Source organism: Pan troglodytes, chromosome 4, assembly GCF_028858775.2.
Source record: "Pan troglodytes isolate AG18354 chromosome 4, NHGRI_mPanTro3-v2.0_pri, whole genome shotgun sequence".
NCBI lineage: Eukaryota > Metazoa > Chordata > Mammalia > Primates > Hominidae > Pan > Pan troglodytes.
In genome coordinates, this window is record NC_072402.2 from 6091761 (window position 1) to 6235939 (window position 144179).

The 144179-nt window shown below is 41.5% G+C and overlaps 1 protein-coding gene across 5 annotated transcripts; it reads left to right on the forward strand.

The window, feature by feature from the left end:
- Positions 1 to 2665: 2665 nt before the first annotated feature.
- ICE1 (interactor of little elongation complex ELL subunit 1) lies at positions 2666 to 70351 on the forward strand. Of its 5 annotated transcripts, none has more exons than XR_010157136.1 (20): positions 2666 to 2988; positions 16454 to 16512; positions 17115 to 17149; positions 19932 to 19950; positions 21148 to 21259; positions 23205 to 23281; positions 24327 to 24364; positions 27486 to 27568; positions 27780 to 27819; positions 27900 to 27956; positions 34623 to 34709; positions 37409 to 37818; positions 40509 to 45299; positions 46407 to 46575; positions 48905 to 49065; positions 53675 to 53865; positions 56097 to 56203; positions 66844 to 66942; positions 67846 to 68076; positions 69282 to 70351. XR_010157136.1 is itself a non-coding variant. In XM_016952925.4 (20 exons), the coding sequence occupies exons 1-19, from the start codon at positions 2905 to 2907 to the stop codon at positions 68072 to 68074; spliced, it is 6657 nt and encodes a 2218-aa protein (XP_016808414.3). In that variant the 5' UTR covers positions 2666 to 2904; the 3' UTR covers positions 68075 to 68113; positions 69282 to 70351. The 5 variants fall into 5 exon arrangements, 4 of the variants coding, with proteins under 4 accessions (XP_016808414.3, XP_063667142.1, XP_016808413.3 ...); XM_016952925.4 differs by having other exon boundaries at positions 68037 to 68113; XM_063811072.1 differs by having other exon boundaries at positions 68037 to 68076; positions 69282 to 69562.
- Positions 70352 to 144179: the final 73828 nt, after the last annotated feature.

Consider the following 144179-nt stretch of genomic DNA (forward strand, 5'->3'; position numbering starts at 1 on the left):
GACCAGAGACTGGAATGCAGACATTCCTCCGGGTCTTAGGGCTTCTCTGGCAGAAAAACAACAAGTTTATCTTGGAAGTTTGACAGGAAAAATGCTTTTAAAGAAAAAGCAAACCATCTTTTTCCTATGAGTCAGCTGAAGATATATTTATCTCCTTTCCAAAATGGATACCACCATCAATAAATTATTAATAACTACTATTTGTCTAGTGAATCCTATAGAGTGGTTCCCATCCTTGTCACTTTTTACTTAAATTACCGTTGGTCCTCTCTAAGGAAACACCAGCACAAATAGGTCATTTGCGTAAAAATTTAAAGACAGATGTGTGCTTCCAAAGCCATAGTTCACCACTTGCAGTATACACACTTGCTTGTTTGTTTCCATCGTGATGAAAAAACAGGTGTGGCCCATCATGCGGGAAAGAGAAAAAATGTAATTCTGACCATTCCTCAATTAGTGGCCTACTACATTTTCATTATGACCAATAATCACACCTGTTTTTGTACAGCCTGCATGCTAAGAATGACTTTTACATTTTGAAGTTTCTTAAATAAACAGAAGGTGACAAATAGGTGGCACAGACCTGTGTGACCTACAAAGCTTAAATATTTGCCATGTGGCTCTTCAGAGTCTGCCTATCCCTGCATTACGTAAACAAGACTCGTTTTCATTAGATGTCTTGAGAACTGGCTTTGAGAAAGGTAGGAGAAAATACACTTTTATTAACATTTTTGAAGGGAAATATTTGTTGTTTCTTACCTTCAATTAATTGCAGTACATTTGATTCCTTCTGACTTTCATTTAACATCTACTATGCAGCACTTTGCAGCATTTAAAGGGAAGACTCATCTGTAAGACATAAAAATCACCATCATCCAACTCAAAATGTGATGTTACTAAAAATTACTCCGTGCTAAGGGGATTTTTTGCCCCTTAGGTGGCAGATCCTTGGGGTTGTGGAGGTAAACCACGGAGCGTGGAAGAGCAGGTAGGATTTCTACACCTAGAGCTAGAAGGAAGCGTGTTCCAGGTGAGGGGAAAACACTAGCAAGGGTGCACAGACAGGGAGGCAGCAGTGAGAACTTCAAGTGCCCCTAATCATAAAAGTGCGTCATGGCTGCGGGTGGATGGTGTAGAGGGAGAGAGAGCTGGTGTCTTCTCCAGTAAGGTACTTTGGAAAAACACACGTTTAAGTAACTGTACATAAAAGGGAAATAATGGTGAAGATAAATTTGTCTGGGATCAGACGCTAGCACCGGGGCGATCATGATCCCTACAGGTCTTTCTCTAATACCTGCTGCCCCTTTCCCTAATGGGTCACATGGTCTGTCTTCCACTGTATAGCTGCGTCCCGCTATGGATCTGCTCACTTCCCTTTTCTTTTTTAACCTTACCCTTGTTTTCTGCCCACCTGTCTCTGAGAAAAGCTGAGACTTCTATCACCGGCAGGTCCTCAGTTAGGTACACGCCTGTCTTGCTTGGGTGTCAACGACAGGAAACTTAGCTATCGCTGGATGTCTGCTTCCGCCACTCCACAGCAGGTGGTATCCAGAGTGTGTAAGCAAGGTCAGGAGTGCGAAATTTGGAGAAGAAAACTCAGAGAAAAATGCAGACTGCTTTTTTTGGAAGGGGTGTTTTCAGTTGCAATTTCCATACTGAGGAGCTAGCAATTGGCTGGTAAGGTCTAGACATTAACTTAACTAAACGTGCATTCCTCCTCTTGAATTTGGACTTTATAAGGAATTTGGATTGTATAACCACACGATGGAAGCTGCGAGAGGCTTCTGAACAAGGTACTGATGGCGACCAGCTGTGATGACTAAAAAGACGATTCTGGTGGTGGTGGATACGGTGGCTGGAGATAAGAAAAACCTCGGTTCAAACGAGATCTGAATTTACCCACTAACTACGACCACGAGGAGTTTATTCCTTTATCTTTCCGTTTTCTCTCTCTCCCGAGAGGTGTCAAAAACAGGATTTGGAGGTGGCAGGATAATGGCCAAAATGGGTGGACAAGGTGGCGAACGATTCAACCAGGCTCTGGGCTTGGCGCACGGTGGGCGGTGGCGCCCACACCTGGGCCTGGGAACCCGCCGCTCGGGCATCACGGGCTGCCGCGGCGACCGGCGTGGACACATGACCGAGGAGCGAAAGGTCAGAAGACAAGGGGACTGTTCCAGGAGCAGGGGAGCCGCCACTGGCTGCTAAGGCCATGCAACTGGCGCCGAAACGCACGATCTCCGCCCGCCCCGCAGCGCGTCGGGAACTGTAGTCCCTCCCTCTCCTGCTCCCTGGCCCAGGACGGGCTCCGGGACAGCGCCTACCCCTCTAGCTGTAAATCACGCACTTTCCTGTCCTGGACGCCGGGTCCTTCCACTTCTCAGGCGTCTGGAGCTTACGTCACGGGCGGGTCACCGCCCACATAGCGGAGGCCTTTAGGTGTCTATGGAAAGCCTGTCGTACAGCAAGGTGGCAATAAAGGATCGACCCTTAACAGTGGAAGGAATGCACCTTCGATCCCTCTACTCCTATTGGCTGCTCCTCTGTGGGCCTCTCCCCCGCCGCATAGCACAGCTCCTCTCCCGGTGTTGCTCAGGCAGCGCCTTAGGCAGCCCCGCGCCCAGGGGAGGGGCGGGGCGAGCCAGGGCGGGGCGGGGCCCTGACTGGACTGCGTCGCGCTCGGGGGCCGCGCCGGGTAGCGTTTCTTTTTAGTGCCTGAGGCAGCTCTGGCTCGGAGAGCCTTTTGCTAGCCCCACGGGGACCTCTGTGCACGGATGGACCCGCCCGGACCTGGCGGGAAGCGGCCTGGCAGGCGGCGGCCCCGGCGGCATCAGCAGAGACAGGACGGGGCCGACGCCGCGGGCCCCTGAGGCGTGCGTGCCCACCGGGCCCGGCGGCGGCACCATGATGCCGGGCGAGACCCATTCGGCGGCGCCCGGGACGGCGGCGGACCTGTCGCGATGTCAGGGCTGCGCCTCTCTGCAGCAGGTGCGGCACCTCCCGGGGCCGCGGGCGCGGGGGGCGACTCTGCTTGGCCGGCCGGGAGCGCAGGGATGTGGGGTCCGGCCGCGCGGGCTGTGCCTCAGTGCGCTGCTCTCCCTTCCCAACCGTAGTTCTTGCTCGCTCGTCTCTCTGCTCTCTTTTTCCTACATGAGTTTTGGGGACGGCTTTCTTTGCTTTATTTAAGCTTGAAACCCAGAGTTCATTGACTGGAATGCGCTGGTGTAACGGTGGGGGTGGAGTGAGCGAGGTTTTGAGGGCCCCCCACCTTCCCTACCCGGCCTCGGAGCTCCCTAGGGCAGACTCCGTAGGTCAGTGAGGGACAGGTGAAACGCCGAGGGCAGTTATCTCCCTGAGGATAACGCTTTGGTCTTCTGGCCCATCCTGAGTATTTGTTGTTTGGAGGCAGAATCTTACGTGACATGTGGGTTGTCTGAGTCGTTAGACTCGAAGAGTCTAGGGAGGCATTTCAGCTTATAGCAGATGTGCCATCCCGAGGCTAATTTTTTAAAAAGCAAGCCACGTAATTGGTCAAGTAGCTTGTCAGTTGTTTGATAAAAGTAGTTTATTAAAGGCATGCAGAGACTGGAGGTTTCTAACAGCGGCGTGGGCTCTTCTTTAGAGTGACATAAGGGAGAATTGCTAGAGTATGGCTCCAGATCTTATGGGGTGGTACTTGGGCAATAGTGCCCCTCATTTCCCACGACTCTCCTAGCTGCCTGATGTCGGGGGTCTCTTTTAACTTCCTACTATCGCGGTTTCAGTGATAAAACGGAACTCACCAGCACCTCATTACCTACTCTGCCTAGTGTTCTAGGAACTACAGACATTGTGGTGAACAAAATAGGATCTCTCGTAAGTAAGATGCATATGTGTGAATAAGGCCTCAGAAGATTTTAGATGTTAGAAAATAAAGGAGGATGTTGGAATATTGGTCTTGTCTCTTAGCTAGAGTAGTCAGCTAGGGAATTTTTGAGTCAGTAACTTTCAGATATTTGAATAATGAGAAGGATCGGGCTGTCAGAAGAGATGTAGGAAGAGCTTTCTGGATAGAGGGATTAACAGGTGGAAAGGTTCCTTTGGTGAGAAGGAGCAGGGTGTCTTTGATGAGCAGAACATGGTATGGTTGGCATGAGCATAGTGCACACGGAAGATGGTTGATGAGACCAGACGGGAGTGCAGGCTAGGTAGGCCATGCCGAGAAACTTGGTTTGCATTTTAAGTGCAATATCTGTGAACTGATTGCAAACATTTTAAGTGTTGAAGGAAGGGGAGGAAGGAAATGTGCTGCTTTTGTGAGTAGAAGGAGAACTAATAGATCATTGCCTTCACTGAGCTGCATTGTATAGGTATCTTGTAACGCCCCCCGCCACCACCACCCCAGGAACGTGATTGGAGTTCTCCCGAATCTTTAATACATTGTATTTATTATTCGAGCCAATTCACTCAGCAAACATTTATTGATCACCTGCCGTATTTTAGACATTGCAATTATGGCATTAGGGGAGAAAAAGACAAAAATTCTTGATCTCTTGGAGCTTCCATTCTAGGAGGGTGGCAGGATAAATGAAACAAATGAGTTATGTTAGAGGGTAATGAAAACGTTGTTGATGAATTGAACAGAGATGGGGAGGGAATGAATGGGTGAGGACTAGGCCAGTGGCTGTTGGAATTTAAGTAGGGAGTCCTGGAACGTTTATATTGGAGCAAAGGTGAGAGAATAATAAGCTCTGTAGAAATCTTGGAAGAAAAGTCTCTCCTACAGTGGAAACATCAGATGTGAAGAACTGTAGCAGGAGCTGGCTTGGTGTGCTTGGGAAGAGCAAGAAGGCCAGTGAAGCTGGAGCGGAGTGAATGCTGGGAGTCAGGAAGGTAGGAGGAGGGCCTGATTGTGTGGGCTCCTGTAGACCATTGTTGGGGTTTGGGCGATGGAAATGGTGAGTCATTGGAGGCTTTTGTGCAGAAGAACTACTGATGTGAACTGTGCTTTTCAGTCATGGATCTGTTATGGTTAAATTTAGCAACTGTATCCTTCTGGTTGCTTAGGCCAGAAACTAGATGGCATCCTTGGTGCAGCTCTTGTTTTCTCATAACCTGTATCCAGTTTATCAGATTGTGTCCGCTCTGCCTTCATTATTCACGCACTTTTCAACATCTCCACTGCTTCCACCGTTGTGTGAACTACTCTAATGTATGGCCTAGAGATTGAATCTCCTTCCTTCTACCCTTGCCACATTTCCTGCTGTGGGTTCTCAAAACATCAATAAGAGTAATCCTAGATCCAGGGGTCTGCAAACTTTTTCTGTAAGGAGCAAGATCACAAGTATTTAGGCTTTGGGGACTTGCTCAGAACTGCTCAGCTGTGCCATTTTCATGTGAAAGCAGCTGTAGACAATTCACAAAGAAATGAGTATGCCTGTGTTCCATTGAAACATTATAAACACTGGAGTAGGGCCTTAGTTTACAGAGTTCTTCTCTAGGTCAGGACACTATTGCATTTGGATTTTCTGTGGCCTGGAATTGGATTACCTTTTTAGGGGAAAGTTATGAGTAGAGTCTCTGGAGGAATTCTGTAGTTGTGCAAAGTGAGTCTAGAAAAATAGGTTCCTGGCAGTTTATAGAGAACCTTGAATGGTAACCATCATAAATTCTTGTACTTATTTCTGTCAGTGTTATGGGATGGTGAAGGTTTTTGCACAGTTACATTAGGACAGTGCTTGTAGTAGAAGTAACGGTGGTATGCAGGATGGATTGGAGGGGGTGCAACTAGGTATGGTAAATTATTTTACTAATACATAATAGTGATAACAAAAGTCTGAAGTAATTGAAGGTTCCTGGGAAGGGGAATAAAGAAGAAAAAGGTTCTGAATATGAGACAGTGTAAAGAATGGGCAGGTCTCATGTCAGGAAATGGAAGGTCCCAAGATTTAAAACTCAAATGACCGTGAGAACTGTGGTAGATACAGGAGGAAGAGGAAAGCAAGGTGGAAGGGACTGAAGTTGGAATGACGTCAGAACTAGGAGTGTTCAGCCATTTTCAGATTTAATGTTTGTGGAACACAGTGCTTCCAAGGTGCCCTAATATCCCTCAAGGAAATAGCAGGCCAGGTTAGATGTGCACTGTGTTCAGTGTAAGAATTTTATCTGGGCTGGGAGCGGTGGCTCACGCCTGTAATCCCAACACTTTGGGAGGCCAAGGCAGTGGATCACGAGGTCAGGAGTTCAAGAACAGCTTGGCCAAGATGGTGAAACCCCGTCTCTACGAAAAATACAAAAATTAGCCGGGCATGGTGGCATGCGCCTGTAATCCCAGCTACTCAGGAGGCTGAGGCAGGAGAATTGCTTGAACCTGGGAGGCTGAGATTGCAGTGAGCCGAGATGGTGCCACCACTGCACTCCAGCCTGGGTGACAGAGCAAGACTCCGTCTCAAAAAAAAAAAAAAAAAAAAAAAAGCTTATTTGACAGAAGGGAGGTGTGAGGATAGGAAAATGGGACATTATGTTGTGTCATTTAAAGGAATCTTTGAAACCATGAGGCCAATTCATGGGACTACATGCTATCATTAGAGTCAGTGATGGAAAACCAACTAGCTGATGTGTGGCCTTTGATGAAGGGGAACATGGAATGGTGAGGAAAGGAGAAACAGATAAAGTGTGTTAGAGGGTTAAACAGGGAGTGCGTCCCAGAGGGAATCAAGAGTTCCAGAGGGAACCAAGATCGGAAAGAATGAGAATTAAGGAAAAGCAATTCTTTTGGTCAATTAGTAGATAACCGCTTTTTGGAAATAATTTTCTGCGTGTATTATAACTACATGAAGTTCCATATTTCAATTAAACTTCCATGTGAGAGAGAAACTAAAGAGGTGCAGAGAGAAGATATTCTGTGCTATAGTTTTAACTTTTTGATCATGCAGAGAATTCACAAGTGTAACATAGGAGTCAGTCTTTCCAATGGTAGGCAACCATATTGGTGTTGTGACTTCATTCTGAACTGTAATGTTAGGCTAACTTGCCTCTCTGTCTTGAATAGTGGTTTGCTTGCACTGAAAATCTTCCTTTCATTTCTTAATCCTCCCTGTCCTTTTTTTATTTAGTTGTTGAAGAGATAACAGTACCTTTGCAGAGATCATTATTTGATTCAGAAGTGTGCAGATTGACTACGTTTTCTGTGTCTTTTGCTCATAGTCTCACAAATCACTTCATATCTGTTTTGTTACTCTCATTGATTACAGTAGTTCATTGCTGATCCATAGCCCAATGCCCATAGCCCAATGCCCAAAGTTCTGGGTTGCAGAACTTTGGCAGTCAGATATAACAGTGTGGGTCCTCACTCTAGTGATATTATGTATTATGTATGGTTAAGTAAAGTCTTAAGTTATGTGTGTTTAAGTCAAGCTAGTGAAGCTGACATAGTCTCTTTATTCTGATGAAGGAGAGGCCCATATTTGCTGACTTCACTGCAGTGCAAAACAATTGGATTCTCCTGGGGATCCAGATGAGAGTTTGAAACACATGATTATATTGTTCATCTCATGTATCTAGATTAGATTCAGTGAGTTTGATGTATGGTTGTCCTTGGAACAGATTTGAGCCTGTCCATAAACTTGTGCTGGACTCCCATTGATAATCGCTAGTGATTTTAATGGCATCGTTTGGAACTTGAAACATTTTATTCCAGACCTATTGATTTAGAAATGGTTCTTTTACAGGGAATGCTCACAAAATTGTAATTCATTCATTTACCAAACACATTTATTGAGCGTCGATGTATATATGATGCTATCCTGTGTTTCAGAATACAATGATGAACAGAAGAGGCATGGAGCTCATTCTTGTTGAGGTTACAGTTAAGTAGAAAAGCAACTACAGTATAGGTATAATGTAAATATTATGGTAAGGGACATATGAGGTACTCTGGAAGCATGTAGGCGGGACAGCTATATAGGAATTGTGCCACCTCTCTGAAGGCTTCATAAAAGTGAATCTAAATTGAGGTCTGAAAGATGATTTGCAGTTAACTAAGAGGGAAAAGATGGAGGGAGAGTGTTGTAGACAGAAGAAGTTGTGCCAAGGCCTGGAGGGGAGAAAGTAGTTGACGATAGATGAAGCACAGAGTAAAGGTGGGGATAACTGAGGTGGGGCTGGAGAGACTGGGGTTTGCCTTCCCAGCACCCAGAAGCCACTCTGCTTGGTTTTGGTGGGTGGGTGTGGTTGGGGCACAGTTAGAGAGAGGTGGACATTCCTGCCTTGTTGCCCTGTTCCAGTCCACGCTGTGCCAGAAGTTCTAACAGGTGAGAAGACACACTCATCTCTGCTAGATATCAGCGTAGGCTTTGATTTTAAATAAGAGCAGTTAGTAAACAGCAAGCACACCAGGAATAAGTGGTTTATCAGAGAGGAGTCATGCTGAACAATTAGCCAGATCTCTCCCAGCAAAGCAATAAATGTGAGTAGTGTGATTTTTAAAAATAATTTATTTTGAAATAATTTCAGACTTACAAGAAAGTTGCCACAATAATACAAATAACCCTGATGTTCTCAAATTCACAAATTGTTAACATGTTATTGCATTTGCTTCATCATTGTCTGCACACATACAGTTTGTCTCCTGTACATGTTCCAGGATATACTTCCTCCAGATATGAACGTTTTCCAACATAATTATCCTACACCCCTCCAAATCAGAATAGTAACATTGGTGCAGCTGTAGACCTATTCAGATTTTGCTTGCTGGCCTGGGAGTGGCTTTTTGCTTTCTTACTCAAAGTCATGTCAGGACTTATGTGTTATATTTTATTGTAATGTCTCTTCAGCCTCCTTCATTTAGTCTTTGTCTTTCATGTTTGTGAAAGTTTAAACAGCAGAGCCTTGCATTCCTCAGCGAACGTTTTACTACTTCTGAAGACATTTTTGATTGTCAGTGTTGGAGTCCCTAAGACCACGCTCATGTTCAGTACTCATAGGACTTAGCATATAGTTATACTCATGGCTGTGGTTTCTTACAGGGAAAGCATACAGAGTGAAGTCAGTAAAGGGAAAAGGCATATGGGGCAAAGTCTGGGGAAACCAGGCACAAGCTTCTGAGAGTGTTTCCCAGTGGAGTCACACAGCACATGCCTAATTGCTCCAGTATCGTGTTGTAACAGTACTTGTGAAGTGTTATCTGCCGGGGAATCTCATTAGGGACCTAGTGCCTGAGTTTTTTTTACTGGGGGCTGGTCTTGTAGGCACCTTCTGCCTAGCAAGCCCCAAGATTCCAGACTCCCACAAGGAAAGCAGGTTTTGAGCATAAACCATACATGATGAGCCATTTTCATCAGTTTGGGGAATGATGGGAAGGAACTCTCCAGAAATCCGAGTCCCCAGGTGACAGCCAATGGCCCGCCTTGCAAGCAGGTCTTGCTAAGGATCGTGTTCTCAGGCCTGCTGTGTTAATTGTTTGCTGCACACGCACCTTGGGGCTTGGGGAGTGCTACAGCCAGCTGGTAGAGGCCAGGGATTCTGCCGAACATCCTGTCTTCCTTCTAGCCCAGGATGTCAGTAGTGCTGAAGTTAAGAAACTGTCTTCTCTTACATATTTACTGATTTGTTTGAGCAGACTACATATCCCATTATCATCTGTATTTATTTGTTTGCTATATTATCTATATACTTACTACCTTAGCATAACCATTTTCCTGGCTACACTGGCCATGTCTTCTGTCATGTCCTCTCAGCTGGTAGGCCTGCTAGCTTGCTCCTTGCCCTGTGTGCTCAGCCAGGTGTGATTCTACTTCCCCAAGAAAGGAAGGAAGCATGGGCATCAACATTCACAGTGACAATTCAGGAGGGTATTGTATGGATAAAGTTAAAATTGTCTGCTAGAGGGGAGAAGTAAATGGGAAACAAAAAGTCTTGAGTAAGAGAGTGGGCCGCTCTGGAAATTGTGTTAGTGAATAAGTATAGCTTAAGAAATCACCCAGAAGGCAAAGAAAAACAAAAGATGGTAGCTATGAGAGAAAAGAGGGGAGAATTGAAAATCAGCCTGAACTTTCCAATAGACTATATAATAGAAGCTCTAGAAGAGGAGAGCAGGGCTGCTAAGAGAAAGCGATAATCAAGGAAACAACCCTTAGTATCTCCTGGAGAGGAAGAACACCTTGAACCTCACTTCTTCCATAGCAGCTGGACCTGTGCAGGAATGAATGTGGGTCAGAGGAGCCTGAGCGCCCTTCACCCAGGCACACCCTGCTCACTTTCACAATTGCGAGGTTCATTATTTAGAGGCCTTGGTTTCAGCCAACATAAATGACATCTGAATCTGATTGGAGGGAAAAAAACGTTTTATCAGAGTATTACAATATTGACCACAGATAATACAGTATCTGACCAAATTTGAGCTGATATGCAGCAGGGCCTTGGGAAATAATGTTAGTCAGAGACTAGAATGCTATCGGATAACTGAGAAATCTTTTGTTTTCTCATTATACTGTTTTGTGATCTTGTTTTTTGTGTAATCACAGTTAAATATAAAAAGGCAGCTAGACAGATATACAAGAGTTGTTAAGACAACAAGTCAGCAGCCCCCAGCCCCACTCATCCCTGCTTTCCAAGACAGAACCATTTTTAATTGCTTCCACTGTGTATTTTACAATGAACTTTCCTGTTGTTAAATAGTAGACTCATTGCTGACTTTGGGAGGTGAGGATTCAGCTCTCTTACTGCCCCCTACTCCACCATGCCTAAGCATATCTCTTCTTTCTCCATTTGTTCAGTACAGTTATGATTTGAGTTAGATCAGTATTTGAAGTTGACATTATTAGGACTGTTATTTGAAGCTAAGCTGTGGTGTTTTCTGCATGGTTTCTTGTTTTCCCTGATAATGATTGTATCTTTAATTCAATTTTTCATCCTGAAGATACTAGTGAGTGCTTACTGCTATGCCAGGGACTGGATTGAACACTTTATATGGTGCATCTTATTTAATCCTGATAGTATGCCAGTTATTTAAACTCTTTGTGCTTCAGTTTCTCCATCTGTAAAACTGATGAAATAGTTTCGAGGCAGGGGAAAGTGAAATAAATTTGCCCAAGGTCACTTAGCAGAAAGTGGGGGTGGAATAGGAATGTGAATCTGACTCTGTGACTCTGGAGCCTGAGGTTTCTTCGGGGTCTCTGCCTAAGTACTTGGCAACTCAAAATGACATCTGGAAGCATGGGAAAGATGAGCTAGGGTACCAAAGAACTCAAAAGAGAATGGGAGAAAAAAGAGGAAGAATCACTTTTATTTTAGAAAAAATAATAGTTTAAATGCATGTCCAAAAATAACTGCATTCCCTTGCAAGTCTCTGCCAGTTTGGTATAAATACTCAAATGTTTTCAGTCTTTCATTTTCTTCTCCCTTTGAGCTTTGGGGCCTACTCTCATCTGGTACACAGCAGCATTCTGAGGGCTCTCTTCACCCCCATCTCCATTCTGAAGGACCATGTTCACATCTTTCAGTACCCCCCTGAGAAAGGATGTCTGGGAAGTAAGTTTGTAGAGACTTTGCAGATTTGAAAATATTTATTGTGTAGAATTTTATCTTGGAATTACTTGCCCTTTGCCATTTCGAAGGCTTGCTTTCTAGGTCTAATTTTTCGTGTTGGTGTTGAAGTCTGAAGCCATTCTATCCCCGATTCTTTGTGTATCACTTGATGCCTTTTATTTTGCTCTTGGGATTCTTGTAGGGTCTTTGCTTTGTCTCCAGTGGTCTGAAATTTGTGTTCTTGTTTCATGGTTTGAATCCTGTTGAAGTCCATATTCCAGGCCCTTTCAATTAGAAATTTCTAGATTTGCTTCTGGGAACTTTTCTTCAATACCAGTATTTTTTTTTAATTAGGTCTCCATCTTCGCCTTATTCTTTATGTGGAACTCTTATTGTTGGGTATGTGGGGCCTCTTGTGTTGATACCCTATTTGTTTTTATTTATTTTCCTTCCTTCTTGTGTCTGGGTTTTTATTTTCTGCGTCCTTTTTTTTAACTTTATGGTCAAATATTTTGAGTCTTTGTTAGCTGTAACAGCATTATTGAAATATAATTTACATATAAAATTCTGCCTTTTATTGTATACAATTCAATTCAATTCACAGAGTTGTGCAGACATCACCACTACATAGTCCTAAAACATTTTCATCCTCCACCTTCCCCAAAGAAACCCTATACTAGTTACTAGTCATTTCCTGTCTGTGTACTCTTCCTCCAGTCTCTGGCAGCCACTGGATTACTTTTGGCTCTGTTAAGGAAAATTCATATGAATGGACTCTAGAATACACGTGGACTTTTGTAACTGGCTTTTTTCACTTAGCATAATGTTTCAAGGTTGGTCCATGTTGTAGCATGTATCATTCATTCATTTTCATTGTCAAATAATTCCTGTTGTATGGGTATGTGACATTTTGTGAATCAGTTCATCCTTTGATGGACATTTAATTTATGTTCACTTTTTGGCTAGTTTGAAATAGTGCTGCTATAAATATCAGTGTGTAAGTTTGCCGTGGACTCTATTTTCAGTTCATACCTAGGAATGGGACTGTTGGATCGTTGGGTAACTATTTAACATTTTGAGGAACTGCAAAACTAGTTTCCACAGCAGCTGCCCCATTTTATATTCCCACCAGCAATGTATGAGGAATGTATTCAGTTTCTCCACATCATCATCAACACTTGCTATTGTCTGTCTTTTAATTTTAGTTATTCTAGAGTGTTCATTTTTAATTTTTAAGTTTTTTCAATTTTAAGAGCTCTGAATATTCCTTTCAAAAATAACTTGTTTCGCAAATATAATATTATTTATCTCATCCTATTAATAAACATCTTTTAAGTTTTCTTTTCAGTTTTTGTTTACTTCAGGTTGCTTTTGCTTGTTTTAGCCTCTTTCACACTGCAGGTCTGTCTCATGTTTGGAAGTCCTTGCAAAGAGCGAGTAGCGGATACACTGAGGATGTGGGGCTTCTGGACCCTGAGTGTCAAGGCAGGACAGTCTGGTTGGGCCATTTATTGATTGAAGAATGTCTAGTGTCATTACCTTTAGATGTTATCTGTAAGAAGGTATTTCCCTTCTTCTTCCTGGAAGACAGAAGGACTACACTGTTTGGAAGCCTAATGAAGAGAGACAGGCAGCCAGTCTTAGACCACTGTGCTTAGGTTTATTTAATCTTTATGCTTTTGACATAGTACACCTGCCCCAAGGGTCCCTGGTATTACAGAGACCTTCAAAAAGCAAACCTTTCTGCTGGGTGGGGGAGGAGTGATTTCTCTGAGGCATGGTGGATGGTTGGGGATTGGGATTAAATGCTTATGAGAAAGTTTGCAACTAGTGCTTGTTTTAGTTCCATTCCCCTTCACCTTCTCAAAAGAATCCATGTTACTGATTCTCAAGCTTGTTGAAGTTTTGCAGTATAAATGGAGCTGGTTCTCACTTTTCCCCACTGCTGGCTTTCTTGGGTGCTAAATCAGTACTCTTGAGTCTGCTTTCCAGTTTCTGTTTGTCTTTTATCCTCTTGTCATCCTTGTTGGTTTTGCCTTTTGAAAAAAAAAAATTTTGACTGTATTTTTAGCTGGTTTTAGGGAGGGAAATAAAAGCAAATGCATGCATCCACCCTCTCTGCCCAGAAATCTGGATTAGGGCCCACTCTGGTCCAGTGTGACCTCATCTTAACCTGATCATATCTGTAAAGACCCTGTTTCTAAATAAGGTCATTCTAAAATACTGGGAGTTAGGACTTAAGCATGTCTTTTGTGGGACAGATCATGATTTAACGCTTAACAGATGGTGACCCAACAATTCTGTACCTAGCAAAGTGTTATTCATGCATGAGAGGTGTTCCTAGTTTACTCTCTCCTTACAGTTTTTAGCAAGGGAAAGGCATCCTAGTAATTTTAGTGCAAAAATGGTATAGGCATATCACTTATGAACATAGATGAAAAAAAAAAAAACCTAAGTAGGATATTGGGGAATTGAATCCTCAGTGTGTTTAAATAGTGTTAACATAGTATTCAATTACTTTTATCCCCAGGAATGTAAGGCTGCTTTATCATTAGAAAATCTATTGTAGTTCACTGAAATTAATAAATAAAGGGAGAAAAATACATATTCAAACTAAATAGATACAGAAATTTATTTGATGAAGATGGATACCTATACATGAAAATCTTTTAGCAGACTGTGTGTAGAAGTTTCATAACATGATTAAAGGATATCAACCAATAACCTGGAACAGAGCAAATGTAATTAACTAATTCCAACTTTTAAGACAAAGACACCTGTTATTACCCTTACTATTCAATATTGTGCTGAAGCCTTAGTCAGTTCAGGAAGGAGGGCAAATCAAATGTAGGCATGAGTAAAGGTAGGATAAAATTATCAGTGAATGTTACAACTATTCACATAACACACCCAAGAGAATCTGCAGATAATTTATTCACTGCTGGATTTACTTTGCATATATTTTATTTAGATCTTTTGTGTGTATGTTTATAAGTGACATTGTTGTAAAATGAGCTGGTCTTACTGTAATCAACAAACAAAAATTAGTAATATTTTTGCATACCCTAAAGAACCAATTAGGAAATGTAATATAGCAAAAACAGCAACGTAAAGATAGTACTTATGCTAGTGGTAAAAACAAATTAAGCTTGGGTGTAAAAGCTAACCAGGATGTAGAAAACATCCTTCAGGAATGCATAGAGGAAAAATAGAAAAAATTATCACTGTGTGTGTTTTGATTTCATTATGTGCTGCCAAAATGCTCTTCAAGTGCTACCACCCAGAGTATGAATTTTATTTTCCTTACATCCTTACCAACATGTTTATTTCAGTCTAGCCTAGTGGATGAAAAGTAAATTTTTGTTATTTTAGTTTTGCATTTCCTGATATGAAAAAGGTGGAATATGTTTTTTAAAAAATGTCTATTGACTATTCCAAATTCTTAATCTGTGAATTGACAGTTTATATCCTTTACCTTTTTCAGTGTAAACCTCTGAAATGCGTAAGTCTGGTCCAGCAGTACCAGCATTTGGGCTTTATTCTCAGGAAAAATAGAACTGTTTGACAAAGGAATGGGCAAGGAAATTCATGGCGTGCTGTCTGTAAAGACTGGAAAAGGACCTAAACCTCCCTCAACAACAATTTGATAGATGGAGTACATCCAAAAATATATTTTATATATGTGGTGGCAGTTCTGAAAGTTGAAAGTTAAAAACACGCTGAGTGATTTTTGACAGATGGTGAGATTACAAGAGAAACTATGCATTTGACTTTATTTTGTGTAGATGTTTTAACAGATATGTAACATAACTGAGAAGAAAAGGCAGACATTATCATAAAGGGAAATATTACTGTAACTATCAAAATCATTTGGATTATCTGGAAAACTATTGGGATAATCAGTGAAAATTGAACATAGTTTGGATAATTTCAAATTATTACTTGGTGTAATTATTACTTGTGAAGGGCTATTGTGGTTATGTTTAAAAGTAAGTCCTTATTTCTGAAGTATTTAGTGATGGAAAAAGTAAGTCCTTATTTCTGAAGTATTTATGATGGAAAAAGGAGACATTAAAGGAAAGAAGTTAATGAAAAGAAAAAATTAGCTCATTTTAAAATCTTAGGAACATTTCAACAGTGTAACTAAGGATGTTTTTCCTTTTGGGTTGATAGCAGTAATTTAGAGCCAAATTTGTGTTTTTGTTTTGTTTTGTTTTGTTTTGTTTTTTTCCGAGATGGAATCTCACTCTGTCACTGGAGTGCAATGGCACGATCTCGGCTCACTGCAACCTCCGCCTCTCAGGTTCAAGTGATTCTCCTGCCTCAGCCTCCTGAGTAGCTAGGATTACAGGTGCCCACCAACACAGCTGGCTAAATTTTGTATTTTTAGTAGAGACAGGGTTTCACCATGTTGGTCAGGCTGGTCTTGAACTCCTGACCTCAGGTAATCCGCCTCAGCCTCCCAAAGTGCTGGGATTATAGGCATGAGTCACCCCACCCGGCCTAGATCCTTATATATTTTTTCACTTAATCTTAGTCCATTTTAATATTTCTATTCATCTCCCCCATGGTTTCTTTTTTGTTGTTATTTTTTATGATTTATGTGTCTTTTGGGGTAGCCTTAAATCCTCTCAGAAACAATGCAGGGTAAAGATTGATGATTAATAGCAAACTAAAAATAGTTAATATTTATTGAGCTCTGTGACTAATTGCACACAGTAAAAGCATATTTACAACTAACTACCTTGCTGTTAAAGGAGTACTATCATTCAGATAAACAGGTTTGGAGAGAGGCACCATGGGCTCAGATTGTGCTCTACACAATATAAATAATGCATTAACATTTCTGTGTTTATGTAATTATTAAAATTCTTATGATAATGTTACAGACAATAATTATATTTAAAGTAATTGATAAAAAAGCTGACTGTGGCTTTTTTTCTTTCAGAATTTGAATGAATATGTTGAAGCATTAATTACCTTGAAACAAAAAATTATCAATACAGAGTAAGTATATTTGCATGTTGTTTGGCAGAACTTTGTAAACCTGACAAACTGGCTGAAGCAGGCGGTGCTTTTAGGCCCCCAGGGCTGGAATGAACGCTAGAGTTTCTCCTTTGGAGGCCTGCATGGTACTGATTATAATTCCCCATGAGCTTTGGGACTTGAACCTTTTGTTACAGGTTCACAGGCCTTTAAAACAAAGCTCATGGGTTAGTAGGAAGTTGTTTTTACCAAACTGGACTTCTTAAAAAATCTGTTTTCTATCTTCAAAGCCTTCTTAGCTTTACTGCTGGACCTCAAACCTCTTAACAGTATTTTATAGCCATGGTGTGAGATTTCCTATTTTTTTGTTTTCAGCTTTGTAATAGTCTCATGAATGTATGAGCCAAGATACTACTCAGATCTAAAGGTTTCTAAATAAAAGGCTTATATATCAACGTGATTCTTTTGAGAAATTTAAGGTGATATGGTCATTAATTTAGCATGCATTTGTTTCAGGAAATCTAGGAAGTCTAGAGGGTGCCTTGCATGGATTGAAACAAAATTTTAACATAGTATATTTTCTAAATTAAAAAGTAACCTAATTTTTCTTTTCTTTTTTGCAGTAATTTGTTAACAGAATATCAGAAGAAATGTGATGATATCCTTTTACTGGCTTTTTCTGTTGAGTTTTGGAACTAACTTATGTTTAATTCCTGAAAGAGATGTGAGAATTGTTCCTCATAGGCCTTTTGGAAGATAGTACTTAACAGGCTTCAGTAGGGAGCATGTCTCACAAGCACAGTAAACAGACAGTCCTTTTATTCTTAATCCATGTTTAATGATGAGTTTTAAAAATGAGATTACTTTTCTTGTTGATTGTGATTTTCTTAACGTCTCATAAGCTTTTTAGTGGGTGGGTTTCTCTTAATTTGTACTGAGGATGTGGCATGTTTTTTAGGTTTACGAATAATGTGAAACTGAATGTGATACTTGCTGAATGTTATTTTTGAATCTGCAAGAAGTACAGTATGGGAAATTCAAAATGTTGGGCAATTGACTTTCATTAATTATTTTTGTGATTTACAGGGAAATGTGTGTGTATATATATATCTCCAAAATCATAGAAATAGTGTTGCTGTATATTCATGAATGCTGTTGGGCAGTCAGAAGACAATTCTTGGCCTTACAGTCACCATTTGTTCGATAGCCATTTAATGAGCTCGGTTGTGGAGTTAGTATCTGGTCGGCTATTTTTTTAGCAGTGGGAAAAAGATGTGTGTAATTGATCCTTCCATGTCTTGCTGTGGTAATACCTTGATTTAAATCTCTCCTGTAAAAACTTAAAGTTTCTCTCATAAAAGTAAACATACGTACTCCTTTAGGGAGTCCCTGAAATTTAGCTTCACGTTCGATGTCAGGACAGATTCAGCTGTTCAGCTTTGGCAATAACTTGAGGCCTGCTTCAATATTATTTATGTCATACCTGAACTTACATGTCATCATCAGTTATTTATTTGTGTTGGTACCGTCTGTACTAGTTGATTCTCACGCTGCTATAAAGGACTACCCGAGACTGGGTAATGTATAAAGGAAAGAGGTTTAATTGACTCAGAGTTCTGCATGGCTGGGAGGCCCCAGGAAACTTATAATCATGGCAGAAGGGGAAGCAAACACATCCTTCACATGGTAGCAGGAGAGAGAAGTGCAGAGCGAAGCGGGGAAAAGCCCCTTATAAAACTATCAGATCTCGTGGGAACTCACTCATTATCAGGAGAACAGCACGGGGGGACTGCCCCCGTGATCTGATCACCTCCCACAAGGTTCCACCCCAGCACCTGGGAATCACAACTTGGTTTACAATTCAAGATGAGATTTTGGGTGGGGACACAGCCAGACCATATCATCATTTCTAATTTCTGTGAAAATCGTAAAATTAAGAGATATCCTTTAGATTTATTTTTACTGTCTGAATTTTTACATTCAAAAATAAAGGTCATTGGAAATCTTCTTATGTGCCTCATCTGTTAAAACCATCAGTCCATTTAACTATACGGGCATATTATGGCAGAAATGATATCTTCAATTGTTAGTGAAAGGTGTATGGAAACAATTATCACAACTTTTAGAAGGCTAAATAGGGAAGTAGATGGGCAGTTCCAGTATTAGGAGAGTATGTGTTCATTGTATCATTCTTGGAAAAAATATGCACACTCTTTGAGTTAACTTATACATGTAACCTAGCAGAGAAATAATTGTTTTACTTTTCTAAAGGTTGGCCAGAAAAATTTTAAAACAAAAATTATCAGAATCCTTTATTAACGGATAAAACTTTTGATTATTCCTGGATTTCAGAAGTTCATTCTGTAATATGATATTTGGCTTCATTGTCAGCTACAGATAGATACATACCTTTAAAAAAATATGTTTCACATTTGCTCCAAGTATGCATTTGTTGTACCTCAAATATGCAGTAGTTTGCTCTGCAACTTGAAGTGCCGATGTCACAGATTTAACATGGCTTTTAAAAATATAATTTGATTCCTTTTGCTACTAAAGTAGCAGTGCATTTTCCCATTTTTTTCAAGATGGGAAAGTTATTTCTTCCATAACTGCACTATGATAATTCAGTATTTCAGCTCATTTTTGTGTAATTCTGACCACTTTATTATCACCTCTTTCTAAATGGCAAGAAATGTATTTTATTTCATCAGGTATTTTTTGAACTTTCCTATTTTGCAAAGATTACTGTAATTTAGGATGAATAAAATATAGTTCTTGTTCTTCAGAAACCTTCAGAAACTTACATTCTAATGGAGGATGCACACGTTTTTATGAACGTACATGTCCTATATTGTGATAAAAATACAGGAATTCCTAGGAGATGAAACATAAAGGAATTGTTTTTTGCTATCTTAGAATATTTTACTAGCAGTATGAGATGGTAAAATAAGGTTATCAAATTATATAAATTGTAAAAAATGAGAGTTTTGTAGATTTTATGATCTGTTTTCTACAAAGCATGCTTATATATGGTTTTTGTAAGTACATAACTTTTGTTTGCTGGAATTATTCTCTGCACTATTTGAAAAATGAAGGACAGGTTATTTGGGGATTCCGCTATGTCGAGAAATCAAGGTATTTTCTATTAGTTGCATATTGCTTTGTCTTTTAATTCTGATCATGCATTTATTCACAGAACTGTATTTAGAGAAACAGATATTTTGACTTTTGGTACATGTTATTATGGTAAATGGAAATAACTCAGTAAAAAGACTTACCACTGTGTTTTAGATTGCATTTTGAATATAGTTTTCTAGTATTTATGATCTTGCTTGTATATATGTTGAACACAAATTATTAAAGATAATTGTAAAGTGAGTTTTATCTCCAGAGAAGTGTCAGAAGATAAAATTCTCAGAGTTTTCTTTAATAAGTTTTACAGCTGCAGTTTGCAAGAAGGTGAGCCAACCTGTTTCATAGTTTATGATACCACCTATATGAGTAGTTGATCTGAGATAGACATTTATTGGAGCAGATTTTTAAGCAGCTTTGAGCAAAATGTACATAGGATTACTCATAATATAGAATGCTGCTTTGATGCTCATAATAAAATAGGACTCAAGTTCTCCTACTATTAAATTTTTCAAATGAATTTGTTACTAAGGTCTTGAATTACAACTGGGTGTTTCACTTTTGAGTAACTTGTACTGACTGCATTGCCATTGAAGTGAAGCTTATTGTTGTCAATTTAACTGTTGTTTACATGGTTCACACTTTAATGTGGTGGTTTATCTTCTGTTACTTTAAACAGTTGAAAATAGGCCTACATAAAATTTTGGCAATGTTTCATTCTCTGATTGGATTCATCACCCAGAAGAAGGCGAAACGTGGTTATAAACTAAGCCATAAAATTGCCTGTCACTTAAATTGAATAAATGGGTATGAGCTCAGGACTCAAGATTGGAACAGCCGGATTCTCAGCCAGGCTGTTTGAGTGATTTTACTGTAAAGTATTCTTCAGCAAATTAAGAATCTACTTGTTTCTCACAGAGCTTTTTGGTAGACTTTTATCAGAAATAGATTACTAGGCTGGCCACAGTGGCTCATGCCCATAATCCCACCACTTTGGGAGGCCAAATTATAATAGTAATAGTACTATTTAATAGCAAATAGTACTATTTAATAGTAAAATTTTTATACTATTAAAATTTTTTTTAATTAGCCAGCTGTGGTGGCACTCAAATAGTAAATAGTACTACTTAATGGTAAAAAATTTTTTTAAATTAGCCAGGTGTGGTGGCACATACCTGTAGTCCCAGCTGCTTGGGAGGCTGAGGCAGGAAGATCACTTGAGCCTGGGAGATTGAGGCCGCAGTGAGCCGTGGTGGTGCCGCTATACTCCAACCATTATATTCCAGCCCAGGAGACAGAGTGAGACCCTGACTAACAAAAAAAAAGAAAAGAAAAAAAAATACTATGCCTAAGAAATAAAGGCAATGTGAAGATCATGTTGGTGTAGAGAGAAGTGCATTTAAAAAGATTTTTTCATCCTTTTTTTTGTTCCAAGTTAGCAATAAAATCTGAAATTATAAGCACATATATTTAATAATTCGTTATAGATCCTTTTCTGTAATAATGTTAATTCATTGTCTTTAGAGAGAATAGTAATCTGCATCACCAAGTGGAAGAGATGCTTCAAAAAATTTCTCCTCTACAGAAATGTCAGGAAGAACTGGGATCTTTAAAAGCAGAGCTAGAAGAGAAAAAGGTATGAACAATAATTTTCTGTAAAGATTTACGGTCAATAAATTAGGATCAGCTTATTCGGTATAATTGGGATGAGGGGGCTTTTGATGTGTTAAAGGAAATAAAGGCTAGTCAAGACTCTCAGTGTATTATTAGCTTTAGAGAACATTGAACTAACTGCTTAGTAGCTTAGTCTTTACAGTGATTATTAGCTCTGCAATACTGTGTCAGTTGCTTATGCTTTTTGAGAGGGTCAGCAGAAAACGCTTCTCACTATGAATTTGTGTGGTTTTATGTGTTCTGCATTAATTGATTTTTATACCTTTGTTTTTTGCTTAAATGTAAAATAACATGCAAAAATTCAAACTTTAAAATGTAGAGGAATCGTTGTACATAAGAGAGAGGGAGCAGGAGAGAATTTTATTTCTTCAGTGGCTCTGGCCTAGCTTTGGAGAGCCCAGTGGTGAATGAAGCGTGTAGGGCTTCTGCTCTGGTATGAGTTAAGATGTCCTTTAAAGAACCTACTCTCATAATTCATAAACTAGTCAATATTTTAAGCAATGTCTGTATACTTTACCTCTGTAACCCTAACCGCTTTGTTTGATCCCTTTTTAAAAAATCTCTTTTCATTTCTTTTTTTGGCAGTCATGTATAGTCTCTTGTGGTTTCTCATTGTCTGTGAGAGGTACACAAAAATGAGTCTTTCAATAATGCTTTTATAAGTAAGCGTTCAGATTAGGGGTTATTTCTTTTAGGGCATGTTTGATCTTTTTGGGTGATACTTATTAAGCTGAGATGGAGCATTGGGAGAAGATGCCCACTTCAGATATGAAAATACATATGTCTTTTCATGGAAGCTCTTCTTCTTTTCAAAGTCAAGTTGCAGTAAAACAGTTTGTTTAAAATGCTGTAAACTCACTTTTCTATGTAAATTGTTGTTTACTGCCTACATGAATCTTAGAATTCATAGCTTTTACAGATAAAAACATTAAAGTCCATAGATTTAAGTGGTTTGCATGAGCCAAGTGGCAGCCACCTGGAATGATCCTCCCTTCTTAACCTCTTCTCTCTAGGCGCTTCTCACAGTAGTGTTTGTGCCTCTCAGTCTTCCTCAAATTGTGCTATTTTAGTGGTGACACGTAGCTGTCTGAGGTCTTATGTGCTTTAATAGTACATACTTATTTTCCTCTTTATAGAAATTCTTACTATATGTATAACTATGCTGTCAAAGTTAAACAGAAACAATCACAGTGTTCAATGATCTCTATTTGGTTATATAATCTTTTCAGGCATATTTGAGAAGAAGCATGAACATTGGAGTTAGACCTTAATGATAACCCTCATTAGTTGTTCAGTTACTGTCTTTGGAAGAGCAAGTCATCCTGTCAAACCCTGAGATTCCTCATTTGTAAAAAAGGAATAATGAAACTGTTGAGATTAAAGAACTCTCTCAGAGCTGTTGAGATTAAAGAAATGTATAGTTATCATACCCTGCTAGAACTCTCAATAACAGTGTCTTTCCCATTTTATAGTAGCTGCTAGGGTGTATATATCAGTGTTCACACATTTTCCGCAGTTATCATTAAGTATAATGATTTGTTTTAAATTTTCCCTAGCAATACCGTTAGCTCATATTTATTATGCTCTAATATTTCTTCAGGATATGTTGAATTTTAATTAGTTGAGGCAAAAATATTAGCTGTTTGATATTTAAACCAATTATGAAGGTTTAGAATTGCAATAAAATTAGTATATTGTTTTTAAGTTTTATAGTTTTTGTTTGATTATATTGTTAGTCATATTTCATCTATTAAGAATCTGGTTACCTCTATTAAAATATTCAGTGACTATTTTTTCTGCCTAATATCTGTTTATTTGGTTAATAGCTTATTAAAGGCAAAGCAAGTTATGACCAATGGTCAGTGACTTTCATTTTGACAATATCTGTTTTTTTTCTTTTTTTAAAGAGTTCTTTAAAGTTGTATCAGGATACTCATCAGGAATATGCTCGTGTAAAGGAAGAATGCTTGAAGAGTGATGCTCAGTAAGTAGTTACTAAATTACTATAGAAATACGGTTTTCAGTTTTGAAAATACGTAATTCTTAAGTCGGTAGTGTTTTTTTTTTACAGTCTTTGGATTTCTTGGCCATAATTAGCTGCATGGTCTTGAACTAGTTAGTCTCTCAACCTTGGTTTCCACATCTGTAAACTGGAAGTTATATCTACTTTGAAGGGTCATAAGGAACATTAAATAAATTTTCATATGTTAAAGGGCTGCACAAAGAACTCCATAAAGGTGTTTGTCTCTGTATGTATATGCATTATATATGCATGCACATGTGTCTGTGTGTGTCTAAAGGTGTTTGTCTATGTATATAATGCATTATATACTCATTCACTTGTGTCTGTGTGTCAGAACATAATGACTGACCCCTTGCTTTGTGCCAGTGCTTTAACCGATAGCATGTGGAATGGGTATCTTTGTTACTATTCATAAAAAGGGCTGTTCAGAAGCATCCCCTTGATCATTGAGGTTCATACTATAGTCATGTTATTCACAACAAATGTGAGCTATACATAAAACAGTTGAATGTAGATGTAATGAAGCAGTGACTCAGAGAGTCATCCACCTTTTCAGACTCTCAGAAATCCATCTTAAAGCAAGTGCAGCTCTTCAACCACTGCTTTCCATACGGTGGTGCTGTGACCACTGTTAACGCTATGCATGCTCCTGAAGAGTAACCTTAACTCATTAGACTCTGGACTGACTCTTAGAGACCATCTAGAAACTTCAGCTAGTCTCATGAATGATGCCACTGCAGTTCAGGAAGGGTCCCAGATGTACTCATGGCAGAAATTTGACAGGCCCATGGCATGTGTTTCAAGTGGAAAGAACAGAATTTTTTAATCCACTGTAAAGATATTTCATACTAAATAGTATATTATTCTCTCTTAGGATACTAGTTCAGACTGAACATTTGTTATACAAATATTTGTAATTTAAAAAATATGTGCCACAAATTATAAGAGCATATTTTTTCCTATTCTGCTGTTTCTTGCCATTTAACTTACACAATTTCGTTATTAGGAAGAAGAAACTAGAAGCTAAGGTGAAGAAGCTGCAAGGTAAGTGGCACTATTGTTACCTGAAGTTTTCGGTCAGTACAAAAATCATTGGTAACTGTATGAGGAGGTACTTCTTGATCAAATAGTTGAATTGTTATGGTTTTTGATGGTACATCCATGGATGACTGCATCAAGGGGTCTATTAGAAAGAAGTGTGAATACTACTCTCCTCTCAGTTACCAAATGGTAACATAGAGATGGAATGTGGCAAATCTCCGAAATGTTACTGCACTCAAAGTAATCGCAGCCCATACTTTTGCTATAAAAAGCAGTAATTAATGAAAGAATTTAATTTGGAAAGTTGAATCTCATAGGGCTTTTTCTTTTTTTCTTAATGAAATAAGTAGCTGGTGGAAAGGGTGGCTACTTTTAGTACCAAGAAACATGTATTTAGATAGTTATAACACACATACAGAGATTTCGACGAAATTTTGTACATTAGGGATTGTCCAGTTTGTACCTGATCCTCACCCATGCCCCACCCTCTTGTTAGGGGTTCTAGCCTACAGTGAGTAGGTACGAGTGCAGAGGGACCATGCGAGAATCTAAGTCCTCACATTTCAGCTAATAACCTTTCAGGAACTGGTAGGAATTGAACTCAAGATCTTTTTATTTGCTTTTTCCTCCCTTCATTGTGTGGGTGGGACACAGACCTAATACCAAGTAGAGACAAAGGGGCTCTGCCAGATCCATCCTGCACACGATCTTCCTGTCATTCCAGCCAGGACTGCAGCGGGCATCTTACCTGCTGTGGGTTTCTGACCCATTATCTTGCTAGTGCTCTACTTCAGAGATGGTTTATGTTCATTTAGAGCGTGAAGTTAGAGTTTGAATTTAGTTACATCCGGGCACATAGAATAATAGTTGCGGAAAGTATTTCTAGTCACTAATTTTTCTTGATTGAACCAAATTTTTTGGACTGGAACTCTAAATATTTCGGTAACAATTTTTCCTCTGATTTGATTATTGCATGAATACTGACAATATGGCAGTAAGAATGATATTTTGTGTTCTAAGTATTGGTGTCTCTTGTAAGAATATGGAGATAAGTGTCTATTGTATTTAAACAAAATTTTTTTAATTTTTAAACTTTTTAAATTTTTTATTTATCATATTTTATTTTTTGAGACAGGGTCTCTCTCTGTCACTCAGGCTGGACAGGTGGTGCGATCTCGGCTCACTGCAACCCCTGCCTTCTGGATTTAAGAGTTTCTCCCACCTCAGCCTCCCGAGCATCTGGGACTACAGGCACGCACCACCAAACCTAGCTAATTTTTGTATTTTTTGGTACAGACGGGCTTTCACCATGTTGGCCAGACTGGTCTCGAACTCCTGACCTCAAGTGATCTGCCCGCCTCAGCTTCCTAAAGTGCTAGGATTAGAGGTGTGAGCCACTGCACCCAGCCACATTTTTTATTTAAAAAAGAATTTTTTTTTTTGAGAGGAAGTCTCGCTCTGTCGCCTAGACTGGAGTGCAGTGGCGTGATCTCGGCTCTCTACAACCTCTGTCTCCCAGGTTCTGCTTCAGCCTCCTGAGTAGCTGGGCCTATGTGTCATGTGCCACCACACCTGGCTAACTTTTTTATATTTTTAGTAGAGATGGGGTTTCACCATGTTGGCCAGGCTGGTCTTGAATTCCTAACCTCAGGTGATCCGCGTGCCTCGGCCTCCCAAAGTGCTGGGATTACAGGCGTGAGTCACCACGCCTGGCCCACTGCTTTTATTTTTTAGAGACAGGTCTCACTCTGTTGCCTAGGCTGGAGTGCAGTGGCAAAATCATAGCTCACGGTAACTCTGCCTTCAGGTGATCCTCCAGCCTCAGCCTCCAGAGTAGATGGGACTATAGGTGTGTGCTACCACACCTGCCTTTTAAATTTTTTGTAGAGATAGGGTTGCCTAGGCTGGTCTTGAACTCCTTGGCTTGAGTGATTCTCCTGCCTCAGTCTCCCAAAGTGCTGATACTACAGGTGTGAGCCACTGTGCCCAGCCAAGGAAATTATTTTTTTGAGACAGGGTCTCACTCCGTCACCTAGGCTGGAGTACAGTGGTGCAGTCATGGCTTACTGCAGCCTCAGCCTCCCAGACTCAGGTGATTATTCCACCTCCTGAGTAGCTGGGAACTACAGGTGTGCACCACGACACCCGACTAATTTCGACTAATTTTTTGTAGAGACAGAGTTCTACTATGTTGCCCAGGCTGGTCTTGAACTCCTGGGCTCAAGAAACCTGCTCATCCTCCCAAAGTGCTGGGATCACAGTCGTGAGCCACTGCAAGGAAACATCTTTAAAGAAATCTGAAGTGCCAGTGAGACTATATATACAAGTTTTAGAACAGACTTTCTGTGAAGCAAAATGCCGCCTTTATTTTTCGTGTATAAAAAGTAGTTTTTCTAGTAAAAAAAATTTATCGGTGTGACTTAATAAAGATTACTGAGAAAAAAAATATCCAAACTTGTTAGAGGAGTCAGGAGAGGATTGTTACTGAGGTGTTTCATGGAGTTTTAGTTAGTAATTGTATATGAGCATAGTTATGTAAAGTCAGTACTGGTCAGATTCTTAATAGTATGTCTGGACCATTTGAGGCTTCAGAAACAAAAATGAAAATGAAGGATTACCTAAAATAGATCTCTAATAAAGGTCCTAGGGATTACGTTTAGCTAACTTGTTGAAGAGAATTCCAGGGAAGAATAACCATATCTATAATAAGCATTGAGAAAATCGCCTCTCCCCTCCCTAATAAAGAGGCTATATTCTGAGATAAAATCACATTTCTAAAATTTCTAGGACTTTAAGGTTGCCAGTGATTGAAATGGGACGGCAACTCCCTTTTATGCCTTGAATTCTTCCTTAACTAGGGGTTGGGATTGCTGTGCCTGGTTTGGAAAGAATTCTTAAGGCCTGTGCTAGTTCTGTGGTTTAAATGACAGTTAAAGAAAAAAGTACATTGCATTCAGCCCTGACGATAAAATATTGAAGGAGCAATGGCTTTTTACAAAATTTATTTCAAAGTTTTAAGAAATGAGAAAAACTTGTAATAGATAAGATTTTGAGTATTTCATTAACCACAGTAGTAAAGTTAGTAAATTATTTTTCTCTCCCTATTGCTTCATTGGACTTAAAGAGGCTGCTGTCAAGCAAACTCAGGACTTCAAGCAACTGAGAAATGAAAAGAAAATACTTGAAAAGGAATTTAAGAAGACACAGGTACTAGATAAAAGCAGCATACACACACCTTAAATACGTGGCTCCAGGGTCTCTGTAGTGTCTCTGTGTTGTAACTCACGTAGGAGTCAACATGAGGCCCCCTGGCGAAAACAGTCCCAGCTGCCTGTTAAGTTGCACCTGTTTTACATTTGGTCTAGAATGGCTGCACTTCTTATTCAGCATAAACACTATTAATATTTTGTTTTCACAGGAAAGGCTTGACGAATTTTCTAAACAGAAAAATGAAAAGGGTGAGTATTCAGTTAATGCTTACATAAATTTATTTTTGATATGTAGTATTTTATTAACCGTTTTTTCCCCATGCTTTTAGAGTTGAGACATATTGGAACACAAATTTCAAGTGATTCATATGGAAGCATAGATAAAAGTGAGTATATTGCAACTTTTGTTTTAAGGTTGTGTATTGCTCTTAGTGGGTTGTGAGACTGTGTTTTGCTCCTACATATAATTGTGAAAGTGCCAGGGCTTAGTAGATGTTTCGTTTTAGTAGAAGTCATATATTATTGTGTCTTCATTAGATCCAAATATAATCAGCTTATTGTCTTATAAAATAATACAGTGAATGAAAGAGTCAAAAATCAATATTGTTTGGGATAGGAAAACTAGTTGGAGATATAACGTCTGCTTTTTTCAATTAATGAATACAGATTTTTTTCTCTGGATTATAATTTATCAAATTAATTTATTAAATTTCCTAGGTACCAAGAATATAAGAAAATGTTAAAGTCAGGCAGGAAAACTGTAGAGTAGTTAAAGCCTTATAGTATATTATATAGTAAAGCCCTATATAGTATAGACAGAAAAGTTTAGGGAAGGCCCACAATTGCAAAGAAAAGTGGTGGTCACGGAACAAGGGAATGTCATACAAATGTGGACACACACTGCGTTACTGAGCGCCACATCTCATAGGTGAGAAGCATAACTCTAGAAGGTGAGAAATGAGAATTTTCACTTTCATCCTTCCATTTGTTGTGTGACTCTGCCATTTACTTTCCTTTTTTTGTATTTTCATTTTCCTTTTAAAAATGGAAATATGAATTTGAATTTCTGCTCTATCTCACAGGTTTTTTGTGGGGATGCATTTAAAATGTTTAATTAGTAAATAATGGTATTTCATCTCACTAATGTGTTATTTTTTTCTCCAAGTGGAAATGATTAAAAACATTTAAATTGTGTGCAGGTATATGGTGTCTCTTTTAGAAGTCACCTTTACCTTTTTTTCTGTAATTTTTTTTTTAAATTCAGAGTACAAGTTTATGTTTTCCTTGGTGTAAGGCTTTAACAGTTCCCACCTTTCAGCTGCCTGGGCATTGATTGCTCACCTACCACTATGACTAGATATGATTCCATGTGCTTTTGACTAGATTCTTTGTCTCTTGTGTATGTAAAGTGAGACTTTAAGTAATAGTTATTGCTGAGAGAAATAGAAGACGTGACAACGTTTGCTTTCCCATTCAGTAGTCAGCGGTTGAATGGAATTATCTTCGTTTTTGGACTGACAGATTTGTTTTACAATTCAGCTATTCCCAAGCCTTACTATTCAAAGCAGAACCCTTCTGTCCTCTTTCTGTAGTTGCTCTCTCTCCCTACATTCTGTTGTATTTTTTTCAAATAACTTATTACTATCTCAAGTAAAATTGTTTTATGTTTTGTTTTTATCTACCCTCTTAATCAGGGCAGGGATATGTCTGTCGTATATTTTACTTTTCCCAAATACATAAAGTTTTTGGGAATCTGCTGGTTATTTAGCTGTGGACCTTGATGGGTTTATCCTTACTTAAGTGTATTGTTAACACTAATACTTGACTTATGGAAAAGATTTGCAAAGTAAGCACCAGAGTATTAGGTTGACTTCACTTTACAAAAAAAGGCCATCTGAGTGCCACTTTGCCTTTCTTTTCTTTAAAATTCCAACAAAAATTTTCGACCAGGAAAAAAAAAAAAAAAAAAAACAGCAGCAACTCCTGGATAGTTACAAAGATTACCATCAGTAGAAGAAATGAGGAAGATGCACAGCAGATAGTATCAATTGGTGATGAAACCCGCAATTGCAGAGAAAATAGCAGCTCTCACAAAGTAAGTTTTCATTGCAGAAGCTTCGAGTTTCCCCAAATCAGAGATGGCAGGGAGTGGGAGAAGGAGCAGGACATTAGCATTTTGCCAGGTAATTGATTAAAGGGTGAAAGGAATGCCACCCTTCTGGTTTCAAAAACTGTTTCTGGCCTTTGCTCATAAACTGTGGCCCCAGTTTCATTTTCTAAAGTTTTAGCTATGACAATGGAGCTCCTCAGAGTGGGCGTGGATATCAGAAAATTGGGTAATTATGGCCACTTTAAGGGCTAGCCCCTCCTGTTCCAGAAAACAAGATGTTTATATACTCCATGTAAACCCTCACAACTGCATCCACTTTCCACTGCTTCCCCTGCAAGGCAGGGTCCCACAGATTTATGAAATGAGAATCTACATTTACTGCTAAAGGAATAGCGCTAAAAATGTAGGCTGAAGAAATATACTTTGTCTGCCAAAGATGTTCTGCCTAAACTCTCATCTAAAACTTAGAGAAAAAGCAGTGAGAAAAAAGAGAAAAGCAACAGACGCAAGAAGACTGAGAGAAACAGTCTTTAATTATGAATGAGAAGGAAATGCTGAAAACTGATTGCATTTCCTTTAGAGAAAGTCTAAGAACATGTCCATAGGCTGCTGCTATGAAATTGAACCAGATAGGGATCTTGAAAATTAAAAATCCAATTGCATAAATAAAATAAACCCAGTAGAAAGGTGGAAATACTGGATGAACAAATAAAAGATCAATTAAGTTGATCCTAGAGACTGAATCCTAGGCGGTTGAGAGCATCATACAAAGGGACAAACAAATTAAAGATATTAGAGAAAATAACAAGATTTGGAGGATAGAGCCAGATGTCTCAATATGCATCTCCTAGGACTTCTCAGAGGGGAGAACAGAAACAGAAGGAGAGAAGGTGATCAAGACATGACAGAAGGGAACTTTCCTGAGCAGAGAACACATGGAATATTCATATTCATGGGGGCCACCAAGTGTTGAGCGTGATTTTTGTGTACAGTCTCCATCTCTGACACCTTCGTAGGAAATATACCTAAAATCAAATGAAACAGACTGAATATTAGAGGGATGGATAAAAATATTCCAAGCAATGCTGACATTAAAGCAGTCATGTAAGGTAAAAAATAATAAAAGCTTAGAAATGAATTTACATGATTGAAATGTTGATTAAAAGTATAGTTTGCCAAGAAGATACTGCTAGTATGTACCTAAGAGTGTGAAACGATGTCAAGCAATACTCTTGGAAATCTAGGGGGACTGGCCAAATCCATTTTCGTTGTGAGAGACTTCACAATGTTTTTTAGAAAGAGCAAAAGCAGACAAGGGATGGAATTGGAATCACAGTTCCAAATGGATAATTTATATACAACTGTTTGTAAACCACACACCTGGAGTTTGTTAAAATACTTTTCAAACGTATAAAAGTTGACTAGTAAGTGAACAATAAAAAATACCTGCAATTTAATATGAGCTTTTAATAAAAATCCCCCTCCCTCTGCAAAAACAAAACCTGCAAAACTTACCTAATAACTAAACTCACATAAGACACACAAAAAACCTCTCTTTGGTAACAGAGAAAATAAGAACTGAAATACTGAACTGTTTTGAAAGTAAACAGTAGGGCAATATTTATTAAAATCTTTAAGATATAGCCAATTCCTTAACTATTCAAAGGAATATGTTAAGGCCTTACGTGATACATTGTCACTTTAGAAATAAATACGGAGAATGAAGTGTTTAACTGAAAGAAAAAATTGATGAAAATGCAAACTTAAGTTAATGAAATAGGAAACAAAGCAATTGATTTAGGACAATTAAATCTGATAGCTGGTTCTTTGTAATGCTAGTGAAACCAACAACTCTTTGGTAAACTTTGATTAAACAAACAAACAAAAGAAGGAAAAACAGCACCAGGATTGAGAAACAGGTAAAACTACAGTCAAGAAATTTCATAATTCACAAGTTCATATTCAGATGTGAAAATGTAAGTAGAATGGTCCATTTTCAAGGAAAACATGCTCAAATTGACTCAGAACAATTGCTACAAACCTGAACAAAAAATAGGAAGAAATTTTTAACAATAGTTAAAGATCTAACACCATAATAAATCCGGATAATTTATAGGTGAGCTTTGTAAACGTTCAGTGAAAAACTAGTGTCTCTGTTATTAATTTTTTTGTTTCAGAACTTAGAAAATAAGGAATGTTTCCATTTTATTCTCTTAGGCTAGCATAATGCTGTACCAAAATCAAATAGCATGCACACATGTTCTCAAGATTCAGGACTCTTGTGTTGTTAATATAGCTGCAAAAATACCAAATAAAATTTTAAGAAATTAAATCCACAAATTTAGAGTACAGACAAATTATGCTTGAAGATTTATCTTAGGAATACTACAGCTGGGTCAGAGAATGTTGTGATCATCTCAATTCAGCACTTAGTCCCAATTTCAAAAAATTGATGAGGTAATGAAAAAAAAATTTTAACTTGAGAAAGGTGAAACATTCAAAGTATAGTTATTACTGTCAAAACAAGGCAAGCATGCTTTTTGTTTGTTCCTTTTTTTTTTTTTTTTTTTTGTACTGGAGGCCTGAACCAGTGCAACAGAATAAATGCAGAAGAGTAGGATCTGTGAATACTAATAAAGAAAAGTTGAAATTGTTATTATTTCAGATGATACTACTAATGTAGAGAATTTAAAAGACTCAGCTAGAGTTGGAATTAGAAGTAATAGAGCTTGGTAAAGTGCTGGCATATACAATGAACATACACATTGTACCGTTATTAACCTGTTAGAAAAGGAATGGAATAAGAACAACCCATTCTCAAGTGGCACCTGAACCAGCAGATGTCTAAGAAAAGACCTGAAAGCAGTATGCAGTGTTTCTGAGGAAAACTGAAACATTCCTTAAAAGCGTTAAGGAAGACCTGAGTACATAAACATGTTCCTGGATGAGAAGATTCAAAGCATAAAGATGTAAAATTTCCCCAAATGTATTTATAAATATACAGAAATATTCAAAGTCCCATAGAGGTTTTCTATGGAAGAGGACAAGCAGATGGTTTATAGGGAAAAGTGTATGTTCAGAATAATACAATTTTTCAACAGGAGAAAACTGAATAAGGATTACGCTCTAACAGATATTCAGTAACCTACCCTGATTCAAGAAGTGTGGTATGGATACAGAAAATGACAAAGCAATGAAGTAGAAAATAAATTTCATAAATAAATATGTAAGTCCTTAAATATTCATACATGCCTTAGAGTTTGATAAAGGCAGAATTTTAAAGGATCAGGGAAAGTTGTGCAATTCACTTGAAGGAGGTGTTGTCTTCACAACTAAGTGTGAAGTTAACGCTGAAGATGTTTTTCTGCTTTGTTGGGAATAGAGTGCTTTTATTTATTTATTTTTTGGGTCAGATTAGCAGTAATGAATGCTCAGTTACAAAGGCATAGCTCTGGATGATAGCCTCCATAAGAATGGAAAAGTAACTTTTTTTCTTTTTTTTTAAGGTTCCTTGTTTGCTGCTTTGGGTATACGTAATAAGCAGGGATCCTGGTCAGGTCATTTAAGCAAAGGGGATTACAGTATTTGGAAGCAGGCTTTTGGGTAGGTTATATCACAATGTAGATAAGCTACTCGATCACAGAATTTTGGAACTGAAAAATGGATATGGCTCACACACAGTGGCAATCAGAAGGTTGTTTTGGCTCAGGAGAGCTGGCAGTGTCCAGCCTTTCACACTTAACCTGTGAACTGTCCTCCACAGTTGTCCTGCCCCTTTCTGTGGACTTCATTTTTTGAAGTGATGCAGTCTGCCAGCTTAAGTAGAGCTAATCTCTTACAAAATCTGTGATTCCCTGAGACATTTGGGTTTTTAAAGTTTGGTCTTTTAAGCTTCTCTTGAACTGGAGTAAAGATTTCACTAATATCAGTAAATGCTTAAGGTTAATTAAAAAACTTAAGTTCAAGGAAACTCTAATAAAACTTTTTAGGTGGCCTGAAAGTTGTATACATATACTTAAGCTACTTTTAGTTGAATTTTAATTCGTGTGGGTTGTCTTTTTATGCACATTTCACCACAAGCTATTCATAGTTATATTTTCATAAATACTTTTTGCTTTAGAAGGTTTTGAAATTTGTATTAATGTAGAAAAGCTTTAAAACCATAGTATAATATTCTCAATGTTACATTTATTTCATTAGGGCTGTCTTAGTTACAGCATCCCTTGGCCTTTCAATTTGAATTACTGGTTCTTAACTATTTTAGGAATTTACATCTCTTTGAAAATGTGTAAAAATTCCAAAGGTTTTACTTTCCTTATAAAAGTATGTGCTTCTCTGTCTGCTCGTGTGTGTGATGATCGGTTCCTATCCATATGTTCATACGCACACATTCCCGTACCGTCTCCCCTCAAGTCCATTGATGGATTACCTGTAATCCCTGAACTCCCCAGGTTAATTACAGCATGGTTAAGTCTAGTGACTTTTCTGATAACCTCTTATAACTTAGGGATGCTTCTCTACTCCTTGTAAAATACATAGAGCCCAGATCCCTTATCAGTTATTAACTGTGCTTCCTTCCCCCATCTCAAAGCACTCTCTGGTGAAAATATGTGGGCCAAAGATTCATTTGTCCCATGCATACATAAAGAGGTAATAAAAGCCTTTCACAGCAAGTACACATGGTCTTTTGAATCCCCTGCCTCTGCCACCAATTTTTTTTTTAAAAAGCAAACAAATGTACCTTCAGCCTTCAATTTTTAGCTTAAGTATTGCAGACCTTTTTATCAGTAACTGACTGTATTGTGCACAATGGTTGAGTTTGGGGAAGATGTATATGTAATTTTCTAAGTCCCTAATAAACCCTGATTTCACAGAAGTATGTTCTGGCCTTGTGTACGGTGAGCCAAATGACATGACTTTAATGCTTTGCTCTGTTTCACAGGAAAAGTGAAACTGCTTCTGAAGGAACTCTGGCTCTGTGTAAACACAACACACAGACTACCTGGTGAAGGCAGCAGGTGTGTCCCAGGTGAGAGAGAAGCTTACAGAAACCGATTTCATATGTGAAAGTACAGAGCTTAACCATAGGCATAGCAGCCGTTACTTTTTAATAGCTCCTGATTCAAACATTGAAAGAATGAAGTAAACTAGAATGGGTACTTTTAATTATACAAAACTCGTTTCCCTTCAGTGTGAATGTTAATCCCAGTAAATACATTTAGCTTTCATCAGAGAACCTTCAAAAAAAAAACGAGAAGGTCAAGTAGCAGAGGCATATCTGGCAGGTGGAGAGGGGATACTTGAAGGATGCAGTTTCTTCTGAATCATTTCATGAATTTGATCAATCTGTGAGCACTTTAGCTTCGTTTATTTTTAGTGTAATTTATCAGTTCCTTTGGTTGAACATCTTGACTCAGAGTATCATGGGGGCATTCTAGCACATTCACAGTTATAGTCGATTTAGCTGTCCTGAGTAGAAGGGGAGCAGATAGCTGTCTTGTATAAGATTAAAGTGCTTCTTATTTAGCTTTTTGTCACTTTACTAATTTCTTTTGATTAGCTGCTGTAAATTCACAGGTCATTGAGGTTCTAAATCTATGGAAACCTCCACCTTATTTTCCTCTCAGGCTTCTAAAGACAGTTGGAAAAAATGTTAAGGGACAAGTTACTGATTCTTACTTATGGTGGACTCAGAACTTGTCGAGTATACGGAGGCATATTTGATGGGGTTTCTTTAAGTAGATGTTTCCCTCAGTTCACCTGCCAGGTACCCATTGGTATTAACCACATGGTGCCCGCAACTCTTAAATTAGTCACCTCAGTTCATAATTTATCAATTCATCTGTTTAGGCAGAAGCAACCAAGGGATGCTTTTTGGCCTTTTATATCAATCAGCATTCTATTTTAAGCATTTGATTTTATGTTGTCAAGCTGTTATTAAAAGAGCTGTTCTTCATTTCATAATCTAATGTTTGTATTTAAAAATATGCTTTTGAGGGGTAAATATATTACGTTAATTTTTCCAAAGTAGAAGGGAAAACATGGTATCTTTGGAATCTTATTATACCATAAGACATATTCTTTTGTTTTAACTTTTTATTTTCATATGAGGATGGTTACAAAAATAGTTCAGAGAATCCCCATGGATCCCTTAGCAGATTGCAGGATTTTTAACATTTTCAGTTACCAATGGTCAAAACCAGGACATTTGGTACAGCCCTATTAACTAAACTGTGAATTCCGCAGTTTTCCCCAGGTATCCTCCTTTCTTTCCAGGATGCAGTACAGGAACCCACGTTGCCTTTAGTAGTCATCTTGCTTTCACCTCCTCCAGTCCAAAAGTTCCTGTTTTTTTTTTATCTCTCATGTCTTTTACACTTTGGGAGAATATTATTTTGTAGAATAATTTTGTAGAAAGCCCATTGTTTTGGCTTATCTGATGTTTTCTCATGTCAGATTGAGGTTGTATATTTGTGGCAAGAACATCACAGTGGTGATGTTTCTCTTTGCTCAGGGAGTTGTTCTAGGGATAGGTGATGTGGATATGTATTATCACTGGGCTCTAACCTTGAGCACTTGGGTAATGTGGTATCTGCAAGTTTTTATGTTGTAAAGTTACTCTTTTTCTCCTAATGAATCAACTTGAGAAAGATTCTTTAACATTGTGCAAATATTCTGTTTCTTTCCAGTTGTCACCTGCTGATTTTGGCCTACAGCAGTGGATCTTGCCTGCTATAATTACTGCTTTAGTGTTTGCCAAATAGTGATTTTTTATTTGTCTCATTCCATCTGCATTCATTAATTGGAATTCTTACGTAAGGAAGAGCTGTTCCTTATCTACCATTTATTACTTGTTTACATCAGTGTAGTCTCATAGATATTTATTTTATTCGTAAATAATAATTCATTGCTATCCTTTTAGCTTTGGTGGGAGCTTGTTCAGATTGGCTCTGGGTCCTTCATAAATACTCCATTTTTTTTTGAGTTGTTTACTTCTGGTACCGCAAGATGTTTCCATCTCTGCTTGGATTTTCCCTTCCCAGCCCTATGAGCAACCGCTTATCCAAGGAGCCCTGGATCCTCTATAAAACTTATTTTTAAAGCTGGCAAATATAATAAATGGTTATGGAATCAAATGTTTTTGTTAATAATTAGTACCACTGAAGTTCACCAAAATCAAGACCAGGATTAGGTTTTTATAGGAACTTTTCTGTTGCATTATCATACTGAATATTCATAGACCTCGTCAGATCTTTCAGTTAGAGAGCATTGTACAGATTTGGCCGTGGGTAGGCTTGATATTAGTTGATTTCAAATCACTTTTTGGACAGAAAATAGTGTTCTGTATCAACCTATAGGCACAAAGTTGTTTCTCTGCCAGATTCTGCTGTTTGTATGGGAGGATTCATCCAGAGACCGAGAGAGCCAGCAAGGCCCGTTTTCATGGCTGTGGATGCCTTTGCAGCTGTGTCATCCATCCACCCACCGGTCCGTCTCACCTGTCTGTCTCACTTTTCTTACTGCAAGGCTAGCATACTTGTATGAAATGTATTGATTTTCTAGGATAATGTTTAGAAAGCAATTGGTTGCCTTTTAAAAAATGTTTCTGCTTACTTGGACTTAATATTTCTAGCATTTTGAACTGTTGTAATAAGGTTTCTTTCTTTTTTTTTTTAAGTTTTCTTGATATTGTAAATACCTGATACCTACTTTTGTTCCCCCACACAGAAAAACCTGCCAAAGCAATCACCAGCTCCAGAGTGCCTGGGGAAGATGGTACGCTACCTCCAACACAGGGCAGCCCTCTCAGGACCTCAAATGTGCAGACGTGCCTCACAAAACTGTCCATGGAGATAAAGGAGGACTTTTTATGTCAAAATGTGGAAAAACAGAGCTCCAGTGGAACAAATTGTAGTTCTGACCATGTTTTTAATGAGAATGGAAATCTTGAGGTTTTAGTACAAAGTCATCATGACGGTGGTAGCACTGAATTTGTTGATCATGATCATTTTTTTGATGAAGATCTTCAAGCTGCAATTGACTTCTTCAAACTTCCCCCTCCTCTTCTGTCACCAGTGCCCTCGCCCCCTCCGATGTCATCACCTCACCCGGGTTCCTTACCTTCTTCATTTGCACCTGTGAGTTTTGCTCTCTGAATTTGAATTACCAAGTGGGTACATTGTCTATCCTAATATGTCCTTGATGCTCAAAGGATATTAGTGATATTCTTGCACAGATTATTCATTTTAGCCAATTTTGTTAGGGGGTAACATGAGGTTTTTAAAAAGCATGCCACTACCCTTTGGATCAACATATATAATATGTACTTTTTCACTTTGTATTAGGGTTGCATTTTTGTTAGTCTTTATCCACAGCCAAATTACAAGTTTTCTATAGGAAGGCTGTGTCTTAATTGTTTTTATCTCTTGATATGGAATGACTGAATTAAACACATATTTGTATACATGGAGTTATATAGTGACAGGAAAATCCATGTATATAGCATCCATGCCCCTTAACCTGGTGTAGCCGAGTTCTCTACCTTTATTTGATGAATTCATCATCTTGTGTGTTTGCTGAATGGTTTACAGTAGTTTCTTAGGAAGTTAGTCTTTATGAAGCAGATGTATATATTTTTGGCTTAAGGAACAGATATATGTTTTGCTCCTGGAATCAGTTTCTTTCTTTATGAAAACACCACGTGTGCCTGTTATGTTCCAGGGACCAGGCTAGACACTGGGTGTGCAGAGGTGACGAAAGATGCCATTGCCTCTCAGTGGGCTTCATTGTGTGGAGGTGGGAGCAGTAAAGGAGCAAACAGATTCATTGCTGTGTAGAGCCCTGTAGTGGTGGAAAACACGCTGCTTGGGAGCATAAGGAAAAGCAGCTCAGTCCTGAATGGAGGCCAGGGCAGGTTGCGGGGCAGGCAGGATTCTTCTGAAGATTGGATCCCCACACTGAGTTTTAAGGTGTGAGTGGGGTTGCTTCAGGTGGAGGAGCTGTTCTCACAAGAATGTAGAAGCAAGGGTGAGCTCTGTGTGTGGTAGATTCATGCAGGTGACACTGGGAAAGGTCATGTGCATCCTCCCAAGGAGTTCCTACTTTATCCTGAAGGGGGAAATCTTTGATGAATCCAAAGACATAGACTGAAAGATAGATTTTTATTTGAAAGTTTCATTTCAATATGAATGAGTAGGGAGTGGGGGGATAGTCAGAAAATAGACAAGACCACAGGCAGGGTAGCGGCTTAATAAGCAGCTCGCTTAAAATATTTTTTCTTTTTTTTTGAGACAGAGTCTCACTCTGTTGCCCAGACTGGAGCACAGTGGCGCGATCTCGGCTCACTGCAAGCTCCGCCTCCTGGGTTCACGCCATTCTCCTGCTTCAGCCTCCTGAGTAGCTGGGACTACAGGCGCCCACCACCATGCCCGGCTAATTTTTTTGCATTTTCAGTAGAGATGGGGTTTCACCGTGTTAGCCAGGATGGTCTCGCTCTCCTGACCTCGTGATCTGCCTGCCTCGGCCTCCCAAAGTGCTAGGATTACAGGCGTGAGCCACCGCGCCTGGCCACAGCTCACTTAATTTTTGATACCTGAACCTAAGTTGTGGCATTGGTGTTAAAGAGGTGGGAACTGGTTTGAAAAATGTTATGAGGTCAAATGAGCAGCATTTGGTGACATTTTTAATGTGGCAGTTAGGGGAGATGGAGGAGTCAAAGATGTTGAAAAATAGCAAATATAAGAAGTGACCCTGTTTGGGAGAATAATGTATAGAATGTTAGGTATGAGGTATGCATGTACACAGGCGAGATACTGGAGGGAGGCTGTGGTGGTGCACAGATGTTCAGGACCTGCCAGCACTTGAGTGCAGCGGAAGTCATGCAGCTCTGATGTCATCCAGTAAGAGTATGGAAGAGGAGAAGATGGAGTCCCAGTCAGGACCCTGGGGAACCGTCCGTATGTAAGTGACAAGTAGAAGAAGTGTGAGGAAAGGAGATTGAAAAGAAGGGCAGAATAGACGAAAGCCAGGAGATGATGGTACTCTGGAGTTCAAAAGAGGAAAGAATTCTTTCACTAGGAGCAAGTTGATGTCAGCAGCTGTTCATCTTCACCAGTCCACTGTTCTCTAACAGAATAGAGACAAGGTGGTTGATGCTGTCAGTGCACGCCAAGTGGGCCACATGTTCTAGGCACTTAACTCAGGAGGAGATGAGTTGGGGGTCAGGGAAAGGTTCTGAAGCAGAGGTGGCTGGAGAACGGGCTGGGAGGGAGAAAGCTTTGTAAGGGTAGCACAGGTGGGTTGATGACATCAGTCAGGCTGCAGCACTCTGTGAGGACATGTTGGGGAGGAGATATGTGGTGGGAGATACCCACAAGACAGCGTCCCTCCCCCCCTGCACAAGGCTGTACCGGGCACAAGTCAGACACACCAGAGAGAGAGGAAATAGCCGTGAAGCCAGAGGCCAGCAACCTGGGTCAGAGCCTTTGTTACTAGATGATGGGGAAGTAACAGTGTGCAAGTAGGAATATTTGAAAGTTAAGAGAAACATAACCCTGTGTAGAGTGGGGTGTGGCACTTGGAAGCATGTCTGTTATTGGGGGAGGTGTCTCTGCGGGGTGCTGGGCACCCTTAAGGAGAGAGCAGAACAGTGTTGGACCAAAGCTGGAGAACTCCCCACCCACCACAGAGATTCCTAGCCTGCCCCTGCTCAAATGTGATTGTAAAGATTCTTCAGGAAACATGTACTTTTAAAAAATAATGCATTTAATTGATAGTCATGTTAATCTGTTGAATTAGTGTTTGACAAGTATAATTCATATTTTTTAAGGAAACCTACTTTGGAGAATATACAGATTCCAGCGATAATGACTCAGTCCAGCTTAGAAATTCTGCTGAGTCTGTTTCAGAAGATGATACAACTGAATCACAGAATTATTTTGGCTCATTGAGAAAAAATAAAGGAAGTGGCACATGGGAGGAAAAGCCCAAATCACACGAAGCTATCCAAGCTCTGAATACATGGGAAATAAATAAAGTGACAACTGCTGGACTCAAGACTTTCACAGCAACACTGAGAGAATCTTCTGCCACACACTCCTTAGTTGGTGAAAAACACTGGACCACAGCATCTCGATCCATGAGTGATAGAAAAAGAGACATTTTACATGAGACAAAAACACAAATGGAGGTTAGGGAGATGGATAAGTCAGTACAAACTGAGAAGACCATTCATAAACTCACTCGAGGTCTATGCATTGAGAGATTGTCTGCCAGCCCTGCACAAGAGAAGGAAGCTGCCCCTGGGAAGTCTGAGTTGTGTTCTTCTCCCCTTGGCAAAAGGCCATTAAATGAACTCATGGAATCTGAAGGAAAAACCGTATTGTCTAAAATGATAGGATCGCCCAAATCAGAGTTTACTAAGTGGACACGAATTAATGAAATCACTTCTGAACCAGACCGTATCACAGTTTCTGGCCATTTTCACAGACTGTCTAGAGAATTGGAAAAGGAAAAAGAAGATACTCAAGGGTTCACTTTAGGAGAATCACCTGAATCAGAAGATGATGACTCAGGTGATGGAATGGATGTAGCAGGGCTTGACGTTGAAACCAGTTTTTCTTCCTCTTCTACCTTGGTAACATTGTCTGTTGGCAGTAATCCCCAGTCTTCTTCTGGGTTAGACTGTGGTAATGATACAGATATTACTACTAAAGTATTCTCTACTGAACCGCATCATTCAGAACATAAATTGCAAAATAAAACTTTAAACACATTACATCTGCAGTCTGAGCCACCGGAGTGTTCTATAGGAGGAAACAACTTGGAGAATAGCTTGTGTGCCTTGAGCCCTGAATTGGGAGCATCTAATTTTAATGATCAGAAGAGCAGTGGGATAGAATATACAAAAGTAGTAAAAGGCTTGACCAAAATACATTCACTTCCTCGGTCAGTATTTATGAAAGCTACAAAAGATGGGCAATGTGAAAGTCAAGATCCAAGAATTGAGCTCACACTAAATAAGCCAGATTTCACATCATTAATAGGTTCTCAGGCTGCCTTGATCAAGAGTGGTTTGGGTTTTGTTAAAAGTACTTCATGGCACCATAGTGATTTATTAAGGAAAGGTGACGAAGAAAGTCTGAGAGCCAAATCAGAACATGAACAGAAGACTAGCCATCAGTTACAAAAGGCAATGCCATGCCTACAAAATAGAGGACCAACACCCAAGCCTGATCTTCTTAGAGAAAATAACAATCCTGTAGAATTCAAGACCACTGCATCGGTGTTGCCTAATCAAGTATCAGTTATCACAAAACAGACAAGACCTGAAAAGGTTCAGAGTGCCACATTGGAACACTTGAGGCCACATAGGGTTGAGCCTACCTTAGTAACAGAAAATAGTGGCAACAAAACCGGTATGTCAACTATAGCAAAATGTGATGGGGAAAGAGATGATACAACACAAAACATCACGGAGGTGGCTGCTGTGAAAAGCATTTCACCAGAAGTTTCTGCCTCTAGGAGAAAATTAGATTTTAATTCTCCAGGTGGTTCTTCACCAGTAGAAAATTCCGATTGTTCCACAAATAGCAGATTATCTTTCTCTCCTGAAAATATCCTCATCCAAAACCAAGACATTGTGAGAGAAGCTGCAGTGCAGGGAGATGGGCAGAAGCAAAGGCAGCCTCAGGCCACAGATCTGGACTCCAGTGGGACACATGGCAGTGAGGTGCTTCCAGCCACAGAAGTGACCGTGTCAGGAGGGTTTTCTGTTGAAGAAACCAGCTGTGGAGACACAGGGAGATCTGGTGGTGAGGCCCTGGCTGTTGCAAATGATTCTACTAGCACACCACAAAATGCTAATGGACTTTGGAAATTGAAATCTACAACTCCCGGTGGTGCTTTGCCTGAGTGTTTTGGCACCACAGACACTACTTTTTCTTCAGCATTTTGCAGAAAACATGGAGAGACACAGGATACCTCCCAAAGTAGCCTGCCTGGTACCTTACATTGTTACACAGGCATTCGAGAGGGGGGAGACGACACTGAGGTAGAGAGTGAGGCATTTAGCTGCAGTGAGGGGAGCGAACAGCAAGATGCTCCTGATGACTCACAGAAAAATTTAGGAGATACAGATGCTGCTGTAGCCGAGGTGAGACCTTCCTTAGAGGTAGGTTATTTGACGTCAGCTCTGCAAGATTTTAACATAAGTACTTTTTCTGAGCTGGATAGACTTTCCACATCAGAGGTTGTGATGTTTCTTGAGAGCTGTCAGTTAGGGGATTATAGTTCAGGGGACTCTGTTTCTGAATGTTCTAGTAAAGGAACCCTAAGTAAAGAAATGAACAAAGAATTAAAGGCAAGTGAAATAGGAGAAAAATACAGAAAGCAACCCTGCGAGGAAGAAACACTTGGAACCTGTGAAGAGTGGATTGAATCAGAGGAAGATGATTATTCGTTAAAAAATACAAGTCAGCTCACTCAGTGTTCTTTGGAAACTCTGTCTGAGGTTCTGACCAAGATTAGGCAAGAACTTCAAACAAATTCTGAAGATTGCAATGGTAAAGATACTGGCAGTTTATTGCTCTTAAATGTAAATAACAACATGACCACTGAGAATTTAAAAGAGAAAAGTCCATTTCGGGAAACGACTGGCTCCTCATCACATGCTTCAGAACCAACCCCACAAGCAGCTGCCTTGGACACTGAGGGCAGCTCTCCCATCAGCGGTATGCCTCAGAATGAAAACACTCAGAGCAGACCAGAGGCCCGTTCAGATGCAGGCAGGCAAACCGATGGTGGGGAAGAAGACCTGCCAGAACCTGTGGAGCCATCAGCCTTGTGCTCTGACTCTGTGATGGAGCCATCCATAGAGCAAAGTTCTAACTGCGAGGCCGAAACAACATTTCAGTGTCAGATAGCAACAGTGACCTCAGAAGTTATAAACGTACTTATAAATAAGGATCAGAATCTAGTCATTGAAAAGGGGGACAACTGGACAATCATCAGTGGTGTAGCTGTCTTGCCACATGTGGACCAGGTCACACTGTGTGACATTCCTGGAGACATCCCTATTTCTCAGGATCAAGGAGAGCTGGAAGCTGGTTGCATCCCAGTGACTTCTGCTGAGAAGTCCCCAGAGACCAGTCACACTGGCCCTGCATTTCAGGAGGCTCCATGTGGCAATAATCTTTCATGTCCCCAAGAGGATGTTTCAAGCAGTGGTCAGAGCACCAACTTTGATAAGAGTCGTTTGCGAAATAGACCCGTTAAGCCTAGTATATGGATTAGTTCTCAAATCTATGATCAAAACTTCGAGACTCAGATTGTTGCGTCTGATCACACATATTATAACTCAAAACTAGAGCCATCTGGCAAAAATAAGAATCGATCAAAGATTTCAAACAAAGATCAGTCAAACAAACCAGTAAAAACTTCAGCGTCGAGCAGAGTTGAAACTCATCAGAGTGAAGTTGCTCAGTCATTTTCAGGGGAAAAAGCTAATACAAAAACTCAAAGAAGCCAAACTCAGACCATTTTAGCAAATGCTGATACATCCACTCCTACAGATTGTTCTCCTGACACACTGAGTAAAATACGGCAAGAGGTGGGGCCTCCTTTGCCGCCTCTGCTTGCTCCTCTGGTAGCTACACCTCCAAGGACTTCACAGCCACTCTCTCCACTGATATCGAGTTCTAGTCCTTCCTCACCAGCCTCCCCTGTTGGCCAGATTTCTCCCTTCTGTGAAACCCCAGTGCCTCCTGTCATGTCTCCATGGCCAGAGGACCCCAGACGTGCCTCTCCTCCAGATCCTTCTCCATCTCCATCTGCAGTTTCAGCCAGTGAGAGGGTAGTGCCGTCTCCTCTGCAGTTCTGTGCGGCCACACCGAAGCACGCACTTCCTGTGCCTGGCCGACTCCCACCCTGTGCATCTGGCCATGCTGCTGTGGGAGGGCCTCAGGAGAATTCTGTGAAAATCCTTGACACCATGTACCCAGAGTTATCTGCCAGGGCCCGGACCCTCAACATCCTCAAAGGGAATATTCAACTCACACGAGGTCCACCTGCTGACTGTAAGAATTTACCGGGACCTGCCAGTGCTATGATAGGATTCAAAACGATCACTTCAGCAGCAACTGCTTTTGTCAAAACTGGGAGCAGCTCTGGTGGTGACTGTAACCAAGACAAGTCAAGAGATTTGGGGACTCAGCAGGATTCAAGCGGGAAAAGAACACTGTCAACGTCTACACTGAGAAGTGCTAAAAGACTGCGCCTGGACACTGGGTCCCCAGAACCAGAAACCAGGGGAGTCACTGCAGAAGGAATCCACAAGAACCTCCCAGGGAACCTCCCTCCAGCTGAAGTTGCAACAACAAATGAGGAAAGAAGTTGTTCTAGTCCAGCCGTCAGTGCAGTTTCACAGTTGCCTTTAAGCCCAAAAGAAACTGTGGAGTCCCATGATAAAGCCATAGCTAATGCCCTGAAGAAAATTGCAGAGTTTTCTTTTGATCTGTTACCTGTCATTCGTAGTCATGTGTATGTGGGAAATATCTCCAAAAAGCCCGTAATGAGAGATCAAGAGAAAGAAGTTGTTTATGAATTTAGCACAACAAAAAAGGTATGTGGCTGCTCTTTTCTAAGTGCATTAGGGATTACATGTCCTCAAAGACAGATGCTGTTTACTGTCAGCAAAATGTGTAGATGACTATGAACAAAAGTTTTACTTCAAGGATGAGAGTTATCCATGTAAACATTACGACTATATTTCTAGCCAGCATTTTACAGATTTAAAATATGATAAGACACTGGAGATTTGGTCATTTCTATTCATTAAATTACTTAAATTTTTTTAAAGTATCTGTCAGGACTAAAATTACATATATCCACTTGATCCTGGCATGTTTAGAGGCTTAAAATTATTTTCTTCAAAGCTTCAAATTATCACATAATTTTTCTTTTCCTTGAGTTTTTGTTACAAATCAAACAGGAGCAAATGCTTAGTGTCAAGAGAGGGAAAAAAGGGATGGTTTAAATTTAAATATGTAGTTTATTAGGACTTTTATAGTTCTATATTTTCTAAATATCCACTGGTACCTTGCTCGGATGACTTCTAGTGCTAGACGGATCACACTTAGTGCTTATCTGCAGACACTTGGAGTCATTTTGGCATAAATATTTATTTTTTTAGATTGCTTCCTTGCAGAAAGCATAAGGAGCTCCATAAGTCACTTTGAAAGGAAGTGAATGCATATATCAAATTATGTAATGCTCCTCTTAGGACGAAAAATGTTACTTAGTATTTTAAATTTAAACAGTATATAGAGTAAATTAGAGTTTAGAAAACAAGAATGAGAGTAGAATTACATACTGTATTTCATATACTCACACAGATTACATAAGGCAAAACCCAAGAAATTATGATTATTTGACTAGTGGTAGTGATAGTATGCAGCTAGGTCTTTTGAGACTTGCATTCTGGCATCTGCAGCATTTACCAGCCATAGGAAACAGACAGGCGTGGGGATTTCTTCAATACCCCCGACCTCGATTCTCATGATTTACCATGCTAGGTAAGTTCTTACCAGTTACTATGCTCTACCTTCTGATGTAGCGCAAGTTTTATTTTTTCAATAGATACTTAAGTTTTGTAACTTTTAGATAATCTTTGGTAGGCTGAAGATAAGTATGAGTGTACATTGCCTTTTTAATTTTTTTTTCAATCCAGCATTTAGCAGAGTGCTTGCTTCACTCTATTCTCTCAGAACTAAAAATTCAGAAGATATCTATGGACCACAATTACATTCACGCCCTCTGCAGGGTGTACGTGGGTATTTGTCGGCAACTCGGAGACTTGGAAAGAGCTCGTTTGTTTTGCTACAGCCTACTTAAAGAAGGTATGGTTAGATTGTGACAATTTTGTATTGAAAATATACGATTGCCTTTTTCCCTTATACTGGAGTCTATATTTTCAGCTCTGATTACTGTGTGTCTTTTAAAATAATGTTATGTTTTGTCCATTGAATAGCTTTAGCTATACCCAGCTGCACCTGGTTTTGTAGTAGGGCTTACTTATATCAGCACTATACTTCCACTTGTAAATAAATGAGTATCTCTCATTACTGTGTATTTGTTCTATGCTCTGTGCAGCTGCTTTAGAATTAGATAAGTTGCCTTAAAGTATGGGATACTTTAAAGTAAGTGACAAGCCAAACTGCTGTACCACTAGGTGGAAAGGGCAGCAACTTTAAGATGGAATTGTAAGCTGATGAAAAGAAGTAGATGAGAGAAAGCTGAAAGGAGACGGTGACATGAGGGTTGTCCTTTGATTCTCTTTTTTCTTTACTATTTCTTCCATCCCTACTAGTGGATCAGACTGGGAATCATTCTTTGCTGTATCAAATCATCAGTATTTTTAAATCATATGATATACAAATGAAACCTAGTATCGTATCAATCTTATCTCAGTGGTAAACATTTACCATCTTTGACTACCATGTTTATGGGGCTTATAAATCAGGATAATTGAGTATATCCATCACTTTTACTGTTGTGAACGAAGCTGTGAAGTGTTTCATTTGCCCACTTCATTTCTTTGTTTACTCTTTCATTCATTCATTCAACAAATCATTATGGAGTGAATGTTGGGGTTTCTGTGGTGATTAAAATCAGATGGAGGTACACTTGTCCAGTGGGACTGACAGGCCATAGTCATATCACAAAAACACACATGAAGTTCAGCAGTTGGTGGGTGGTGGGACGGAACGGGTGTGGGCTCGGCCAGGACCACGATGGATTTCTTCTTCTTCCTCAACCACAGCAAGCCCATTCTTAGCTCAAGCTTTTGTGCTGACAGCTTTCTTGCTCTGTTTCCCTCAACTCTTGTGTTTCACTCCATTAATTTCACATACCTTCCTAGTCATCCTGGATCCCTTATTTTTCTTTATTTGCCTTCATGGCACTTACCACTTCTTAAAGATTAAATATTTTGTTTGCTGTCTCTCTGCTCCTCTAGCTTGTATACTCTGTAAGGAGAGAATTTATTTGTCTTGTTTCTACTCTGAAGTGTCACCAGATAAACATAGGATTCAAAAATTAACAGATGAAGTTTAGTGCAGTGAGTTTATGCTTTGAGCTATCTATTCTTAGATGTGTCAATGATAGATAAAGTAGAACAAAGAAAACTAAAAAGATGTGGTTGTACAGCAAACAGGATAAAAATCTTTACTTTGGAAGGCTCTTTGACAGTTTCTTATGAAATTAAAACGTTCATTTATCCTATGGCTCAGAAATTCCACTCAGGCACTTACGCAGCAGAAACACAGAGTTAGATCATGACATCATTACATAAACTAGCACGCGGATGTAACATCTTGACTCATAGGAGCCCATAACTGGAAACAAATGTCCATCAGCCGGTGAATGGAAAACATTTTGATATATCAAGCAGTTAAATACTACTTGGCTATACAAAGGAATAGACTACCAATGCATGCAACAACACGGATGAATGTCAAAACCAACATGCTGAGTGGGGAAGCCAGACAGAAGAAAGTACCTACTTCACAAATCCATGAATAAATATTTGAGAAAAGGCAAACTAATATATAGTGACAATAGATCAGGGCTTCTCTGTATCTGGGGTGAGGTGATATACTGCAGAGCACGAGAGCGAGAGAAGTTTTGAAATGATGGTATTGACTGTTGTGGTGGTGGTTTCGTGGATTTAATCATTTGTCCAAATTCATTGAACTTTATACTTTAAAAGAGTTTATTTTATTGTCTGTAGACTACACTTCAATTAATTTTTAAAAAAGAGACAAAGTCAGAGTGTAGGAGAAAGTATTTACAACAAAAGAATTGTCATCTAGAATTTATTTAAAAAAATTCTTCAAATCAGAAGCTTTATGTGTTCAATGAGTAAATGTAATGCATAAAAACCTATGTAATGTAATACAAAACCTATGTAATGCAAAACCTATGTAATGCATAAAAATTGCCTGTAATGACACATACCAAATGGGAGAATTCTGAGACTGAGGAAGTTGGAGAACGGATTTTGGAAATGACTGTGACTGGAGCCTCATCTGGGCTCCCCATTTACAGCTTCCTCCATTGCAGGATGCCTGCAAGGCACCAGTGAAATTAATACAATTTGTTCTTAATTTGCAATTTATTTACTCGATCATACATCAAAGAGTTATTGTATTATTTTATTTCTCATAGATTTTCCGGAGTCTGAAAAATTAACTTTGTTTATTGCAAACATGTGGCATGATATATTTCTCTCTCAATCGGTGATTAATAAAGCAATGCAGTTAGTTGCCAGGCAACGTGCTAAAGGAGAGGTTCTGAACTGCTTGAGAGCTTTTCTTAATTGGGAAAAGGTGAGCTTTATTTCTATTTTTTACAGTACCTTACTTTTAGATATTATATAAATGTTAATTATTTTGTTGTGTATTTAGTTTTATATTAGTTCATAGGCATTTTCTTCTTTCTAGATCTTTTAAAATTTAATCAGTTTAGCCTAAGCTTATCCATTTTGTTCATTAAGTATGCATGAGACATTCAAGGAAGAATTGTAGACCAAAGGATTGTGTTAATTAACAGTTTGTGTTATACACTAATTTGTGACTGATGAAACCCACGCATAGGTGTATATGTTTAAAAGTCTCAGAGAAGCTACAAAATTATTTAGTTCTTCAATAGATACTTAGGTAAAAATATATATATTTCAGTTTTTTCCTATTAGGATTTTTAAAATCTAATATGCTTAATTTTTCTTTCCAGTTGATAGAGTTTGTTTTTATGCTGACTAGTTTGTTCCCGTGTTATCTTTTATTATTATTTTCAGTTATTGATATGTTAAAGTAAGTGTCTAGATGGGTGTTCTTTCATCATTTTATTTCATTCATTCATTTTACCTAATGAGAGTCTAACTACCAGTAGCGAACTTCAAGAAGAGGTACTGAAGCCAGTGATATTGATTTTTAAATTTTATTTTCTGTTTTTAATGAGCATGTATTTCCTCTTCTAAAAACTCCCCTAGGCTTATGTGTGGAGCAGAATTTTATATGCTGTTTTGCCTTTTTTTATTATTACTTTTGATGTTAGTATTTGTTAGGCTTTTATTTTTTATAAAACGTAAAGGAAAGAGCTTTTGGTGGTCAAAAGTTAGGTAAATATCAAAAAGCAAGTTTGTAATGATCTCTTCATCAATCTATCTAGACACAACAGAGTAGATTCATGTGAGGTATTGTCATAAATTCTAGTTGGTCATTTTGTGTCAGGAGAGACATCCTGACTCCTACCAATGGATACCAGCAACCACATATATATCTGCTCCAGAGGGCTGCCAGCTTCCGGAGAGTTACCTGCTTCTGGAAGGTTACCTGCCTCCAGAGACTTACCTGCTTTGAGGGTTACTGCCTTCCGAGGGTTACCTGTTCCCAGAGAATTACCTGCCTCTGGAGGGTTACCTGTTCCCAGAGAATTACCTGCCTCTGGAGGGTTACCTGTTCCCAGAGAATTACCTGCCTCGAGCATTACCTGCCCCAAGAGAGTTAACTGTTCCCAGAGGGTTACCTGTTCACAGAGAGTTACTTGCCTCCAGAGGATTACCTGCCTCCAGAGAGTTACCCGTTCCCAGAGGGTTACCTGCCTACAGGGGGTTACCTGTTCCTAGAGAGTTACTGTGTCTGGAGAGTTACTTGCCTTCAGAGGGTTACCCGCCTTCAGAATGTTATCTGTCCAGCCTGCTTCTGCTCTCACTTGGTCTTTCCACTTGCACACTAGAGCCCATCTCCTTTCACCTGTTCAGAATTAAGCAGGATATGGTTAAAAAGACATTACTTATGAAGAACATAACATTTTAGTAAATGTATTTGCTAAATATTGTATCAAATAAAAATACATAGAGCTTTAAGAAAGGTGAGAAATACTTGGGGAATAAAACCCCATTATATTACAGGATTTCCACATACTCACTTACAGAATTAAACATCTGGTAAACAAAAATGAGGACATAGTACAGTTCATTAATTTAAAAAGTAAATGTGTATGAAGAATATGTATTTTTTATATATCTATGACACATTTGCACAAATGAATGATGAATTGGCCACATGAAAACATTCATTTCTAAAAGCAAAGATTTCACACTCAAAATTCCCTGGTAATAATTCAGTAAAATTTAACAGAAAAAAAATTCAAAATATTTACATTTACTTTGAAATTGAGATATACATTCTTAGACAATCTGGGAACAAATAAAATATGCAAAGTAAAATCACAGTCTTAAAAGTCAATGAAAAGGTAAACTCAGAATCAAATATCTCTAGCTTTTTTGGAAAACATGTACTCATTAAAGTATCTTAAATGTCTTAGTTGTTTAGCAGAAAATAAATGAACTTAACTGTTACTCATCTTCAACATTAGAAATATGACAAGGGAACCAGAGAAAAAGAATAAATTTTAAGAGATAGTAGTAACTAAGTGGAAAAGAAACAGAAACACATAGAAGACAAAAATACTACCTTTAAAAAATGCCAGCAACATAGATAGCTGACAGTGCAGATCAGCAAAAACAGAGAAAAGCAAAAATAGTGAAGATTTGAAATGGGAAAGTAGACATATAGGACACAGAATGAGAAGACTACTACCTGCAGTCCTATAGCAGCAGATTTGGAAACAGGGTGATTTCCTGGCAAAATAAAAATGATGAATATTGGCTTTGGGGTAGAAAACTTGAAAAGACTGGTTGAAAAGATGATTAAAACTTTTCTGTACAAAGACATGTATAGATTCCACCTGAGTTTTAATCTAATCTTTAAAGAACCAAGTAACTATAATCTATTTTAAGCATGAGGAAAAATTGAAAGCCTTCTGTTCATTTCTAGTAATAAAACCCAATTAAAAATGCTATAAGAAAGAGAAAAAAGCCAGTTTTTAGTGAGTCACTTAGATGTAAAAAGTGTCACTAAACAGGAGATTTCAGTATGTATTCAAAGAATAATACTTTATAACTAAATAGAGTTTATCCTGATAAAACAAGGAGAATTCAGAATCAGAAAATCAATACATTACTAAATTAAAGAAGAAACCCCCATGGGATTATTCCTAGACTAGGAAATGAAGGAAACTTATTAAATATGATACTACTAGTTAACAAGAAATCAGTAGTATTGTCTTCAGTGTAAATTTTGAAATTATTTCAGTTTTTAAAATTATGAGTTAGGGATTCCTGCTGTAACCATGGTGGGAAGTATTTCCCTGGGTTGGGTTCTTCAAGGTGGTTCCTCCTCCAACTTTTTCTGGTGGAGGTGATAAAATCTTTAAGGATGCTCTGTATGTAGAAGTGACTTCCTGGTTTAAATTACTGCTGAATTTTAAAGTTGTAAATTTATAAACCTTTTAAAAAAGCATTTAAATTCATGAGTCATGATTCATTTATAAATCAATTAATTGTTAACAAAGTAAGAATGTGTTTACTTTGGCCATTGATGAATGTTAGTTAACTCATGTATTTAACAGATTCACATTTCCTAAATAATCTTATTTACAAATTTCAGATTATCTTAAAACTTTAAACATATTCATAAACTTAAGATGTATTTAAAAACACTTAAAGTAGGCCTTCAAATCTAATAAGCATAATCTTTTAAGCACTTAAGCAACTCTTGAATGTAGAACATGAGTTGTAATAAATATTCAAACAATGTTTACAAACTTAATTACATTCTGTTAAACATGTCTAATTAAAATTACGATTCTAATACCAAATACTTCAATTACAGCCACACCTGAAACATAGGAGATTCTCAGCACTTTATGGAGTGTGTATTGTATACATGCAGATTATCCCATGTTCACAATTACTGCCAAATGTAAAATAGGTACTCAAAAAAGTGAATATATGGATTTGATTTCTTTCATGTCAAAATTTATTTCTGCATCTACTCAGGTTGCGAAGTCACTGATTTTTCTAAGTGGGAAATATTTACCATTCTGGCTGAGTTTTGGTTATCAGGTGTATTATTTTGAACCATGATTTGGCTATGGATTATCTTATAGAAACCTTGAGACTTAGAACCTTTCAGGATATATATGGCCAAGCTACAGGTTCACTTGTTGAGTCCTTCTAGTAATAAAGCAAATTTCCAAGCCCAAGCCTTTTCTTGTATTAAGTATATTGAGTATTATATGTGTATTATTTTTATAATGAAACTCATGCAGTGCTGGTGGAAATGTGAAAAGGCATGATTACTTTGCAAAATTGTTGGGCACCATCTTATAAAGTTAAGCCATTTCTTAGCCAGAGGCCCAGGAGTTCCACCCTTAGGTATTTTCAAGAGAAGTGAAATTTACATCCTCACAAAGGCTTGCACGTGAATATTCATAGCAGCATTAACAGTAGTCAAAAGTGAATTGATAAACAGTAATATGTCCATATAATTGGTTATTACTCAGCAGTAAAAAGAAGTTCAAACTACTCTTGGATCATGCAACACTATGGATAAATATCATAACACATTATACACAGGTGTGAAAAAAGCCAGAAATAAGAATTCATTACTGTCTGATTCAGTTTTATGAATTTCTCGAAAAGGCAGACTGATACTCGATGTCAGAAAAATAATAGAATTTAAATAATTTTTAAAGGTTTATTTTTATAATTATAACTAGCTTTCTAACTTTAATTCTCTAATTTGAGTTGATGAAACTGTGCTTTCCTATCTGGATTACAGGTAAGCTCTTTTCTACCTGATTGGATCCTGCATCCTGCCTATATTGCTTTTTAATCTGGCTCATCCAGCTACCGTTGTGTAATCATTCTGTGACTAAGATAAACATGGTTCCTTAGTCAAACTGTTTTAAAAAGCTATTTCAGATTAAATGATTAGTCGTCGAATGCTTATTATAGTCTTTTAGATAACTAAGGTAAGATGCATTCTATTTGAAACTCCAGATTTTATTTTATTTCTTTTCATTTGCTAGAATGCCCCGGTAGATGTTGGCTTCATGGTTTCTAAGCTGCTTTTGACCATACAGTTATGTCCAAAAACAGAATTTCAACCTAGTGAAAAATTTGGTGAAGACCTAAGTGATAACACTTGGGAATACATATTTGCCATTGATCTGCTCTGCTGCCATCAGAAATGGATCTGGACGCATGATAACATCATAAGGTTAGTTATTTTACTAATTTAAATAAAGATATGTTATTGTAAGGTTGAATTGTTGAACACTGAATTGTGGCTTGAATCATTTTTGTCATTCAAGTGTGTAAGGCAGATGAAACATTTACAAATAACACTGTTTTTATTTTATAAGAGTTAATAAAACTACCCTTAAGATACCTTCATCACGGCCGGGCATGGTGGCTCACGCCTGTAATCCCAGCACTTTGAGAGGCCGAGGTGGGCAGATCACGAGGTCAGGAGATCGAGACCACCCTGGCTAACATGATGAAACCCCGTCTCTACTAAAAATACAAAAAATTAGCTGGGTGTGGTGGCGGGCGCCTGTAGTCCCAGTTACTCGGGAGGCTGAGGCAGGAGAATGGTGTGAGCCCGGGAGGCAGAGCTTGCAGTGAGCGGAGATTGTGCCACTGCACTCCAGCCTGGGTGACAGAGTAAGACTTCATCTCAAAAAAAAAAAAGAAAGAAAAAAAATGCTACCTTCATCCCTATCACATTTTCTTGCTTTATTTTTCTTTAGTACCTGTCACTAGTTTTTGTTCAATTCTGCTATTGTCATCTCTCTCCCCAGTAGAAATGACTCTGGAGGGGCGGAGGGTGGCCTTGTTTGGCTTGTGGCATATCCCTAGCATGCGGAACAGTGCCCACACAAGGGGAGCACCTGGCGAATGTATGTTGAATGAAACTAATTATCATTATCGTAACATACAGATACTCACAAAACCTAAAGGGAAGAGAAATATTCAAAATTATAAATTAGCAGCTTCTGTCACCTGGGAGAAAATTAAGCTCTCTGACATTCATTGTATGTAGTAAATTAACTTTTCTCTGTGCATCTATAATTCTGGCACTAGCTTTGTACCATCTCTGAGAGAATGGAGAAAATTGTCACTCAAATAATTTTTCTGTAGGTCTTAATTTTCTTGTGGAACCCTGGCTGAGAAAGGCTGGTTTAAGGGAGTTGGTGACATTAAAAAGGATGCATCAAAGGTTTGATAATCCATATCCTTGAGATACTTGAAGCTGTGGAAATTACCTTGTCCATGGATCCATGTGTGTCCAAGGATGTCTGTTACTCTTCTTCATCATCTTGACACTAAGGGAAGATTAGACATCTGAATGTCAAACAGTAAAGAATCAAATCATGGCACGCCTGTATGAGATGATAGCTATATTAAAACACATAGCTATGAATGGATTACTATGTATTGACATGGAAAAGTATTTCCCAGTCTGTTACTAAATAAGAAAATGACAGAACAGTCTGTCCAGTGCCAGTCTGTATAATGATGTGTCAGGGCCTGCTGTGGGCCTCAGCTTTCTGAATCCTCATGGGAACCCATGAGGCAGGGCCCTGCTGGCCCCAGTTATGCATGAAGAGACCAGGGCTGGTGCCCGTCAAAGATGCTTGGTCCACGATCCCTGCACTCGTGGTGAAGACATCATCAAACATGAGGATCTCCACCTGAGCAACTGCCGACCCTGCTCCCTTCCTCAGCACTGGTGGCTCTCTCCAGGTTGTTTACATCCATAGATAGTAGGGAGTATCTAGAAGAAAAGCCAGAATTAGAAGAGTAATAATGATCTGAGACTGAGTTTGGAGTGCTTTTAATTATCATTTTTCTTTTGTCTACATTAAACTTTTCTAGTGATACTTTATGAATGCCATGAAAGAAGTAGATAGATTTTTGAAAAAACAGATGACAAAGAGGAATTGGCACTGTTTTCAGTCAGTGGAAAGTTTCTTTTATCCATCTAAAGTGTTATTTGATTACTGAAGTTACAGTTTTCCTCTGGCTTAGCTCCTTTTGGTTTACATGCACAGCTTTATTTGTCTGTGATCCTGCCGGATAACTTGGCTTCTAAAACACAGGGGCTGCTTTTGCACCTGGAGAGTCCAAGTGAAAACTCAGGCTCTACCACTTCGTAGTTCTGGGACACTGGGGATGCTCTTTAGCTTCTCTGTCCAAAGCCTTGTTCAGAAGAGTTAGAACAAGATGCAAGCACTGAATTTGCAGCCATGTTTAAGCTAGCATGGGCACAACTATGCTGTTGGAGAAGATGTGAGCATCCAGTATCTGTTCTCACTTGAACTTACAATGTTAGATCCTCAGCAGTTATCCTCTTTCACTTATTGCTTAAGGATCATTTATAAGATAAGTTATTAGTATTATTTGAGTGATGATGAGCATACATCTTTTCATGTTGTTGTTTTATAGTAAGGAGCTGTGGCCTGTGATGGATAAGTGGATAAAATACAGAAAAGGACATGCGAACATTGCGTATACTCCTGATATTATTATAGCCTCAATACTGAGGCTGATTGGTAAGTTGTCTGTTTTATTATTGTTTTTTTCTTGTTATTGATATCTTGGTGGAAGGCTGGGGGGTTAACTGTATAATAAAATATGCTGACTTTGAAAATTTCTGATTTTACAACCATCAGAGTAGATACTTTTGTACTTAAGTCATTCTTTCTCTCTCCTTGTAAATTAGTGTTTTATTCATCTTTTTCAGAGATTAAGATTTTTCATATTAGTACATTTTAGTTACAATTGAGCTCTTTTTAGATGCTAATACTAATATACATAAAGACTAGGATATATAAGTCGCTATAAATTATACTGTAGTTTCATTTGGTTTCTAAAATAAGGATTGTATTAAGCCATTCTTGCATTGCTATATAAAACTACCTGAGATGGGATAATTTATAAAGAGGTTTCATTGGCTTCCAGTTCTGCAGGCTTTACAGGAAGTAGAATGCTGGCACCTGCTTGGCTTGTGGGGAAGCCTTAGGGAGCTTTCAATCATGGTTGAAGGTAATGGGGGAACAGATACATCACATATGGAAAGCAGGAGCAAGTGAGGGGTAGCGGGGAGGGGTCACACACTTTCAAATGACCAAATCTCCTGTGAACTCAGAGCAAGAGCTTGCTCACCACAAGGATGGCCCAAGGCATTCATGAGGGATCCGCTCCCATGATCCAGACACCTCCCACCAGGCCCCACCTCCAGCACTGGGGATTACAATTCAACGTGAGATTTGGGCGGGGACAGATACACAAACTATATCGAGGATATCTTCACACCACCTGCCCAATTTTTTCATACTTGCTTGGTAAGGGTCACTTAAGTGAATTACAGAAATGAAATGATTGTTTAAAAATATTTTAAATGAGACATGGATCCTTCTTAATCTCATATTTAAAGAGGACCTCAATGGCCATTTGGTTCTGCTTCCTTATTTGCTACAAATCGTTAGTTTTTATTTTTACTTATCTCCTATGAATCTTTATTTTTATTTTTATTTTTACTTATTTTTTTCTTCTGTCTTGTCTTCAACAAGCTGCTGTCCAGGCCCTGCAGAATTATCAGTGATAAAAATCTATTAATTAGAAAGATCTCTTAGACACAAAAAAACCCTTCAAAAAAATCAATGAATCCAGGAGCTGGGTTTTTGAAAAGATTAACAAAATAGACCACTAGCCAGACTAATAAAGAAGAAAAGAGACAAGAATCAAATAGACACAATAAAAAATGATAAAGGGGTTATCACCACTGATTCCACAGAAATATAAACTGCCATCAGAGAATACTGTAAACACCTCTATGCAAATAAACTAGAAAATCTAGAAGAAATGGATAAATTCCTGGACACACACACTCTCCCAAGACTAAACCAGAAAGAAGTCGAATCCCTGAATAGACCAATAACAAGTTCTGAAATTGAGGCAGTGATTAACAGCCTACAAACCAAAAAAGCCCAGAACCAGACAGATTCACAGCCAGATTTTACCAGAGGTACAAAGAGGAGCTGGTACCATTCCTTCTGAAACTATTCCAAACAGTAGAAAAAGAAGGAATCCTCCCTAACTCATTTTATGAGGCCAGCATCATCCTGATACCAAAACCTGGCAGAGACAAAACAGAAAAAATTTCAGGCCAATGTCTCCAATGAACATCGATGGGAAAATCCTCAATAAAATACTGGCAAACCAAATCCAGCAGCATATCAAAAAGCTTATCCACCACGATCAAGTCAGCTCCACCCCTGGGATGCAAGGCTGGTTCAACATATGCAAAGCAATAAGCCTAATCCATCACATAAATAGAACCAGTGACAAAAACCACATGATTATCTCAATAGATACTGAAAAGGCCTTCAATAAAATTCAACATCCCTTCATGCTAAAAACTCTCAAACTCTAGGTATTGATGGAACATAACATAATTAGAGCTATTTATGACAAATCTACAGCCAGTATCATACTGAATGGGCAAAAGCTGGAAGCATTCCCTTTGAAAACTGGCACAAGGCAAGGACGCCCTCTCTTACCACTCCTGTTCAACATCGTATTGGAAGTTCTGGCCAGGCCAATCAGGCAAGAGAAAGAAATAAATAGGAAGAGAGGAAGTCAAACTGTCTTTGCAGATGACATGATTGTATATTTAGAAAACCCCATCGTCTCAGCCTAAACACTCCTTAAGCTGATAAGCAACTTCAGCAAAGTCTCAGGATACAAAATCAATGTGCAAAAATCACAAGCATTCCTATATATCAGTAATAGACAAGCATAGAGCTAAATCTTGTGTGAACTCCCATTCATAATTGCTACAAAGAGAATAAAATGCCTAGTAATAAAACTTATAAGGGATGTGAAGGACCTCTTCAAGGAGAACTACAAACCACTGCTCAAGGAAAAAGGACACAAATGGAAAAACATTTCATGCTCATGGATAGGAAGAATCAATATCGTGAAAATAACCACACTGCCCAAAGTAATTTATAGATTCAATGCTATTTCCATCAAGCTACCACTGACTTTCTTCGCAGAATTAGAAAAAACTACTTTAAATTTCATATGGAGCCAAAAAACCCATATAGCCAACACAGTCGTAAGCAAAAAGAACAAAGCTGGAAGTGTCGCAGTAGACTTCAAACTATACTAAAAGGCTACAGAAGCCAAAACAGCATGATACTGATACCAAAACAGACATATAGACCAATGGAACAGAACAGAGACCTCAGAAATACCTACACATCTACAGCCATCATCATGATCTTCGACAAACCTGATAAAAACAAGCAACGGGAAAAGGATTCCCTATTTATTAAATGGTGCTGGGAAAACTGGCTAGCCGTATGCATAAAACTGAAATTGGACCCCTTCCTTACACCTTATACAAAAATTAAGATGGATTAAAGACTTAAATGTAAAACCCAAAACCATAAAAACCCTAAAAGAAAAACTAGGCAATACCATTCAGGACATAGGCATGGGCAAAGACTTCATGACTAAAACACCAAAAGCAATTGCAACAAAAACCTGAATTGACAAATGGGATCTCATTAAACTAAAGAGCTTCTGCACAGCAAAAGAAACTACCATCAGAATGAACAGGCATCCTACAGAATGGGAGAAATTTTTTGCAATCTATCCATCTGACAAAGGTCCAATATCCAGAATCTACAAGGAATGTAAACAAATTTACAAGAAAAAACAACCCTATCAAAAAGTGGGCAAAGGATACGAACAGACACTTCTCAAAAGAAGACATTTATGCGGCCAATAAACATGAAAAAAAGCTCATCATTCACTGGTTATTAGAGAAACGCAAATCAAAACCACTATGAGGTACCATCTCACACCAGTTAGGATGGTGATCATTAAAAAGTCAGGAAACAACAGATGCTGGTGAGGCTGTGGAGAAATAGGAATGCTTCTACACTGTTGGTGGGAGTGGAAATTAGTTCAAGCATTGTGGAAGACAGTGTGGTGATTCTCAAGGATCTAGAACCAGAAATACCATTTGACCCAGCAGTCTCACACTAGTGGGTATATACCCAAAGAATTATAAATCATTCTACTATAAAGACTCATGCACACATATGTTTATTGCAGCACTATTTACAATAGCAAAGACTTGGAACCAACCCAAGTGTCCATCAGTGAGAGACTGGATAAAGAAAATGTGGCACATAATATACCATGGAATACTATGCAGCCATAAAAATGAGTTATGTCCTTTGCAGGGACATGGATGAAGCTGGAAGCCATCATTCTCAGCAAACTAACACAGGAACAGAAACCCAAGCACTGCATGTTCTCACTCATAAGTGGGAGTTGAACAGTGAGAACACATGGACACAGGGGAACATCACACACTGGGGCCTGTCGGGGCATGGGGGGTAAGGGGAGGGAGAGCATTAGGACAAATACCTGTGGGACTTAAAACCTAGATGATGGGTTGATGGGTGCAGCAAACCATCATGACACATGTATACCTATGTAACACACCTGTACGTTCTGCATGTGTATTCCAGAACTTAAAAAAGAAAGCTCTCTTAGTTTTGACCTGACTTCTCTATCTGCAGCATGTATTCTTTGCCCCTGGGGAATATAAAACAAGCTTCATCCAATTTCTGCATTATAGCCCTTAGATACTTTGAAGATAATTAGGACTTTTAAGTATCTTTGGATTTTTCTTTTTCTATTTTTTTTTTTTTTTTTTTTTTTTGAGATGGAGTCTGGCTCTGTCGCCCAGGCTGGAGTGCAGTGGCGCAATCTCGGCTCACTGCAAGCTCCGCCTCCTGGGTTTGCACCATTCTCCTGCCTCAGCCTCCCTAGTAGCTGGGACTACAGGTGCCCGCCACCACGCCTGGCTAATTTTTGTATTTTTAGTAGAGACCGGGTTTCATCATGTTAGCCAGGATGGTCTCGATCTCCTGACCTCGTGATCCACCCACCTCGGCCTCCCAAAGTGCTGGGATTACAGGCGTGAGCCACCGCGCCCAGCCGGATTTTTCTTAATGAAAACTCACAGATAGCATCATTTGAAATAAGGTTAGTGTTTGAGAATCGGTTATATAAGTCAGTCTAAAAATAGATCACAGTAGGAAATACCCTGTGAATTTTGTTACTGTATCGGCAAATTTGCATTCCTCCTCTCTGTGTACTTTGCATGCAAATATAGCAACATTGCCCTAAGTAAATAAAATGGTTCTAGACAAAAACCTGGTTACAAAGTAGACACCAAATTTCACTGGAAATAACCAATAATACACTTGGAGATAAGTTACCAAACAAGAGTGTAGGAGAACCAAATGATTGCCAAAGACTATGAATTTGGTAGAGATACATCAGAAGATAAGCAGAGGCACAGAAGTGGAAATGAAACTATGCCATGTGGTGTACAGGTTCAAAACTGTTTTGCTGAATTCCTTAGTTCAAGATGCCCTCAAGAACAATTTTCATTCTAGCTGTGGAGCACTAGGGAACACAGGAGGGTCAGTGATGGCATTCGCCATAGTTAGGTGACATCCGTATATCTGGAAATGCTGATTTCAGTAGCAGCTTCTCTTATGAATTCAGGAAAAAATGCTCATGCTTTTGACTCATTCTAAATTGTGAAATCTTTTTTGAGAGTTAAAAAAATTAGAAGAGATGTTTTAAGGTGTAAATAAATATATTATCCTAGATAATCTGTGGAATTTTCAAAACAATATGGTATTTTTTTAAGTCACACTTTAAAATATGGTGATTTTTTTGTTCTTGTTTTACTGGTTGTGTTTCTGTATTGGTTAACCTGGAGAGGAAATAAGAGTGAAGACTGTGTTTTTTGTGGTCAGCAGCCTTATACGACAGCGGAAGCAGCCTCTTTGCGTTTATAGAGGAGGGTCAGCTGTACCTGTGATTTATCTTGGTGTCTTCTCCAGTGTCTCTTCTAACTAGTGTTTATCTTCTGGGGTTACCAAATTTGGCTGGCCATCCAAATTGCCAGAGAAGCTTCTTAAAAAACATAGATTCTCAGGTTCCATCTTCCAAGGTTCTGATAGTGTTAGAGTAGTGTCTGCAAAGCTCTATAGGCATGCTAATGAAATAATGGGTTCGGAAAAGAATGATTGCCATAAATAAAATAGTATACACAGTCATTCACCACATAACAATGTTTTCATCAGCAGTGGAGCACATACCAGAAGGTGATCTCAGAAGATGATAATACCTTGTTTTCCTGTACCCTTTCTATGTTTAGACACACAAATGCTTACCCAAGTGTTACAGTTGCCTCCAGTATTCGGTACAGGAACATGCTGTACAGATTTGTAGCCTATCAGTAGGCTACCCCATATAGCCTAGGTGTGTAGTGGCTACTGCATCCGTGTTTGTGCAAGTGTACTCTAGGATGATGTTTGTCCAAGGACAGAATCTCCTCAAAGATGAATTTCTTAAAATGTGGTCTCCTGACTAAGCGACCTGTGACTGTACTTTACCTTTCATTTAGATGTCACAAAACTCTTTTAAAGAAAACTATTTAAGATTATATACTTTCAAATATGTACCTTAAAATATGTGAATTAATATGTTAATAGTTTAAAAAGAAGGATGTGTAATTGTTGGGATAAAATATGGCTTGTAATTTTGTTCAAATCAAGTCTAGTTTATTCTTTGAATCTAAAATTCTGGCTGTTGAGAGCCAAATAATTTATGACTATTTAATAATATGTATTATTTAGAGTAATATATGCATACTTATACAATTAAGACTGATACAATACAATTATATGTTATAGAGAATAAGAATAATGTGTAATTAACATAATATATAATTGACAATACCATGTACTAAAATGCTTATAAACATATAAAAGTAGTTCAGAGGATGGATAATTAGAAAGCGTAATGTCAAAGTAGGAGCAAAGTCAGGAAGAATAAGCCCTTCTCAGGTCTGCTGATGAAGTCGTGTGCATGAGCAAGATGGGTGTGGGGAGGCTGGAGCACACAGCCTAGTGGGCTGCCACGTGTGCACAGGTGCACCAGCACAGGAGAGGAGCAGCAGAGCCTGGTCCTGCCTGTCCTTTTCGTGCCGTGGCACTATACGCAGGAGATGGGACTCAGAGCGAGGCAGTTGCTGGGTGACAAGGACAGTAGTGTAGGCTGAGGGCAAAGGGTGAAAGTGAGTGAGGCCTGCTGTTTATGTCTGGCAGATTTCTCAAAGGTGACATTAACACCCCCACCCCCCAACACACACACACACACACACACACACACACACACTCTCATCTGGATGAGAGTTTGAATTGTTACTAAGGAGAAACTGTTAGTGAACTTTCTTGCCATTTCTGAATCTGACCTTGACTGAAAAATTGAGTAAAAAATCAAGTTGGTAGGCTGTGATTTAATAATAATAACTTAAGTCACACACTAATCTTCATAAAATAAAGGAATTGTCTTTATTCTTTTTTTGTTTTTTTTTTGAGACGGAGTTTCGCTCTTGTTGCCCAGGCTGGAGTGCAATGGCGTGATCTCGGCTCACTGCAACCTCCACCTCCCAGGTTCAAGCGATTCTCCTGTCTCAGCCTCCCGAGTAGCTCGGATTACAGGCATGCGCCACCATGCTCGGCTAATTTTTTGTTGTTTTTTTTTAGTAGAGACAGAGTTTCTCCATGTTGGTCAGGCTGGTCTCAAACTCCCAGCCTCAGGTGATCCTCCTGCCTTGGCCTCCCAAAGTGCTGGGATTACAGGCGTGAGCCACCATGCCCGGCCTCTGTCTATTCTTAATTCAAAATTTGCACATCCTATTGAGATTTTTACTCCGTGGACGGTAAAACAAGCTTTAGGTCAGTGAGACTTGCGTTATCTAATGTTGGATTCACGTGTGAGCATTGCTAACAGCAAATGGTCACAGGATTAGTACACGGGGTTTACTCCAACCTGCCTTAATGATTAACTATTAAAGAGCATTTTGTGGAATGCTTGAATTGCTCTAGAGTCACAGAAATGTGGTGGAGAATAGAAACTGATCTCACTGCAGTGCTCAGTTCTTGGCAGAGCTGAGGCCTAGAAAGATTAAGCCCTTGTCTGAGGCCATCCAGTGGAAAGGTAGCAAAGTTGGGACAGAAATTTGCCTACCACTGGATTCAGTGGAGTGTAAATCTGTAGAATACCACCTTTCTGCCCCAAAGAGCTTATAAAATCCTGAATAATTTGCCCCTCCTTGTATTAACTGGAACCTAGAGCTAGAAAAACAGTGTGCCACATGTCAGGTTTCTGCAGGTCAGACTGAAGTAGCCATTATTCAGTGATTTTCTATCTGTTCTCTTGGCAAATCTGTCAGCTTTCCTTTGAAATTGTGTCAGCTCACCTTTCCTTTGCAAACTTGCATCCAGAATCTTAAATGAAAACCCTGCTGTCTTTATCTTCTAATTAGTGTTTATTGGAAGGGTCTGCCTGTAGACTTACTTTCTGTGCAGGCCTCAGCTCTGCTGGGGCTCCCTTGACAGTGCTGGGGATTGCATTGTCATGGATGTTGAGATTAGCTCCACATTTCTTATTTGTATTCTAATACGGCTGGATGGCCCTGGAGCGTCCTCACATACCTTCTGTGGGGAGCTCTTCCTCCATCATGGCCAATCTGTTATCTCTGTCAGGTCATCGTATATTGAGTCTTTTTCCCCAAATCATCTACTAGACTCATGATTTCCTCTTATTTTACTCCTTAGCTCCATTAATTTAAATCACTTATAAAACTGAATTTCATTAAGTGCTTTTAATTGAAAGGGAGCCCTTATAACATGATGATATATTTCCTGGGAACGCATGCACATCCCATGATGGAGTAATACCATAGCTGTGCTAGATGCGCATCCCTTTCTCTGCTGTTAGTCATACAGTTAATATCCGTGGTAGATTGTTCCAGAGGACAGATCCAGTGGTATGCTGGTAGCAGTTTAATCTGATTGCAAAGAGATATTTGAAAGTGGTCAGTGACCTGAAATTTCTGATTTCTGAAGTAAATTACTTTTCAGTTTCCTAGGCTCCCTAGAAATTATTCAGATATTTACAATATCATCTTACATTGGGAGTTATCCTGATATTCTTTGATCAGTAATTATGTACTGAGCATCTGCTGTGTATCACAATATTCAGGCTGCAAGTACCTAGCACTAAGCTAGTTCCTGTAGAGGATACAAAGTAATGCAAATTACTTAAGCGCCCCATGCCTCAGCTTCTCCACATTTAAAATAGAGATGAAACTCATATGCTGGATCCACATATAGACCTGTGGGACACTTGCAGTATTGAGAGAGAATGTGAACACAGAACGCTGAGCATACAATATGATACTGTTGTAAAAGCACATCCAAGATATGTTCCGCAATTCTCCTACTTAGGAGTCAAAAGAAGATGAGGATTTGCCTGGATGGAGGGAACAGGATTCCACTTTGAAGCAAGTTCTCATCCATAGGAGAGCTCCTGGAGTAAGGGAAGGCTGCGAGTTTAGGGGAATGGGGGGAATGATGCCATCCTGCTTGCTTTAGCCTTTGGGGAATTTGGTTGCCCTGTGATCTCCATCCTTGGATCTTTGGTTCTCATACCTGTTAGTTATTATTGAGAACCCTCAAAGAACTTTCATTACTCCAGGTTACATCTATCTGTATTTACTGTGTTAGTAATTAAAAACTCAGAAATTGTTTATTTATTCATTTAAAATGAACAGTAATGAACCCATAAATGACGTTTTTAATGAAAGATAACTATATTTCCAAAACAAACAAAAAATAATGAGAATCGCATTGCCTTGTTGCAGACCTTTGTACTGTCTGGTTTGATATCAGATGGCTGATTTTTCATTATCTGTTCTGCATTCATTCTCGTGTGTTTTTCATATCCGTAAGACTGAATATATGAAGAAAACCCATTCTCATACAAATACACAGTTGATGGAGGGCAGAATCTTTTATTATTAGCCTTTTCAAATACGGATATTCTTTTTTGATGCTACAATAAAACTCAACAAGTAGTAATTTCTTAAAGGGTACTTGAAGTGTGAAATCTGAAGTGCTGTCAGTGAGCTTTTTATACCTTGTTACACTAAAATCCATTGAGCTAGCTTAAATGTTGAAGGGATCCTTTTGCCCACTTACGATTTTGTAACCTGCATTATTCACTTGGAAAATAATTGATTGACATAGATCTTCGAAATGCCAGCAATACCCAAAAATCACATTTAATATCACCAATCTCATCACAGAAAAGTCTTAAATATTGTAAAGCTGTCAAGCTCAGGATAGCTGATGAAAATTGTTCCAAACGTTTAATTTTGCTTGAAAGCTCAGATGTTATTGACCACGAGGATAAAGTTCATTTAAGTTACAGGTTCACTTTGTTTATTGTTGAAAAAAATCTGCGTTGTTCCAGTTAGCCATAGTTTGTCAGTTCTTTCAATCAAAGGTGGTGTCCTATGAGAAAAAAGCGCCTAATTTCACTCACAAGACAAACAATTGGATAAGTGCATTTCTTCACAACAACCAGTGTACTCAGTGCATGGGGGAGTGCTTCCTGTGCCATCTACAGCATGTTACAGAGTTCTGTGCTTAGGGGTCCAGGTTTAGTGAGAGTAATTGTGACTAAGTAAAATTGGCTTTTTGACTCTGAGCACCTGGCAGTGGAGAATAACTCCCATTTAGCGAGGTGCCACTGTCTTGACTTGCACTCACAGTCCGGTAGTTTGATCTGCTGTGGCTTTTGCACCATCAGACCACATGTCAGCACTGGGAGGAAGGCACTTAACTTCTTAGCATTGTTGTGAAGTAGTTTGACTTAGAGGACACTAAGGTTTCTGCAGACTACACTTGAGAATTACTGCTCTGTGGTATAATAGCAGTTGCCAAAGTGTCAGACCAAAAATACATATTTTGGTGGGACCATAGTCTTATCTTTGATGTGTTAACAGAAGTCAGGCATTTCACACTGGCCCTACTGAAACCATTCTTTCTTCTAAATTCTATTTATTCCATTGTAACTTGGAAAGCAACACATTGTATATCATCTGGTATAGGTGATTGCAAGACGAAATGATGAGGCATTTTGATCACCTCTTGTAAGAGAAATGGACCTTTAAATTCTTAGGAAAAGTTAGTCAACATTTAACTGGACTGTTTACATTTTGGTTTGTTTCCCCTAGGTCGTTTAGGCCAATTGGGTTTGAAAGAAGGATTTCCATCTGCTGTGAAAAATATTAGTTCGGTTATTGGTATGTTTATACAGCATGCTCACGATGAAGGTAAAACTTACATCTATTAAAATTACTTTTAAGTAACTTGTGTTTCTCATAGTTAAACCATTTTTGGGGTCCTTACTGTGTGCTGTGCTCTGTGCTTTGCTTGCTGCCTCATAGATTAGGGAATATTTGCAAAACATTCCAGCATTAATATTGGAATGTGTGTGTGGATTTTGTGGTGGTATTTGATTACTTAAATAAAAGTCGTTCGCCCTGTTGGGCACTGCTTTCCTAAGGAAGAAGAAAGTCTCTTCTCTTCCTGCGGCTAACATTCTGCCTCTAAAACTCTGTACTGTGTGATCCCTGACAAGTGACTTAACCTGGGCTCTCTGCGAGGCCTCCTGGGTGGAGCTGTGTCTTGACGGAATGAAATCCGTGATGCACAGTGAGATGCCAGGTATCACAGAGTACTTAGCATCAAGAGGGGAGAGCTTGTAAACCTGGAGACCTTGTGAGCAAGGCTTCGTAGTGGGGATTTCTATTATCATTTACGTATTGCATAGCATGTAATTTTATCTCTTGTGGGAGAAGCTTAACTCAAAGTAACTCTTATAAGGGATGAATCTAGTTTTTATTTTGAATATTATATAATCAAGGAATAATACAGTTAAGCAACATGCCATCAGAAATGCACAGAGTTACATTTTAAATACTGTATAACACCCAAGATGATCTTAACATGGTAGGTTGTCTTCAGCTTTCAGTGGGAGACTGTATATTTAGCTTAATGAGAACAGTGTTTCTCATTAAGCTGCTTTCTCTGAAATACCTTCTTTAACTTTAGGATAGCCACTGAAGTGGTACACATTTCTTCCATATTACAGTGTACTTTTTTACAATTGAGGTTGTATATTGACATAAAAGAAAGTAGCCAGAATAATGGCTAATGAGTTGTTTTGCCAGCAGATGCAGTTTACTCTGATACTACAGTGGGTGTAACCTAGAAGCTGTGGTAATCCTCGTCCCCATGAGGGAGAAGGAGGAGCTGATGTTGGGGCCTGCTATAGATTAGACCTTGTGCATGGCACTGCCCCACAGCCTAACGGGATCCCCAAGACAGCCATCTGAGTGGATGGCATTGTCCTTCTTGTATACAGGAGGAAACCAAAGCTCAGAGAGAAGAGTGATTTGCTGAAGGTGAGGCTAGGAAGTGCCATCCCTGCTGTTTGCCCAGGTCTGTCCCTCTCCAGAGCTAGCTCTTTAAATAGTGCCACATGCTGTTATTTATTAAAATTATTTTTAACCTCTTGTGTTTCTCTTACTGTTACACTTTTTTATTTGTTTGAGTCATGGCCTTACTGTGTACCCCGTGCTCTGTGCTTTCTCATTGCTTGTAGTTTATGGGGGGGAGTAATATTAAGAGCTGCAGTTCTGCCTGCTTGTCAGCATTAATGTTTGAATGTGTGGGCTTTTGTATTATTTGAAATAGTGCTAGTTTACCTTGTTGGAGAAAACTGAGATACACATTGAGTATATTTTATTTGAAATGCTTGGGACCAGAAGTGTTTTAGACTTCAGATTTTCTTGGATTTTGGAGTGTTTCCTTTATATTTATGAGTTGAGAGCATCCCTAATCAGAAAATCAGAATGCTCCAGTGAGTATTTCCTGTGTGGGTCATGTTGATGCTCCAGAAGTTTCAGCTTCGGAGCATTTTGGATTTCAGATTTTTGGAGTAGGAATACAGTGCAACCTCCAACTTTAACTCCTAAATTGTTTAACCTAAATTATCTAAGTAAATGAAATTTTCATAACTCTGAAATAAACTTACCTTAAAAGAGAACTGTGATAATACACTGTAATGTATAACCTAGCTGTAATCCAGAATCATACACTGTACTGTAGTTTTTGAAAGTATGGTACGCTACAAAAACAATTTTTCATTATATCTCATTTTATTATGTTTTCTCATTTCCAAAGTCCATTTATAAATGCTTCCCGTGGATATCTCATAGAGTCATATGTTTAATGAAGGTTTTAGGATCACGTTTTATTAAACCTTAAATATGGGAGTGTGATCCTTCCAGAACTGTTTTGGGAAGCTCAGTGGTGGCCGTGGGTGACTGGGATCTTGGAGGCCCTCTCCCTTTTAAAAACACACAAACAGTCCTCAGAACACTGCTGGGGCCAGGAAACTACAGACAGCTACTGTCTGGCTTTTCTTCTTTTTTATTTGTGGACAGGTCTTAAATGAATTTTTTTATTGTGGGTTTTTTTTATATTTAATTTTCATTGCTGGCAGAAAGCATTTTGTATTTGAATAGTATTCCAGTAGGTTACATCACTAAAATTTTGAATAACAGATATTTTCTTGTTTTATGACTGATCTGAAATTTCTTTTCAGATATACCATGGGGTATACAGTTAGCAGCCGTGTATGCTCTTTGTGACTTGAGTCCCAGCAATCCAGCAGAAATTTCCAAGATCCTGGAAGCTTGGCGGAGAGAGGCCTCCAAAAGCGTTCCGTCTGCGATTGTCAGCTGCCTAGAGGAAGTCAGTGCCCTGAGCACAGAGGAGCTTGGCTGACCCGGGATGCCACTGAGGCTTGAGAAGTGCCTTGACACATTTTGAACACAAATAGTTTGATCAGCTTTCAGAATACAAAGGGAGGTTTCAAAACAAAAAGACATAAAATAGATAAAACAGACCAGAGGCTCTCCTTATTGTTTGGCAAGGAGACAGGAGAAACAAGCAGTCGCATAGTCGTTTTTCCCTAAATCTCATACGTTTCACTTAAGGCTGTTGTGATCTGTGACATATGGGTTATATTATTGTGTCTTTGTCAAACAACAAAAACTTGAACTTAGCCCTTTTTTTGCTGCAGAAAGTGTCCTTTTAGTGGCTTCTTAAAATTGAGTGGCATTTTATAATGAACTTACCAATATAAAAACATGATTTGGTTCCTGAGCTGTTGTTGTTGGACTTGTGCTCCAATGAGTGACTAGGAAAAAATAAATTGGCAAAAACCTAGAGTTTTCTGCTATCTTAGCTGGAAATGAGCTGCAAAAGTTTTTCTCAAGATGTAGTGCGTAATTGATCAGAGCAAAACATGGAGAGCCCTTAGCAGAAACCCACTTTAATGCATTTTCTTCATATCCCTAAAGTTCCTTAAAAATATGTGACAATGCATCAGGAAGAGGAGAACTGAAGAGTAGAAGTTCCCTTGCAGATTTTTTTATCAGTGACATGTAACGAGCAATTCACAGATGAGCGCAGGCAGAGCTCTGTGTGTCGTGTACATATGGACCGTGCTATGATGTGTCTCACATTGGATGATATTCCACTTTGGGAATTTTAGTATTTGTATATAGAAAATGGGTTTAATAACTCACCATGGTTTTGATTTGTCTTATATTCGTTATTTCTTAAAACTCTTGTATGTTTTTATAATAAAAAATAAAAGTAAGCCATGGATATTACTGTTCTGATTATTAGAGTGAAACTGGGTGTTACTTCTGCTCTACCAAGGGTGAAGAAGACATCTAACCAAAGATAGAAGAAAATGGTCATTCCTAAAGAGACCTGCCTTCTGGTGATAGAAACATTGCATTGCCAGTACTTACCCGGCTTTGAGTATTTACGGAGATGCTCTTTAGTGATACCAGATGCCAGATAATTAAGTGTTTACAGGCCCTCATGATTGGATTTTTTGTTTAATTACAGCTGCTGCCCTTTAACAATTGCATTTGGCAGCAATTTTGTTACTCCTTCCTTAAGTAATTATTACAGGCAGAACTGAAATTTTTTAATCACTTGGTTGTCCTTTTGGAAGCTTTGTGTTGATAGTCATTCTTACTACCAATATGTTGAACATACTCTCTCTGCCAGGTGCCTTGCTGGGAGGAGCTAGTCACATGGCATTTGGGTAGAGGAAAATCCTAAACGAGTGGTCACCCAGTATATACAACAATCATAAATTGGGGAAATAGCAACAAAGAAAACCTGGAGCTTTGCATATAGAGTAGCAGGGTAGATGCCTCTTTCCACGTCGTGGTCAAAGAGGATCTCTCTGAGGAGGTAACATTACAAGGACCTGGATGGAGGGACCCAGACTTGAAAGCAGGCAGGAGGAATGTCCCTGCTGGGGCAGCCCTGCAAGGCAACAATCCCATGAGTGCCAGAAGGAGTCTGCTGGAGCCAAAACTCCTGTCGCGTGTCCATGGGATCAGGTTAGATAACTGCCAGTCACTCAAGACAGCTGGGAGCACTTTCATGCTGAGTGGCATCTGAGGCTCCAGGGAGATTGAGTGGAGGTGTCACGTGCAATAGTTCACTGGAGCTGTTCTGAGGAAAAGGGATGTGAGAAGGGCAAGAGGTGAAGTGGAGAGACCTGTTAGGAGGCGACTGCAACAGGTGGAGCTGGGAGCTGACGGTGGTGAGGGTGCAGATGACGAAGGGCATATGGACTTCACATCTATTGGGGTAGAATTGATGCTGTGTTCATGAAGTTCCGGGGAAGAATCAGGGAAGACGTCCAGGTTACTGAGTTGAGCACCTGGAGTTGGGGATAGAGGCACACAGGTTTAGGAATTACAGGTGGTAGGAATCACGACTCTCGAGCTTTCCATCTGGGACATGGGAACCATAAGACCTCCAAGGAGAGGTGGCAGGGAACCTTTACAGGAAAAACTCTATAGAAGGGATGTGACAGAGCTTTGGAAGTTGATAGCATAGGGAGACTACTTAAAGGTCTGTGTGTGTATTTCTGCGTTCACCTAGGGAGAAAAATAACTTCCCCCCAGTCCCTCCTATAATTTGAAGTGCCATGGGAGAGGGAGAAGACGAAAGACAGGGCAGGAGGTGGTGTGGGAGGAAACTTGTCGGTCATATATTGTCCAGGCACTTGGCTACCAATGTGGCTGGAAGCTGCAAGGTCAGGTGAGGTGAGTGACCTTGGTGAGCATCTCCCACATAGTGATGGGCTTGGAATGGGTGGCACAGGGAGTGGGAAGTATGGAAGAGAGAAGAGCAGGGCGTGGTCCACCGAGTTTGTGGAAATTGTGCTTAGTGAGTGGATTTGTCAGGTGGTTCAAACATGTTAAACCTCAGCAGTCGTATGTGTTTTTAATTAATGGAGAGGAGGTGCACTGTCGTTTATTAGCACCGGTGCTGACTTTTGCTTGCCATACTTGTTCCTTGAGTTTACTTGGCAGCATCCACTCCATATGAACTGATGACGATAAATAGGCTTGAAGTTGCCCACGATACTCTGTTATCCCCAGAGAGTGGAAAGGTTTTAAGCTGTTATTAATTTCTAGTACCCAAACAGAACATTATTGTAACGTTTTATTACTTGAACCAAAAAAAAAGACTAAAACTGTAAACACAAAAATGAACACTTTTCAGCCTGGAGTTAGATGAGGCTTTCAACTGGTGCTGGCGGCTCAAGCTGGTTCCCCTGCAGCTTGATAAGCCTTTCAGTGCAGAGGTAAGCAGGAGACACTGAATCAGGCTGCGCTGGGCAACGGCAGAGATTCTCGGAGCGTCTGCACATGATGGTATTTGCGCGGGAAGCCAGGGCAGCGGTGAAGAGGGTGAAAATGGTCAACAGAGTGTGGACAGAGAGCAAGATGATTACACACTTCGGAGTGTCATTTTTCACAGAGAAAGTACTCTGTTACATTGTTTAATTTGTTTTTTAAAATAGGATGTGGCAGTATAATTCAGCAAGTTCAATATTTAAGGAACATGAAATAGAAATAAATTCATACCTGGACTTGGAAAGAACTGCACTGTAGCCATTAGAGGGCACTGTAGACTCACCCATGAACAAACCATCCGGAAGAGACAGGGAACCTTAACTGGAGAGGTCGTCTGGGGGCAGAATTTCGCGCTCTGAGAGCCTATCAGGGAAGCATTTCCATTCATGTTTGGGGTGTTCCTTGCACTTCCTAGGGCCATTATTAATAAGTAAATGGGGAAAATGTGTGGCTAGAATAACATGTAAAATTCGTGTTTAAGAGCACATTTCAAAAAAAAAAAAGCAAATACTTAAGTCCTTTGATCAAAAAACAAAACAACAAGAAGAAAGGGAAGGAAGGGAGAAAGAAAGAAAAGAAAGAGAAAAAGAGAAAGAGAGAAAGGAAAGAAAAAGAAAAAAAAGAAAAAAAGAAAGGGAAGAGAGAAGGAAGGAGGGAGGGAAGGAAGGAAGGAAGGAAGGAGAAAGACAAGCAAGTGACCAGGTGAGTAATTGGTAGTGGCAGTGAAGTGAATGGCAGGTTGTGTCGCTCTCCTCTGATGAACTGGCAGGCAAAGAAACTAGTCAATTAAGTCATCCTGCCCACATTGAACTTACTTTTTTCAAACATCCCTGACGCATTATCTTGTGTAGAACCATATTACAAAGAATTTGTAGTGCGAATAGAGCTCACACCTGGAAATCTAATCAACCGCCCTCATTAAGACTTAGGATGCAACAATGTTTCAATGAGGGGTGTTTTAAAAATTTAGGAGAAAGTTGAAAAAGTCAGATCTATAAACTTGTAAATGCTTTCCTCTCTTGCTTGCTTCCATCTACCTGACGCTTTCTCAAGGAAATTCAGAGTGCATAATTGTGAAACAAGAAGTTCATTTTCTTGCCCCTCTAAGGGGAATTTTGAGGAATTAAAGCGCCCTCACTGTATTGTAGTCAATTTGTTTTGCACAACGAAATAGGTTCTGATGACAGAGGCAAAAACAGAAGTGTGAGTGAAGAGCCATAAAAATGATATAATTCAGTTTTCTATGAAAATGAATGCTTTTGCTTGCTTTCATGAAGAACTTTGTGTTTTTGTGAAGGACGTTAGTACCTTGGAATGCCTTGGCTCAGGCCACCTTGTCTTCCAAAGCACACAAGATGTGTCTCATCAGGGTGTCAAGGTGCCAGCGTTCACCCTGGAGCCCAGCCCTCATCAGCCATTCTCTAATTGCACCTTTCGCGGGGCCTGTCGGCAGTGGGGAGCCTAAATCACACCTGGCTTCTTAGGACTGGAGATTCTAGAGCTTCACCCAAAACCCTTGAGTTTGAAACTCCGGGGGTGCCTCCCGGTGACATGGATGCCCCCAGCAGTTGGGTAGACACTGCCCAGGAAGTACTCTGAGCATTGCGGCCTGCTCTGTTCTGCACCCGAGGTCTGCTCACCCTCCCGCTGCCTGAGCGGCCTCTGCCTTCTCAGCTGCTTTCTGTCTTCAGAGGGTCACAACTCTGGTCTCTAGATGGCTTTCCCCACTGTCCCATCCCTTGATCCATTTCCATGGAAGTTTGGAAAGAGGAGAAGGTAAGCTTGTCACTGCCTTCCACCACCTTGAACTGAATCCAGTCCCTAGCTGGTTTTGTTTTTAATTTTTCCCATAGTCTTTAAGAATATTACTTTTTCCTTAACAGTCATCAATTGCTGCTCTGAGATAACCTCACCCTAAATTACGAGTACACAACTGAAAAACTCGGAAGGCGAGGAGCTGAGAATGTAAACCCTCAACCACCAGACCTTCCACAGCCGTAAACGGACCCTCCTAGGTATTGTTTCTCTGTGTTAATTATTGTTAAACTATATCCATTTTAATAGTTTCACTTGTAATGCAATATATACTATTCTTGAATAGCCTCCTCTTACCTGTGTATTATCGTATGCATATAGCAAATTAAACATTGAAACGGGTCGGCACTGGAATGTCCTCTCCCTGTCGCCCAGGCCCTGTTCTCCCGGGGCTGCACTGACTGGCGGGTCTTTGGCTGCCCTCGCAGAGATGCCTGGGCAGATAGAGGTCTCAGGGATGGGGACACCGCCTTCGTAGCCCCGCCCTGGCGGCCCCGCCCGTAGCCTGAGGCCCTGAGCCCCAGCGGCCCCGCCCCCGCAGCTCCGCCCCCGCAGCCCCCCCTCTGCAATCCTGGTACCCGAGGCTCCGAACCCGCAGCGCAGGCCCAGCCTCCGCAGCGCCATCTCTGCAGCCCCGCCCCCGCAGCCCCACCTCCGAACCCGCAGCCCCGCCTCCGTCTCTGCAACCCCGCCCCGCAGGCCTGCCGGCAGGTGCCTAACAGTGACCTCGCCGTGCTGCACTCCCTGCGCGTTGGTCACTTACAGTCGTCGCAGAGGTGGATAAAACTTGAGGTGCCTCCTTCTGCCCTCTTCAGCTACTCATTCCTGCCAGTGCATACTCCGGCCCTGTGCTTGCGCTTCCACTGGGGAAGTTGTCCCCTGGGGCGGAAGGGTCGAGGCCTCCGTGGGCTTCAGGTTACTTGGGGAAGCTCGTGACCCTTGGAAGCGAAGCTGCTGGGAAGGCTGCGGGAAGGCTCGCTGGCGCGGGGCTTGGGATTTGGGATGCAGGAGCTTCCTCTAGGGGTGCGCCTCCTCGCTCGCCGCCAGGGACCGGGCGCTGTCAGGCCTGAGGCCCCTGTGCCCCAGATCCTCCACGGCGGCTGTGCTGGAACCCCACACTTGCTGGACGTGTGTGCCGGGATCCCCGAGTCCAAGCCAACACCAGCGAGATTCTTAAAACTATCCTTGGTAAAAATGTAGCAAAACCTCAAATAAAGTAAACATTTTGATTTTTGAATAATAGTCACATTTAGAATATTGCAACAGTTTTGTAAGAAAATAACACCTTGAAATGTTTCAGGAGTTGGAGTTCAGAGGCAAAAGCATGTTTGCGATGAGGTAACCTGTCTCTGTGTCTTTGCATCCTGCTGTGCCCCACCGTGTTTTGAAGGAGGGTTGCAGAGTCACTGACCCTGTGGGATGGCCAAACTGCACATGCCCAGCGCTCTGCCCGCCCCAGGGCACCTCTCCCACCTGCCAAGGAACCTGCTCCCACCCTGACCACTCGCAGATAATCCAAGACTCACTATATCTTAATGGAAAACCACAGTCACATTGGCAAATGTTTGGACAACCCGAATCTGACCTCCAGAAAGGAGAGCCCCGCGCACCCCCTGCTCAGGAAGACTTGGCTGTGCGAGTGAAAGTGTGCAGCTGTGAGGAGAAAGCCCTTCCTGGCCTGTTGCCCTGTATTTTCAGACCACTACTTTTCCTTTGGTTAAAAAAAAAAAAAATTCTCTGGAGAAAGATGATAGAGTCCTTTATTAAAAGGCATTTAGCCTACAGGAATGTATTCTGCTAAATGAGGTTCTCTGTCAGCCCTACAGCTGCCTCAGACATAAAAAAGGTGTATGGGGAAAGCTCCAGGGCCCTGAGCCTATCGAACAGGTGATCCTGAGCCACCCCAGCCATTCCAGGACGCTCCCATTAGTCACTCAGAAGCTGTTCATAAGCTTCTCTTTCAAATCACCCCTCATGTCCCGGGAAGAAGGGGAAATGGTCTACAAGGCGGAAGAACCTACAAATTGTAGGATGTTTACTTAATCCAGGGCCTTGTGAGTGTGGAAACACATCTGTAAATGCAGAATTGAGCTCACAATCCCCTGGCAGCAGCGATGCTCTTTAGAGCTGTGTCGCTGTGTTCCAGGAGACATGTGTTCGCCAAGGAGGAGAAAACCAAACAGGACCCTGTGCCTACCTTAAAATGCGAAAGTGCTGTATGAAACAATGAGCTTCTCTTGCAGGTCATTCTCCAGAATGCCAATTACATACTTATTCTTCCTGCTTGAGAAACGGGAAACATATTCCGTTGTCCAGGAGAGCCATCTGCATTGTGGTTGCTGCACCTTCATGGAAGGAGGGAAATTGTGACTTGCAGTCGAAGCCGAGGGTTCCAACAACTTTTGTTCTGAATTTCTGTAACGGAGGGCCATCCTTTATTTGCATGTTGAAAAGCTGTTTGTTAAGTCTGCAGTGGAGCAGAAAATAGAATTTTTAAAGCACTCTCTCCTGACCTTTTCTATTTCGTATTTTTTAAGAGACAGAAATTTAACCCCTATCACATTGGCAATCATCCGGAATAATGTTTTAAATGCATCTTTGTGTTTGTAAAACTTGCTTCGTGATGAGAAAGTAAGTTTTCTGGATTTTGACGCAGTTTTGAAGTGCAGCATGTTAATTTCTAAATAGAAACACTGGCATTGGAGAAACTAAAGTAACGTGAATATAATTCTAGGAACTATAAGCTTACTTTCCTTTTTTTCTGGCTTTCTTTAGCTCTACGTACCTATTTTTTAATGCACTTAAGAAAAAAGCTATGCAATTGTGAAGCGTTTTTTTTTTATTATTATTCACAGGTTGAGCTTTATTTTGTCTTTCATCTGACAATTCTTTTCATTTAAATTCCACAATATGCCCGAGTGAGCAAAGAGAAAGGAGTCAGGGAGACAGAAATCTTCAAACTAAAACAAACAAACAAACAAAAAACATGCTATGCCTGGCTCCCCAAGCTGATTTTTTGGTTACTGTTATTACTAACCCCATACAAGTGTTTTTACTGGGAAATAATGTTGATTCAGTTCCCCGGCTCTGGTGCACGCGTGAGCCCTGCAGCCGCCTGTCCTCCCCAGCAGGGAGAGCTCTGCGCTTTGATCATGAACCCTGGCTCTCAAAACGGTTCTTTCATATGGAAGCCCTCCTTCTTCAGACCAAGCACAGGCTTAGGAAAGAAAAGAAACAAAAGGTGTATTTCAAATCCACCCAATGCCATCCTTTTTCAAACATGTTCCTCATGTATATTTTAAAGGGGCCGTTTCCACAGAAGCAAAGACTGCATGAGTCAGTGGCGGCAACGCTTCTAAAGCGCTTGGGAGGGAACTTCCAATAAAGAGCTTTACAGACAGCATTGAGAAATTGGACACTTTTCGAGTATTGCAACAGTTTTGTAAGAAAATAACACCTTGAAATGTTTCAGAAGTTGGAGTTCAGAGGCAAAAGCATGTTTGCGATGAGGTAACCTGTTTCTGTGTCTTTGCATCCTGCTGTGCCCACCGTGTTTTGAAGGAGGGTTGCAGAGTCACTGACCCTGTGGGATGGCCAAACTGCACATGCCCAGCGCTCTGCCCGCCCCAGGGCACCTCTCCCACCTGCCAAGGAACCTGCTCCCACCCTGACCACTCGCAGATAATCCAGGACTCACGATATCTTAATGGAAAACCACAGTCACATTGGCAAATGTTTGGACAACCCGAATCTGACCTCCAGAAAGGAGAGCCCCGCGCACCCCCTGCTCAGGAAGACTTGGCTGCGCGAGTGAAAGTGTGCAGCTGTGAGGAGAAAGCCCTTCCTGGCCTGTCGCCCTGTATTTTCTGACCACTACTTTTCCTTTGGTTTAAAAAAAAAAAAAAAAAAGTCTCTGGAGGAAGATGATAGAGTCCTTTATTAAAAGGCATTTAGCCTACAGGAATGTCTGTCTTATTGTGATTGTGATTATTAAAAAATAATCGCAATATAACTTGCCTGGAATTGTTGTTGTTAAAAAGGGTTAGGAATACTTGCATGTCTTTCAGATCGAGGTGGAAAGGGGAGCACCTATATTTTCTCATGGCTTCATGGGGCTCCTTGCACCCCTGGTACTTGTCTTTTGTCTTGGTGTAGCAATTATGAAACAAGACAAGTGTATCTTAAATCATATTTTTATAAGAGTCATCCCCAAATTTTTGGTAGGGCTTAAAACTTTTTTTCAACACAAAATACAGTGCCCCCAAGAAATGTCCATTCAGATAATGAGAATTTGACCTCACAAGACATTTCCGCTCAAAAGACATTTCTTGGGCTGGGTGCTGTGGCTCACACCTGTAATCCCAGCACTTTGGGAGGCTGAGGTAGGATCACCTGAGGTCAGGAGTTTGAGACCAGCCTGACCAACATGGTGAAACCCATCTCTACTAAAAATATGAAAAATTGGCCAGGCGTGGTGGTGCATGCCTGTAACCTCAGCTACTCAGGGGGCTGAGGCAGGAGAATTGCTTGAACCTGGGAGGTTGAGGTTGCAGTGAGCCAAGATTACGCCACTGCACTCCAGCCTGGACAACAGAGCAAGACTCTGTCTCAAACAAACAAACAAACAAACAAAACACACACAGAAAAAAGACATTTCTTTGCATTAACAAAACCACACTGCATTTTGTTATTCTGGCAAGGTCCTGGTGGTTTGTTAGTTTATAGAATTAGCAATCTTTCACTATTGAGATGAAGTAATTTTGATTGCTTTCTTTTGCCTTTATCTTTGATTTTCATTTTGTTTTATGGAGATGGAATGGGCAGGGATTTACATGAAATTTTCAAGTTTAAACATAGATATTACAATATTATTTGTTAATTATTGAAGTAATGCCATGCCACTAATTTTAACTAATTAGGCATTACAAAAATCTTTGCTTGATAAGGAGTTTTTCAGAACTAACTTGGTTTTTCTTTTAAACCAAGGACTACTCAATCTCTGTCTTCCTTAGAACATGCTTGAAAATCAGATATTACTATCATTCTATCTGCTTCTAAAGCTGAGGCACAGGCAGGCTAAGTGACCTTAACATCAATGAAAATGTGGACTTGTGAAAAGCACGAAGTAGATTCTCTAAACCTGCCTGCTGATTCCAGTATCCTCATGAAGTATCCAATGGCCTAAGATAAAATGTGTTTCCTCTCCCCCAGACCCTGTGTTTTCACCATCTTAAGCTGGGGAAAGAAACGACAAAAAGTGGCAGAAAGATTAGACTTGGTTTATAGTCACTTCCATCATCTCTTGGAAGAAGAAAGATGCTGGTTACCTTGGGCCTGTAGAGCAGGTCCTGGGAATTGACCACATGAGGCACATTTGTGTGGGGAAAGCAAAAGCAGTGTGTTTTTGGCTGCCTGGGAACCTGGGCACCAGGCAGAGTGCTCAGAGCAGCCATCCCGAGGCAGATTTCACCGTGCACAGTCTATGGCATAAAAGCCATGCTGTAAGAGCCGGTGAGTGGCAGACAGAAGTTGCAAACTAGGTCTTTCTGCCTGTTCTCTGGAGCCTGCCTTTTTCCTGGGTGCATTGCCCCTTCTCACTGCCATATTGTATGCATTCAGATGTGAGGTTCTTCTTTTTCTGCAAGAAAAAAGAACAAAACACATTAAGGATTTCAAGATTATATCCACCTTATTCAATAGATTTTACCCCAGATAATTTCACAACCTTTTTATATAATTCCAGATTTGATTAAACACTTCCCTTCTCAGTTCTGAAACTTGCATGGACTTAGTCAACCAAAATGTTTTCTCACAAAAACCTCAAAGAACAGTTAACACACACAATTTCTAGTGGTCATGTAAAAAGATAGTAATATATATATTTCTACCTATTGATTCATTTAAAATTAGAAATAATTGCTAAGCATTTTGAGAAAATAATTAGGACTAGTTTGAAGTTTAATTTGGGTAGAAGTCAGTTTGCAGGAATTATACATTTACTTTTAAATTTAGTCATATCCATATTCAGGTCAACATTTACAGTGACCAAAATAAAGACTAATATAAAAATCATTTTAAGAGAATATTTTTAAAACAGAATATTTTTACAGTTGCAATGGACCAGCGTCCTGAGGAAGGAGCAGGCCTCCCCTGTTGATGCTCTGCAAGGTGGACCTGCAGAGGACTGCCTGGCTCCCTTGTCTAAGAAGGGCAAACATCTTCACCTCTCTTAGATGAAGCCTGAAATGTGCTTTAAATCCATAATCCCTGGGTACTCCTGGAAACCACAAACCTGCCCACTCATTGTCAGTAGAGCCCAGTAGAAGTCAAAAATAAAGAGGGGGTTTCTGCAGAATTGTAGACTAATAGCATGATTAAGATGCTGACTAAAATATATATATATTTAACTTTTATATTTTGAGATGAAGTCTCACTCTGTCACCCAGGCTGGAGTGCAGTTGTGCGATCTCAGCTCACTGCAATCTCTGCTTCCCGGGTTCAAGCGATTCCCTTGCCTCAGTCTCCTGAGTAGCTGGGACTACAGGTGCCTGCCACCATGCCTAGCTAATTTTTGTATTTTTCAGTAGAGACGGGGTTTCACCACATTGGCCAGGCTGGTCTCGAACTCCAGACCTTGTGATCTGCCCACCTCGGCCTCCCAAAGTGCTGGGATTACAGGCATGTACTAAAATATTTTTAATGCACAGTTGAGCTAGCAGCAAATAAAGGAATCTCTTCAAAGTGAGAAAGGACAAGAAAGCTTAACTCCCCAGGAGAAAGGAGCACTGAAACCATTTGCCCTAGATTTGAACAGGGTGGGATGTAGACAGTCTCGGGTGGGATGCAGATGGAAGGTTACAGGCCACATAGAAGGGCAATGGAGACAAAGTCTGGGGCCAGAATTAGGGGATGTCATATCAGTGACAACCCCACCCCCAAAAGCCAAGTCTCACATAGGGAGATATCTTGGGGGTAAGCAAAAAAAAAAAAAAAAAGCCCCCAAAGAGGAAGAAGATAGGGATGCCAACCTACCATCAACCTAACTGTGGGTGGATCAGAGAAAAAAGCACACACAAACAGCAATATCTCCCAGAAGAATTTCTACCCAAAGGCCTGCACTCATGAATTTGGGACAGGAATATATACTGCTAGTGGGCTCAATTCCCCCAAAATGTGTTTTCAGTGATCCCAGGTTAGAAGTACCATCGAGGACCTGCAAAGGCAGTTGCAAATCTTCACTACAGGGAAGTTATTTTGATTCCAGTCCTTAAAAGATCCCCACACATGAAGTTCCAAGGATCATGAATTCATACTCCTACCCACACAATCCTAAGCAGATGAGAAATAAAAGAACAAATAAAACATCATGAGAGAATTTCCAGGAACAACAAACTGTGCTTAGAGTCAGACTTACAGAATTTGTGTATATTTTATTTACCACATTTAGAATGTCTAAAATATGTGTGTTTAATATGTTTAAGAAATAAGAGAGGAATGTGAAAGTATGACAAAAGAATAAGAGATTGCAAAAATTTACCAAATTTGAACAAGAACAAAATGGAGCTTTTAACAACAAGAACATACACACGAACATAAATATTTCAAAGTATAAAGCCAGGAAACAAGGATAAAAGCAGATTAGTTACAAATGATGAGATAATTTATGTATGATTTGTCTGAAAACACCCAGAAAATAACACAGGAAGACACAGTGATAGACAATAGAAAGTAAGAGGCATGGAAGATTTCTCTTATGTTTAGAATGTAGAAAATAACAAGAGACTATCATTTTAGTGAAATAACCCAAGCAAGATGTAAGAAGCAACAAAATCATAGTCTTTCTAATCAGAGAGCTGATGATTAAAAAAAAAAAAAACCATACATGAATTAAGTTCTAGAAAACAGCAGAGAAGACAGATATATTTTATCTCTGTCTTCATTAGAACATGCTTGAAAATCAGATATTATTATCATTATGTCTGCTTCTAAAGCTGAGGCACAGGTAGGCTAAGTGACCGTAACTTCAATGAAAATACAGACTTGTAGAAAGCACTGAGTAGATTCTCTAAATCTGCCTGCTGATTCCAGTGTCCTCATGAAGCATCTAATGGCCTAAGATAAAATCTCTTCCTTTTCTGGGAAGGGAAGAGATTCTCATTCTTCTTGTAAACACAAGAGAAAAAGAAATCTGCCGTAGATGGGGAAAAGGATGAATTAGGATGAACTTTAGTAAAGGTGCAATGGCATATATGGCTGACAGATTAGAATTCTGAGGCTCCTCAATAATAGAATATGCCTCCCCACAGGCTTTCCTCAAATGCTCGGGAACAGTATGTGTGATGGTTAATGTTAGGTGTCAGTTTGACTGGATTGAAGTATGCCTAGATGGCTGGTAAAGTATTGTATCTGGGTGTGTCTGTGAGGGTGTTGCCAGAGGAGACTGACACTTGAGTCAGTGGACTGGGAGAGGAAGACCCTCCCTCCATGTAGGTGGGCACCATCCCATTGGCTGCCAGCATGGCTGGAACCAAGCAGAAGGAGGAAGGTGGGATAGGCTGGCTTGCTGGGTGTTCTGGTTTCCTTCTTTTTCCTGTGCTGGATGCTTCCTTCTGCTCCTCCTGCCCTTGGACATCAGAATCCAGGTTCTTCAGCCTTTGAACTCTGGGACTTGCACCAGTGGCTTGGCAGGGACTCTCAGACCCTCATGCACAGACTGAAGGCTGCACTGTTGGCTTTCCTGGTTTTGAGGCTTTAGCACTTGGACTGAGCCACTACCAGCTTCTCTCTTCCCCAGCTTGCAGACGGCCTGTTGTGGGACTTTGCCTTGTGATCGTGTGAGCCAATTCTCCCTATAAAAACAAACAAACAAACAAACAAAAACAAAAGAAAAAAACAAAACAAAACAAAAAATACTCCCTTTTATATGTACATATATCCTATTAGTTCCATCCATCTGGAGAATCCTGACTAATACAGTATACCAGAGCCTGCGGTGGAGACCAGATAGAGACCTGGAGATTCCCCTGAAGTCCAAGGCACCTTCTCCCAGACCAAGACAACACCTACTAAAGGAGGAGAGAAGCAGAGCGTGAGATCTGTGATAAATCAACCCAAGGCACTCACCATTTTTAGTTCCCAAGAGCCGGGCATAAACAAGAGACCTGAGGGAATCCTCCTCTCTTAAAAAACAAAAGCAGTGGACCAACTATGAAGAGGAAAATTTCTACCTTGAGCCGTATCTGAAAGATGTTATTCGGGAAGGAAAAGAAAGAGAAGAATGGGCAAAGAAGTAATCATGTGGTTGAAGTCTGTGGATGCAACTGTTAATGAAGATGGTTAAACTTGAAACAAACAATTTTAAAATTATTTGGTCTGCAGATGTTTTACTTTAAATAAATGTCTATTGTAATGGTAAAAAAACAAAAACAAAAACAAAACAAAACCAAAAAAACCTCAGGCTTTCAACTGACAATAGCTATGGGTGGGGCAGAAAAGATGAAAGAAACTCCTCCAGGGCATTCCAGACAGAGCAAGAGCTCCACGTGGATCCAAAAGCCTGGGCTGGACTGGAGAGCAAAGAAGATTCTCCAACAATGTACAAACCGTCATTTGAGTTTTAAATCAGAGAGAGATCTCTCATGATTTGAAAAACTGGTGATTTGGGTGACATGAAAAACTTTGGGGAATTTTGCTAGTTCTCAGAAACCCACACACTGCAGAATGGAAAATCCTGAGCCCACTTTCAAAACATTTGAACCTAGTAGTAAACTGAAGCAAGCTTAACTTGCCAAATAGCTCAGACACAGCTTAACTGCAGAATACGTCTATTCAGTGACATGAAACCAGTGCCTGACATAAGAAGGGAAATCGTGTGCACTTTGAGCTCTGCTGTTCTGATATCTTACAATAAAGAATGGAACAGTTCATAGCTAGACATACAGATGGGCCAGATGTTGAAATTATTTGATAGGGGCTTTAACTAAAAGTGTGCTAAATAATATTTTGGAAAAAGTGTACAGCATGTAGGAAGAGATGCCGAATATCACCAGAGATATGGAAGCTGTGGAAGACAATGGAGTGGAAGTGCTACACATGAGAAATATAATATCAGAAATAAGTACTTTATTGGATTTCATAATACAGTGACTTAGCAGAGGAAATAATCAGTGAACTTGAGGACAAGTTATTAGAAAGTATCCAAGCTGAAATACAAATTAAAAATTGACAAATAAAAAATAAACATAAAAAGACCAAAAAAAAAAAAAAAAACCCACAAAACCCAGAATAGGTGATGATGCTTTTCTTTGTGAGACAATATCAAATGACCCAACATACATAATTGGGATCCAAGAAGAAGAGAAAATGAAGAAGAATAAATATTTAATATGATATTTGCTGAGAATAGTCTAAAATTGATAAAAGACATAAACTCACAAATCTAAAACAATGAGAAAACACTAATCAGGAGAAATACAAAGTACCTAAGCACATCATAGCTAATTGCTGACCACCAAAACTGAAGAGCAGATTTTTAAAATGAGCCAGATAAAAGATGCGCATTATGTACAGGAGAACAAGGATAAGTGCAGTCACTGACTTCTCACCAGACTTAATAGAAACAACAGACAGATATCCTCAAAGAGCTATAAGGATACATGAGAGCATGCATGCACACACATGTGTACAAATAACTACCAACCTAGAATTCCACATCTTGCAGAAATAGCCTTCAAAAATGAAGATAAGCCAATTTCAAAATATCAAATACTGTATAATTTCATTTTTGAAATGAGAAAATTATAGAAAGAGAAGACAGATTCATGGTTACCGGGGTCATGGATGGATGTAGGTAAGAGACAGTTAAGTGTTTCTAAAAAAGGGCAACATGAGAGATCCTGTAGGTGATGGAACTGTTCTATATCTTGACTGTATCAATGTGTATACCTGATTATGATATTGTATTATAATTTTGTAAGTTGTCATCATTGGAGGAGACTCAGTAAAAAATATGTGGGATCTCTCTGCATTTCTTACAATTGTATCTGAATCTACTATTATCTCAAAAACGAGATTAATTTTAAAATGAAGGGAAAATAAATACATTTTCAAGAGATAAAAGCTAAGAGAATTTCTCTCCATCAGACCTTCTCTTTAAGAAATACTACAATTGGCTGTGTGCAGTGGCTCATGCCTGTAATCTCAGCACTTTGGGAGGCTGAGGCAGGTAGATCACTTGAGGTCAGGAGTTCAAGATCAGCCTGACCAACATGGTGAAACCGTGTCTCCACAAATAAATACAAAAATTAGTTGGGCCTTGTGGTGTGTAGCTGTAGTCCCAGCTACTCAGGAGGCTGCAGCATGAGAATCACTTGAACCCAGGAGGCAGAGGTTGCAGTGAGTCACAATCATGCCACTGCATTCCAGCCTGAGCAACAGAGGGAGACCCTGTCTCAAAAGGAAAAAAAAAAAAAAAAAGAAATACTACGATAATTGTCTCAGGCTGAAGAAAAATTATAACAGATTTAACCCTGAACCTGTAAGAAGCAATGAAAAGCACCAAAAAAGGGTACATATTTGTATAATTATAAAAAACCTTATAAATTTGTGTATGAGGGAGAAAAAGAGAGTATGTTTATTCTTTAAACTGTGCATATATATCCATGAATGGTAAATTTCATAATTTAAAAAAAGGAAAGAGAGAAAAATATCAAGGGAGGCAATACCATCTGGAGAATGTCTGTCACATGTGCTGTGCTACACACAGGGGAGATGAAAATAAACTTCTATTTTGACAGCAAGGAAACCGACAGTGATAAATAAATGTGGTTAGTAAGTCAAAGTAGTCCCAAGTAGAGGAAGTGGAAAAGCAAGAGGAGGCGGTGAATTACATGAGTTTCTCTAACCCTCTCAGGTGTACTAAAGCCAGTTTTCAAATCCCGTGTTAACGGCCAAATGGAAGCAAGTGTATATTGCTACTCTATTACAGTTGCCCCTGAACAATATGGGTTTGAACCCCGAAGACTTTCTTTGGCCTCTGCCACCCCTAAGACAATCAGAACAATTTATCTTCTCCCTCCTCCTCCTCAGCATACCCAAGAAAATACAACCAGGATGAAGACCTTTGTGAAGATCTGCTTCCACTTAATGAAAAGTAAATACATTTTCTCTTCCTTATGATTTTCTTAATAACATTTTCTGTTTTCCAGATTACTTTATTGTAACAATACAGTATATAATACACACAATATAGAAAACCCGTATTAATTAACTCTGTTATTGGTAAGGCTTTCAGTCAACAGGCTATTTGTAGCTAAATCTGGGAGGAGTCAAAAAATTTTGGACTGTGTAGAGGGTTGGTGCCCTTAACCCCACATTGTTCAATGTTCAAGAGTCAACTGTAATCAATATTTTGTAATTCATATTTTAAAATGTGCCTTATGTGAGATCCATCTATGAAAAGAACTTGATCACTAATATACTGCATACAAAGTCAATTTGAGATGAATTATGGACCCAAATGTAAAAGCTAAAAACAATCATAAAACTTCTAGAAGAAAACACAGAAGATTATGTCTGTGATCTTGGGGCAAGCAAAGATTTTTTAGGAGACAAAAAACATGCTGATAAAATTAAAAAATCATTAATTATACTTCATCAAGATAAAACAATCTGGCCAGGCACAGCAGCTCATGCCTGTAATCTTAGCACTTTGGGAGGCCGGGGTGGGTGGATTGCTTGAGCTCAAAAAATATGAAAATTAGCCAGGCATGTGGATCGCTCCTGTACTCTCAGCTGCTTGGGGGATTGAGCTGGGAGGATCTCCTGAGCCCAGAAAGCAGAGGTTGCAGTAAGCCATGATCATACCACTGCACTCCAGCATGGGTGACAGAATGAGACCCTGTCTCAAAAAAAAATCTTCATCACAAAACATTATCAACAAAATAAACAGGTAAGTCACAGACTGTGAGAATGTATTCATAAGAAAGAGGATTTGTATCCAAATTACATGAAGAACTTCTAAAACTCAATGATAATAAGACAAAGAACACAATTTAAAGGAGAAAAAAAGCAAAGAGGCTGTTCACAAAAGAAGACGTAAAAATGGCGAATAAGCACATGAAAACCTGCTCAACTTCACCAACCATCAAGAAAATACACACTAGACACCCCAGGAGCTCCTACCGCATGCTGCCCTAGAAGACCTGCGATGCCCAAGGCTGACTGCAGCAGGTGCTGGGAGGAATGCAGAGCCCTGGGATGCTTATCTGCTGCTGGCAGGGGTGGAAAATGGTACAGCCACTTTGGCAAACTGTCTGTCTTCTCCTAAAATAATATACTTCCATCCTATGACCCAGTGATGTCATTCCCAGGTATTTGTCAAAAATAAATGCAATATATTCATAAAAGTTCCTTTACAAAAAAGACTTTTATAATAGTCAAACCTGGATTGTTTAATCAACATGTGGGTAAAATATGCTTTGCTCATGCACTTGGATAGCACTCAGCACACAATATGCATGAGTCTCAAGAGTAACAGGCTAAGAGGAGTACAGCAAACACAGAAGTGTACATCCCAGGTGATTTAATCCATACAAACTTGGAGAAATAAGCACGAGAGACTGAGGGTGACAGAAATCTGATCAGTGCAGGTTTTGCAGTGGAGGACTCACGGGAAGGAGAATTAGGTGCCTTTCTGGGACGGGGAAGATGCTCTGTGTCTTGACAGGCACCGTAAGGTACACTTGAGATCTGAGCACTTCCGTGTATAAATTGCACTAAAATTAAAGTTTCCCTTGGGTGCATTTGCATAATTATGTCACCCCCGAGGCCGAGAGAGCATGGCAGGAACCACTATGGTCCTTGGAGATTCCTCAACAAAACCGTCTAGGAGGAAAAAGGGCAGAATCTAAGAGCAGCGCAAGAACCACCAGCTGTCTGTCCCTCCCTCTTCCCTCTGCAGTTCCCCATGCTGGGAGCTCTTGTGGTTCCAGGACAGCAGCTGATGGACCCCAAGGACTGGCTGCTTTTTGGGGGAAAATCACTGTTCTTGCCCTGTGGAAGTTCTAGAAAGAAGACAATCTATGCCAGCTCGGATGATTAATTTTATGTATCAAATTGCCTGGCCTTTGGTGTATGGTAGTTTGGTCTAACACCAGTTTACATGTTGCTCTGAAGATCTTGTCCAGATGTGATTAACATCTATAATCAGTTCACTCTAACTGAGATGACCCTCAAGGATGTGGGTGAGCTCCATCCAATCAGTGGAAGGCCTGAAGTGCAAAGATGGAGGTTTCCCAAAGAAGAAGAAATTCTGCCTGAAGACTGCAATATGGAAACTTGACCTGAGTTTCCAGCCTGCTGCCCTGTGGAATTTGGACTCAAGATGGCAATATCAACTCTTCCCTAAATTTCCAGATTCTGATGCCTGCCCTATGGATTGCAGACTTGCCAACCTCCACAAACATGTAAGACAATTCCTTAAAATTTCTCTCTCTTTGTCTATCTATCTGTTTGTCTATCCATCCATCCATGCATCCATCATCTGTATTGTATTAGTCAGGGTTCTCCAGAGACACAGACCCACCGAACCCATGTGGGGATCCATCCTCCTGGCTCTGTGTCTCTGGAGAACCATGACTAGTGCACACCAGCTCTGCTTCCCTCTGCACCCACGCAGCATCCCGATTTGGAGGAAGCAGGTGGCCCAGTGTGAAAGGTCATTTATCTGAAAGGAAACATTCCTGAAGTGACTGATGAGTGTGCCTTTCAGCTGGCATATTTGGGGACAGGGGCATTCATATTTCTGAGTCCAGATTCCCTAAAATGGGACGCTGTGTTGCTCATCACATAAGTCTTTATGATGTACCTGTTCATTATTTTCTCGATGAAAAATAGTGGTTAGCTGCAATTGTGAAACTGCAATCTCTCTCCATCTCAGGGTATGTGGGCTTTTTAATCACACGGGCCCTCTTTCTTTTCAAGGGCAATTATGTTGTTGATTACTCCACTGTGAGCTCAGCAGTGACGGAAGGTCAAGTTCCCAAAGTCATGTTCGGATTCACTCCTTGGTTGTGACTGGAAGCCCAGAGTGCACTGGGGTAGGAGGGCTTAGTCCACACCAACGCAAGCCCAAGCTTGTGGCCCCACTCACACTCAGGGCTGCTCCTCCCCTCCCCTTCCCCGCCCCAGGATTTATTAAGCTCTTGCTTCTGTGTCCCCAAATCAGAAATTCCTCTCAGTAGTCATACCATGGCCTCTTCTAAGGTCCCTGTCCTCCTTCTTTCAAGGAAAGCGCGGAACTGGTTGCAGAACCCCACGTGGCTCCAGCTGCAGCCGGCCACCCTCAGTGTGTCAGACCATGGGGTTGAATGAAGAGAACCATATCCAGACTGGGACAAGCCACAGGTTCTGGAATAGAAGGGACATCAGAGTGGGACTTGAGGGGGAAGAAGGCGGGAGGAGCAGCTCTCTCATTCTTCTCAGGGACGTTTAATTGTCCTGCTGTGGACTGTGATGAACCCACCTTCATCTGTCCTCCATCATTTTGCCCCTGCTTTTTCCACTCCCCTGGTCTCTTCTTCCCTCCTTTTCAAAGTCACAGAGAGATGAGGAGTGTGGGTGGCACCAGGAAGGCTCATCCATCTCCTAACACCCCTCACTCTCAGTGCTGACACCACGAAAGCCTGCAGCCTCATGCTAGCCGTGAATCCATGTCCTCTGCTGATCTGATCCGGAGTGCGTTTATGTCACTGTCTCTACAAAGCACATGACCACCTGGATTTTACCCGTTGCTCTGGGTTGCCTGTTCGTCAGGGCCCTTGGGGAAGACACCCCCCACTCTCCCACTCTGCCTGTGAATACCGCCCCCTGGGTGCAGGGCCTCTGGGCACACCCTTGCTGCTCCACCCCTAGGACTTTGCAGAATTCCAGAGCCAGGGATTCCCTTCTCTTTCTCTTGGATAAGCACTGAGCTTTCCCCACACAGCCTAGGGTCCGCCCCTCTTTTCAGCTTTCCTCTCGCCCTTTCTTAGGGAGGCTCGCTGTCTACCTTCCCCCTCCACCCTGGCAGGTGCTGCGCCCCTCAGTTCTGCGTGAAGACCCTACACACTTCCTTCATTGACTTCTGCTCCTTCCGGCCGGCTATCACCTGGACCCTCCTGGAATGGGCTTTTGCCTAAGAACTTTCCAAAAACCACACAAAATAGTGAATGGCAGTTTCTCCAATAACAATTCCACATTATCTGAAAATAGCAAACCATGGCTAATTTCTAATGAACAATAATACTCTTCTCTATGACTGAAAGGGAAGTGCCAAGCATAGATGTGTGAGAGGCCACAGATGCATGGCCCTGAGCTGAGGGGGAAAAGCGGAATGACTCCGGGCTGATGTATGGCTCAGTTCAAACAGTCAGCATGGAAGGTAATTGCTATCTGTTTTCCTGAGATCGTAAAGTTGCTTGTAATACGGGTAGGTAAAAAGAATCAAATATAATAGAACTGAATAACTTTTCAGTACTAGAATAAAATCAATATGTTGCAAGTAATTTCAGAAGCAACAGCAGCTTCCAAGAATAACTATTTATCAGGATGGGCACTTACGCATGTTTAGGGATCTTGTGAAATAATTTAGTGGCGTTTGGTCAACAGTCAACCGTTCATTCATTTTGCTGTTCCTGAGCCTCCATTCCACACGCGGCAAAGTGCTCACAGGTGCTTGCATGGAAGGATTCCCTCCGCAGCTAGAAACTTACATTTAGGGATGATCACGTGTTACAAAATTATGTTTACATTTAAAACGCCAATATTCTATCACGGTTGTAAACACAGATGGAGAGCAAGGGAAGCCACTGTTTATTCACCACTTGCCTGTGCTCTCTCTGTTCTTGTGACCTGATGGATTGTGCAGGCTCGTAGTTAGGAAAGGGAGGTTGTCCTGGGGCCAGGTCGCTGAGTATGCAGTGGGCCAGGTCCCACTCTGCAGCCCCTAAGGGCCTCACCCATAATTTGACCTTGAAGAGAAACCTCTTCAAGTCTCTCTGCCTCACTCTTCTCTTCTGTGAAACGAGGACAACGGAACCGCCCTCACAGGTAAACGAAGAATTGGAGATATTGAATGTAAAAGTGCACAGCACGATATCAAGGATACAGGAAATGGGCAATAAATGCTGGCTTCTCTATGCTTGATTCTCACAAGCCCATGAGATAGACCCGAGTGCTTGAAACCCATCCTGCACTCCCCAGAAGGCAAAGCCTGGGCAAGGCTGCCCAGCTCCAAGTGGGGGCCCTGGAATTAAACCCTACTTTGCTGTTCTGTCCTCTGCTTGAACTGCCCCCTTCCCTACCTAACCACAGGTCCCATCCTTAAGGGCAAACATCTGCCGAGCTGCAGAGTGGGACCCACTACTTAGGTCCCTTGTAGAGTCAGCCCAGGACCCTTGCACCAGGCAAACACCTTCTGTGGTTCCAGCCAAATGGTATTAAACGCAACCATGGTGTTTTCAGTTGTTTTCAAAGGCCCTCAGCAGAAACGAGGGCTTTCCAAATGGGGAGTGTTTGTCTCTGTGGAAGGAAAGCATGTTGGAAAACACCAGCAATCTTTTCAAAGGGCACCTGGACATGAGAGGTCACTTTCTGTTCCTTTGTAGTCTCGATGTAAACAAGAGAATTCTTCAGAAAATGATGTGGAAAGTTGTCCCCAGATCCCCTGAGATCTTACAAAATGTTATATTTTTCACGTGACTGAGTTAGATTTACTACGAGAACTGAAGGTGGAAGAATTCACACAGGGGCACATGATAGTTACAAGGAAGCAATGGCCCCGGGTCGCAGGCCCATAGCTGGCCCTCTGGCTGCCCTCAGCACTGCACAGAATCCTGGGGAGCAGGGACACAGGAGGTGAGGCAGGGCGTGGACCCCGTGGCCGGAGGGCCAGCGGCCGTGGGAGAACAATGCTCTGAGACAGTGTCATGTGGCATTTGTGTGGCTTCTCTCCTTCTCTCCACATCAGGCTACCCTCATGAGTGGCTGGATTTACCCGGGGCCAGTGCTTTGAAAGTGGAGAGATGAATCACTTTCTGTTATATTGTTGTGCTCATGAAGTAGAATCACACACAGGAAATCACCATGCCCATGGTAGATGAGTAGATAAATAAAAGTGAGTTTGGGTAATGGACAAACCACACCTGAGGTATCGATGTTGCTTCTTCTATAAACTTAGAATACTCCGTGTGTCCAATTCCTGGCAAAGCAGAATATAAAATTGCGAGATGTTGAGTAACAAGTACTTGAATGCGATGTGGGGGCAAATTAGATTCCTTTCTGCAAGTCCAGTAACTTCAAGAATCGTGAATGACATAGGCTCCCAATGCCAATGCAGAAGACAGCCTGAATGAAATGAACTATTTTATCATCTGTTATTCTCTGGTCCTCTTGTTTAGGAGACTTAATTGGTGCTTTATCCTGTATTGTTCTTGGAAAAACCAAGTAGCTGATGATATCAGTTTCAACCGTGTGACGCATTTTTAATCAGATATTTACTTACATTAATGTGCTCCTGCCAAAACCAAGGCTCACATAAACCAGATGTTTTTATCACGAGCCTTTGGTATCTGGAGAAAAAAAAAATAGGACAGTACAGCATGCTGGCCATTAAACAGAGGGAATTTCAAGGAAAACCATCTTTATAATGTTGTTTTGAATATTCCCATAAATTTCTTAGTTTTAGGAGCTACATTTGCCTAAACAAGTGGAAATGGTAGTTATTTTGGAAAATAATGGTAAGGATATTTGAATCTGTTTGGCCAAATTCATTCTTACTCCAGATTTTTTAATAATATTTTTTTCTAACACGATTGATCTAAAGCTTGTGTTCTAACCTCTAGCCATCCTCTGAGGGAACCACGGGTGATAAACAAGGTGGAATTCCATCATATTGATGCCACTGCTCAAGACTGTTTTTCCCACTTTCTTTTTTTTAAAATTTTCTTTTTTAGGGGATGGGAGCAGAGTCTCACTCTGTTGCCCAGGCTGGAGTGCAGTGGCTCACTGCTACCTCCGCCTCCTGGGTTCAAGCAGTTGTCCTGTCTCAGCCTCCGGAGTGGCTGGGACTACAGGTGCACACCACCACGCACGGCTAATTTTTGTACTTTTAGTACAGATGGGGTTTCTCCATGTTGGCCAGGCTGGTCTTGAACTCCTGACCTCAGGTGATCTGCCCACCTTGGCCTCCCAAAGTGCTGGGATTACAGGTGTGAGCCGCCGTGCCTGGCTTGTTTTTTCTCTTTCTTAATGACTCTCGTCTGGTCTTTCCAATACCCTGGTCTAATTCTGAGATCCCTGCATTTGCTTGGAGTTTCTCCTCTGCTTTTGGCTCTCCTCCCTGCCTTCATGCATGTGGGCCTTGCCACGGGCTCCATGTCTCCCTTTCCCGGCATTGCTCCATCTCTCTTTTGCTCTGCCTCACTCTTTCCCTCCCCAAGGCTTGACGACCATTCCTTTGCATTTCTCTTTTCTTCTAAGGAATAATTTATCTGTTTTTGTATCTGGTGTTATGATGAACCTCTTATTCCAGCCACCCTTCTTGTCACTCCACATCTACCTGAATTTGTGAGATAAATAAAGCTATGAGTTTTATACTTCAAGTCAATATTTTTCTTAATTGTCTGTTTAAGTTTAGCTGGAGAGGGTACAGTGATACAAGCAGGATCATATATTATTGGTGTCACCATGAGTTGTTATAACTTTTTGAAAAGAGATTTGGCAATATGCCTCAAGAGCCTTAAGTCATTAATCCTCTTTAACCCAGTAACTGAACTTCTGAAAATCTATCATGTACAACAAATCTCCAACTCGAGCATAAAATCACACACAAAGATATTTATAATAGCATTATTCATAATTGTCCCGAATGCAAAATAATCTAAACATCCCATAATAGTAAAATGTCCTGTAATAGTGAAATAATCTTTAAAATGGCAGTAAATAAACCAAAATATTATAATGAGAAAAATATTTGTGTCAAATTGAGTGACTGGTAAAATGGAAGACTTGTGTAAGGACTTCCTTGGGATTGAGGGGTCTGTCTGGAAATGGACAGAGAGTGGGGGCTCTGGACAAGTTCGAGGGACGTGGCTGACAGTGGTGTAGAGAGTTGTGTTTACTAAGGGCTGTGGAAGTGGCCTGAGTCTGAGTGGTGCAGGGCAGCAGGCGTCTTATTATGCTCCCAAACCGTGTGGGCCAGGAAATTACACAGAGCACAGCGGGAGCACAGGGGCCTCATTCGGAAAGACGAATGGCTGGAGTGACCTGAGACTGGGCCCTGGAACCATCTGGAAGCTTCTTCACTCAGATGTGTGGTGCCTGGGCTGGGATGACTCGGTACCAGCCTCCACTCCCATGGCTGAGCAAGTGTGAGCACATGGCATCTCCAAGTGACCTGGGCTGGGTCTCGAGAAGGAGTGCTCCAAAAGCCACTGCTGCTCGAGGCCACATGGAGGCTGCGTGGCTGTGTATGTCTTCACTTCAGGAGCCCTAGGGCATCATCAGCGCCACCCACCACATTGCTTGATTGATTTAAGGGGAGAGGACATGGACCCAGTCCCTTGAAGGGAGGAGTGTTAAAGAAGTTGTGACTTTTTTATTTGAAGCCCCACATTGGGAAAGGGGTAACATTCAATTTGGCTTTTATCTATGAAGACCTAAGCACCAAGGCCCAGGTGGATGGAGGAGACATCACCAATGAGAGTGCCCATGGATCAGGAAACTTTAGAAATTCATCATGGAGCTAAAGTCTCTTTTCCTCTGCCCAGTGCCCATTTGTTCAGTAAGAGGAGAACTCATGACACAAAGGGGCTTTAATGTCAAACGCTTGATGCAGTGCGCTCTCAGATCTGCATTCCTTTTCTCCACAACCCCACCAGCATCTGCTATTGTTTGACTGTTGAAAAGGGAGCACTTCTACACTCTTGGTGGGAGTGTAAATGAGTTCAGCCATCATGGAAAGTAGTGTGGCGATCTCTCAAAGAACTTAAAACAGAATTATCATTCTACCCAGCAATCTCATTACTGGCTGTATACCCCAATGAATACAAATTTTTCTACCAGAGAGACACACGCACACGTATGTTCATTGCAGCACTATTTACAATAGCAAATATATGGAATCAACCTGAATGCCTAGCAACAGTAGACCGAATAAAGAAAATGTGTTACATATACACCATGAAATACTACGCAGGTGTAAAACAGAACAAGATCATGTGCTTTTTGCAGCAACATGAATGGAGCTGGAGACCATAATCCTAGACAGATGCAGGAACAGAAAATCAAATTGTCAGGCCTCTGAGCCCAAGCCAGGCCAAGCCATCGCATCCCCTGTGACTTTCATGTATACGCCCAGATGGCCTGAAGTAACTGAAGAATCACAAAAGAAGTGAACATGCCCTGCCCCACCTTAACTGATGACATTCCACCACAAAAGAAGTGTAAATGGCCAGTCCTTGCCTTAAATGATGACATTACCTTGTGAAAGTCCTTTTCCTGGCTCATCCTGGCTCAAAAAGCTCCCCCACTGAGCACCTTGTGACCCCCACTCCTGCCCATCAGAGAACAAACCCCCTTTGACTGTAATTTTCCTTTACCTACCCAAATCCTATAAAACAGCCCCACCCTTATCTCCCTTAGCTGACTCTCTTTTCCGACTCAGCCCGCCTGCACCCAGGTGAAATAAACAGCCATGTTGCTCACACAAAGCCTGTTTGGTGGTCCTTCACACGGACGTGCATGAAATTTGGTGCCGTGACTCGGATCGGGGGACCTCCCTTGGGAGATCAATCCCCTGTCCTCCTGCTCTTTGCTCCGTGAGAAAGATCCACCTATGACCTCAGGTCCTCAGACCGACCAGCCCAAGAAACATCTCACCAATTTGAAATCCGGTAAGCGGCCTCTTTTTACTCTCTTCTCCAGCTTCCCTCACTATCCCTCAACCTCTTTCTCCTTTCAATCTTGGCGCCACACTTCAATCTCTCCGCCACACTTCAATCTCTCCCTTCTCTTAATTTCAATTCCTTTCATTTTCTGGTAGAGACAATGGAGACACGTTTTATCGTGGATCCAAAACTCCGGCGCTGGTCATGGACTGGGAAGGCAGCCTTCCCTTGGTGTTTAACCATGGCAGGGACGCCTCTCTGATTATTCACCCATGTTTCAAAGATGTCAGACCACACAGGGATGCCTGCCTTGGTCCTTCACCCTTAGCAGCAAGTACCGCTTTTTTGGGGAAGGGGCAAGTACCCCTCAACCCCTTCTCCTTCACCCTTAGCGGCAAGTCCCGCTTTTCTGGGAGAGGGGCAAGTACCCCTCAACCCCTTCTCCTTTACGCTTAGTGGCAAGTCCCACTTTTCTACGGGGCAAGAACCCCCAATCCCTTATTTCCATCCTCCGACCTCTTATCTCTGTGCCCCATCCCTTATTTATGCACCCCAACCTTTTATCTCTGCACCCCAACCCCTTATTTCCACTCCCCAACCCCTTTCCCGCTTTTCTGGAAGGTAAGAACCCCTGAACCCCTTCCCTCCGTGTCTCTACTCTCTCTTTTCTCTAGGCTTGCTTCCTTCACTGTGGGCAACCTTCCACCCTCCATTTCTCCTCCTTCTGCCTTGGCCTGTGTTCTCAAAAACTTGAAACCTCTTCAACTCACACCTACCTAAAACCTAAATGCCTTATTTTCTTCTGCAATGCCGCTTGACCCCAATACAAACTCGAAAGTAGTTCCGAATAGCTGGAAAACGACACTTTCAATTTTTCCATCCTACAAGATCTAAATAATTCTTGTCATAAAATAGGCAAATGGTCTGAGGTGCCTGACGTCCAGCATTCTTTTACACATCAGTCCCTTCCTTGTCTCTGTGCCCAGTGCAACTCATCCCAAATCTTCCTTCTTTCCCTCCCGCCTATCCCCTCAGTCCCAACCCCAAGCGTCGCTGAGTCTTTCTAATCTTCCTTTTCTACAGACCCATCTGACCTCTTCCCCCCTTGCCAGGCCAAGCTAGGTCCCAATTCTTCCTCAGCCTCCGCTCCTCCACCCTATAATCTTTTTATCCCCTCCCCTCCTCACACCTGGTCCGGCTTACAGTTTCATTCTGTGACTAGCCCTCCCCCACCTGCCCAGCATTTACTCTTAAAAAGGTGGCTGGATCCAAAGGCATAGTCAAGGTTAATGCTCCTTTTTCTTTATCCCAAATCAGAAGCATTTAGGCTCTTTTTTATCAAATATAAAAAGCCAGCCCAGTTCATGGCTCGTTCGGCAGCAACCCTGAGATGCTTTACAGCCCTAGACCCTAAAAGGTCAAAAGGCCATCTTATTCTCAATATACATTTTATTACCCAATCTGCTCCCGACATTAAATAAAACTCCAAAAATTAGAATCTGGCCCTCAAACCCCACAACAGGACTTAATTAACCTCACCTTCAAGGTGTACAATAATAAAAAAAAAAGTTGCAATTCCTTACCTCCACTGTGAGACAAACCCCAGCCACATCTCCAGCACACAAGAACTTCCAAATGCCTGAACCGCAGTGGCCAGGCGTTCCTCCAGAACCTCCTCCCACAGGAGCTTGCTACATGTGCTGGAAATCTGGCCACTGGGCCAAGGAATGCCCGCAGCCCAGGATTCCTCCTAAGCCGTGTCCCATCTGTGCGGGACCCCACTGGAAATCGGACTGTTCAGCTCACCTGGCAGCCACTCCCAGAGCCCCTGGAACTCTGGCCCAAGGCTCTCTGACTGACTCCTTCTTGGCTTAGCAGCTGAAACTGATGCTGCCTGATCACCTCGGAAGCCCCATAGACCATCACAGACGCCGAGCTTCGGGTAACTCTCACAGTGGAAGGTAAGTCCGTCCCCTTCTTAATCAATACAGAGGCTACCCACTCCACATTACCTTCTTTCCAAGGGGCTGTTTCCCTTGCCTCCATAACTGTTGTGGGTATTGACAGCCAGGCTTCTAAACCTCTTAAACTCCCCAACTCTGGTGCCAACTTAGACAATACTCTTTTATGCACTCTCTTTTAGTTATCCCCACCTGCCCAGTTCCCTTATTAGGCCGAGATATTTTAACCAAATTATCTGCTTCCCTGACTATTTCTGGACTATAGCCGCATCTCATTGCTGCCCTTCTTCCCAATCCAAAGCCTCCTTTGCGTCCTCCTCTTGTATCCCCCCACCTTAACCCACAAGTATAAGATACCTCTACTCCCTCCTTGGCGACCGATCACGCAGGCCTTACCATCTCATTAAAACCGAATCACCCTTATCCCGCTCAACGCCAATATCCCATCCCACAGCATGCTTTAAAAGGATTAAAGCCTGTTATCACTCGCCTGCTGCAGCATGGGCTTCTAAAACCTATAAACTCTCCTTACCATTCCCCCATTTTACCTGTCCTAAAACCAGACAAGGCTTACAAGTTAGTTCAGCAGCTGCGCCTTATCAACCAAATTGTTTTGCCTATCCACCCCGTGGTGCCAAACCCATATACTCTCCTATCCTCGATACCTCCCTCTACTACCTATTATTCTGTTCTGTATCTCAAACATGCTTTCTTTACTATTCCTTTGCACCCTTCATCCCAGCCTCTCTTTGCTTTCACTTAGACTGACCCTGACACCCATTAGACTCAGCAAATTACTTGGGCTGTACTGCCGCAAGGCTTCAGAGACAGCCCCCATTACTTCAGTCAAGCCCAAATTTCAACCTCATCTGTTACCTATGTCAGCATAATTCTCATAAAAACACAGGTGCTCTCCCTGCTGATCGTGTCCGATTAATCTCCCAAACCTCAATTCCTTACAAAACAACAACTCCTTTCCTTCCTAGGCATGGTTAGTGCAGTCAGAATTCTTACACAAGAGCCAGGACCACACCGTGTAGCCTTTCTGTCCAAACAACTTGACCTTACTGTTTTAGCCTAGCCCTCATGTCTGCGTGCAGCGGCTGCCGCTGCTTTAATACTGTTAGAGGCCCTAAAAATCACAAACTATGCTCAACTCACTCTCTACATTTCTCATAACTTCCAAAATCTATTTTCTTCCTCATACCTGATGCATATACTTTCTGCTCCCCGGCTCCTTCAGCTGTACTCACTCTTTAAGTCCCACAATTAGCATTGTTCCTGGGCCGGACTTCAATCCAGCCTCCCACATTATTCCTGATACCACACCTGACCCCCATGACTGTATCTCTCTGATCCACCTGATATTCACCCCATTTCCCCATATTTCCTTCTTTCCTCTTCCTCACCCTGATCACGCTTCATTTATTGATGGCAGTTCCACCAGGCCTAATCGCCACACACCAGCAAAGGCAGGTTATGCTATAGTACAAGCCACTAGCCCGCCTCTCAGAACCTCTAATTTCCTTTCCATCGTGGAAATCTATCCTCAAGGAAAGAACTTCTCAGTGTTCCATCTGCTATTCTACTACTACTCAGGGATTATTCAGGCCCCCTCCCTTCCCTACACATCAAGCTCGAGGATTTGCCCTCACCCAGGACTGGCAAATTAGCTTTACTCAACATGCCCTGAGTCAGATAACTAAAATACCTCTTAGTCTAGGTAGATACTTTCACTGGATAGGTAGAGGCCTTTCCTACAGGGTCTGAGAAGGCCACCACAGTCATTTCTTTCCTTCTGTCAGACATAATTCCTCAGTTTAGCCTTCCCACCTCAATACAGTCTGATAACAGACCAGCCTTTATTAGTCAAATCAGCCAAGCAGTTTTTCAGGCTCTTAGTATTCAGTGAAACCTTTATATCCCTTACGGTCCTCCGCCTTCAGGAAAAGTAGAACGGACTAAAGGTCTTTTAAAAACACATCTCCCCAAGCTCAGCCACCAACTTAAAAAGGACTGGACAATAGTTTTACCACTTTCCCTTCTCAGAAGTCAGACCTGTCCTCAGAATGCTACAGGGTACAGCCCATTAAACTCCTGTGTAGACGCTCCTTTTTATTAGGCCCCAGTCTCATTCAACACCAGACCAACTTAGACCATGACCCCAAAAAACTTGTCATCCCTACTGTCTTTTGTCTAGTCATACTCCTATTCACGATTCTCAACTACTCATACATGCCCTGCTCTTGTTTACACTGCTGGTTTACACTCTTTCTCCAAGCCATCACAGCTGATATCTACCTTTTATACCTGTTTTTCTCTTTCTCTTATTCCATTTAGTTTTTCAATTCATACAAAACCGTATCCAGGCCATCACCAATCATTCTACACGACAAATGTTTCTTCTAACATCCCCACAATATCACCCCTTACCACAAGACCTCCCTTCAGCTTAATCTCTCCCACTCTAGGTTCCCACGCCGCCCCTAATCCCACTTGAAGCAGCCCTGAGAAACATCGCCCATTCTCTCTCCATACCACCCCCCAAAATTTTCGCCGCCCCAACACTTCAACACTATTTTGTTTTATTTTTCTTATTAATATAAGAAGGCAGGAATGTCAGGCCTCTGAGCCCAAGCCAAGCCATCACATCCCCTGTGACTTGCATGTATATGCCCAGATGGCCTGAAGTAACTGAAGAATCACAAAAGAAGTGAACATGCCCTGCCCTACCTTAACTGATGACATTCCACCACAAAAGAAGTGTAAATGGCCAGTCCTTGCCTTAACTGATGACATTACCTTGTGAAAGTCCTTTTCCTGGCTCATCCTGGCTCAAAAACACCCCCACTGAGCACCTTGCCACCCCCACTCCTGCCTGCCAGAGAACAAACCCCCTTTGACTGTAATTTTCCTTTACCTACCCAAATCCTATAAAACAGCCCCACCCTTATCTCCCTTAGCTGACTCTTTTCCGACTCAGCCCGCCTGCACCCAGGTGAAATAAACAGCCATGTTGCTCACACAAAGCCCGTTTGGTGGTCTCTTCACACGGACGCGCATGAAACAAATACCACATGTTCTCACTTATAAATGGGAGCGAAACACTGAGTCTACACGGACACAAAGAATGGAAGGACAGACACTGGGGCCTCCTGGAGGGTGGGAGGAGGAAGAGGATCAAAAAACTACCTTTGGGTACTACGCTTAGTACCTGCGTGATGAAATAATCTGTCCACCAAACCCTTATGATACACAATTTACCTGTATAACAAACCAGTACATGTACCCCTGAACCTAAATAAAGGTTACAAAATAGAAAATAAATAAACAATGTAAAGAAACATTTTAATTTTGGGAAAAACAAGACTTTGATTCCAGGACAGCTATTGAGTAAAACAGCCCATCTTGGATAGTCTGAAAATATTTCCATTTAAAGTTGGATGAATTTGCATCAGATTCTTGGTTTCTATGATGCATTCATAGAAGTCATTTTCTCCTTTCCTGATCTTTGAAGATTTATAACCAGAAATTAAAATCCGTGCCACGATTCCTGAGATGAATTGTTTTACTATTGAATGCTTATTATATACAATCCCTGAAAGGGTCCAGGAAATGGACCTGCATATATTATAGACACAGTTTGTTGGTATCTATCTGAGGATTCCAGGAAAAAAATAATATAAAGGATCAGTCAATACATGAAATTTTGAAAGAAATATTTCTCCCTTTTTTGCCTCTTTGAATTTGAGAGCAAATTATAAGTATTTTAGAAATGAAATTCATGCTCATTCAGTAATCATTCAGAATGTTTATTTCCAAATCTCTTGATTCCATGTTCTCCCATGATATTGTAACTGCCCAGTGGGTTCACCTTGCCCGCTGCCTAGACAGAGCCGATTCATCAAGAGAGGGGGCCATAATCCTAAGCAGATGCAGGAACAGAAAACCAATAGAGAAAGAATAATTCATACAGAGCCAGCTGCTTGGGAGACCGAAGTTTTATTATTACTCAAATCAGTCTCCTCAAAGCTCCTAGTTTAGGGGTTTCTCATAGGCAGTTTGGGAGGATAGGTTGGGGTGGCCAGGTAACAGGTGCTTACTGCTGATTGGTTGGGGCAGAGATGAAATCATAGGGGGTGGAAGCTGTCCTCCTGCAGGCTGAATTGCTTCTTGGTGGGGCCACAGGAGTGGGGTTGGTGGGTCCAAGTGGAGCCATGGGTGTCAGACATGCAAAAAAAAAAAACTGAAAAGATATCTCAAAAGGCCAATCTTAGGTTTTAGGATACTGATATTATTTGCAGGAGCAGTTAGGTCAGTTGTATGTGGCTGACAATCGTTTCTGCCTGCACCTTAGCAGGGTTCAGGTTCCTCTGCTCCTTCTAGCCTGGCAACCTCTCATTAGCTGGGGAGGGCTATTATCATTTAAACTATGAACTAAATGTCTCACAAAGCTAGCCCAGGAATAATCAAAGGCAGCTGTGGGTGGTGAGGAGACTAAAGCTAGGAGCGGGGTTGAGCTAGATCAGATCTCCCCCATTGTCACAACCTTCTTGCCGATTCTAATTTTGGAAAGGCAGTTTCAATATTTTCTTTGAGTCTTTCCAATAGTGTGTATCTTATCCTGTCTTGGATTATTGTTTTTGTCCACTTATCTAACTCATTATATGTTAGCTCAAATATGCTTAAATGATATTCTATACAGTTAGTATAGGGCTCAAGCAAATGTTTGTTTAACTGAATTAAACTCCCTTTTTCCTGCCTTCTTTTTCGATAGGCACAAAGATTAGCAGCTAAAGTTTTCAATGATGATGGCATCTTTTATTTCTTCATATGCTTGCAACGTTAACTACTTATGTTAAGTCCACTTCTAATATTAAGTTAATCTATATTCATAACCATTCATAACTTTATCTTTTACTTATGTTTTATAAAATATTCTGAATGACATGTTTAATTTTTTATCATGAGTGGACAGGATCATTTCTGTTGGGAGCATTCATTGTGTTTTTTTGAGAGCAATGCTATAAATATTTTTGTCTAGTTCATTTGTTTAACATGATTCTCTGATTACTGGGCACCGACTTGTCCTTCTTCCAACCTTTGGAAAGTTGAGCAGGAATCGCAGCAGCGGTTGTCATAGGTGTTAGAACCAGAGTGACTCCATTTTGGGTGAGGGCTAGGAAAGTGAAACTGAGACTCCATTTTGAGTGAGGGCTAGGAAAATGAAACTGAGACTCCATTTTGAGTGAGGGCTGGAAAATGAAACTGAGACTCCATTTTGAGTGAGGGCTGGAAAATGAAACTGGACTTTATTTTGAGTGCGGGCTAGAAAATGAAACTGAGACTTGCTAGGCTGCATTCTCAGAAAGTTAGGCATTCCGAGGCTCTAGATGTTTAAGATTAAGGGGACAAATTAATAATGTTTACTAAACAGACCCAAACTTGGGAGTGTCCAGATATCCCGATATCTGGACATCAAAGGCATTCCTAATTTTGCTTTAAAGATAAGAGTATTGAATCTTGCAAAATACAGTAGTTAAGAAAATTAATCCTTTATCACAAATCCTTGTAGCAGAGCACACCTCCCCATAGATACAAGCATTGTACCTAGGGTGGATGTGTTCCTCCTCTTACTTTCAGGAACATCCTACTCAATGGAGTAGCTGTCCTTTCACCACTTTACTTTCCTAATAAACTTGCTTTGACTTTGCACTGTGGACTCGCCCTGAATTCTTTCTTGCGTGAGATCCAAGAACCCTCTCTTGGGGTCTGGATCAGAAACCTTTCCTGTAACACGGTTATTGAGGACCTGTGGATGATGTGGACAAATCCTGTTACATTCCCTGCTGCCACTTTCTCACCTGTAAAATGGGATTTATAATACCTGTCTTATCTACATCATGAAGTTGTTTTGGGAAAAAGTGAAAAAGTAACGATGTACTTTGACATGCCCAAGCACATTCTGGAATGATTATGATTATACGCTTCTTCTAAGGAGAGAAGTGGCAAACGCACAAGCCCTGTGCTGTGGCTGTGGCTGACCCCACTCCTCACAGTGACCTTCTCCTGGACCTTGATTCAGCCTCGGAAGCTTTCTCAACACAGTATCAAGAGATTAAATTTGGCATAGGATGTAAATTTGCTTTAGAGAGCATGTTTTAGGTGACCCAAGAGATGTTCAATATGATTGAGCTGAAATACTCTATGCAGAGGGTATTTGCAAAAAATAATGGCTCCCTGGCTTCTTCCCCGCCCTTGCCCACACACGTCTACAAGCACATCTCTGTTCACTCACACAGAGGCCAGTCCCTCAACCTCGCTGTCTGCTTTTTACAAAAAGCTTCCCCTTCTTGCCCTTTCTCCCTGCCCTGAGACCCAACCTTCCCTCTCAGGCTCACTGATGGAGTCCAGAGCACAGACACAGCCTGGGGTCAGAGGGAGCAAGCACAGGTGGCTTCTGAACAAGGTTTCATCTCCTACTCATGCTCCTAGCTGAATCTCCAGAGGAAATGGATTATAAATAAATGTCTGTAAGATTGACTTGCTTGATTACATTTCTCTAATCTGTCATTTTGCTTTTTAAATTAAAATTCTTTTTTTCCCCCTGAAAACACATTATTACATGTGTGGTTAGGTTGTACATCTTGAAACCCTTTATTCTGCCCCAACCACTACTTGGAAACTTATAATTAAGTAACCTGGCATGCTTTCATAAGAAGTGGAAATTTTCTAAGAACACAATGTGTTGGTGGATGTATCCTGAGAGAGATTTCCTAGTTAAAAAAAATTTATAGGCCCTCTGTGACAGAAAGGGGTAGAATTTTTTTCTTTTTCTTTTTTTTTTTTTTGAAATGGAGTTTCACTCTTGTTGCCCAGGCTGGAGTGCAATGGCGCAATCTTGGCTCACTGCAACCTCCGCCTCCCGGGTTCAAGTGATTCTCCTGCCTCAGCCTCCCGAGTAGCTGGGATTACAGGCACGAGCCACCATGTCTGGCTAATTTTGTGTTTTTAGTAAAGATGGGATTTCTCCATGTTGGCCAGGCTGGTCTTGAACTCCTGACCTCAGGTGATCCACCTGCCTCAGCCTCCCAAACTGTTGGGATTACAGGCATGAGCCACAGCACCTGGCCAGAAAGAGGTAGAAGTTTCAAAACCAAAGAAAAGTTTGTTAAGGAAATTAACACAAGAGTAACATTCTTAAGAAAACGTACTAACACAATGCACTAAGTCATTTGCCATTTGCCCAGTGAAATGAGTTTTTTCTCCTATGTCTTTTCCGATAGTCTTTCTGCTACGTCTTTGCCACAGACTGCTGGGCTTTGGAAGCAAATAAGAGAACCTCTGCAAAATTGCTGTAAGCAATTAAGAAGAGACTTCTAATTCTGCTAATGGGAGACTAGATAATGAAGACCAGTCTTCCTACCAGGAACAATTAGAAAAACTGAACACAACATAAAGAAAAAAAAAAAAAGCTTATCTATCTGTTTAAAACTTTGGAGAACTTCCAAGACAGCAAGAACTCGAAGGCCAACTGATGTGGTTTGGTCCTGTGTCCCCACCTAAATCTCACTTTGAATTGTAGTTCCCATAATCCCCATGTGTCATGGGAGGCACCCAGTGGGAGGTAATTTAATCATGGGGGCACTTACCCTCATGCATTCTCACGATAGTGAGTGAGTTCTCATGAGATCTGATGGTTTTATAAGGAGCTTCTCCCCCTTTTGCTTGGCTTTTCTTGCTGCCACCATGTGAAGAAGGACATATTTGTTTCCTCTTCCACCAAGGTTGTAAGTTTCCTGAGGCTTCTCCAGCTCTGCAGAGCTGGAGTCCATTAAACCTCTTTCCTTTATATCTTGCCCAATCTCGGATATTTCTTCTTAGCAGCAGGAGAACATACTAATACAGTAAATTGGTACCGAGGTAGTGGGGTGCTGCTGTAAAGATAGCCAAAAATGTGGAAGTGACTTTGGAACTGGGTAACAGGCAGAGGTTGGAACAATTTGGAGGGCTCAGAAGAAAACAGGAACAATTTGGAGGACTCAGAAGAAAAGTGTGACACTTCCTAGAGATTTGTTGAATGGCTTTGACCAAAATACTGATAGTGATATCAGCAGTGAAGCCCAGGCTGAGGTGGGCTCAGATGGAGATGAAGAACTTGTTGGGAACTGGAATAAAGGTGACTCTTGCTATGTTTTAGCAAAGAGACTGGCGGCATTTTGCCCCTGCCCTAGAGATCTGCGAAACTTTGAACTTGAGAGAGATGATCTAGGGTATCTGGCAGAAGAAATTTCTAAGCAGCAAAGCATTTAAGAGGAAGCAGAGCTTAGAAGTTTTGAAAATTTACAGCCAGATGATGTGATAGAAAAGAAAAATCAATTTTCTGGAGAGAAATTCAAGCCAACTGTAGAAATTTGCACGAGTAATGAGGAACCGAATGTTAATCACTAAGACATTGGAGAAAATGTCTTCAGGGCATGTCAGAGACCTTTGCGGCAGCTCCTCCCATCACAAGCCTGGAGGCCTATGAGGAAAAAATGGTTATGCAGGCTGGACCCAGGGCCCCCTCTGCTGTGTGCAGCCTAGGGACTTGGTGCCCTGCATCCCAGCAGCTCCAGCCATCGCTAACAGGTGACCAAGGTACAGTTCAGCACATGGTTTCAGAGGGTGCAAACCCCAAGCCTTGGCAGCTACCACTGTTGTTGAGTCTGTGGGTGCATGGAAGTCAAGAATTGAAGTTTGGGAACCTCTGCTTAGATTTCAGAGGATGTATGGCAACCCCTGGATATCTAGGCAGAAGTTTGCTGCAGGGACAGAACCCTCATGGAAAACCTCTGTTAGTGCAGTGCAGAAGGGAAATGTGGGGTTGGAGCCCCCACTCAGAGTCCTCACTGAGGCACTGCCTAGTGGAGCTGTGAGAAGAGGGCCACTGTCCTTCAGGACCCAGAATGGTAGATCCACCAACAGCTTGCACCATGCACCTGGAAAAGCTGTAAGCACTCAACACCAGCCTGAGGAGGCAGCCAGGTGTGTGTGTGTTGGGGGGGTGTACCCTGCAAAGCAACAGGGCTGGAGCTACTCAAGGTCATGGGAGCCCACCTCTTGCATCAGCACGGTCTGGATGTGACAAGGAATCAAAGGAGATCATTTTGGAGCTTTAAGGTTTGGCTGCCCCACTGTATTTCAGACTTGATGGGGCCTGTAGCCCCTTTGTTTTGGCCAATTTCTCCCATTTGGAATGGGTGTATTTACCTAATGCCTGTACCCCCATTGCATCTAGGAAGTAACTAACTTGCTTTGATTTTACAGGCTCATAGGCAGGAGGGACTTGCCTTGTCTCAGATGAGACTTTGGACTTGGACTTTTGGGTTAATGCTGGAATGAGTTAAGACTTTGGGGGACTGTTGGAAAGGAATGATTGTGGTTTGAAATGGGAGAACATGAGATTTGGGCAGGGCCACAGTGGAATGATATGGTTTAGCTCTGTGTCCCCACCCAAATCTCACCTTGAATTGCAGTTCCCATAATCCCCTTGTGTCATGGGAGGGACCCAGTGGGAGGTAATTTAATCATGGGGGCAGTTACTCTCATGTTGTTCTCATGATAGCGAGTGATTTTTCTTGAGATCTGATGGTTTTATAAGGGGATCCCCCCCTTTCACTTGGCACTTCTTGCTGCAGCCATGTGAAGAAGAACGTATTTGCTTCCCCTTCCACCATGATTGTAAGTTTCCTGAGGTCTCCCCAGCACTGCAGAACTGGAGTCAATTAAACCTCTTTCCTTTATAAATTGCCCAATCTTGGGTATTTCTTCACAGAAGTGTGAGAATGGACTAATACCCCAAGATTCTGGGAAGGCGATTACAGTGAAGAAACCCTGACGTTAGGTGCCACTTTTTCCTTCAGGGCATTTGTAGTAACCAAATTTTGAGAATCTGAACAGAGCTCTCAGCAGGCTCCGAGACCTGGAAAAACCAATATCAGATATCAGAGACCACTGTGAAAAAGAGGTTCTGGGAAATACCCCATACTTTCCGTTGGAAATCTTGCAGAATAACATGTAAGAGTAAGGATTAACCATAAATGGAACAGGCCCCAGAGAGACTGAAGCCCAGCTGGGAATCAGCTCAGTCCTCTTTTGGATTAAGGTCATCTAGCCCTACCCTGACTCCCCTTCTAAAGCAAAAGTAAGTGTTCCCCAGAGAATGATAGCATAGATCAGTCCCTCACATGATTTCTAATTTTCCATACATAATATACGAGATAAAGTTAAAAATAACAGATAAAAACAGATAAGAATAGACCAAAACCAAACAGAAAATACTAGACAACAGGAACAGAAGCGCAGGAAATCCAGATATCAAAATTATCAGAAATAGACTTTAAAGTAACTATGATTAATATGCTCAAGAATTAAAAGTCAAGTTGGAGAATTTCACCAGAGAAAAAGAGAATAGGTGAAAGAAAATGAAAAGAATGAACCATAGAAAAAATAAATGACGAAAAATGTGGCAAAGAATAAAGAGAAATATTGACAAAAATGAAAGGTCTAACATTCATAGAATTGAGTTCCCAAAGGTGAGCAAACAGAGTCAACAGCAGTCTTAAAAGAGATAATGGCTGAAGATTTTCTTTTTTAAAAAATATTTACCCACATGTTTATTTTATTTTATTTTATTTTAAAAACTTTTATTTTTGGTTCAGGGGTACATGTGCAGTTTTGTTATATAGGTAAACTCATTTCATGGGGGTTGTTGTATAGATTCTTTAATCACCAAGGCACTAAGACTAGTACCGAAGAATTATTTTTTCTGAGCCTCTCCCTCTTCCCACCCTCCACTCTTAGGTAAGCCCCAGTGTGTGTTGCTCCCTTCTTTGTGTCCATGTGTTCTCATCATTTATCTCCCATTTATAAGTGAGAACATGCAATATTTGGTTTTTCTGTTCCTGAAATAGTTTGCTAAGGATAATGGCCTCCAGCTCCAACCATGTTCCTGCAAAGGACATGCTCTTGTTCTTTTTTATGCCTGCATAGTATTCCATGGTGTATATATACCACATTTTCTTTATCCAATCTGCCATTGATGGGCATTTTGGTTGCTTTCATGTCTTTACTATGTAGAATAGTGCTGCAATGAACATATGCATGCATGTGTCTTTATGAGAACTATTTGTGTTCTTTGAGTATATACCCAGTAATAGGATTGCTGGGTCAAATAATAGTTCTGTTTTTAGCTCTTTGAGGAATCATCATACTGCTTTTCACAATAGTTGAAATAATTTGCACTCTTACCAACAGTGTATAAGCATTCCCTTTTCTCTACAACCTCACCAGCATTTGTTATTTTTTGATTTTTTAAAATTATTTTAAATTTTTTAATTTTTTATTTTTTTTTGAGATGGAGTCTAGCTCTGTTGCCCAGGCTGGAGTGCAGTGGTGCGATCTCGGCTCACTGCAATCTCCCCTTCCGGGTTCCTGCCATTCTCCTGCCTCAGCCGTCCGAGTAGCTGGGACTACAGGCACCCGCTACCATGCCTGGCTAATTTTTTGTATTTTTAGTAGAGATGGGGTTTCACCGTGTTAGCCAGGATGGTCTCAATCTCCTGACCTCATGATCCACCCGCCCTGGCCTCCCAAAGTGCTGGGATTACCAGAGTGAGCCACCGCGCCCAGCCTTGACTTTTTAGTAATAACCATTCTGACTGGTATGAGATAATTATCTCATTGTGGTTTTGATTTGCATTTCTTTAATGATCAGTGATGTTGAGGCTTTTTTTTTTCATATGCTTGTTAGTCACTCGTATGTCTTCTTTTGAAAAGTATCCATTCATGTCCTTTGCCCACTTTTTAATGAGTTTTTTCATGTAAATTTAAGTTCCTTATAGGTGCTAGATATTAGACTTTTGTTTGCAAATATTTCCTCCCATCCTGTAGGTTGTCTGTTTACTTTTTTGATAGTTTCTTTTGCTGTGCAGAAGCTCTTAAGTTTAATTAGATCTCATTTGTCAATTTTTGCTTTTGTTGTGATTGCTTTTGGTGCCTTCATCATGAAATCTTTGCCAGTTCCTATATCCAGAATGGTATTGCCTAGGTTGTCTTCCAGGGCTTTTATGGTTTTAGGTTTTACATTCAAGTCTTTAATCCATCTTGAGTTAATTTTTATATATGGTGTAAGGAAGGGGTCTACTTTCAATCTTCTGCATATGGCTAACTAGTTATTCCAGCACCATTTATTGAATAGGGAGTCCTTTCTCCATTGCTTGTTTATGCCAGCTTTGTTGAAGATCAGATAGTTATAGGTGTGGGACCTTATTTCTGGGCTCTCTATTTTGTTCCATTGGTCTATGTTTCTTTTTTTGTACCAGTACCTTGCTGTCTTGGTTATTGAAAAATGGCTGAGAATTTTCAAAAACCAATGCCAAGACATCAATTCCCAGACACAAGAAGCTCCTTAGCAATTATCACGTTGTGATATTTATCAAGCTGTATACCCCTCAACTCTGATTTTCCTGTGTGTAGGTCATGCCATAATAAATTATTAAAAATAAACAACTGCAAAGCACTGGAAAAAGAAATAACTAACGGTGAATAATAAAAGCAAAATGATTCAAAGTGGTATGCATGATACAGTGGCATAGAAACTCTAGGGCAGATGTAAGATATAATGGCTATAAGTCAAATGCTTTTTTTTTTTTTTTTTTTTTTTTTTGAGACAGGATCTTGCTCCATCATCCAGGCTGGAGTGCAGTGGTGCAATCATGGCTCACTGCAGTCTCAAATTCCTGGGCTTAAGCAATCCTCTGCCTAAGCCTCCAGAGTAGCTGGGACTATAGACAGGCATGTGCCACCATGCCTGGTTAATTTTTTTTTTTTAATTTTGTAGAGATGAGGGTCTTGCTGTGTTGAGCAGTCTTGTTTTCAACTCCTGGCCTCAAGTAATCTCCCAGTTTCAGCCTCCCAAATTGCTGGGATTACAGGCATAAGCCACAGTGCCTGGCCTAAAATGCAACTCTTTATCAAGTAATGGAAAGATTAATGGCTTTCAAGTCAGCTAGATTGAGATTTAAATCCCAAGTAGGTATCTCACTAGCTCTGTGACCTTGGGCAAGTAACTTAACCAATTTCTTATCTTAAAGAAAGATGAATACTTCTCAATCCATAAACTGAACTCCCTTGTTCCTCTCTGTCTGCATCTCACTTCCTTGGCAAGGCCCCAGTCCTCTGGCCATGCTGTCCCTTCCTTTGTGCTGTGGGAGGCTGGACAGAAGAACACCATTGTGCTGACCCTGCTCTTGTTAAATTTGTGACCACTGACAGCCTTGAGAGCTGCCTGGCCATCATGTTACATGTATAGATCACTGTCTGACACCTTCTCCTCTCTCAAAACCTGCGTCAACTCTTCCTTCATCCTTGTATCAGCTGATTTCTTTGCTTCTTTAGTTTCATGGAGGAAATCAGAGTGATCAGAAAAGAATTGCTGCCAGCTCCCTCCCCGTCATCCACCCACCTCCCCCAGCTGTGCCGACTCCTCCATTTCCTCTCCTGTTACTAAGGATAAATCCTATCCCCTCTCGGCTTCTCAAGGACATCACTCTGGTAATTCTCCCCTCTCTCCTTCGTGATCAATTTCTCCCTCCCCTATTGGGTCATTTCCATCAGCAAATGAACATGCCATTATTTCTTTCCGTGTTGCAAAATGACCTTCCTTTCTTTCCACTTTTTGTTGCAGCAGCTGCCCTCGTTTTGCTCTCAATGTGACTCAAATCAGACCTTTGTTCCTACCGCTCCTGGGATCTCTGGTCATGGTCACAGGTGATAGGCCCAAGGTTATATCCAGGGGTTAATTCTAAGTGTTCCTCCTTCCCCCAGCAGCAATGCCCAAAGCTGGTCCTCCTTTTTTGTGAAGCATCCTCTTTACTTGGCTTCCAGAACACACAACTGGCTTTTCCCCTTTAGTCTCCTTTGCAGGGTTCCTTCTCTGTTTTCTTTAAACCTTGATATGCCTCAGGTTCTATCCTTGAACGTCTTTCTTTCTCTATCGATGCTTTAAGTCTCTTGGTTTTAAATACCCTAGATTTGCTGTTGCTTCTCAATTTACATATCTAGCCATGATCAACATCCTGAACTCCAGACTACTGTATCTAACTTCCCATACAGCATCTTCAATTTTAAGCCTAACAGGTGTCTGAAATTTGCTATGTCTGATCTAAAATTTGCTATGTCCGGAACAAAACTCCTGATCATCCTCTTGCAACCTGTTCCACTTGCTCTTGTTATCACAGTTAATGGCAGCTCCATCCTTCCAGCCGCCCAGGGTCAAGACCATGGAGTGATTGCTCAGTGCTTTCTCTCACCCTCTCTATCCTGGTTCTCAGTATATCCTGAGAGCTGTACCCCAACCCGTATCCCGAATCCAGCCCCACCTCCCCAGGCCCACCTCTACAGCCCTGGGCTGAGCAAGCATTTCTGTCACTTAGGCTTGTGCAGTGCCTGCCTGGTCTTCCTTCTGCCCCTTGCTCCTCACCCATTTCAGCCCAGCAGCCAGGAGGGTGTTAAAACATAAACCAGGTCACCCCCTTCCTTGGCTGTTGCACCTTTGAATTTCCTGTCTCACTTGGAATGAACACAGATGTTCTAATGTTGAACCACGATGCTCTGCAGTACTCATGCCCTCCCTGACTTCATTCTCTGTGACCCTTCCCTGACTGACTCTGCTCCAGCTTCTCCAGCCCTGAGTCTCCCTGCTGGTCCTCAGTCCTGCCAGCTCTGCTCGTGCCTTGGGACCTGGGCTCCACTCTCCCATCTGTCCGGGATGCCCCCCAAGGACGGCATCAAGGCCGCCTTTACCCACTTCTCCTTCCGTCTCCACATGGCCTCCCCTCCCAGTGATACTTCCCTGCCTACTGGTTCTCTTTCCCTGCTTTACTTTTCTCCTGCCCACCTTCACATGTAATACATGATGGAGGTTTAAATTTATGTTGTTTATCATCTCCCCTCTCCTGCTAAAACAAGAAATTTGTTAGGGTGGGCGTTTCCTCTGGTTGGCTGCAGGCTGGAATTCCAGGGAAAGTGCAGCACACAGCAGCTGCTCGGGGGAGTGTGTGTTGAGGGATGAAGTGTGGCTGCAAAGTCCTGGCCTTAGAAGGCACCCATGGGGTTCCCTCCTCTCCACTCTCCATTTCTGCTCACAGCATATCCACAGGAGCTGAGTATGGTGGGCTACAGTGACTGATGGTCCTGACTCAGCGCTTCCCCCATCCCGACCCCAGTAGGAAGTGTGGCGAGCACCAGTGTCCAGCCTGTGTCATGGCAGCAGTGGCTCTGTGGGGAGGTCGGGGGCGCAGGGTCAGCAGACACTCAGTGGCCGAGCTGGGACTCTAATGGCCAAATTGGCAAACTGAGAAATGAAACGTGTTTCCCTTGGGCTGTTGAGCAGGGGCTCCTCACTGTCAGCACCGTTCTGCTCACCCAAGCCAGAGACCTAGGCTATGATGTCGAGGGCTTACCTCCAGAAACATCAGAGTGGTTGGGGCCATGGAACCCACCTGATGTGACCTATGGGCATGGGCCGGTGCCCTCTGCAGGAGAAAATCCTTCCTCCACTCTGTGCCCAGGATTGCAGCTGACCCCTTGACCCCTGCACACTGTGGGCCTTTGTTTGTCCACGTTGGAAGCAAAGCCTGCTTTGGTCTACATGGACATTTTCTAGTTAAAAATTTAATAGAGCCTCAAGGTCCCACAGTTAAACATGGTCTAGCCTTTTCATTTCACCTGCAGGAAACTGAGGCCCGGAGAGGTGACAATGTGCCCAGTGCGAAGAGGACCCATAGAGCTTGGCTTCAATGCCCGAGCAACTGACTCCCGTTCCATGTCCTTCGGGTGCTGCTCCTGGCTGTCTCCCTGATCTTTCTAGAAAGCAGGTGCATGCAGTGTAGGTGGTGTGAGATGCAGCTCCTTGGGAAGCTGATGGCCACTCCCGCACTACTGCACCTGCCACAGGAGCCGCCTCCCCAGCCCGCCTGAACTGGCAGGTGTTTGAGGCTCAGCATGCTGAGACCACGTGGTCACTGGCACCTGGGGCCAGCAACCAGGCAGCCCAGTGAGTCAGGAGCTCCAGCTGTGGTCCTGGGCCCCCACCTACAGCTCCAGGGCAGGCTGGATCCAACTCCCTCCGTTGGCGCCAGCTTCTGTGGCAGCCATTCCTGCCTTAGAGAGTGCTTGGCCAGCAGCAAGCTCTCCATGCATAGGGAGAGGGGAGGGGTCTGCAGCTGAAATGGCAGCTCTGTTACTAAGTGGATATTGTGGCTGTTGGAAACAATGCTGAAGGGGCGTGCCCAAAGCTGGCCATGTTTAGGGGATTCAGGTATAGAGGGCATTGTGTGAACACTGCAGGATCAAACAGTTGGCTGAAGACCTCAGCTCTGCCCTTGACTTCCTCATCGTGCACCTGAGGGTGTCACTCCACCTTGCTCAGCCACAGTTTCCTCATTTGCAACAGGTAATGACAGACCCACCTCTGGGCTGTCGTGAGGTTTCACTAACCTGACCAAGGTGTGTGCTCAGGCCTTTGTGACATTGTGACATTACCCTGCAGTCGTGAACACGTAATCACTGGAAGCTGATTTTGATATCTATTATTGCACATTGGCAAAGACTCTCTCTTTGACCAAACTTTAGACAGGTGCCTCTGAGCATTCTTTTCCACCAGCCCTGTCCTCCGGGTGTCTTAACAAAGAACCCTGCTAAGCCAGCCCCCACGGTGATACCTGATCCCCCCCCCACACACACCCCTGCATTCAGCAAGGATCCAGGTAAGCTGGCTTAGCAGGTACTCCCTACCCTGATGTCTCCTCTTACTAATTTCCATCCACCGACTGAGCCCCTGGCACTGCTCCTTGGCCACAGAGCCCCACCTGGTTGTGTATTTGGAGCGGAGCTCAGCTCCATACTGAAATCTCCTTTCCCTGGTTGCAGCAGCACTGAATAGAATCTGTCTTTAGCCCCGTAGGCTGTGTCCAGCTCTGTTTCTCCTTGACAAATGCCAGGTCCTGCTTTCTCTTCAGTTGTTCTTCTGGGAATATGTGCATATTGGAAACACTGTAGAAGCCCAAACTGGGGGAAAAGAGAAAAGAGAGAGGAGGGCGGCCTTCCTGATTCACAAAGGAGCAAACAGGGCTTGTCCTGGATGGCTGTTCATGTTGTATGATCATCTGAATACTGTACAAAATTTGGACTGTGGACAGGGGCAGCCTCAGGGGCAGCCTTCTGCCTGAGCCTGGAGACTCCTTCTTCAGGATGTTGGGAGACTGGGGTGGTGGGAGGCAGGGAGGCTAGGGGCTGGGGAAGCTGATGGAAGACGCCATCTCTTATGTAGAGTGCATGAAGGGGTCACCCATGGCTTCACTCAGACTAAAGCTGTTCATCCCAAACCAAGTCTACTTCCTTTGTGAAGAGCTCTGAGGTGCCAAGGGCCTCCCTCCACTGTCCACACTCACTCGAGGTGGAGGCTGTGGTGGGTACGGACTGGGGGAGGTGGGGTAGGCATGGCCACGACATAGCCTGCACTGGCACAGCTCTCACCCAGGGAGTTCCTCCATCTTAGATAACTATTTTGTTTTGAAATATAGATTTGTTCCTCCCAGAAGTCTAAAGCCAGGCACTGTTTAGCCTGTGGCAGAATCTCCTTTAGCTGCTCTGTGGCACCTCAGTCTGAGGGCTCCGGGGAACCCTGACCTGAGAACACTGCAGCTCCAGGTGCAGATGGGCACCTCCGTCTTCCGAGGGGAAAGGGGCTGAGAGTATGTGGCCAGGACTGGCTGCGGTTTCTTAACTGTTCTGGATAGTCAATCTTCACACTTGGAAAAACGAAAGATACCATCAGAAATAGTAGACACTTTTCTTTGAGAATCTCAGCCTCCAAACATGGAAACATTGCCTCCTCTGTGAAATTGTTTGGTCATTGACCCTTGTGATGGTGTGTGAGGGTGGAGGGCCAGGGAGGGGAAGAGATGCTGCCATTCACACACCTTTGTGCTCTGTGCACAGTCAGTGTGAGGGTCTTGTTAGCAGCTAGGAGTGCCAAGATGCGGCAGAAGCTCTGCAGGTACTGACAGCCGAGGTGAGGAGCAGACAGACAGACATTTCTACCTGGCTGTGCCATGGGCTGTGATGAAAGGTGCCCTGGTTCTGGGAACCCTGAGGCAGCCACATGGCCCAGCCTGGGTCAGGGCAGGAGCGACGAGAGGCTTTCTGCAATCAGCCCTGCATGTGGTCTGATGACACTGAAGCAAGAGCACAAGCAAGAGCATCCCAGCCCTCACTCTCGAAATAAAGACAAAGGATCAAAAGCACACCAAATGAAACACGCTGCCCTGGGCTTGGGTCTCCACATGTCCAGGATCATTAGTGTGATTTTGGATGTTCCAGATGAGGCGAGAGGTGGTAGGCAGGGCCTGGTTTGGGAGAACGGTGAGAATCAGGCTCAGAGGCTCAGACTCTCCACCTGCAGAGGAGCCTCCGCTCCCGAGCAGGCGAGGGAGGTGAGCAGGTCTCTGCTTTGAGAGGACCCTCCAGCTGCATTGCAGAGGACAGACAATGGACAGCAAAGAAGGGAGGCCGAGGGGCCCATCAGGACCTCAGCCAAGGCCAGGCTCTATGAAAGGGAGAGAAGGTGGGGAAATGGGTGTGATACTCACCAGACCACCGTGGGGGGATGGGCACAGAACCAGGGCAGTGCCCACGGAGGACGAGGAGGCCGACTTAAGCTGGCTCGCTGCTTCCACAGGTGGGTGCTGTCAGTGGAACTGGGTCTTCCAGAAAGATCTGTTGAAGTCCTAACTCCCAGTACCTGTGAATGCAACCTTGTTTGGAAATAGATCTTTGCAGATGGGATCAAGTTAAAAATGAGGCCATACTGGATTAGCGTGGGCCTAAATCCAAGAACTGGTGTCCTCATAAGGAGACACGCAAAGGGAGCAGGAGGCACAGGGAGAATGACAGGGGACAGCGGGCAGCGATCTGCATGATGCAGCCGCAAGCCAAGGAAGGCCAGAATGGCTGGGAGCACTGGAAGCCAGGAGCCAAGGGCTCTTCCCCAGGGCCTTTAGGGACACTGACAGCACCTGGATGGCATAGTTCTGGCCTCCAGAGCTGCGAGAAGATAAGCTTCTGCAATTTTAGCCTCTCAGTTTGTGGAACTTTATTCCAGCAGCAATAGGGAACTAATACATTTAGCTTGGAACAGCAAAGAAAAGGCATGAAAGGAGGAAGGTGTGGGGGTTCCAGGAAGCCTCACGCACAGGGAAATACAGCAGGGCTGCGTTCAAGGCTGAGTGGAGAGGGCTGTGGGTGAGAGAGAAGCTGTGGGGAGAAGAGGGAGATGGATGGAAGTGATAACAGAGGCAGCGGTGGCCTTAGACATGAGGTGAAAATTCCAGAATCTCCACTAAATGCCATTTACCGTCAGTGAAGGACATCCCCGGCCTTTGAAAATCCAGGCTTGATGATGAAAGACACGCGGCTTTCCGGAAGCCCTCTTGAGAATGAAAGGAAGGCATCCGTGTCAAGGTTGACAGAACGCATGGAGCTGCACAGCAGAAGGAGTCAGTGTCTGTCAGTTCCGATGCCCCAGTGACCTCCCTTGAGGATGTGTTGTTTAATCCACTGCCACAGCTTCTTCCATTCACAGATTCAGAGGGTACTCAGATGCTCTGTGACTGTGAGTTCCTGGAAGGGAGCTGAGTCTGTGGAATCCATTCTCTAGATCACTAAGGGGCTGTGGACTAGTTTCCTAGGACTGATATAACAAAGTGCCACAAACTTTATGGTTTAAAACCAAGGAAATGGGATTCTCTTACAGTTCTGGAGGTTGGAAGTCCAAATCAAGCTGTGGGCAGGGCCATACTATCTCTGAGGGCTCCAAGGAGGGGCTTCTTGCCTCCTCTTGTTTTGGGGGGTCGCTGGTGGCTCATGGCATTCCTTGGCTTGTAGACACATCACTCCAATCTCTGTCTCTGTCCACACGTGACATTCTTCTCTGTGTGTCTCTGTATCTGTTTTCCCTTTTTATTAGAACACCAGTGTTTGGGTTAGGACCCAGCCTAATGCAACATGACCCCATCTTGACTAATTACATCTGCAAAGACCCTATTTTAAAACAAGATTATACTCTGAGGTTCATGGTGGACAAGAATTTCAGGGAGACACTCTTCAGCCTGGAAGAGACCTCATAAGTATTTAACTTCTCAAGTTCACGTCCTGAGTCCTGACACCCCTCTGCTCTGCTCACCTTGCTGGTCTCATTTGCCCATTTTGTAATTAAGATGTTCTTAAGTGTCTGCTCTAGTAGAGGCCTTGTAAAAGGGGTTTCTTCTGTAGTATCCAGTTCCATGCCCACCTTTCCTACCAAGGACAAAAGCTGAATTAAAAATTGCATTTCACTTGTAAAAAAAAAATACTTCCATAAGGCGTGAATGGCTTTTGTGGTAAGAGTCATTTGAGAATGGTAAAATGTGAGTATATACCTAGAAGTGGAAAAAAAAGAGAGAATGGCAAAACAACTAAACAGATGGCAAAGTTATGTCTGCACCCACGCAAACCAGTTTTGAAAAAATAAAATTATTCATGAGCAATCAGTAACTTGGAAATATGGGTTTTTTTTGGGATCTAATTGGGTATAGAGATCACATTAGAAACCCAGTGACGATATATGTTTTCTATATATTACCTATCTTTTATAGAGTCATGAAACCTCATCTGTCACAAGAGTAGAGAAAAAAAAAGTCATGAAACCTGAATATTTTAGGAACTTGAATGTTTTTTCTTAGCGACCTCATTGAACACATAACCTCTCTGCCCTGCTTGGTATGAAAGATGGCTGGCTGTGCTCTGCTTCCACCTGGAATGGAGTTTCTCTGTGGGCATTTGTCTTTCAGGTTTCTCCCTGAGAGCACTCACAGAGGCTGGCATGTTCCTTATTGTTTTTTAAGCACCATTATCCATTTGCCTCTAACATCCATTGCTGTTGTATTGGATCTACTAGGCGCCGGCCACTTAAGCCTTCAAGTGTGGCTAGAACGTCTTCTCTGACAGAAGGAAAACCTACCATATCACTTCCGCAGATGATGGGTTTTGCTGTTCTATTCATCTTGCTGTGTTTTCACGTTTTAATAATTGTTTTGTTTATATTTCTCCTACAGACATGTTCTCGTGTTTATAATGCAGAACCAGATCTTTCCTTGGCAGCCTTAGAGCTTGGTGGTCTTGCACTCAGCATCCCCCAGCATCGCTTTCCAGGGGCTGGGTGACAGTGGCGGTTCCTGCATCCCAGCAGGCTTTGTCCTTGCCTTTCTTTTCTGTACTGATTCAAAAAAACAGAACTATTCAAGTATTTTATTGTAAAATTAGGAACATATAGCTTGCTTTTTTTCAAGAATATTCTCTTTTCAAAGGAACGTAAGATTAAGGTGCACACATCTGCAGTCTGTAAAAGGCCTTGAGGATACATCTTTTCAATAAAAAGATTGTCTTTTTATTTGCTTTGATTAAAAACAGCAGCATTCCCTGCTGCCAAATAACTCACCTGGGTTTCATCTCACTCATCACTATCAATGAGCGGAACAGACATGCATCACAATGAGCTTCATTCAAAACATCAAGGCAAAAGAGTCTCAAAAAGGCTCCCTGTGGGGTGCGAGTGGGTTGCACGTTCAAGATCACAGGCAGCCAATTTCTTAACATCTTTATTCTCAGCCATCTGGTCAGACTGCCTCCGGGGACGAGGAGGCTCTCCTGCTCTGTATCCCTTGAGCATATAGCCACGCATCCAGGCTTGTCCATGGTGAGTCTGGATCATGCAGTGCACAGCTGCTGTTGACATGCATCCCTGTCATTTCATGTGGTCAGAGAGAGAGAACATGCCACTTTGCCAGAACCTCTATGATGGGCATGGTCAGGTGCATTCTGTTCCAAAGGTCTCAGGTGGAACACTCAGGGGTGTGGGAGTTAAAATTTTTTTTAAAAAGAGACAGAAGTAACCTACCCGTTCCAGAATGATGTTGCTAATGGTGGTGGTGATGATAATGTTGGTGTTGATGGTGATGACAATATTGGCAGTGGTGGTGGAGAGGAGGATGATGATGATGGTGGTGGTGATGATGATTATGGTAGTGAAGACAGTGATAGTGGTGATAGTGGTGATGATGATGGTGGTAACGATGATGGTGATGATGATGAAGAGAATCATGGTGACAGTAATACAGACAGTGATGGTAATGATGATGATGGTGATAGTGACGATGATGATGATGATGGTAATGGTAATGGTGACGGTTATAACTATCATTTATAGAGTTTACTCTGTTTGAGACGCCTCCCTCTTATTTAATGTAATGTAAGCCTCAAGTCCTGGGATGCACTTACTATTATTAGTATGATTTGAAGACCTGGGAACTCTCCTTGGTGGAGTCTCGCTCTTCTTGTTTGGGACAGTTCTTTTGGTAAAGCCATCATATGGCCTCTTGGAAGGGCCTGCCATGTTCCTCTCCTTGCATGTGTAGTGGTGAACTCAGGACTCCATCCGAGTCATATGATCCCATGAGGTACAGAAGTAGAGAGTGAAGACGAACATGTTTAGGAGTGGGTGAGAGTAGATTTTTTTTTAAAAGGGCTTAATGTCCCAGCCTTTGCCAGAGGCATGACAGTGCCTTATGCAACCAAAGTAAATGGGCATTCTCAGAGTTACTGGTAAAGATTGATGCAAGAATATCATTGCTGATCATAATTGTACGGTTTTCTGAACTGAGCAGAGCTTCTACTGACAGGCCAAAAAGAAAGAAAGAAGCACACGCTCAGGTCAGTGATTCTCCAGAAGACCTCGGCAGACCCAGCGCTACATATTTGCTCTCAGCCTAGAGTCGTGAGATGCATTCTGTCTCCTTATGTCAGCTCTCTGAAGACATCCTGAGTTACTCAAGATCTCAGAAGTGCCGAATGTTGGATATCTTCCAAGAAAGTGTGTGAACCACCTGATTTCTCATCAGATACCTGTTTTTCTCTGGTTCCTCCACTCCCATGACCAATGGGAGTTCTGCACATACAACCACCTACATTTTATTTCAAATTTATATTAATAATATTCTATAACTGTAATATTTTATGCTTTTAAGAATGATAAAATAGTCTATATTTTATCTTCCAGTTTAAAATATCTGCTAATACAACATAGTTTAATGGTTGACCTCGGTCTAAACTATAGATATTTTGACTTCAAATTCCATGTTATTTTTTCTACCTCTTGGGAGCTGCCTTTATATATAGTTCAACATGGCCCTTCTCTGGCAGAGGTCAAGAGTCCACCTTTTTGAAGTACCTGGTATTCCCTTATCAGGTGCTGGCTTCTGGGCCAAAAGACATACCTGGTCTATGATTAATATGTGGCAGGCCCTTGGTGAATGACAAGAAGGGCCTCTTTCTTCACAGTTGGCCTGCCCTTACTCCCATAGAATATCAGTATTCTTTTTTTATGCTCAACGTTCCGTTTATTTATTCCATAAACTTTTGTATCTCTTAGAACACCAAGCACAGGTACCATAAACAGAATCTATCTTAACCAAACATATCAAAATCTGGCCCAGAGGCTAAGTTCGAGATTCTCAAGAAACTTATTTCCAACTTCAGCTACCAAATTTTAAAGTTCTTATGCTTTCAAGTTTGACATTTAAAAGTACACTATTTTTTCTTTTCAGGGTGAAATATAATACAGGTACACAAAATACACAAATCACTAGTTACAGCCAATCAAATGTTGGCACTTAAATATCCTTATTACCAATACTCAGACCAAGGTACAGAACATCATCAGGACCCCAGAGTGTGGCTCAGGCCGCCCCCAGTCACTGTGACCCACCACGTGACTTTCACCACCTTAGATCAGCTTTCCTCATTTTGAATTTTGCAAAGGTGGAATCATGTAGTATAATCCCCTCATTACTGGCTTGTTTCATTCAGCTCCGCTTGTGAGATTCAGCCACGTTGTAGCACATAGCTGTGGTCAGTTCATTTTCGTTGCTTCATGATAGTTGTGTTAGTTTTCTACCATTTATTTCACATTCCACTGTGGATGAACATTATAATTGTTTTCAGCTGTTGGCTATTTTGAATAATGCTGCCATAAATATTCTCATCCATGTCTCTTGGTGCATTTGTGCATGCATTTCCTTTGGGTATAGACCAAAGAGTATAATTTTTGGGTCGTAAGGTAGGCATTCATTCAAAATCAGTAGATAATATCAAACAATTTTCAAAGCAGTTGTGCTATTGCTTGTTACCATCAGTCTTTCAATTTATCCATTTTGGATGGTGTGTCATGGTATTCTATTGTGGCCTTTATAAAATATTTCCCTAGATGCCTAAAAAATTAAACACATTTTATGTGTTCATTAACCATTTATTTAGATGTGCTCTTTTGTGAAATACCTATTCAAGTTGTAGGGGAAGAATAATTCCCATAGGTCCTTAGTTGGAATGGACCCTGTAACAAAAGGCAGATTAAGAAGAGAAAAACAAACAGAAGTGCATTTCATATGTACCTGGGAAGTACCCAGGGAATGAGCAGTTCTCAAAGATGTGGCTTTGAATTCCAGCTTATGTGGCATCTGCAACAAAGGACAGTAAATTTTTAGAGCAGTGACAAGACAAGGGGACAGTCCATTGGTCTCCAGAGACTGCAACTTGGAGGAAGGCAGATAACTGTCAGATAAAGGCGAGCTGGTGAGGCTTGCTCATGCAGAGTCCTCCGGGACCATCTCCAGGCAGATAAGGACCTATGTTGTTGTCAGTGGGTAACTTTTTTCTTCCTGGTAGAAGGGGTGGGCAGGATTCCCTTTGTCTTTGTAAATCTATGTCTGGCTTTTAGGCAAATAGAGCACGGAGAACTTCTCTGTTTCTGCTTCTTCTTAATCGTCTTCAGCTCAACAATTCTTCACATATTAGGGTCCATATTCTGCTCTCCCTGCAAGTCTCTTGCCTGCTTTTCTCTATAGGGTTGTCTTTTTCTTGTTGATTACTAGGGTTTCTGGATGCTAGTCCTTTGGAGGTTGTCTGTGATGCAAAGATTTTTTGTTACTCCGAGGCTCGCCTTGTCACTCCCTTATTAATGTCTTTTTTGATGAACGCACTTTCTTAAATTTAACACAGCTCTGTTAGTCTTTTCATTTATGTCTTTTCCAAGGTCATGAAGATATTCTGTCATTCTCTAGAACTCTTTTTGCTTTATGTTTCACAGTTAGGTCTTTAATCCACCTGGAATTGATTTTATGTCCTGTGATTCATTTACTTCCCTATGGGTGTCAGCACCATTTACTGGAGAGACCATTATATCCTCATTGTGTTTCAGGGCCACCTTCGTGGTGTAGCAAATGACCATATGTAGTTGCTCATGCCAGTTTTCCAAAGAGGTTATTCCATTTTTATAAGATCGTTTGTCCTTATGTCAGTACCAGAGTGTCTTAATTATGGTCTAGTAAGTCTTGATATCTGGAAGAGATGTTCTTCTTCCTTGTTTTTCTCCTTAACATTGCCCCTTTTTACTGAATTGGTTAAGTATTTTTTTATAATAATTATTTCATTTCTTCTTCTTTTTTTTGAGACAATCTCGCACAGTCACCCGGGCTGGAGTGCAATGGCACTCACTGCAACCTCGGCCTCCCGGGTTCAAACAATTCTCCTGCCTCAGCCTCCCCAGTAGCTGGGATTACAGGTGCCCACCACCACACCTGGCTATTTTTTTGTATTTTTAGTAGAGATGGGGTTTCACTATGTTGGCCAGGCTGGTCTCGAACTCCTGACCCCATGATCCGCTCTCCTCGGCCTCCCAAAGTGCTGGGATTATAGGTGCGAGCCACTGCGCCCTGCCTAATTATTTAATTTCTTAGTCTTAGTTGGTTCAGGCTGCTGTAGCAAGCTTACCATTGACTGGGTGGCTTAAATAGCAAACATTTAATTCTCACAGTTCTGGGGCCTGGAGGTCTGAGATCAGGCTGCCAGCATGGTTGGGTTTGGGGTGAGGGTCTTATTCTAGGCTCACAGATGGCTACTTTCTTACAGTGCCCTCACATGGCACTGCCCTCACAGAGGGAGAGATTGGGCGGCTGGGGAAGAGAGAGACGTGCTCCTTATATAAGAACACTTATCACGAGGGCTCCACCCTCCTGATCTAATCAGCTCTCAGAGGGCCCGCCTCCTAGTACCATCTCATTAGAGATCACTGAGGGTTCAGATTTCAACATAGACATTTTTTGGACACAGACATTTGGTTCATTACTCGGTCGTTATACACTCTTCTAAAACCAGTGATCCTGCTAAGAGAACATAACAGGTGTCCTTGACCTACCAAGTCAAATATACATAAGCAGGTTCACTCCTTTGCACTCAGTGCAGGAAATTCAGGCTGCCCTAATTCCATTTAGCTTCCTCCCACCTTATGTATTATTATTGCCATTATTTTAATTCTGCATTATTGTCGTTTTAATCAACAATTCTGTTTAGATTTACTCACCTATTTCAAGCTTCCCCTCTCTTCCTTCTTCAGGTTTTAGCAGCAGTCATTTTCCCTGCAGATGAATACATTTCCTTGAGCATTTTCTTCAGTGTGGTTCCAATGCTGACACACTCTGTCAATTTTGTTTGTTCCAATGTGTCTTAATTTTACTTTTGTCTTTGAGATATATTTTTCTAGAACCTAACTAAATTTAAAATCTTGTTGTTTTTTTTTTCAATTTGAAGATATCTTTTTATTCTCTTCTGGTTTTTATATCATTTCGAGTGAGACATTTGTTTTAAGTCTTATGGAGACCACTTCAAAAGTAATTTGCTTTTTTTCTCTACTTGCTTTTTCTTTTGTTTTTAGGGATTTTTCCATCCTGTGTCTAGGTGTGGTGTTTTGCATTTATCTTGTTTGGGGTTTGTAGAACTTCTTGAATATGTGGCTTGGGGGCTTCCATGAATTTTGGAAAATTATTATTTTTTGCCTCTTTATTTTTCTCTTGTTTTTCTGGAAATTCAGTTATAAGTAATGTAGACCATCTTACCACATCTCTGCATCTCTTCTGTTCTTTCTGTAATTCTCATTACATTGTCTGGATAATTCTTTCTGACCTATCTCAGTTTAATAATTTCATCTTTAGCTTTTTATAATTTTCTCTTAAATCCATTAGCATGCTGTTATTGCAGTCCTAGAACATCCACTTGGATTTAGAAAAACAGTTTCTGGTTCTTTACAGGAATTCTCAGTGTAGCCTTTATTTCCTTACATGTATTAACCCTTGCTATTTTGAAGTCTGTATCTGATAATGCCATTATCTGACTCACTTATGGGTGTACTATTTCTCTTTATTTTAAATAATTTTTTCTTATCTCCTTATGCATAATCATTTCAGACTGGGCATAGGCATTGTATTTGAAAACTTGTAGAGCTAATTTGAGTCTCTGGATGATGCCATCTTTCTACACAGAGGGTTTCAATTGGCTACCAGAGGGTAACTAGGCTAGGGAGTTCGAAGGCCAGGATTACTTTGACTCCTCAGGGATCGGCATGGCTCAAAGCTTGGATACTGATTTTGTCTGAGAGTCAGTGTGTTTCTGGTTGCTCTTAATTCTATAATATAACTCTTTGTGTCCCAGCCTAAATCATAGGTGCTTACCATAGCCACTGTCTGTACCTGAAGTGCCTTAAATTCCAGTTTCTGTCTCTGTCTCTGGGAATCTGTCAAGGGCTCTGTTCATCTTTACTTGTTCTGCAGCTTATTTCAGAATAAAGAGAAGCTTTTAGGGGTAAAATTGGCCCACATGCCAGAAACACCTGTCTATGTTTTATTTTTCTCTCCAACCTTGGCTGGGTAAATTTTTATTACTACATTAGCTTTCTGACACCTTTAAATACATTTAAACAATATTTTCTCAGATTTTCTTCTTGTTCACATTGAGGAGGATTCATCTGATATTAGCAGAGGTGGAACTCATCTACACAGCGATATCTTAACCGCATATTAGATAAATCTATTTCACAAGAATGTTGTACATACGCACGGGAAAGTATTAGGACCCACCCATGTAGCTAAGGTCCCGAGACCCTGCCCCTCTCCCACCAGCCCTCTCCTCCATGGCTGTGATCGTGCTAAAAAAGATAGTGCTCGCATAACAATGCCATCCTTTTGCTCTGAAATGTTCACAGCATTGGGACATCTGCCCGCTTTGATGTTTTTCTGTTATTAACTGCCTATGAGATCAGCATGGAGACTGTCATGCCTCAGACACTGCGTGGACCACCTGGAGGTTCCACCTGTGATCCCACCTGCCCTAGAACCTGCAGTTCTGGCCACCACCACCCCTTCCTCCTTGAAGATGGCTTTCATGCTCAGGTTTCATCACAGCCCTCATCCAAGTCTGCCTTGGTTGCAGTGCACATGGCAGCTGATGATTGGAAACCTTGCTGGTTCACTGTTACGGCTGTCATTTGCTGGACCATTACCGTGTGCCTGACACTGCCATTACGTGCTTTCCTTATAGGTCTCGATTACTTCTCACATCATTCAGCAATTTCATCTTTCTATGTCCACTTTACAGATTAGGAAATAGCCCCAGGAGATTAATTTGATTGCCCAAGATTATACAGGAAGACTGTGGAGGATCCCAGGAGTGGACTCCGGTTGGGCTGACTCCAAAACCTGTGCTTCTGAGCCTTGCGCCTTACTGCTTTGTTTAAGCACTTTGTGCAAAGAGAATCACCTCAGTTTCTAGAAAAGACAATTTAGGGGCAGAGAGGGACTCATCCCCATGTATGAGCAATGTGCAACACTATCTACTTTGATTTTATTTAATAGCACTTTAATCAAGGAAACCCAAACTTATTATCACCTGCAGGTAGACAAGTAGTACATTTTATAGACTTTCTTTACTGCTTTTTATTTGTTTTTGGCTTTTTGTTGTATTTCTTTTTGCTTGAAGATGGATAATTTCAAACTCCCTGGATAAATTTTCCCTCTGTATATGTGTATAAATGTCATGTACCATAGAATGACATTCCAGTCAACAACAAACCACGTACATGAGGATGAGCTCATAAGATTATAACACGATATTTTTATTGTACCTTTTCTATGTTTGGATATGTTTAAATACACAAATGCTTATCACTGGGTTGCAATTGCTTACAGTATTCAGTATAGTCACCTGCTGTACAGGTTTGTAGCCCAGGAGTGATACACTGTTCCCTGTAGCCTAGGTGTGTAGTGGGCTGTACCATCAAGGTTTGTGTAAGTCCACTGTATGATGTTCACACAACAATGAAATCACCAAAAGACCATGTCTCAGAACATATCCCAGTTGTCAAGTGACACATGACTGTGTATGTGATGGGTAATTTTATGTGTCAATTTGGCTAGATCATGGCAACCAGTTTTTGGTCAACCCCCAAATGTTGCTATGAGCCTGTTTTTCAGATGTGAGTCACATTTAATCAGTATTCCTGAAACTGTAAAACTGCTAGAAGAAAACAGGGGAAAGCTCCACAAGATTGTTCTGGGCAATGATTTTCTGGATATGACTGCAAAACCCAGACAACAAAAGTGAAAAACAGATAAATAGGATTAGATCAAAGTAGAAGTCCCTGCACAGCAAAGGAAACAATGAACAAAGAGGCAACCCACAGTATGGTATGGTAGAAAATGTTTGTAAACCGTACATCTGATAAAGAGTTAATATCCAAAATATACAAGGAATTCAACACCTCAACAGTAAGACGACAAAAAACCTGATTAAAAAGTTGGCAAAGGACCTGAACAGACATTTCTCCAAAGAAGACATACAGACGTCCAATAGATTCATGAAAAATGCTCAATATCACCAGTCATCAGGTGGATGCAAATTAAAGCCACGAGGAAATATCACCTGACCCATGTTAGTATGGCTATAATCAAAAAGATGAAAGATCACAAGTACTGGTGAGAACTCAGAGAAAAGAGAATCCTGGTACACTGTCACCGGGGGAGTAAATGAGTGCAGCCATTATGGAAAATAGTATGGAACTGCCTCAAAAAACTAAAAATAGAACTACCATGTGATTTAGCAACCCCACTTCTGTGTATCTATCCAAAGGACTTGAAATCAGGATCTAAAAGAGACATCGGCACTCCCGTGTTCACTGCAGCCTTATTTACAATAGCCAAGAATGAATGAATTCATTCATTCTTGAGTGAATGTAAGTTTCCATTGGACCAAGAAGAAAGACAATGTGGTGCACATACACAATGGAATATTATTCAGCCCTAAAAAAGGAAGAAGGCAATTCTGTCATTTGCAGCAAAATGGATGAACCTGGAGGACATTAGGCTAAGTGAAATAAGCCAGGCAGAGAAAGGCAAGTACTATGTGATCTCACTTATATGTGGGATCTAAAACAGCTAAACTCAGAGAAAGAGAGTGTAGGACAGTGGTCACCAGAGTCTCAGTGGCAGGAAAGTGAATGGGGAGATGTTGGTGAAAGGGTGCAAAGTTTGGAATAAGTTTTCCAGATCTATCGCCCAGCAAGGTGACTATTGTCAATAAGAATGTATTGTGTATTTCAAAATAGCTAAGAGTAAATTTCAAACATCTTACCATAAAAATGGTAAGTGAGGCGTTGAATATGTTTATTAGTTTGACTGAATCATTCCATGATATATGTAAATCAAAACATCATATTGCACCCCACAAATGTATATAATTATGATTTTTCTCATTAAAAAAACGAATAAAAAATATTAAATCAGTAGACTTTGAGAGAAGTAAATTACTTGCTATAATTGGGGTGGGGCTTATCCAATCAGTGGAGGCCTTAGTTGGAAAAGACTGACCTCTCTCAGAAAAAGAGGGAATTCCACCTCTCTGTTGCCTTTGGACTTGAGCTGCAACATCACCTCCTCCCTGGATCCCTTGCTTACTGGCCTGCCCTGCACATTTCAGACTTGCCAGCACTTACAAATGAGTGAGGCAATTCCTCTTTAAAATAAATCTTTACCTCTATCTCTATTTCTATCTCTATCTCTATATGTATGTGTGTGTGTGTATACACACATTACACATCCTATTGGTCTGTTTCTGTGGAGAACCCTGCCTAATGTATTTGTGTGAATGAGTATTTCATTTGTGAGTAGATTATTGAGTCTCAAGCCTTTGTAGACATACTCACATTTAATGCCACTCATGTCCTGGGGAAAATCTCTGTGAGCAGAGCATGATTTTCTGTGGGCCATTAGAAACAGTGTTCTAGCAGCCCACTATTGAACACTGGAACAGTTTTCCAAAATCTCAATGCATAGTATTATTTTTAAATGGTCAAAAACACTCTGTGGAGCACGTGCAAGAATGCTGTATAATAGAATGGTTTCCGAAGCAATGTAGAAGAACTACATGAACTCATGGAATCATGAAAACTTTAAGTGAAGAGAAAAACTTAGGTTCTGGCACCAATCCCTCTCATTTGGAACTGAGAAAATGGGGAACCAATTAGGGCTTGGGACTTACTCAAGACCTCTCTGCAGGGGACTTCATTTCTGACGCTCCCAAAGTAGTCTGGGCCTGAAGGCCTTCTGTGTGATGGAAGCTGCCCAGAGCTGCAAAGCTCCCTGAACAGGGCCTGCAGGGGCTGCAGGGGCTCTGCTGGCTTCAGGAGTATGGAGGACCAGCCCACAGATGGCGGCCACCCACTGCTGTAGGCTGTAGTGAAGACCAGGGGTTGGGTGAGTGGACGAGGGTGGTTCTGGATCCTTCAGTCACATCACTATGGATTGAGGGTATAACATTAAGCAACATTTAAAATTTAGCTCCTCACACTAAATACCTAATCATAAAAAAGAGCATGATTTAGAATTTATGCCATGATATTTAACTATGATTTAGATACATGAAAACCACTATTGGGAAAATAGCCATCTGTAGATGAATAATTAGTGTGTGCACTTATCAAGAACAAAAATTCTGTTAGAATTCTGAACACAAGGAATTCCTGGAGATGAGAAAAATCCCCTGGATAAGGAGGAAACTCACTGTTACTGGATATCTCGCCTGGGTCACGCGCTCTGTACTAATGATTGCATGTCATTTTCACAAAAACTCAAAGAAATAGGTAATATTATACCTGCTTAGAGATTGTGAAAATTAAGCTCAACTGGTTTAAGGAATTCAGCCAGGTTTTTCGAGCTGGTGAAGGTAGCTCATTCCCACTCAACTTTAGGCATGCTAAAAGTAGGCCATCTACCATCTCTTCGCTATCACAAGGGTAGGGACACTTCTCATGTAAAGGACCAGACAGCACAGTGTTTAGGCTTTGTGGACCATACAGTGTCTGCTCGACTATCCAACACTGTCATTGTAACAAGAAGGCAGTCTTGTATTATATAAGCAATATATCAATGAATGAACTTGGCTGTGTTCCAGTAAAACCTTATTTATAAGAACAGGAGGTGGAATGAATTTGGTTTACCGGCTGCAGTTTGCTGACCCGGCTCTATTACCTTGTCCTTGAGGATGGCTGACTTAGCTGATGGGCTTTTATCCATCACTGTGTGAATATATACTATGTACATGTGAATGTTGGATAAACTCCAGCTCATTAATAATGACATTGTTAGTGTCCAGCCAACACTGTGTTTACGGTTGAGAATATGATGCTTTTACTCACTTAAGTCTTACATTGAACAGACTGCTTTTTCACACTGCCATAAAGATATTACCTGCAAGCTGTCAGTGGATGTACCTTTCTGGCATCTGAAGGTTGGTGGCCCTCTTTTCACAGCTCCACTAGGCAGTGCCCCAGTGGGGACTCTGTGTGGCAGCTCCAACCCCACATTTCCCTTCTGCACTGCCCTAGCAGAGGTTCTCCATGAGGGTTCTGCCCCTACAACAAACTTCTGCCTGGACATCCAGTTCCAAAGTCACTTCCACATTTTCAGGTTATCTTTATAGCAGTGCCCCACTCTGCTGGTACCAATTCTCTATTATTAGTCCGTTCTCACATTGCTATAAAGATACTACCTGAGACTGGGTAAGTTATAAATAAAAGAGGTTTAATTGACTCACAGTTCTGCATGCCTGGGGAGACCTCAGGAAACTTACAGTTGTGGTGGAAGGTGAAGGAGAAGCAAGCAAGCACCTTCTTCACATGGTGTCAGGAGAGAGAGAGAGAAGGGGGAGCTGCCAACCACTTATAAACCATGAGCTCTGGTGAGAACTCACTCACGGTCATAAGAACAGCATGGCGGAAACTGTTCCTGTGATTCAGTCACCTCCCACCAGGTTCCATCCTCGAAACGTGCGGATTACAATTCGAGATGAGATTTGGGTGGGGACACACAGCCAAACAATATCACTTTCCCCTTCAGTTGAGGCATCAACATTGCATTGGACTTCTTAGAATATGAAGTCATTCTAGTAGGGTTCCAAGTATCTTTATTTTCAAAGTAATTTGTCTTTCAGATGTTCAGTGTGAATTCTCTAGGGCAGAATTCTCACTGAATGTTGGACAAGGATAGGGAGTAAGTGCTTTTCTGACTGACAACCATTGCAGCCGTCATGACGGGCTGGGAGATGCCTCGTTTGGCAATACAGAATGTGCAGCAGAATTAGACAGGCTGCCCAGGGGACACGACAGATAGGGATGGAAGCAGTATTGAAACAACCAGATGGACAGGATGAAGCACGTGATCTTCTACAGCATCTCTCTCTCTTTTTTTTTTTTTTAGTCTCTTTAAAGGGCCGGGTGAAGAGGGATTGGGGCCACCATCAGCACCATCAGGCAAGCAGACTGTGAAATCAATGTTTCAGGCACCTTCATGTGTTGGCCTTTGGGCATCCATAATAAGGAGTATTTACCTTAGTTTGGCTACTGTTTGTCTTTGGAGTCAGACAAGAAAGAGATTAATAGAAGAACAATGCTATTTCACTGTTTGGATGTGAGAAAACCAGCAAGCTTCCAACATCATGTTTTATCCAGCTTGGATTTCCCTACCCTCGGTGTCATGATGGTCCTTTGAAGCAAAACAGGATGGGTCGCCCCTCACGTGGAGCCCTTGTGCATGCATTGTTCTCAGTGACAAAAGGAGGCTTAGAGGTTAGTGTAGACGCCGCTGTGCAGAACCAGCCACTGCCCTGGAAGGCGATCAACATTCATCAGGGAGAGGATGCATGCACCCCTGCTTGGGGAAAAAGCCTACCTTTCCAGCTGTCTGCAAGGTCCTGGTTGGTCTGACTTTGCTCTCTACAGCTGGAATTCTCAGATGTGAGGTGTGGACTTGTTGAGGTATGGATTCTTTATTTTATTTTATTTTATTTTATTTTATTTTATTTTATTTTATTTTATTTTTTTGAGGTGGAGTTTTACTTTGTTGCCTAGGCTGGAGTGCAGTGGCGCGATCTCAGCTCACTGCAACTTCCGCCTCCTGGGTTCAAGCCATTCTCATGCCTCAGCCTCCCAAGTAGCTGGGATTATAAATGCGCCATGCCTGGCTAATTTTTTTAGCCTGTATTTTTAGTAGAAGCAGGGTTTCACCATGTTGGCCAGGCTGGTCTCGAACTCCTGACAAGTGATCTGCCCGCTTCGGCCTCCCAGAGTGCTGGGATGACACTGCACCTGGCTTCTTTTTAATGGCAGCAGTGGCAGTGTGATAACTCTTTCCTATTCACAAGCCACACATTCAAGAAGCTTTGGAAGCACATTGTAAATCATGGGGAAACGTTCACCTTTCAATGACTTCCATTTTGAAGGAGACATCTGTCTTTGGTTTAGGAGCTCGTCAGAAGATTTCTATAAATAGCAATATCAGGAACAAGAGAATAAATAAAGTTATGCACTAACACTGACTCAGTGATGCACAATGCACAGAGTTAGACTCAAGATTGGTGTTGGTTGGGGTTGGCTTTTATTTCATTTTTATTATTATTATTTTTTTAGACAGAGTCTTGCTGTCGCCCAGGCTGGAGTTCAGTGGTGCAATCTGGGCTCACTGCAAGCTCCGCCTCCTGGGTTCTCGCCATTCTCCTGCCTCAGCCTCCCGAGTAGCTGGGACTACAGGCGCCCGCCACCACACCTGCCTAATTTTTTGTATTTTTAGTAGAGATGGCGTTTCACCGTGTTAGCCAGTATGGTCTCGATCTCCTGACCTCGTGATCTACCCACCTCAGCCTCTCAAAGTGCTGGGATTACAGGCGGGAGCCACCGCACCCGGCCGGGATTGGCTTTTAAAAGGAAAGCAGAGGCTGCACACAGTGGCTCATGCCTGTAATCCCACCACTTTGGGAGGCCAAGGTGGGTGGATCAGGAGGTCAGGAGATTGAGACCATCCTGGTTAACACCGTGAAATCCCATCTCTACTAAAAATACAAAAAAAAAAAAAAATTAGCTAGGCATGGTGGTGGGCGCCTGTAGTCCCAGCTACTCGGGAGGCTGAGGCAGGAGAATGGTGTGAATTTGGGAGGCAGAGCTTGCAGTGAGCCGAGATTGCGCCACTGCACTCCAGCCTGGGTGACAGAGCAAGACTCCGTCTCAAAAAAAAGGAAAGCAGAAAGGTTATGGGGCTATATGTCTGGGTACATGCATGCATTTGCATACATTCTGTAGTTGTACAGGTATTACAGATTAAATTGTTTCTCCCCAAATTCATATGTTGGAATTCTAACCGCCAGTACCTCAGACTGTGTCATTATCTGGAAGCAGGGTCATTGCAGGTGTGTTAGTTAAGATGAAGCCTTACTGGAGTAGCGTGGGCTCTTAACCAATATGACTGGCACCCTAATAAATGGGGAATCTGGACACGAGTACATGGATACAGGGAGAATGCTGTGTGAACATGAAGGCAGACACAACAGTGACACTCCCACCAAGGTGCTCTGCTAAGACAGCCCTGGCAAACTTGTCCAGGGTGCTCTGTATATTATATACCCATCTTTATATACATGTTATAGACGTGTGTGTGTGCAGCATACATGTACACATGCATTGAATGTGTCTTCCAAATATATAAAGAAGATCAGTCATGCCCCTACCCATACTCCAAAGTCCTTGTAGCCTTCCCTCTTCACAGGCCCAAGAGCAGTCTGGGATTATAGGCAACCTGTAGTAGTCCATTTTCACGCTGCTGATAAAGACATATCCGAGACTGGACAATTTACAAAAACAAAAACAAAAAACAAAAAAACAAAAAACAAAACAAGTTTATTAGACTTACAGTTTGAAATGGCTGGAAAGACCTCACAATCATGGTGGAAGGCAAGGAGGAGCAAATCACATCTTACATGGATGGTGGCAGGCAAAGAGGGAGCTTGTGCAGGGAAACTCCCGTTTTTAAAACCATCAGATCTCATGAGACTGATTCACTATCATGAGAACAGTATGGGAAAGACCTGCCCCCATGATTCAATCATCTCACACATGTGAGTCCCTCCCACAACATGTGGAAATTATGGTAGCTACAAGATAAGATTTGGGTGGGGACACAGAGCCAAACCATATCACAACCCCAGCTGACACACTTGCCCCTCTTTTTCTGTTCCCATCTGATGCTGAAGGTGCCCTGCTGCTACTTCTCAATGGTCTGCTTCCCATCCTTTGGTCATATCTGAAGAGCCCTGTTGGGACATAAGCAGACTTCTGGGTACGTACATTGTCCTGTGCAGAGTGTTTGGGAACTCTGCTGAACACTGTCTCCACCAGTTAAGAAGTGAATATTTGATCCCAGTCTTAAAAATATTCAGGTTCCTAAGGAGGAAGTAACATCAGGAACAGGAACAATTTCGAGCGGGAACAATTTCTATTCTCTCCCTCCTCCCAACTTCCATCCTCCAGTAGGCCCAGTGTGTGTTGTTCCCCTCTGTGTGTCCATGTGTTCTCGTCATTTAGCTCCTGCTTATAAGTGAAAATGTGCTGTATTTGGTTTTCTGTTCCTGCATTATATTTCTAAGGATAATGGCCTCCAGCTCCACCAATGTTCCTGCAAAAGACATGATTTTGTTCTTTTTTATGGCTGCATAGTATCCCATGATATATATGTACCACATTTTCTTTATCCATTCCACCATTGATGGGTGTACTCGATGCAAATAATCCCTGTTGTGTGCTCTTAATCAGGGGTCCCAACCCCTGGGCCATGGACCAGTACTGGTCCATGGCCTGTAAGGAACCAGGCCACACAGCAGGAGGTGAGTGGCAGGTGAGTGAGCATTACTGCCTGAGCTCCACCTCCTGTCAGATCAGTGGTGGCATTACATTCTTACAGGAGCTCAAACCCCACTGTGAAATGTGCATGAAGGATCTAGGTTGCACACTCCTTGTGGGATAGTTTTATCTTGAAACCATTCCCCCTTCTCTGTCCATGGAAAAATTGTCTCTCATAAAACTGGTCCCTTATGCCAAAAAGGCTGGGGACTGCTGTTCACAAGCATATAAGTCCAGCATTAATAGACTGCCTCTGCTTACGTGACAGTGTGATCAGCACAGCCCAGGTGCAGTGTACAGCCGTCTATAACTCTGTGTGTGTATCCAGGTAAGCATGTAGACCAGAGAAGCCTAGGAGGAGGTATATGTTATTTGGACCTTTATATTTTAATAGTTTTATTTTCCTTTTCAGTTTCAGTGAAGGCTTCAGCTGTATGTGAACATTTATGACAAAATGCACTCGAGCATCTAGAGTCATCTTAAGATGGAAATTACTTTTCTTCATAGTTGGATAGCTTCAAGTTGGCTATGATGATTTTTATATCCTGTGTCCAAACAAAGAAGAAAATAACCCATCCTTCCAAAACCCAAGACCATGTTCATGTGCATTGGAGGCACAAGACTGAATGAGAGAAACTGTGTTAAAGTCAGATTCCATGGGCATGTCTGTCCGCTTTTGCAAAGAACATGTTGGTGGAAACATGTTCCACATGTCAGGGGTTACCCTGATTCTTTGAATTTAATGGAGGGGCTGGCAAAGAAAGCTGGAGGATTTGGGAAGCCTGAAGCCTGCCCTTCCTGGCAGCATCAGAAAGCAAGGGGAGATGTTGGTGTACAGGCAAAAGTCAGCTCTCAACACAGGTGATGGAGGACTGTGTATGCAGCCAGGGATAAAGAATCCAGGAGGGGCCTGAAGATGGGTGGAACCAATGAAATGAATCATCCCAGGTGTACCATCTCTTGTTTGGAAATATCCTAGCCCATTCCTACCGTCCTTTTGTTTAAACCACCTCCTTTTCTGAATGGCTGTGCCTTTTCCTTCTTGTCTTCTGATCATGCACGGACTCCGGCTCCCAGCTTGACCTGAGCGTTTGCAGGAAGCACACTAAGGTTTGGGTAACTCAGTTGCTGTTACTTGCTCCATGTGCTGTCCACCATGCTACGTGCTGATCTAGCAGGTGACATTGTGCTCTGCTTCTTCACCAGGGCTCTCTAGAGACACGGTTTTGACTCCAGGGCTGGAGAAAACATCAATACCAGAAGTGGATGTATACTTCGAGGAGGAAGGTCTTGGATTCCCAGGGAGTAGGCGGTCATCTGTGCCGCAGGTTGGTGTTGGCCATGATCACACCAAGTCTCACTGAGTCACAATGAGAGGAAGCTACACAGAGAAATAACAAGTGAGAATGGCAGGAGCGTGCCTGGTTAATGACAGGCAGTGGCATTTGTTCAACGGCACACATTCATTTATCCCATTTTAAAACGGTGCCACCGAGCTGCAAGGCAAGGAAGCTACTTAACTTACCATCCACAAACACCTGGTGTACTGATCATTTCTGCTGCTTGCTTAACTTTGTTTTTCCTAGTCAGTAGATCCAGAATAGAAGGCTGTTCCCCTTCCCTTTTATTCAAAAGAATTCATTTAATCAGGACTTCTAAAGTGAAGTTTTCCAAAAAACTTTAAAAAATATTCATTTTAAATTTTTGTGGGTACATAGTAGGTATATATATATATATATTTATGGGGTACATGAGATGTTTTGATATAGGCATACAATGCATAATGATCTTATCAGGTAAACAGTGAGTCCATCAGCTCAAGCATTTATCCTTTGTGTTACAAACAATCCAATTACACTCTATCAGTAATTTTAAAATGTACAATTATTTTTGACTATAGTCATCCTGTTGTGCCCCCATATGCTAGGTCTTATTCATTCTTTCTTACTATCTTTTTGTACCCATTAACCATCCCCCTGCCACTTCTCCCACCATCCTTCCCAGCCTCTGGTAACCATCCTTCTACTCTCTATCTCCATGAGTTCAGTGGTTTTAGTTTTTATCACCCACAAATAAGTGAGAACATGCAAAGTTTGTCTTTCTGCCAAGACATGTTTTTAAACTGAGGTAAAATTCATGTAACATAAAATTTACCATGTTAGCAACCTTACAGTATACAATCTACTGGATTTTAATACTTTCCCTGTGCACTGTGCACTCTCACCTCTACCTAGATCCCGAACATTTCACCCCCCACGAAAATGAAACAATGCGCCCGTCAGTAGACACTCTTCATTCTCCCACCCAGTCCCTGGCAAGCGCTAATCTATTCCTGTCTCAATTGACTTGTGAATTCTGGACATTTCACGGAAGTGCAATCATACAGTACGTGGCCCTGATGTGGGGTTTCTTCCACTCAGCGCAGCAACTTCAAGCTTCTTTCATGCTGCAGCATGTGTTAATACTTCATTCCTTTTCATGGCAAAATAAATCCCGTTAGCTGGATCTACTGCGTTTTGTTTATCCATCATTGCTTGATGTACTTTGGGACTGTTTCCATCATTTGGTTATAGCGATACATTAAATACCTTTCTTTTGTTATTTTTGCCACACGTCTTCGAAAATAGACAACTCATTCTTCTGAACACATCCCAGAATACACGTCCTCGGTAGATTCTTGTCCAGGATTAAATAATGGCCTTTATTTTCTTAATATCCTTTTTGACAATTGGGATAAGGCAGCCAGAAGGTAACTGACTTCTATCAAGTTATGGAGCACATCGTACAGAGGCGAATGTAGGCCTTTCCAATTCTTGTCCCCAGATGGACTTGTGTGACTCTGCTGAGGTTAATTCTTTGCAGCACGCCCATCCCTCACGCATGCACGAAGTTCTGGAACTCTCCCCTGCTGCATGTTGCTGTGTAATTGTGGCCTGACTTATCCACCATGAGCATGAAGACTGTGACTCAGCAGAGATCAGGGCCACAGCAGGCATCCTTACACACCCATGTTTAGATGTGCAGAAGCTGAGAGCCTGTGTTTGTGAGAAGGAAGACAGGCTTAGGATTGAGGTGAGAAATACCTCTCATTGCAGAAGTGGTGTCCAATAGTCTGATTCATGCCTGTCCCTCAGTTAATCACGGTTTCTTAACTGCTGCTCTATTGACATTTTGGACCAGATAATTGTCCCGGGTGTTCCCCTGTGCTTTATAGGATGTTTGCAGCATGCTGGCCTGCACTCACTGGATGCCGATAGCACCACTCTGCCTTTCTCTCCCCATCATGATCATCTAAAGTCTCTCTCCAGGCATTGCCAAATGTCCCTTGGCGAGGGGCAAAAATCATTCTTGCTTGAGAACCACTGGATCAGATAAAATTAAACAGACTTTCTATTCCTCAGACTCTAAGCCTGGTGCTTGATGGGAATGTGGGGACAGATAACGCCCAAGGAAATTACAGGAGTAAGAGGGTTATCTGGAGCAGGAAAATGTGCCAGGTAAGATGCGTGTTTGCTTGGGTTTGGGATTTTCTTATCTGGGGACCGAGTGGCTGATTACAGGCTCAGGGCTCATTACTCCCAAATTACCCGTCTGTCACTGCTCATTAGAGGAGTTTCCATTTGAAATCTGTTTCTGGTTGTTGCCCTCTTTGAAGAGAAGAGTGAATGAGGTCACAGGGATTAATGGCTGATAAAAGCCTTTCTGTTTCAATATTTCTCCAAGGAAAACTAATCATCATGTTTTCTGAACGCAAAACTCCGAAATAAAGATATGGGGAGTAGCAGGCCCTCTCCAATCAGACAGGCTCAGGAAAGTTTCCCCTACCAAAATAGAGCTGCTTATAACAAAGTGGAGTGGAGAGAGGGTGCAAGAGGGAGCTCTCAGGCACCTGCCTGGAACCTGCCTCATCACAAGAAAAGCCTGCCGTCCCACACGCCACATGTGGCCCACGCCTTTTAGCAGAACCTTTCTCAAGAGCCTCCTGAAGACTTCAGGACTCTGGACAGGCCACCTGCTGAAGGACACTGACCCCAGCAGCGGTGTCTCCACCAAGAAAGGAACAGTGAGCAATGAACAGCGCCGATTCCTACACTGAGCCTCTGTGACCTGTGGACTTTGTTTCAAAACAGCTTGTGTGGGCTTCCTTTTGTCCATAAAAGCTTCCCCTTTGTCCCGGCCCCCTTGCTAGGACTGTGATCGTCGTAGAATGCACATCCCAAGTTGTGGCTCCCTCCACTATTTCCAAATAAACTTTCTGCTTGGAAAGTTGGTCTGGTACTCATTTTAGGTTGACTGTCTATGTAGAAATCTTTCCATTTTAGGTTGACTGTCTATGTAGAAATCTTTCCATGAACCTCCATGCCCTTTTTCCAAAACCTCCCTGGCAGGAAGTTCAAATAGGAAAATAAGGGCTACCAGCAGAATCGTTTAACCCAGCATTATACAATTTTAATCAAAGTCTTTGATGTGAGCGTTGCCTCTGCCAGGTAATGCTAGGGGTGCCATTACACGTTTCAATGTGCAATGAACGTTTTCCTCTGCGGTGGTGTTTTGCATGATGAGTCTGTGAGGGTGGGGGTGGGGGTGGGGGTTCTGCACAGTTCTCTTCCATAAAGCTATCTCTCCTTCACGCGGTCGCTTTGGCAGTTTTCCTTATTACCTGCTGTGTGTGCTGTTCTCCTTTTGACTTTTGATATCTGTGCTTTCAACCAACTCATTCTGAACTATGTTCCCCTTCATCAGCTGTTATCTTTCCTCACCTCCATGCAGCCTGGGAACTGCTGTGAAATCCAGCTCTGTTTTCCCACCCCAAACTTTCCTGTTTTGACTCCTTTCCAGGAGAGTCTTTCCCATTCATTTCCTTCTGTGATGTGTAAACACTGCCTCTGCTGCAAGTCACTCAGCCACCTCCCTCTGCTCTGCTTCACATCCGGGCTCTTAAATGTTTGTGTGTCCTTGTCTTTTTCACATTAGCCCATGAGCCAGCAGGAGTGAGGAGACCTGGGTTAAGTCTACCTTCTACCACTAAAGAGCTCTGTGTCCTTGCTCAGGCCATGGGTGGCTCTACCACACTGTTTCATTATAAAAGCATACCAGATGCTGTCTTTCCCTGTGGTATACCTAGGAGACTATGAGATGATCATATTTAAAATGCCTGGTAAAGTTAAAGTAAAAATGGAAAATTGTGTCTCTATTTATTTCTACTTACCTTATTTGCTGACTTCATCACAGACTTCTCCTTCTATCACTCTCTCTAGCATATTTTTTAATCCTGTTCGATCCTGGCATCTTTTACATTTCTCCTTGTTTCCAGTTTCTCATGTGCTCCGGGTAATGTAGTTCCCCCCGCCACCTCCAAAATTAACCATCTCTTGGCAAAGGAGGCACATCACCAGTCCCTCCCACACGCCAGTCCTTGCTGTCAGCACTTTATATGTGTTTTCTTTTTTCCAGTTTTTAATTTTATTTTTCCGTAAGTTATTGGGGTGCAGGTGCTATTTGGATGGATGAGTAAGTTCTTTGGTGGTGATTTGAGAGATCTTGGTGCATCCATCACCCAAGCAGTATACACTGCACCCAATTTGTAGTCTTCTATCCCTTGCCCCTCTCTCTCGCTTCCCCCTAAGTCCCCAAAGTCCATTGTATCATTCTTATGCCTTTGCATCATTCTTATGCCTTTGCGTCCTCATAGCTTAGCTCCCACATATCAGTGAGAACATACAACTTTTGGTTTTTCCATTCCTGAGTTATACTTAGAATAATAGTCTCCAATCTCATCCAGGTCACTGCAAATGTGGATAAAAAAACTGTGAGATATATATATATATATATATATATATATATATATATATATACACACACACACATACATACATATACACACACACAATGGAATACTACTCAGCCATAAAAAGGAATGAATTATGGTCCTTTAAAGGGTATGAAAGTACATGTAAGTTTCAGGGTCTCTTTCCTCTGAGATGCCTCTGGTACTGATGGCTCAGCTGGAACCAGGGATCCTCCAGCAAGTAAGTGTCTGCTTGACTCAAATATGCAGCCTCCCTTCTGGGTGGGAAACCCTCCTACCTACCTGGCCTCTTCTCACCTTCTCCCCAGTGGGATCATCGTGCAAGGAAATAGACCAAGACTTCCCAGCACTTCTTTCAACCTCTGCTTTCTCATTCTCATGTGTCCGTTTTTGGGAAAGTGGTCAGAGGAGAGAGAGACAAGAAGCCATAAAGGAGAGACTCAACCCTGCCTGGCCTGGAGAGGGCAGCATTCAGCCCAGACAGGACGTACTGGGCTCCTCTCCTGCCCTCTGGGAATGGCAGGGGCAGCTGCCTGGAGTACCGCGCGCAGGGTTCCCTAAGAAGGCGAATGGGGTCTGCACCGTGTAGGGTGGGGAGTGGGGGCAGTAATGCCAGATTCCAGACTCCCCTCAGTCCAACTTCAGTTGGTTTCTTCTTAGGGGTTGTTCATGACTCAACTACATAACTGGCTTCCTGGTACCCTTTACTTTTCTGTCCTTTGACTCTAGAAAAAGAAGTATTTTAGCATGCTTCTGTTTGGCGAAAGGCCCTTGGTGAGGAAACTCTGTTGGTAGCTCCTGAGCTGCAACACCCGTCTCAGAGTCAGAGACGTTTCAAGTGGGGAGATTCTATTGTTTTCCGCATTCTGCATGGCAAGGGCCCCGCCTTCGATTCCCTCTTGTGCTGTTTGCGAGTCCCCACGCTGAGTTCACAGGCAAAGGAAGACGTTTCCATCTCAGTAAAACTTCACAGTCTATGTGGCTTCGATGACATGTCAGCCACAGTGGAGAAATTTTCAGAATGGTTTTGTTTCAAGGGTGCAGGGAGGAAGGGCTGTCTCCCAAGTCAAATGAAGCATTCCTTCCCTCTGTCCTGTCATTCCTACCCAGTGGGCCTGGAGGGCCTTTGCTAACCAGCATGACTTAGTTTGGAGACTAGTAGCTTTATTTACATTGGATATCTTTTGCCAGTCTTCACCACTGCACCATCTCTATGCTAAAGGTAATTGCCAAGAGATTATGTTGTTATATTGCTCTATCAGGGTGCAGGACCCCATGGAGTTAACGGCCAAAAGCCACACACTCACCACGCAGCAGAGTCCTGACTGCATCCTCACATTAGGAACAGGGTTTTCAGGTTTTTTCAACAGAGCTTATCTTTTTTTTCTGTGGGTGGTGGGGAAGATGTAGTCTTGCTGTCATTCAGGCTGGAGTGCAGTGGTGCAATCCCGGCTCACTGCAACCTCCACCTCCTGGGTTCAAGCGATTCTCCTGCCTCTGCCTCCTGAGTAGCTGGGATTACAGGCACGCACCACCAAGCCCGGTTAATTTTTGTATTTTTAGTAGAGACGGGGTTTTGCCATGTTGTCCAGGCTGGTCTCGAACTCCTGACCTCAGGTGATCTGCCTGCCTTGGCCTCCCAAAGTGCTGGGATTACAGGCATGAGCCACCACACCCGGTCTGAGCTAACCTTTTTTAATCTTTGGGATGAAGAAGGAAAAATGATAGCATTACAATTTCTGATGTTCAATTAATTTTAAAACAGTGAAAAGAAGGAGAGTTGATATTCAACAAAGTTGTAGATAGAAGGAGAGAAGACACAATTATTCATGGGGTACAACTCGGGTAAAGAGAGAGGGGAGTGCAGGAACCGGGCAGGCTCTTCCAGGCTGGAGAGAGGATAAACTTGCCAGAGCTGCTCTGGAAGGGGATTTGGCAGTAGCTACAAAAGTCTGGGAATTTTGGATATATTTTGATCCAGTGATTCCAATTCTAGGAAGTTATCTGAGGAATAATTGTAGGTCAGCTAATTCATTAAGCTACAAATGTGTTTACAATGGTGCTGTTGATAACAAAGAAATATGGAAAAGCTAAACATAAAATGTCCTGCTTATTGGGATTTTAAGTCTTGCAGAAGTTGTTTGACTTATTCAGTAAAACAAAAAAGTTTCAAAAGCAGTATATGCAGCTTTAGTAATCAAAACAGAGTGATATTGGTATAAAAATAGACATAGAGACCAATGGAATAGGATTGAGAGTCCAGAAACAAAGCCATATGTCTATGGCTGATTGATTTTCAACAAAGGTGCCGAGAACATTCAATGGAGAAATAGCAGTTTCAATAAGTTGGGCTGGGACAACTGGATATCCACAAGCAAAAGAATGTAGCTGGACCCCTACTTCACTCTGTATACAAAAACTAACTCAAAATGGATCGGTTACCTAAATATCAAAGCTAAAGCCATAAAAATCTTAGAAGAAAACTTAAGGGTAAATCTTCATAATTTTAGATTTGGCATGAACAACAAGAAAGATAGATAAATTGAACTTTATCAAAAATAAAAACCGTGTATCAAAGCACATTATGAAAGAGTGAAAAGGCAATGTAAGGAATGGAGGCAACTATTTACAAATCATCTATTTGATAAGGACTTAGCATCCAGAATATATAAAGAACACTTAGAAGTCAACAAGAAGAAGACAAACAAACCAATTAAAAAAAAATGTTGAAGGACTCAAACAGACATTTCTCCAAAGAAAACATACAAATGCCAAAACCACATGGAAGGATAGCCAACATCATTTTTCATCGGGGAAATGCAAATCGGAACCAGAACGAGTTACCACTTTATACCCTCTAGCATGGTCATTTTTTTTTTTTAAAGGAAAATAACAAGTGTTGGTGAGAATGTGGAGAAATTGTAACCCTTGCACATTGTTAGTGGGACTATAAAATGGTTTAGCCTCTTTGGAAAACAGTTTGGTGATTCTTCGAAAGTTAAACATAAAAT

What these genes read in the sequence shown, in the direction of transcription:
- ICE1 (XM_016952924.3), top strand. Translation starts at nt 2,905, where the DNA reads ATGATGCCGGGCGAGACCCATTCGGCGGCGCCCGGGACGGCGGCGGAC. An exon ending in CAAAAAATTATCAATACAGA is followed by an intron (nt 16,513 to 17,114) that starts GTAAGTATATTT and finishes TCTTTTTTGCAG; the next exon opens with TAATTTGTTAACAGAATATC. An exon ending in CTCAATACTGAGGCTGATTG is followed by an intron (nt 56,204 to 66,843) that starts GTAAGTTGTCTG and finishes TGTTTCCCCTAG; the next exon opens with GTCGTTTAGGCCAATTGGGT.